Source organism: Ipomoea nil, unplaced genomic scaffold, assembly GCF_001879475.1.
Source record: "Ipomoea nil cultivar Tokyo-kokei standard unplaced genomic scaffold, Asagao_1.1 scaffold3109, whole genome shotgun sequence".
Lineage (NCBI taxonomy): Eukaryota > Viridiplantae > Streptophyta > Magnoliopsida > Solanales > Convolvulaceae > Ipomoea > Ipomoea nil.
In genome coordinates this window covers 171,558-315,736 of record NW_017619537.1, presented here as the reverse complement: position 1 = coordinate 315,736, position 144,179 = coordinate 171,558, and the positions used below count along the sequence as shown (strand labels likewise).

At 34.4% G+C, this 144,179-nt stretch overlaps 15 protein-coding genes and 1 long non-coding RNA gene across 21 annotated transcripts; 11 read left to right on the top strand and 5 right to left on the bottom strand.

Moving 5' to 3' along the window:
* Positions 1 to 5,993: 5,993 nt before the first annotated feature.
* LOC109166863 (receptor protein kinase TMK1-like) lies at positions 5,994 to 9,810 on the top strand. Its single transcript, XM_019315756.1, has 2 exons — positions 5,994 to 8,664; positions 9,094 to 9,810. Exons 1-2 carry the CDS (start codon positions 6,336 to 6,338, stop codon positions 9,615 to 9,617), a joined length of 2,853 nt encoding a protein of 950 aa, XP_019171301.1. The 5' UTR covers positions 5,994 to 6,335; the 3' UTR covers positions 9,618 to 9,810.
* Positions 9,811 to 14,210: 4,400 nt separating this feature from the next.
* Positions 14,211 to 15,536, top strand: LOC109166833 (U-box domain-containing protein 21-like). The gene has a single exon (XM_019315713.1). It carries the CDS (start codon positions 14,211 to 14,213, stop codon positions 15,534 to 15,536), a length of 1,326 nt encoding a protein of 441 aa, XP_019171258.1.
* A 1,556-nt stretch (positions 15,537 to 17,092) lies between these two features.
* On the top strand, positions 17,093 to 25,441 carry LOC109166884 (protein POLLEN DEFECTIVE IN GUIDANCE 1). The gene is made up of 11 exons (XM_019315783.1): positions 17,093 to 17,833; positions 19,127 to 19,278; positions 19,520 to 19,623; positions 21,604 to 21,692; positions 21,832 to 21,905; positions 22,565 to 22,715; positions 22,827 to 22,994; positions 23,611 to 23,708; positions 23,804 to 23,926; positions 24,123 to 24,188; positions 24,778 to 25,441. Exons 1-11 carry the CDS (start codon positions 17,173 to 17,175, stop codon positions 24,979 to 24,981), a joined length of 1,890 nt encoding a protein of 629 aa, XP_019171328.1. The 5' UTR covers positions 17,093 to 17,172; the 3' UTR covers positions 24,982 to 25,441.
* Positions 25,442 to 33,604: 8,163 nt separating this feature from the next.
* LOC109166869 lies at positions 33,605 to 36,412 on the top strand. The gene is made up of 4 exons (XM_019315764.1): positions 33,605 to 33,777; positions 33,889 to 34,149; positions 34,771 to 34,926; positions 35,865 to 36,412. Exons 1-4 carry the CDS (start codon positions 33,709 to 33,711, stop codon positions 36,087 to 36,089), a joined length of 711 nt encoding a protein of 236 aa, XP_019171309.1. The 5' UTR covers positions 33,605 to 33,708; the 3' UTR covers positions 36,090 to 36,412.
* Positions 34,575 to 51,073, top strand: LOC109166866 (putative late blight resistance protein homolog R1B-16). Of its 2 annotated transcripts, XM_019315762.1 has the most exons (6): positions 34,575 to 34,587; positions 39,937 to 39,939; positions 43,416 to 45,328; positions 49,564 to 50,437; positions 50,541 to 50,634; positions 50,809 to 51,073. In XM_019315762.1, exons 3-5 carry the CDS (start codon positions 43,688 to 43,690, stop codon positions 50,600 to 50,602), a joined length of 2,577 nt encoding a protein of 858 aa, XP_019171307.1. In that variant the 5' UTR covers positions 34,575 to 34,587; positions 39,937 to 39,939; positions 43,416 to 43,687; the 3' UTR covers positions 50,603 to 50,634; positions 50,809 to 51,073. The 2 variants fall into 2 exon arrangements, with proteins under 2 accessions (XP_019171307.1, XP_019171306.1); XM_019315761.1 differs by lacking the exons at positions 49,564 to 50,437; positions 50,541 to 50,634; positions 50,809 to 51,073 and adding exons at positions 46,318 to 46,411; positions 47,314 to 47,328 and having other exon boundaries at positions 43,416 to 46,214.
* On the bottom strand, positions 40,549 to 41,270 carry LOC109166870 (dirigent protein 11). Its single transcript, XM_019315765.1, has one exon. The coding sequence runs from the start codon at positions 41,103 to 41,105 to the stop codon at positions 40,566 to 40,568; it is 540 nt and encodes a 179-aa protein (XP_019171310.1). The 5' UTR covers positions 41,106 to 41,270; the 3' UTR covers positions 40,549 to 40,565.
* On the bottom strand, positions 50,685 to 68,447 carry LOC109166871. The gene is made up of 3 exons (XR_002051750.1): positions 68,318 to 68,447; positions 52,525 to 52,532; positions 50,685 to 50,695 (listed from the first exon to the last, which is right to left on the bottom strand). It is a non-coding gene; the product is annotated as an uncharacterized LOC109166871 (long non-coding RNA).
* On the top strand, positions 52,679 to 55,829 carry LOC109166864 (putative late blight resistance protein homolog R1A-10). Of its 2 annotated transcripts, none has more exons than XM_019315758.1 (2): positions 52,679 to 55,423; positions 55,554 to 55,829. In XM_019315758.1, exons 1-2 carry the CDS (start codon positions 52,726 to 52,728, stop codon positions 55,559 to 55,561), a joined length of 2,706 nt encoding a protein of 901 aa, XP_019171303.1. In that variant the 5' UTR covers positions 52,679 to 52,725; the 3' UTR covers positions 55,562 to 55,829. The 2 variants fall into 2 exon arrangements, with proteins under 2 accessions (XP_019171303.1, XP_019171302.1); XM_019315757.1 differs by having other exon boundaries at positions 55,551 to 55,829.
* Positions 56,968 to 59,615, top strand: LOC109166868 (PHD finger protein MALE MEIOCYTE DEATH 1-like). The gene is made up of 3 exons (XM_019315763.1): positions 56,968 to 57,262; positions 57,388 to 57,631; positions 57,719 to 59,615. Exons 1-3 carry the CDS (start codon positions 56,968 to 56,970, stop codon positions 59,391 to 59,393), a joined length of 2,214 nt encoding a protein of 737 aa, XP_019171308.1. The 3' UTR covers positions 59,394 to 59,615.
* LOC109166865 (putative disease resistance RPP13-like protein 3) lies at positions 59,983 to 63,309 on the bottom strand. Of its 2 annotated transcripts, XM_019315760.1 has the most exons (3): positions 63,229 to 63,287; positions 63,134 to 63,138; positions 59,983 to 62,738 (listed from the first exon to the last, which is right to left on the bottom strand). In XM_019315760.1, the coding sequence occupies exon 3, from the start codon at positions 62,716 to 62,718 to the stop codon at positions 60,046 to 60,048; it is 2,673 nt and encodes an 890-aa protein (XP_019171305.1). In that variant the 5' UTR covers positions 62,719 to 62,738; positions 63,134 to 63,138; positions 63,229 to 63,287; the 3' UTR covers positions 59,983 to 60,045. The 2 variants fall into 2 exon arrangements, with proteins under 2 accessions (XP_019171305.1, XP_019171304.1); XM_019315759.1 differs by lacking the exon at positions 63,134 to 63,138 and having other exon boundaries at positions 59,983 to 62,766; positions 63,229 to 63,309.
* A 14,300-nt stretch (positions 68,448 to 82,747) lies between the features above and the next one.
* Positions 82,748 to 84,964, bottom strand: LOC109166825 (binding partner of ACD11 1-like). Its single transcript, XM_019315705.1, has 6 exons — positions 84,758 to 84,964; positions 84,468 to 84,554; positions 84,028 to 84,131; positions 83,853 to 83,928; positions 83,514 to 83,597; positions 82,748 to 83,411 (listed from the first exon to the last, which is right to left on the bottom strand). Exons 1-6 carry the CDS (start codon positions 84,761 to 84,763, stop codon positions 82,794 to 82,796), a joined length of 975 nt encoding a protein of 324 aa, XP_019171250.1. The 5' UTR covers positions 84,764 to 84,964; the 3' UTR covers positions 82,748 to 82,793.
* Positions 84,965 to 90,237: 5,273 nt separating this feature from the next.
* On the top strand, positions 90,238 to 93,383 carry LOC109166832 (leucine-rich repeat receptor-like protein CLAVATA2). Its single transcript, XM_019315712.1, has 2 exons — positions 90,238 to 90,385; positions 92,626 to 93,383. The coding sequence occupies exons 1-2, from the start codon at positions 90,238 to 90,240 to the stop codon at positions 93,381 to 93,383; spliced, it is 906 nt and encodes a 301-aa protein (XP_019171257.1).
* LOC109166888 (receptor-like protein 12) lies at positions 92,341 to 97,065 on the top strand. Of its 2 annotated transcripts, none has more exons than XM_019315787.1 (3): positions 92,341 to 95,504; positions 95,711 to 95,785; positions 96,794 to 97,065. In XM_019315787.1, exons 1-2 carry the CDS (start codon positions 94,153 to 94,155, stop codon positions 95,715 to 95,717), a joined length of 1,359 nt encoding a protein of 452 aa, XP_019171332.1. In that variant the 5' UTR covers positions 92,341 to 94,152; the 3' UTR covers positions 95,718 to 95,785; positions 96,794 to 97,065. The 2 variants fall into 2 exon arrangements, with proteins under 2 accessions (XP_019171332.1, XP_019171333.1); XM_019315788.1 differs by having other exon boundaries at positions 92,341 to 95,510; positions 95,711 to 95,775.
* Positions 93,411 to 94,089, top strand: LOC109166831 (probable LRR receptor-like serine/threonine-protein kinase At4g36180). The gene is made up of 2 exons (XM_019315711.1): positions 93,411 to 93,957; positions 94,058 to 94,089. Exons 1-2 carry the CDS (start codon positions 93,411 to 93,413, stop codon positions 94,087 to 94,089), a joined length of 579 nt encoding a protein of 192 aa, XP_019171256.1.
* Positions 97,066 to 97,671: 606 nt separating the features above from the next.
* Positions 97,672 to 101,474, top strand: LOC109166883 (heat stress transcription factor A-8-like). 2 transcript variants are annotated; one of them, XM_019315782.1, is made up of 2 exons: positions 97,672 to 98,111; positions 100,216 to 101,474. In XM_019315782.1, exons 1-2 carry the CDS (start codon positions 97,891 to 97,893, stop codon positions 101,261 to 101,263), a joined length of 1,269 nt encoding a protein of 422 aa, XP_019171327.1. In that variant the 5' UTR covers positions 97,672 to 97,890; the 3' UTR covers positions 101,264 to 101,474. The 2 variants fall into 2 exon arrangements, with proteins under 2 accessions (XP_019171327.1, XP_019171326.1); XM_019315781.1 differs by having other exon boundaries at positions 97,677 to 98,111; positions 100,208 to 101,474.
* A 21,823-nt stretch (positions 101,475 to 123,297) lies between these two features.
* Positions 123,298 to 125,241, bottom strand: LOC109166842 (protein CHROMATIN REMODELING 35-like). The gene has a single exon (XM_019315720.1). The coding sequence runs from the start codon at positions 125,080 to 125,082 to the stop codon at positions 123,298 to 123,300; it is 1,785 nt and encodes a 594-aa protein (XP_019171265.1). The 5' UTR covers positions 125,083 to 125,241.
* Between the last annotated feature and the right edge of the window lie 18,938 nt (positions 125,242 to 144,179).

Below are 144,179 nucleotides of genomic sequence, written 5' to 3'. Positions count from 1 at the left end.
CCGTCCGACCGCCAAGTGAAGAACCTCGTCGGACATGGAGGAGATCAGCATGGAGAGAATGGACTGGTCTTGCAAGACCCAGGCCTTATACGCGGGGTTGGGAACGACCGCATTCGTTGTCGCACCGGAGCCCGACTCGCCGGAAGCAGCAGCCGCGATTGTTGGCGATGGACACGGCGTCGACCCGTCTACATAGCCCAGTAGATCTTGCCCCCGGAGGAATGGGACAAGCTGAGTGCGCCAGAACAAGAAGTTCCGGCTGTTGAGCTTCATGGAGACGTGATGATGGGCTCCGGCGAGGGAGACGCCGGTCGCCGGCGACGGGGAGCCTCCGGCTGTGACGGTTCTCTCGGATGAATGCGAAGACATGTTGGCCGTGAGTGTGGTGGTTTGAGGTGGAGAGAGAGAAAATGATCTACCCTATCTGATACCAAATGAGAATTCAAATCTTTTGATTAGTTGTAACTGAACGCAAATACAATGAGATAAAAAGGTAAGTTAACGTGAGACTCTCCTAACTAATAGAGAGCTCAGGTCAACACAAACTAAACCACATAAATAAAGGAATATAAAACTATATAATATAACATGTACTAACAATATGTTCAACCAATTGATCAATCTAAAATAAATTTACAACTTAATTTTATTAGTAACGGGTGCATGGTTCAATTAGTAATTAAACTTCTCTATCAAGCCTCCATGATAGAAGCAGTGAGAATTCTCAGTATTGAAATACAAATCATTTTTAAATAGTAATATGAAATGGGTTGTTGCCAAGTGCCAACCCTCCCTTTCTCATACCAAAACAGATACCTTGCCTGGGTATCGGAGAGCAAAACAAGTTAAGTTACTTAACGTGAACATTAATTAATTAAATTTTATGAAAGACGTACACCATTTGCCAATTTGGTCTCTCACTCTTTTACGTACCGTATAGTTGTGGACTCCAACCAAACTGTTATTTTATATTTTATCTGGAAATAAGATCCAAGTTACTCAATGAACATAACATGAAAATGTAATTAGGTCATTGAACAAAAAATAATAATAATACAATTAGATCACTAAACACTCAAAACGTATCAATTTTCACATAATAACAGGTTACCATCCATTATCATGTTGCCTGTTTAGGTGAAAGGTGAGTTAAAATTTTAAATAATTTTTTATAATAAATTTAAATAATAATAAAAAACGCTACCCCTTTACTTCGTGGGGGGGGGGGGGGGGGGGGCACGAGAGAAATTTTAAGATGCACCAATGACGAATGATAATTTATTCGTCCTAAGTGAGCCTAATGAATTGGGCTAACGATTAATACTCCGTAAGTTTTATTGACAAATAGTCTTTATTGTTATTCTTTATTTTATTTAGGGAAAAAAAATGGTATGCCTTTTCCGTCCTAGTGACATACAGCTCCAAAGAACCTATATACTCTTTAATTTCATTTTCGCACTCAACGAACAGAAACCACTAAATCCATATTCTTATAAAAGGAATATACCAACATTAAATCAATAAATAGATATTCGCATATTTTCTCCTTTGTTTATTTATATATATTGATTCGATTACTTTTTCTATTCTAAACTTAAAATGTGAAACAAAAAAAAAAAAAAAAAAAAAAAAAAAACAAACAAACTTCTGATTCTTTTTATTAAAAATAAATATAATATATGAATTTAGCAGAGTTATAATTGCAATATTAGTGGATGGTCCGAGCACAGGCTGGAATGAGATGTTTGAACCTCTGGATTATGTTATTGAAGCTTTAATGGATGGTACAGTTGGGATTCCTAGAATGCGCGCGATTACTGAAGGAAATTTTAGTCACCGGATTTGTCCCTCCTCCTTAAACCAAAAAATAATAATAATAATTGGGGGCCCTTAGGGTTGGGGTTCAACCTTTTGGAAGAATAATAATAATAATTGCAACCGGTCTAGCCTCTGTGATTAATGCTCAGTTGAGTCACCATGATTTACAACCTCCCACCGCTCTGTCGGGCCGGGGTGTGGGGGACCCTTAGGATTGGGGTTCAGCCTTTTGGAAGAATAATAATAATTGCAAAATGAATTTAAGCAATGTACGTAAAAATAAAAGTATATAGTAATATAGTATTGTTTCCTATAGTACCTTATTTAAATTGAAATAAATATCAAAATTAAATAATTTTACTTAAATAAGTTAACCGCGTGAGTTATTAGACGATAATCAAACTGCTAATATAATTGTATGGTTAATGCATATCGGATAGAATCTTAATTAATTTTACAGTAATAATGGTAAGATGTCGGATACTCCGTATTATATATATATATATATAAAAAGTTTCATGAATTGGATCAGAGTTAAATCCAAAATGAATATAAAGTTAAATTGAAATATATACCAAACATAGTCAAACATAGTTGGCAGTATTGAAAATTGAACATTAACAGGTAATATTTACTCATTTACGAGTGATAACACGTAAATTTGAGTCAATACGGATTGCAAAAATAAAGTAAGGTTCCTATTTTGTAAGTCAATGTTGACATAATGAGATTTGGCTTTACTTGTTTCTCGTTAATTTTTTTTTACTAATTATTTATTTTTATCAAGTAAAATTTATATATTTAAAAATAATTTAAATTTTATATTTAAGTTCAAGAAACCAAATCTAAAGAACAAAAAACATAAACAATAAATATAAAATTATTCTTCATTTGCTTATTTTCTACCCCATTCATCATAATTTACGAATTAGTTAACAATAGTTAATTAAGGTTATTTATAATTCTTTTATTTAAACATTTAAGCTACGTTTATTTTAATTATCAACTTTTTAATTCTAAATGCACTCTTATTTCTCTGTTTCTCTTCCTTCAATTTTACATTTCTCTATTTTTTTAAAATCCATTTCATAAATACACTCTTAGTATAGTATTAATGCATAAAATAGTAAATGATCAAAATGATGGTTTGATAATAATATTTGTAGACATTATATATTGGATTATTATAATAAATAAATTTGATTTCATATAGATTTTAATTAGTAGAGATTTGTTAATTATTTAAAAAAAATATAAATATTGGGCATATATTTTTGCGCATTGCGCATAGAAAAAACTAGTATTACTATAGGCTTCAACTTAAAATATTGTTTAAAAAAATATGTAATTATCAAATCTTAATATATTTTAAGGAAAATTTGTAATTTATGTTCATAAAAAATATGTCAATTATCAATGTCACTCATGAATTATTAGTGCAGTGGTTTAATGTTGCTCATCAATTTTCAAAAAGTTATATATATTGTCCCTCATGTAGTGTAAATGTTGTCCCCCAATTTCCATTCGTACTGTACGAGAGATGTAATATATGTACCAGTTTAACAATTGAAGAGTAATGTTTACATTATTAATAATTAATGAATAGCATTGATAATTAAAATATTATTAAGGGGTATAAATTATATATTTTAATGTTTCAAGTTCCAACTACTAAAGTCATCAAATGTCTGTACCGAAACAGGGGGAAAGGAGGTAACTAAAAGTATTCATAACTTCTCCTTGGACGGAAGATATTTAGTCAAAATGTGGTGTGAGACCGTCGGGCCTCAATCCGTGAGACAAATCTTTGATTAATGAATTGGATTTTTATTTCATTAATTAAAAATTTATCCTGTTTTACGAATTGAGATCCGTGAAATGATCTCATACAAGTTTTTATCATATATTATATATATTTTTTGTATCCACTTCTTCATCAATTTCCACTCAAGAGTCTACACGGGTTTAAATCATTGATTCAGTAAGTAGTGGTAGTGTAAAGATTATACTCAAAATGGATATATTCCTTATGCACATTAAATTTTTTGACTATATTTATCAAATTACTGTGATTTATATCCTCCTAAATACTTTGTTAAATTATAGTGCAAGGGATTGAAAATTCAACCTAGATGAAATACCCCACTCAAGGGGTGCAAATTAAGAGTATCGTCCCTTCCCCCACTTTAAGCTTCACTCTGCACCGCCCGAGCTTCACCAATCAAACCCATCTTTACTTTAGTGATATGCTTTAACTTTTAGTTTTTACCCACCTATTTTCACAACTACCTTTTCCATAAAGCAAGTCAACTATATTCATAAATTTCAATACCAAACTACAAACCACCTCATCACAGTATTTTCTCTAAAAATTATTATAAAAAATAAATTATAATGTGTATTAATTGACCTATCAAATTTCAAATACTTACATTAATGTCCATAATTTTTTCTTTAAAAAATAAAAATAAAAATTTAATTGGTAGGCAAACTCTACACATTTTGTTACTAGTAAATCAAAGTTTATAAAATTATTTTGAATTTTGAATAAATTATATTAAAGTACTGTATTTTCAATATATTCCGAGATCAATGAACAAGATTGATCATGCCTTGATTAGAGCCACTCGTTCTCAATCTGGTTCTCTTTGTTGGTTGTCTTCAAGTCCTTATTGTATTGAACATTTACTCTAATGAAGTTATTTGAATTTCCTCTAAAAAAAAACTATGTTCATTAATTTACAAAAGAATACTCCTATAATTATTTATATTGTTTGTAATAAATGTTAGTTTAAGACATTTATTAAAATTAGTATATATATTATTAAATTAATAATTAATATTAATACATTTAACATATGATAATTGCATACTCATTTTGTGATTGTTACGTTACTAAAAGTTTTAGTATTTTTATTTATTATTAAAGTTGTATTTATATACCAATTAGATGAATTTTCTTATTAACTATTGGCATTTCTTCTTATATTATATTATATATGTTCATTATTTCAATACTACCAAGAATAAATGAATAATGCATGTTTGTATCAAATATTACTTTACTTAATATTAAACCACATATAAGTATACAAACGTATCACGTTTTGTATCAATACTATGCTTATTAGCATGATAAAAATATTATAGTCTAGAAACTTAGAAAGTATATACATGAAAATGATACGGAGTAGGATTTAAATGCAGGTACGTATGCAAACTAAACAAATAACCACAAGAGTTTCAAATACAAATATATTAAACTTTTTTTTTGAGTACTACTTACTCCTGTTACAAATATATTAAACATAAATACATTGAAAACAAAAAGAAATATAGTATTGACATTATAATAAATAAAAAAAAATGTTTTTTTTTTTTATAACAATTGTAACTAGGGTGTAAATGAGTCGAACAGCTCGCGAGCCGCTCGGCTCGAGCTCGAGACAAACTAGAGCTGACTTGTTTCGTAATTGAACTGAATTCGAGCTAAAATGTTTTAAGCTGGTGGCTCGTCAAGCCGTTCGTGACTATATATATATATATATATAGCCGAGGCTCGGTCAAAGCTTGACTTAAGCTCGAGCCGAGCTCAAACTTCAATTTTTGAACTTGAACTAACCTGAGCTTGAGCTCGACTAGCTTGTTTACACACCTAATTAAAACTTGATCCAACACATAATAGTCAAACATTTATTTAATACGTTACATGTGAAATATTTACTCATCTTCAAATAATGAATGTTAATTTGATTTTTTGTGTGTGTAATAATTAGATAAAAATCTTATCATGCATTCAATAGGAATGTTTCTATAATAATTACTAAAATATTTCTAAATAGTATTATTTTATTCTTTTCTATGAAATAATAGATGGAAAACAAAGGCAAGTTAGTAGCTTTCAAAAAAAAATAATAAATATATTCTTGTAAATGATAAAGAAGAACAAATAGTTTTGATGCAAAAATTCGATAGCATAAATCCCAAGAATGTGGTATTGGAGCAAAGGACATCCTTTATCCTTAGCCTAAGTAAGCACTAGAGCTTGACTGCAGCAGCTGAATTAATGTAGGCCCCACCGATTAACCCGGGCGGGCCCCACGCGCATGTGCCAACTGTATCCTATTTTCACCTTCTCTTTCTCCCCTGGATAGGCAAAATCCCGGTTATGGAAAGTGAAGGCTCTATAAGCCAACCCACCCCCCACCACTCACTTTCCTTCCTCTTTTCGCACCCCAAAAAAGAGAAATTCCATTAAAAATCTTACCTTTTTACTCTCTATATTCCTCCATCTCCGCCGTTCAATCTGCCGCCTCAAAATTCTCTCTCTTTCTCTTTCTATAATTCGCACCCAGTCTTTATCCTTATTGTGCCAGTGATATTTTACTCATGTATATGTATTTTGTTCATGTATGGTGTATAATTTGAGTCGAAACTGTCGTGTGCTAGAAGAACCTGCCAGTTTTCTTCTGAAATTGTCTTTTGTAGCTGGAGTTTTCTTGAATTTCGTTTAGAAGATGAAGAAACTCTATCTGGGTATCTCTGGTTTGGCTTTAAGATCTGTGGGTTTGTTGTTTTTTCTGTTTGTTGTTGCTGTGCCGGCGGCGCTGTCACAGTCGCCGGACGTCGGGGTAATGCAGGAGTTGAAGAAGAGTGTCAACCCGCCGGCGTCGCTCGGGTGGGATGACCCGGACCCGTGCAAGTGGAAGCAGGTGGAGTGCGCCGGCGGGCGGGTTACGAAGATCCAAGTTGGGAAACGGGGCCTCTCCGGCTCTCTGCCGCCTAATCTCGGAAACCTCACCGCCTTAACGATCTTCGAAGTGATGGAGAATGGGCTCGCCGGAGCTCTGCCCAGTCTTGCTGGGTTGGGCTCGCTTCAGAGGATCCTCGTGAACGGCAACGGCTTCACTTCAATTCCCCCCAATTTCTTCGCCGGTATGAATTCCTTGGAATCGGTTTCTCTAGACAACAACCCTTTCTCTCCATGGCCGTTCCCGGAAAGCCTTAAAGACGCTTCAGCTCTCCGGAGCTTCTCCGCTATCAATTGCTCCATTTCCGGGCCCTTGCCTGATATTTTCATTTCCAATAATTTCCCTAGCTTAACAGATCTGCGTCTCTCCTTCAATTCTTTATCCGGGCCTCTCCCCCCGAGCTTTTCCGGCTCTTCTTTGCAGACTTTATGGCTAAACGGTCAAAACGGTGTTTCTTCTAGACTAAATGGCACCATATCTGTTCTGCAAAACATGACATCTCTTACCCAAGTTTGGTTGCACGGGAACTCATTTTCCGGTCCAATTCCAAACTTATCCGACCTTAATTCCTTGCAAGATTTCAGTGTGAGAGACAATAGTCTTACCGGTCCGGTCCCGGATTCATTGACAAAGCTCAGTTCTCTGAAAGTTGTGAATTTGACTAATAATATGCTTCAAGGGCCGACCCCCGAGTTTCCAGACACTGTTCAGGCTGATATGGTGGCTGACACTAATAGTTTTTGTTTGTCACAGGCAGGTAAAGCTTGTGACACAAAGGTTAATGTATTGTTAGCTGTAGCTAAGGATGTCGGATACCCTATCCAGTTTGCGCGGGATTGGAAAGGTAATGATCCTTGCACTCCATGGAGGGGTATAACATGTGATAATGGAGGAATTTCGGTTGTGAATTTTCAGAAATTTGGGCTTATAGGGACGATTTCGCCTAATTTTTCATCTATCACGACGCTGCAGAGGCTGATTTTGGCGAATAATAATCTCACTGGAAATATCCCTAACGAGCTTACGGATTTGAGTCAACTTAAGTTATTGGATGTTTCGAATAATCAGCTGTATGGTAAAGTCCCTAACTTTAATAGTAATGTGAAATTGATAACAGATGGAAATGTCAATATAGGTAAAGACGGTCCTCCTCCTTCAGTGGTACCATCTCCTGGTGGTTCTCCCGGGGGAGGTGGTGGAGGAACACCCTCCGGAGGAGGGGAAAGCGGTGGTAAGAAATCCTCTACAGGAGTGATTGTTGGTGCGGTGGTTGGTGGTGTGTGTGGTGTAGCTGCTTTGGCTGGGCTGTTTGTCTTTTGCTTGTATCGAACTAAGAAGAAGCGGTCGGGTAGAGTGCAGAGTCCACATACTATGGTTATTCATCCTCGCCATTCAGGGTCAGAACACGATGCGGTTAAGATCACGATTGCTGGCTCGAGTGCTACTGGAGGAGTAAGCGAGACTTATAGTCATGGAAGTAGTGGACCGAGCGATGTTCATATTATCGAGTCCGGTAGCTTAATGATCTCCATCCAGGTTTTGAAGAGTGTTACTAACAACTTCAGTGAAGATAATATACTTGGAAGAGGCGGGTTTGGTACTGTTTATGGCGGGGAATTACACGATGGAACGAAAATCGCTGTTAAGAGGATGGAATCCGGGGTGATGGGGGATAAGGGTTTGGACGAGTTTAAATCCGAGATTGCTGTCCTTACAAAAGTGCGCCATAGGCATTTGGTTGCACTTCTCGGTTATTGCTTGGATGGAAACGAGAAGCTCCTTGTCTACGAGTACATGCCTCAGGGGACACTTAGCCGGTATCTCTTTGACTGGAGAAAAGAAGGATTGAAACCGCTCGAATGGATGAAAAGGATAATAATCGCACTCGATGTGGCTCGAGGTGTCGAATATTTGCACGGCTTAGCCCAACAAAGCTTCATTCATAGAGATCTTAAGCCATCAAATATTCTTCTCGGAGATGATATGAGGGCTAAAGTTGCAGATTTTGGACTCGTTCGTCTTGCTCCTGATGGGAAAGCTTCAATTGTTACAAGGTTAGCTGGAACTTTCGGTTATCTTGCTCCAGAATATGCTGGTAAGTCTTTTACGAGATTTAGTTCTTTTATTTTATTTTATCATTGATTGCATTGTGGTGTTTGAACATAAATTTTACAGGAAAAAACATTCTTACTATCTTCAAACAATATCATAAATTTTCCAGGAAAAAACATTCTTTTGTTTCTGTTTGGCAGAGCTTATAGCTTATTTTAAACTACTAATGAGTTATTATATTATTTCTAATTGTAAGGTTACAATAGATTAGCAGTTCTTGCCTATCATTTTGTTGGTTTATGAAAAATAGCAGTTCTTCGAACTTATTTCACATCTGTTTTTTGTAGTTTAGTTTAAATTTGCTTGCTAGATGTTAACATCACAAGTCTATCACCATTGGCATAACGTATACATTTCAATGTTCCAATAACTTTTATGATGGATACAAAATTTATTATGATTTTTTGGGCAGTTACGGGCCGAGTAACAACCAAAATTGACGTATTTAGCTTTGGAGTCATTCTGATGGAGATAATTACTGGAAGGAAAGCTCTAGATGAAAGTCAGCCCGAGGAGAGTATGCATCTTGTACCATGGTTCCGAAGAATGTGGGGGGACGAGGAACAATTTAGGAAGGCGATTGACCCGACGATTGATCTAAATGAAGAAACACTAGCCAGTGTACGAACTGTTGCCGAGTTGGCTGGTCACTGCTGTGCTCGGGATCCCCATCAAAGACCCGATATGGGGCACGCGGTGAACGTTCTTTCGTCTCTCGCTGAGCTCTGGAAACCATCGGAGCCCAACGAGGATGACATATACGGGATCGACTTCTTCCTCAGCTTGCCCCAGGCAGTTAAGAAGTGGCAGGCTCTCGAGGAATCGAGCGGGTTCGATGCGTCTTCTTATCCCGGGAGCAGTGACAATACCCAGACAAGTATACCCACACGCCCGTCTGGGTTTGCAGATTCGTTCACATCATCAGATGGGCGGTAAGAACAGGGCCGGGCCGGGCATTGGAATTTGCCATCAAGTGGATGGCACTTAGGAGGTTGGTTGGTTCATTTATTCTTTGTGTTACGTTCCTAATCCGATGAATTGAATTTCCTTGTCTATTATACTTCTACGATGGCGTTTGATTGTAGCATGACAATGTTAATTTAGTTTATGAAACATCCTTTGTTTAGTTTGTGGATCATGTCTATCATTACTGCATAATGTGGTCCTGCTCATATTATAATAATAATTAATCAATAGCAGATAGCAGTGAAATAAGTCAGCACTGCCGCCCTTAAATTAAGGGTGGGTGTTTTGTTGTTAGATTATTATTATTATGGGTGGGTTTGGTCACAGGCATCCTTAAATTAAGGCCGGAAATGGTGTGGATGTGTAATATAAAGTAATTTAATGGTATGGTATAGTATATATAGTATAATACTATAATGTTGTGTGTACTAATATAAGGTGGTTAGAATAAGTGTTGTGTGATTTCCTGACGCGTACGGTACTGACAAGAGTAGGAAATGGTTGGTATAAAATAATGAAACCAGACGGCGTGTCTAATAATATTAGTAAGCAGCGTATTATATATTGTTGTTTTTCTATAATTTATCTTATTATAAGTGCAGTAGTTTTAATGTTTTCTTGACACGCGTATTATTGTGGGTGCATGAATTGCTTTAATTGTTTTATATATAATATTAACAATATATATCCTAGCAAAACTACTGCTTGCATACAAAACTCGGTAAGCTTTAACATTTTAGGACCGTTTTATTGGTGGACTCTTTGGCTTGTTTCGTCTAAATTGCCGCACCTTAGCCCACCAAATGCATAATAAAAAAAATTATTAGCATAAATAAATGTTACAATATCAAATTTGTCTTGTGGACTTGGAGAAGGGGAATGAGATGTTCATGTTGGCCAGCCTTCCTTAGACCCTTAGTCTAAAACAAGACAAATTGAGGGAGATGCACTCGGTTTTAAGATTACAATGAACCAAATATAATTTATTAATAATAATTATAATATAAATATTTAATATTTAATTTTTCTATGTACACGTCAAACTTTAGTAAAATTTTACTGATTTATATCATGTGATGTGATTATCAACTAACTAATAGGTTCAAATATATCAAAATGAGAATTTTTTTAAATTTAAGGTTTAATTTAAGTTTTAAAAATTTTAAAGAATAAAAGAAACAGAAAAAAAAATGAAAGATTGAAATAAACGCAACTATAAATTTATACGACTTCAACAAACTTATATAAGCTCCAAGTAATGTTCCCCATTTTTTTCATTTAAAACACAAATTTGAATTGTTTTCCGATAAAATTAAAAAATTCATTTTCATTTTCCAATTTAAAAAACATTTCAAAATAAACACGAACTAAATTTTTGTTATATAAATATATTTTGTGGAAGACAGAGAAATTTAAATGGTAAACTGCCAAACATTTTGGATAAGAAATGCAAGTCACGTGTTAATGTAAATCCGAACAGTAACGGCCGAAGATGGGTGCGCGTTTGTTTCGCGTAAGGGAAGAATGAGCCCATTATATTATCCATAACTCCATAAGCGTGTCCCGCTAGAAACACACATATTAATATTCAAACAGGGAATAAGTCAAAATTTAATAAAATGAATCTTATTGAGTTGCATGCATCCCATCCCGGGAGAGGACCCTACAACGTCAAATAAAACATGTCTGTAGTATTATGTGGCAATTATGACATGTTAGAAACCAATGAATCTTTCCAATGAAAATATTCCGACAGAATAGCATTTCATAAGGTATAGAGACCGACCAAATTTTTTATTCTTCAAATGGCATATGGTACATGCTATTGTAAGACTCGGGGTTAATTATCAAACAATATAGGTGGGTAACGGTTATCAACTTATATCAATAATTATCAGGATGTTATATTTGGCAAATTATGTTCTTGTTTGTCCAGCCCAGTTTCTTCCCTCCGTTGATGGCTCCACCGCAACTCTGAACGCTGCTTATGCACTGTGGATGCAGCAGGATCAATCGATCCTTTCTATGCTCATCTCTTCTCTCTCGGATGAGTGTATGTACTTGGCTATTGGTAAGGACTCCTCACGTGATGTCTGGACTGCCATTGAAGCTGCCCTGGGTTCTTCTACACGAGCTCGCTCACTCAGTTTGCTAAGTCAGCTTCAAGGACTTCGACAAGGTGACTCCACCACTGCAGAATATCTTGGGCGTGCTCAGGTCATTATCGAGGAATTGGCTCTCGCCGATCGGCCGTTGTCGTTGGACGAACAAAATCTTTACGTGTTCCACGGTCTCCGATCGGAGTTGAACAATATTACAAGTGATATACATTCATCGTGGCAAAGAAAAATCTTGTTAATAGTTTCTATTTTTTTTGTGCATTTTATTTAAAAAATGTGAAATTATAATTAGTATTTGTTAGGAACAACTGTAAATTCAATTTTGATAATACTAAAAATTTGGGAAATTTAGCCCGCAATTCTTTTACTCTGTTTAGACTTAGAATATTCTTCAGTACGAATCGTATGAATGGTTACAATTCGAATTGCTAACAGAGTTCAAGTCGAAGAGTTCAAGACAAAGGATATACCTATTGAAGACCGAAAGGTTGAAACATACAGCCGAAGAGTGGAAGTGCCAACCTTGTCAAGTAACAATATGTCGAATAGTAAGAACAACTATTCGAACGAAATATTAAGAAAAGCTTAAGGCCGGCGGCTCGAAGTAATAACTTGAAAGGTAAGAGTTGACCATTTGAAGGAACTGTTCGAGACATTCTCTGAGCAAACAGTTCGAAACCTTAAGAAGTTAGAAGCTTTATGTAAAATGTTACCAAGTAAAAAAGAATCTTAATTAGGTACACATTTCAAGGTAGATTTTCCTTAAAAAGCCTATACAATATGTGCAAAGCAAAAAATGTGTGACTATGTGTGTGTGTGTGTATATATATATATATATATAAAATACTATGGGTCGGTCCCAAGCTGTGCTGATCGAGGCCCAAGACCGGCCCAGGTCCAAATTTTGACCAACTCTACTTGTAACTCTTCACACCGAAACCGATAATATTTACATAATTATAGACTAACGTAATTATTATATGAATTCTTATGCAGTAATACTATATTACGGAGTATATTATACGAAAAGTACTTAAAATAATTTAAAATAAATATGATTTGTTCCATAGAAATTAGACAAACATAATTTGTCAAATATTCAATCTCCCATACCATATTATTCTGTAAACGCCGCTTCCGTCAAGTCAAACAACCGGTTCGTACATTGTGTTGTTGACGGATCGACCGCCCTCTCCGTCAACACACAAGAATTAAAAATCAACCTTCTTCATTCTATAGCCCCTGCCTATTTACGTAGCTGTCCAAATGTACATGCATATACAGAAGTACAATACAATAACATTTACATAATATTTCACAAATTTACTTTTTTACAAACACTTTTTCGATCAAAATCGTCACACATTATTACACAAGTGCGATATTTACTCACTGCACACAATAATAACTAGGAACTTAAGTTTTAATTACATTATAAAATTTAGTTCACGAGTATATGTTACATTGGTCTTATATATTGGTTTGAATTTTTATCAATAAAGAACATGAGACGTCTCAGTTAAATGTAAACTCAAATATTGAATATATACTACATTGTAATAGAATTGATAGTACTATAAAAAATGTAAACGCAAATAAATAAGTCTCAAATTCTTTGTCGGAAAAAATAAGTTAAAGAAAAATTGGGATGGATATAGTCATATACACGCAATTAATTGGTTTGATTGTATTTTATTAATTTATTTAATATAATTATTCCATTCCCAAAAGAACGCAATGGCCATTTCAAACTATACTACACGGTCAACATTCAAAAACTCTATTCCGCTCTTAAACTCTTGAGACACGTTCTTCAGCGTGTGTTTTCTTTTTAATTACTATTATTAATATATCTCTTTTAATTTCACTTGCACCGCTGTTGTTTTTAACAATTACATATTGGCCCTTTCTATTTTACGCCAAAACAAGAAATTTAATCCTAAATATTTGGTTTCTCCTGTACTTCTTGCTCATCTGCTATACTAAACAATTTTGACTGAAAATGGATCTTTTTTTTTTTTTTTTTTGAGATAGAAAATGGATTTTTTATTTGTGTGACAAAGTTTTGTATGATTGGGGTAATTAAGTAATTCTAGTAAAGTTAGTTAGATTGTTGACTTAATAATTACAATATTACAAATTTGACATTTAGTACAAACTATCGGGTAGTGATTATAGGTTTTCCTCGTCTAATTGAGGGGTACGAGTGTAAGATTTAGAGCATTAGGGGATTAAATTGTTGTTATTAGAAACTCTAGGGGGTGAAGTGAAATTAAAAGATGAACCGCGTGGCTTCAAATGCCATCCCTCTCCATCTATAAATAAGACTTGTTCAAATAAATTTTGTTCACTCTAACACAAACCCAGAAAAGAAATCACATTGGCTTCAAGCTTTTTTGTCATAAAGAATCAGTAGTTCAGAAATTCGATTCAAGATTCAAGAATGTTGTCATTATGGAAGAGGAGAAGATCAGGGAAGAAGAAACAGAATGTAGAAGACGATAATAAAAATGGCGGCGGCGGCAGGGAGCTGAGGATTCCGTCCAATTTTGTGTGTCCGATCTCGCTGGACCTTATGAAGGATCCGGTGATGTTGTCGACGGGGATCACGTACGACCGGGACGGCATCGAGGCGTGGCTGGAGGCCGGGAACCGGACGTGCCCTCTCACCAAGCAAGTCCTGCTCGCCGGTTCAGACCCGGTCCCAAATCACGCCATAAGGCAGATGATTCAGGACTGGTGCGTCGAGAATGCCGATTCCGGCGTCGAAAGGATCGCCACGCCTAAAGCGCCGATCGCCTCACGAGAAGTGGCGGAGATTCTATCGAAGATCGAGGCCGCCGGAGATGAATTGAACGGCGAAACGTGCAGGGAATTGGTGGTGAAACTCAGGACGGCAATGGAGGAGAGCAAGAGGAACAGGAAACGTATCATTGCTAATAGCGCCGGTAAAGTCCTTTTGGATATCTTCGGCTCCTTCTCCTCTAAGGACAATAATTTCCTCGACGTTTTGGAGGAAATCTTGTCAACGTTGGCAACGATGTTGCCGCTCGACGCTGAATCCCGGTCGGGAAACATCGTAACCGATTCCTCGCTACGCAGCTTAGAATGGTTCATGAACAACGGCAATCTCCCTAGCCGAAGCAACGCAGTTTTGGTGCTAAGAGAGATCCTAGCCGCCGCAGACCAAACAAAATGCGACGAAATCGTGGATTTCACTCTAGAACCGCTAGTCAATCTGGTAAAAGATCCAATTTGCCCGGCGGCCACCAAGGCAGCGCTGCTGTCAATCTACTACCTAATCTCCAAATCCTCCACTCCCGCGGCGGCGAAAGCCGCCGCGGCCCTCTCCAAGCTAGGAATCGTAGCAACAATAACCGAAACGCTGGTGGATTGCGACCGGAGCGTGTGCGAGAAGGCGCTGGCGGTTCTGGACGGCGTCTGCGGCATCTCCGCCGCGGCGAGAGAAACGGCCATTAACCACGCGTTAACCATACCGGTTTTGGTGAAGAAACTGCACCGAGTTTCGGAGTTGTCAACCGAGTTCTCAGTCTCGGTTCTATGGAAACTCGGCAAGTACGATGAAAAGGTGGTGGTTGAGGCTCTGCGAGTGGGGGCGTTTCAGAAGCTTTTGCTGCTCTTACAAGTGGGGTGTAGCGAAACCGCGAAGGAGAAGGCGGGCGAGCTGTTGAAGATGATGAATGTGCACAAGGATAGCGAAGAGTGTATCGAGTCAGGGGATTTCAGAAATCTTAAACGGACATTTTAATTTGAACCTTAACACCATTAGATCATTGGTTATATATTACCTTAATTAGGAGTTAGGAGATCAGAGTATATTTCTTTATTTATTTGTTTATACTATGAAATACTTGTAGAAATTAAAGTAAAGAAATCAAGATACGTTCTTATATTAATGTAAACATCTTCTACTAATAATACGGAATGGTATTTGATTGGGCGGTTATATTGTTGCTTCAATATGCGGTGGTTTTTATTTTTTAGTACATTTAGAATTAAGGACTTAGAATTGATATGTCATGAAAGTGATGCAATTCTTAGTCCTAATTATTGTTTAGATGATCATATAAGTGGCTTTTAGGCTATAATACTATCTTCTCATACCATTGATTGTGCATGTGATTTTTCCATAATTTTATAAATTTGATTGCATTTATAAGATAATGTTTTCTATTAAGTCCTACTGTCTTTATGTTGCATTGTGTTGTTATTTTGTATATATGTGTTAGTCTTATTTTGTTACTTATCGTTGCTCACTACTAGTTATGGTCCTTATAGATTGCTTAGTTTCTCGTTGGTTCCATTGTGTTACTGTCTAATTCATAGTTATTACATATTATATGCAATATTTCTCTATCTCGAGAGAATGATATTATGCCCATGCACTCACACTCTATGATAAATTAGGTGCATATGGCAAATTGTTGCTTTGTGGTATGTACTGCAGTGATGCAGTGATCTGAGTCAACTAATTAGAGTCGCATAATGAAATTATGAACAACACAGATAACACCAATATATATGCACTTTTGTGGAGAGATCTAGGTCCACCAATGGGCAAAACCCCAAACTCGAGGATTGGTGATGAACTAGATGACAAATATTGCAATACGTGTATCGAATTTTAAGGATAAATTCGACTTTCAAAAAAAAAACACAATAAACTACTTTCAAAATGTTGTTCCAAGTAGTTTTTTCATTTTTTGCTATTTGGGACCAACTAGCTATGCCACTAAAATATAATTGATCGATCATTTTTCGAACACCTTCATTATCTAGACATGTGTAATATCCTAGTTGGAACAGTGCAAACGACCTTGAAGCATGGATTTAGAAAAGTTATATCATATTGCTTTAAGATCGATGAATAAAATCAAATAATTTATTTTTTAGAGATTCTATGTGTTATGATAAGGTTATGATTATTGGCTAGATGGATCAATACATCGTATCAATTGAACGACGTAAGCGAAGCCTAACGTAATTGATGAGGCAATACTAATTGATGAGGCGAACCCAATAAGGTATAAATGATAACTCTAACAAGGTTTTTTTTTTTTTTTTTTCCTTTATTCTTTTTCTTTTTCTTTTTGACTAATCCAACAAGTTTAATACTACAATTTGATTGTAATAATAATAAAATAAAAACAATTCATTTTGATTTATCTTGGATGCTGATAATATAGATTTTGACGTGAGTTCATAAATATACAAAAGAGTAAAGCACTAGTTTAGAATAATCATAAATCGCAAGGGTCTAAAAGCAATTATCGCAACTTTTAACTAGAAACGTAACGGGTTAGGGAATAAAATGCACTCCCAAAATCTCATCACAGTCATCGTCCCCAACACTACGCCACGCCAGACAACGTCACCGACGATCAATGGCGCTCAGATCAAGTGGCCGTAAATTATCCTTCAATATTCTCACGGCCTCCGCCGACGACGACGGCGACGACCTTGACTTGTTATCCACTGCAGGCCCTGCTCTTTTTCGATCCAAATCTGATCCTCCCCGACCGACTCCGGTGGACGACGCTTTAAACCCTCCCTGCGGCCACACAAAAACCCGCAAAAAGAGGAAGAAGAATCAGAAGAAGGCGTTTGAATATTCTCCGATTTCCGAAAATTCGACCGCGGACGAACCTGTACGCGGTGGCTCTCCTTTGGAGCCGTTAAATTTCGATAGCAGGTGTTATAATGGCAGTTTTTTGCAGAGCAGTGTCGTAGTTTGTGAGGAAGTAGCGGCTACGGGGGCCCCGAGGGAGGTGTCTGATAGTAATTGTACTGTGAGCTCAATATTAGGGCCGCAGTATAGCGAACTCCGGCAGAGGAATACGGTTCTAAGTGGAGCGTGCGAAGAGGGAGTGGCGTCATTTCCAGTTAGCAAGGAAAGCGAGAGCAATGGAGATGGCGGGAGCGCAGTGGAGAAAGTGGATCCTATGACGAGAGTGGAAATGATGAATGGGGATGGGAGTGTGGGGAGGAATTTGGAAAAGGAAGTCTCGTTGGACTGGAAGAGATTGATGGCTGAAGATCAGAACAGTAAGTTCTTGTATTGTTATATGCTGAGTTTCTTTCACATTCATCTGCTAATTGGTTGTTATATATTTTAGTATTTCTGAATTACAGTTCCTTATGTTGTTGAAATGATCTATAGTTGTGTGATTTAAATGTATTTGATTTATTTCCTTGTGTGGCATTCCCAATATTGCAACTGGACAAAACACTGTAACTTAGGATCCATAGACTATTACAAGATCCTGCAATATGCTTGGACAATTTGAGCTTTGCTAAGTGTTTTATGTGCATATTAGGCAAAGTGAAAAATTCCTTTGGTGGATTGCAAAATGAATATTAGGAACCTGTATTAGTTTCACTTAATGTTTGGTAATATGTTGCTATGAGTTGGTCCATGGGAGTGCAACCACCAATTTATAGGTCAGGTTTCAACTCCATGGAGGTCTCCCTGGGTACGCAACAAGGACATTGATCTCACTGTATGTTGATGGGACATTTAGCACATGCCTGTGAAGATTGCTTGGGTCTAATGTCGTGATACATGTTTGCCTAAAAAAATGTTTTCCTCTATGCAGCCTATGATATTAGGACCATTTTGAACATATGAACCATGGATGAATGAAAGTGGGGATAGAAATAAGTTCCTTGGAAAGTTATATTATTTTAGAGTTCTCCAATTGTAAGGAGACCCAAGTAATATAGAAAATTTCCATTCATTGTGTTTACAAATAATGGAAAACCCAATATAATTGATCCCTGTAACCTAAAGAAAGTTTGGAAGTCCTGCTGATATCCTCTTATGCACTAATTTGAGAGTAGTTACCAAATTGTTATATCATCCGAAGCTTTGGCATGTACAGTTAATATGCAAACATGAACAGTTATATAGAATGCTTCATGCAGACCTGTTATAACACAAATGCATTGTCATGTTTGCAAATATTATTCTAGCCTGGTTTTTGGTTTTGTTTTAGATTGTTTGTTCAATTGTAGCAGATTGTGACCTGTACCAACTTTGTTACCTTTTGACGTATCTAGTAAGACTATATGTTCTTTAACCCAAACAAAGTGCTGATCTCTGCTTTACAAGGGTTACCAACCATATGCCTACTCTTATACTTCAAGTGTTTATAATGCAACAGTGAAAGTCTAAAGCACAGCATTCTTCTGCATGTTGTGGGTTTTCATTTTTATTCTTTCTGGATATTAATTGAGTTAAACACAACTTGTCCAAAAAAAAGAAAAGAAAAGAAATATGGGTTAATAATTTGCCTTTGAATTTGCATTTCACTTGCTTACCTCATTCACTTTATGCAGATGAGTTTCATGTGGAAAAGTCACCAATGAAGTTCTTAGCGGAAGAGATGTATGCTGGAAATTCTTTAAAAAACACAATCTGCCTTGGTAATGAGAAAGAACGGGAGAGAGTTTATGACACTATATTCCACCTACCTTGGAGGTGTGAACTGGTATGCAAGTCAAATGATGCTAAGAAACAACTTAATATGAAAAGCTGACATAAAAGTTATCATAGTTTCTGTTTTGCTCTTAAACTTGTTTGCCCTAAACTGTCAAGGAAGGTCGAACTCAAGCAATATCTTTTTGCATACATTTTATAGCCTGTACTTTCTGACCATCCTTTACCATGCTGTTTAGACATAACATTTGGATTTCTAATCTGTGTTACATGGCGTAAACATCACTTTGCAGCTCATAAATGTGGGTTTTTTTGTCTGCTTGGATTCGTTTCTCTCACTGCTAACTATTATGCCAACAAGGATCATCACGACCTTCTGGAAGTTTTTGAAATCTAGGTTGGACTATTCTCTTTTGCTAATTCTTTATACTTTAAATTTTAATAAGCATGTTGATAACACTCCTTTAGCAAGTGTCTAATAAATGAAATTTTCTGGGTAAAAACATGGGCTTCTAGCTTCAACATCTGTAAAGAAAATAGGTTAATGCTTTGATTCAATTTAAAAAGTCTGAACTCTGAGTTATTTTAAATTGAAAAAAACTATTGTTCCATGCAGTAAGTGTGTTTTTTGCCCCTGCTTGTTTTTGATTCACTAGGCTAAACATGAAAGGGACTTATGCTTTCTAAAATCACTTGGCTGGAGATACATGTGATATGCGAGATGCGAGTAGTCTAATATGTTTTGTGATGTTTAAAATGTTGCCTAATGAAGATGTGCATGTAAATATGTGAGTTGGAGTTCTTTACTGGTTAACAACAATGGGGGGCCGGGGGGTGTTTGGTTCACGGAATGTTAGATTCCTGTGTTTGGTTAAAAGTGAGGTATGTATTATAAACTTGTTTGGTTGAAGAGTTATTTTTATGCTATAATGGTTATTTTACTTTAATACCTTATTTTAATGTATTTCAGTAAACTTTGAAATTAAAATAAATAAATAAGGCAATGGTAAAATATGTAAGTAAAGATTTAAAAGTAATTGACTAAGAGCTTGAGAAACATAGTGTGTTTTGAAGGGATAGAAAAACTGAAAAAGCAATGGGTTAAAAAGGCAAAATTAGTAAAAATGCAAGGGAATGTGAGAATACTTAAGGAAGGGAAGGGTATCTCACTTTCCTTCCAAAATTGCTAAAAATCTTATGAGGAGGTTAAGTGACATTCTCTGGGAAAATTACATAACTTGAACCAACTATGGAAATCTTATATTCTCAAGCAAATATAACCTTGGTTATCTTACATATCTTGAACCAAACATCCCCCTAAGAGTAATGTCTTTAGGGGGCATTTGGTTCAAGTAATCTGAGATTACCCTGGTAATGTGAGAAAGATAATGCCATATCGCCTTGTTTGGTTCAAGTAGTCTGAAAACCGACTGCTACATAGGAAATGGGGTAATATCCTAGGTAATCTCATTACCTTGCAAATCTTAGGTGTTCCAAGATTACTTTTCAATATTCCATATTTGCCCTCAATTCATTGCATTGCCAATATTTCTTGCTTTGACCATGTCTTTTTTGTTTTAGTTTCTTTACTTTTAAAGCCAAATATTTACTTTTAGGATTAATCTCCTACAAAAAATATACAATTCTTTTCTCAAGTTAAAATTCACAATAATAGTGTCATCTTAATTTTTTGTTTTGATTCATAATAATTATTTTATAAGGTATTACTATTTTAAGGTCAAGCGGCATAGCTGTGGCTTCTCATATGAGAGGTCTCAGGTTCGAACCCCAATGTGGGGGCATTGACTCTTTGTGCTTCAGTAGGTTGAGAAAGTATGTATGAACAGATATTACATTATAATAGAGTCAGTAGCATTCAAAAAAAATTCCATAAATGTCAAACACATAGGCTAAGGGCATTTATGTAAATGATGTAATATAGCCTCCAACCAAAGTAAGTTAACATTACATTCCTACAACTTTAACCAAACACATAAGGTAATCTTACACTACCGTAAACTCACATTATCTTCCCGGAGGTAATCCTATTACCTAGGGTAATTAATCTCACATTCCGTGAACCATCAAAGTGACAAGGAAAAGACTAGGTGGTTAAAGACTGTAAGGCTAATGCTTATTCTGCTAAAAGGCTTTATACTATTTCTTTGCATCTGAAGTAGGGAGAGGCCTACCAATCTATTCAAAAAGCATGGATATCGAATGTACATATAGATTTCCTTAGTCCATTATTACTGGTTTGGTTATTCCAAGAGTCTATGTCCCTTTAGCACTTTTTTCCTGTCTTCTGGTGTCCCTATGATGACTCAGCATGCAGACATATTTAACTTGCAAAATAACCTGACCTTGCCTATGGCAGGCAGTTAAATAGGCCTTCGACTGCTGAGCTTTGTGATTTTGGCTGTTTTGTTGCACTGATTGTTGGAGTGACCCTATTACAACAAACAGGTATACATGGAGATTCAGCCTTGTGACATTTGTATATCTCTTATTATTCTTGGTAGTTTTCATGCCCACATCTCTGTATTTTCACTTTCCCTCTCCCTTTACTCTGTCTTATTTGCTTTTTATCTATTTACTTTCTCAGATATTAGCTTAATCTATCACATGATTCGTGGTCAAGGGACAATCAAGCTTTATGTGGTGTACAATGTGTTGGAGGTGAGAATTTTTTTACTATACCATTGCCCAAAGTTCTTGCACACTGTTCCTAATATAGGCTTAGTACCATATTCAATTGTGTTGCAGGATCAATGGATCATTAAACTGCATCATCAATATTGCCTATAGAAGAACCTTGAAGTGTTGTTCCTTGCCTTTTAGACATTCACATTAATATTTCCACATTGCATTTGCCATATGCTCCTTGACAACATAGAGGGACATCACTGCTTTTCTACTTTCATTCACACCAATTGATCTTTCTATGCTTTTCTGCTTTCATTCACACGAATTTATCTTTCAATGCTTTTCTACTGTCATTTACACCAATTGATCTTTCAATGCTTTTCTACTTTAATTCATGCCAATTGATCTTTCAATGCTTTTGTACTTTCATTCACACCAATTGATCTTTTGGATAAAATATTCATTTACTAGCAGTTGCTTCCTCCATTGTCAAACATATCTTGTTCCCTAAACATATCTTTTTTAGTCTTTGGTTACCCAAGTAAATTATTAAATCATGACTAATGAACTACTACTATTAACTTTACTGCTTTTTCATAAATGAGGACCACCTTTAGAAACAGTAGTTTATAGTTTGTAAACTTGACTAATTAGTTTAGGTAATTACATAGTTATTTTTCTGTTGTTGACAGATATTTGATAAGCTTTTCCAAAGTTTTGGAGGAGACGTAATGCAAACTCTATTTACTACTGCTGAAGATCTAGCAACTTGTTCACCAGAAAACATGCAACTCTGGCTATGGAGATTCATCTCAGATGAAATCATAGCCGTGATAACATCAAATATCCTTTGTTTCTCAAAAATAAATAAATAAATATTGTGATTGATTTTGGATACACATTTGTGCTCAATTTTACCCCCAGTTATGACGTATGTTCCTTAACTCTTCGTACTTATTCATTCCTTCATCTTGTTAGCTCAGGCCATTACTTTGTCAACTTGCATAGTTGCTCACAACAATGCATTATTTGCATTGCTCGTGTCTAACAACTTCACGGAGATAAAAAGTAACGTGTTCAAACGATACAGTAAGGATAATGTTCACAATCTAGTATATTCTGGTAAGTCATCCCCAAAATCATTAAACATATCTTAAGTATTGTTGTGTTTTTAACATTACAGTAGACCCTCTGTTGTCAGTCACTAGCTCAGCCATTTTATGGATGACTTTGTTACATATTGGAAATGCTCAAAACTCTCTGCATTACCCCCCCATTGTGAAAAATTTCCAACTCATGTATATAAGAAATTTGACTCCAGTATTCATGCCAACTGCCACATTAGCTATGGAGTGTTTCTACTCCTATTAGGCTTTGTCAACTGACAATGAGAACATGAATAGGATCAGTAAAACTCCTAGTAGGGCTGTGGAGAAAATCAGACACGAAGGAGGGGAAGAATTAAGATTTAAATTTATCCTTTCACATGTCTGCCTTTTCCATATTCAATATGTAAATGCCTTCTATATCTTAAATATGTAGGTAATGATACTTGCCCTCAGTTATAAATTATTCAGCTTGAATAAGAAGATAACCTCTATGTTTGATATTACTCAGAAAATCTATTGGTTCTGCCCTGCACTGTCAGTAGGATTTGCTGAATCAGGTTAAGATTCTTAGATATCTGCCTTGGAACTTGTGCGATACTTACTTTATTCTCTGGGGTTGTTCTGTCCAGATGCTGTTGAGCGGTTCCACATTTCTGCATTTCTATTGTTTGTTTTAGCTCAAAACATCCTGGAGGCTGAAGGACCTTGGCTTCAAAGTTTCCTTTATGTGAGTGGCTTGATATGTAGTTCCTTGCACATTTAAGTCAGGTGGCTGCCCTGCAACTTGGCGCAACTTACACTCATCCCTTCTCTTGAATGCAGAATGCCCTTGTTGTGTACATATGTGAAATGATGATTGATATAATTAAACATTCTTTTATTGCGAAGTTCAACAACATAAAGCCCATGGCATTTTCAGAATTTCTTGAAGATCTTTGCAAGCAGGTACATGCATTATCAGCGTGATTGGTTGAGTGTTATTTATGATTTATCAAAAAAATTATATTGGTGGATTATGTTTATTATATTGTGATAAGAAATTGTTTCTACATTGTTCAATCTTCTAGCCATTGCAATAGAGTATATGAGCATCTCTTTCCCAAAAGAAAAAAAAAACACTTAGATTTATTCACTTTTGTAGACTTGGAACCAGCCGGAGAATGCGAAGAATAACCTTGTTTTCATTCCTCTAGCACCAGCTTGTGTGGTAAGTCCTTTTTCTCTCATCCATGGGCTGCATTGACATGCGTTCTAACTGTTATGTCCTATCTTTCCAATTATACATAGGCCCCCTGTGGTAAAACCTCTAATTACATATTATTCTTATTTATTTGATTGTGGATAATTCATAATCAATTTTAGTTACTTTCGCATTACTGGAATACATAAGCTAAATGGTCTTGTGTGGTCTATAACCCATCATCTTTTCCAAACCTGTAGATAATATAATGTGCCAATTTGTTAAGGCTTACAACTATGGTTTATGATCATGGATTGTGAGTTCATAATCTAATCTAACTTATGGATTATTGGCTTAAAATAATCTAAAGTTGTACTACGTTCCATAATCTATAATAATTACCAAACATGTCTAAAGTGGATCGTTTAATTCATGATCCCAATTATCTAATTAAATAAGCTTAGTCGGCACATATGTTGCCTTAGAACCAACCACAAGTAGACTGTCAATATTTTCATTCATACTCAGAATCTTTTTTTTTTTGAGTGGAAAAGCCTGCTTTAACTTTGTTGTACTCAAATTTGAAATCTCCAACTAAATTCTCATTAAATTTCAGGTAATTCGAGTGGTACGCCCAGTTTATGCTGCTCATCTGCCATATAATCCTCTTCCTTGGAGATTGTTTTGGATTCTTCTCCTGTCGGCCTTGACCTTTATCATGCTTGTGAGTCTCAAAATATTGGTTGGAATGGGATTGAAGAAGCATGCAAGTTGGTATATAAAGAGGTGCCAGCGAAGGAAAAAGCTTCACAGCGATTGATCTTTTTATTGGATATACTTTCACAAGAGCTGATCTTAATCAACAAACAAGACGGGATCCCCTTAGGCGATGAGGAATTGGGAAACAAAAAAACAAGAAACACCTCGGTGTTGAGAGTTACTCGAAGTTCACATTCAGATCAGATTAGTATGGTAATATATAAGAGCTTGTGCTTAACCAACCCGATAGTTGCATATGGAAGATTTTGATGCAAAGCCAAAGGCCAAATCTTGTATATGCTTCAAATTTTGAATCAACTGCGGTAGTTGTGAATATACATCATTGGTAGAGATCGAATACTACTGAGGGATGATAAAGGAGAATATTTTATTTTACTTTTTGTGCTCATTTGGTAATTTATAGTGCAATTTGGACAAGTTGTTCTGTCAACTTGTCCAGTTTTGCCACTTTTTACCTGTTGGGTTCATTACTTTCATACAACAAGCCTTCCTTCCGTTTTAATCTGTGTTTAGAATGTGTCAGAATAGATTCAATCATATACTGCTTTTTTTTTTTTTTTGGTTGATACATTAGATTTTTCAGCCCATATCTATACATTTTGTGCATAAGGGGTTTCATCACTTTTGATCAGGCGAAGTCTCCTAATGACCCTGTAGATTTTTTGTGGGATTCAAACTTTTGCATTGCTGTTGGAGCAAGAGATTGGTCGAATCAATTGAGCTAGTTCCGTGAGATTATATACTACTTTCTTTCTTAGGAAAAGAAATTTGATAGCCCAATTCAAGGATGTTTGCTCACCACTTTCCTCATCTTGGTAGCGCACACAACAATAATTGACAAGAAGAATGATTCTCCTTCTCAGATTGTCACCTTTTGGTATGGTTTCATGACATGCCTCCCAACCAGAAAAACAAGCTTTTGGGAGGCACCAAGCCCTACAACTTTGCTTTCATGAGAATGAACCTAACTTAAGGTTGTAGTGCAATACAGGTAAGCTTCGAAATCTTTGCCAAATTGGTAAAGATTTTGAGGCTAGGAAGAAATAAGAAACACATTACTTGTTGGGCAAACACTTTTTTTTTTTTTCATGCTATTTTATTTGTATTTCATATTCATATCAAGCGAGCTGCATATATATTTGGCATGGCAGAATTTGGAGGGGGTGGGGGAATGCATCATATCATGCATGCAACTTATAATACCAAATTTATCCCATTTTCAATTGTTAATAAATAATCACTTTTATTCAAATTAATAATTAAACACTAAAAGTAGAGTATCATTCTGTTCAGATATAATAATTATCACTTTGTTTATTTCCACAGTTAAAAACTTTTTATTTTCTTTTAAGGGATAAACTAAATGTTTACAATTTTCGTTTACAATACTATTTTTTTCCCTATGAAATGGATATAATAAAATTTATTAAAAGGATCAAAATCGTCCATGTGGGAGGAACCAGCCTTTGCATGTATACAACTTTAACTTTATTAGGTGACAAATGGAAGTCATATTTATCTTATATGATATCATATGCTGGCTAGCTTTATTGTGACAATAGTGTATAAACATTTTGAATCTATTAGCTAACTAATATACAAACATTTGGAGATTTGTTAGTCCATTGAGACACATTTTGCAATTTACCTTGGGATATATGATTAATTTAACATTTAAATATAAAAATAGAATAATAGTCAAGACCTTGTGGTCAAATGACACCCAAGTTGCACTCCTATATAGAAGGGAGTGGGATTGAGTCTCAGTGGAGGTGACATTGACTCTTTGAACAGATATTGGAATGATAAGCTATTATATATGTAAACAGTTTTTTATTTTATTTTTAAAAAAAGAAAAGAAAAAGGAAAAGGGAGAATTGAAGCTGGTGGCATGATTTGAATAGAGAAATATGGCCATTGTGCACTCGAAACTGCTTACAAGTTGATGGAATGAAATCAATGGTGGGGCGAGGAGTATGAACCCTATCTAGCGGATATAAAATCATTGTATTATTTCCATGATTGCCATCAATTAGGAATTTACTTATTAGGATTCTCCGATCCTTTAATGTCTCATACTAATTAATCCTTCAAAGATTTGCTTGCACCGCTGGCACCCCCATTTTCCACTGCATGCAATGCATTATATATATATTCCCCTTAATCATATATGTATATGATGATTTGTTTCCTAAAACTACAATATTGCTTTCCATTTTTTTTTTTTTTTGGTAACGCTTTATCACGAGCACCCCCACAACCCTTATCATGGAGATGTAAATTGTGAGATGTAGTATGCAAGGTTAAGCGTGAAACTTATAACCTTATAGAGGCCGCATATATAGAACATATAGTTGTTGGCCATGTTTGATAAATGGTTGTTAGCTGTTAGCTGATTGGGTTAATTAGAGGGCATAACTAGTTAATAACATTAGCTGATTGTAGAAAGATGTTAGGTAAATTAGTTGTTAGCTGATAGCTGTTCGGTATACTTTTCTTTCTCAAAAAGTTAATTGAAAAAGTTGTTTTGAGCAGCTTTTTGAATTTTAACATTTTGGAATTACAAAAATCTAATTAACCAAACACTTATATTAATTTTTTAACCAATTCAAACAATTAATAGTGGTTAAATAAATCAAAATTGACTGATAGACTAACTATTTTACCAAATAGGGTCATTGTTTTTCTTTTCCACTACATACATACCTAAGAGTATAATTCTGTTCTTATGTAATAGCTCATATATTATGAGAAGTAAACCCTATCGAATGGGTTTGATCAAGAGAGAATCATGCTGCTAGCTACACTCACTTGGCAACCCCTTTCAAGGTTATGAGTTGTTGTAATTGTTGAGTTTACTAGAGAGTGGTCGAGACCAATTCAAATTGGTCTTAATTAATTTACCTCTACTATATATAGTGTGTAATTTCATACCATAATCTATTCTAGTTTAAATGATTGTATTAGTGAATAATTGATAGGTGATTTGGTAAAGAAGTATTTGATAGATTAAAATCAAAGTGAATATAGAAATTGATTTGGCAGTAAAATGTTGTGCATTATATTAATTCAATTAATTAATTGTAAATTGTTTTGTGATGCATGCAGGACTAGTGGGGTGAAATAAAAGGATCGGAGGCGATCCATCGACAAGAAAGAGATTTATTAGGGAAATGAAGGGATTATATTTCATCTCTCAACTTTTCAACTTCTTCAAAAGTCATAACTCACAATCATTATCATATATGAGAAATGACATAAAATCTTGAATTCAAGCTTTTACTACAACTGTCCATTTAACACATTCATACAAACAAACAGTTATCTCTGAAGTGACAACCCATTTATCATCACCAATTTAATTACCCCCAAAAAACAAAACAAAACAAAAAATAAAAAAAAATTCCGAAGCTCAAAATTTTTTATTCGATTTTTGTCAATATTCACTTAGTTGGACCTATCACAAGTGATTTACTAAATATAGTTTACCTTTCTTATATGATTTACAGGTTAGAGAGTATTACATAAGCGCAGAGTTACTAAGTACGTGCACACGTACTATCAGATAGTGGTGATATGTTTTCCTCATCATCCCAAAAAAAAATTCCCTTCTTTGTTTTTTTGTTTTTTAATTTTTTATATGATATTTTTGCATGTCCCTTATTTATACTCATTGCACTTTTTGTCGCTCAATTATTTACAAAGCAATTTTGTCGTCTCTTAGTTCTATTAAGGTATGTTAAAACAAAACTATTTCGCGTACAATTCATAAAATAAAAAAGATACGGAGTAGTTTGTAAACATTTGAGAGATGATAAAAAAAAATGGTAAACATATAATTAATGGATAAATTTTTGTTTTTTATTTTTTTTTTCTACAATTTAGGGGCTAAATTTTTAATCTGCAAAAACTATCTCATCAACCACAATTTAGGATATTTGTCACATTCTCTTGGCTGCCTGGCTGGTGTATAATTTTTGACACCTTTTTCTCACTATGCTTCGTACGGAGTATTAAAAATCAATCTAATTATACCTTATTTTCTTTCTTTGAATTGCCATGTATAGTCAACTTCTTTCAATCTTTTTTACACTTCTCAAATCCAAATAGCTACATATTTGTGAAAAATATAATAATAAAGTATAAAATTAATATTAGATGGGCTCAAATAGGTAAGATACTAAGATTCTCGTCCACACAAAAATTAATTCATTAATTGATTAATTTAAACAGTATTTTATTTTTAAAAATTTGAGGTGGGTGGTGGGTACAAGTACTATTACTAATGTACTCAGTTTACTTTTTGTAAATTCTAAAATTTAATTCATTTTAAAATTATTTTTACTTATACATAAAAATAATTAAAAAAAAAAAAAAAAAAACCTCAGCCCCTAATTTTAAGGGCACTGTGTCATTGCCCTAACATCCAGAGCCGACATTATCAGTGCATGAAAAATAAAGAAGTTTTGCGATATGACTCAATTAATTTATCGATTAAAAAGGAGTTCAATATTTTACTCTACTTCTTTTAAAAGGTTGAATAACCAATCCCACTCAATGAAATAACTCTTCAAAATCAATTGTTTGAATCACGTAGAAATTTTATTTTATTATGAAAATATTAATATTTAACATTTTAAAGAGATTTAGTTATGTTGGTGCAATTGCCCATGCCTATAAACTTCTTATTAGATCTATTGGTAGTTGTGAGGTCTATAGCTACTTCATTAGTAGAGATAAAATCACGCAACTCATTCGCTTGCCAAAGCTGATGGAGCGTGATTGTCCGACTCTAAGTGATTCGATGCACCTTCAGCCTTTTTTAAAATTTTATTTTCTTAATATATTTGTTTTCGATTGCTTTGAATAAAAATAAAAAATCAAATATCACAAGTATGTCAAACAAATTAATAAGACAAAATTATGTCAAACATTACGAGTATCATTTTCATATCTTTTATGGGTTAATCACTTATAAAAATAATGTTTCATAATTCTGAAATAATTTTTTTTTCTTCATAAAAAGTGTACTTTCCTCCAAGAGATTAATTATCCAATACACATTCAGTGTTCTAGCATCAACGTTGTGTTTAATTTAATTTTCCATGTCTTTGACTTTCCTTTTTCAGTTTTTAATTTGCCCAATTCTTTTTCTCTGATCTATTTTATATTTTATAAATTTAAAAATAAACACACTTTATTATTCTATTTTCAATTTTTATTTTTCAAAAAAAAAATTATAGTTTGTCTGTAAATAAAATGTTTTTTTTTTTAAATGATAAATAAGGGGTGAATTCGATTAAAACTTCTATAAACTTTAAAAAGTTTAAAAGTATTCAATTCAAAATTTGGGTGTAATTCGTTCATATTTTTAATGTCTTTAGAAGTTTATTTGGTATTAAAAAAGAGATGGATTTTTATATACTTTTTTCATTAAGATTTTTGTAAACTTTTGTCTCTTAATTATCAATTGTTTCAAATGTGTTAAAATATCTTCTCTCCAAATAAGCTTTCTTTTGGTATAAACTCTACAAACTCTTTTTCCATATCTAAATTAAACTTTATATAATGTCTACAAAAAAAAAAAAAAAAAATTCTCCCTACCTAAAATCTACATATTATTTTTTTCTTCATTATTATTTTAATCTTCCCTAGGCACTAATATGGATTTTTTTTTTAAGTTAGCCACTAAAACTATACAAGTTTTTTTTAAAAAAAATAAAAATAAAAATTTATATGAGTGTTGTGTATATGACCATTTTTTTTGTAATATTATATAAAATGAGATTTTAAAAAAATTATAATACATTATTTTTAACAAAAACGTTTTTTTTTTTTTTTTTTTTTTTACAATACATAATTTTATTGCTAAGTAATATAACAACAACAACAATGACAACCCAGTCCCCTTCCACTTAGTGTGCTGACAGTTGGGACGAAAGGATTAGTCTTCTCGCTGCCGGCTGGAAGGATACCTTTGGGTAACCAAAAAAAAAAAAAACAATAATAATAGTCAATGAAAATTTGTAAGAGCGTATTTAATGATATAAATTTACGCTTGCAATTAACTCAATCGGTTCGACCTTAAAAAAATAATTATTATAAACTCTTAAAAAATTTGCAAATGTGTAAGGAATTTTATAATAGTAATTTAAAATCTATCACAATTTATAAAATCCTGTCATTTTTAAAAGTTTACTAAATTTTATAAACATCTTGATTCAGGGGGAAAAGTAGTAATAATCAATAAATGAACATAAATAAATATAATAATGGAGGAAAATAAAACAAAGAAGCAAAGATTGACTAAATTTTACTTAAATTTCGGCTTTAGGTTTCCATAGCTGTCACCATTGAATTATTATGAGTAATAAATATATAAATGTATGAGAAATGGCCATGAAATTAGCAAAATAACGGAGTCAAAAAAGTTTCCAAACAACAAAACGGCGCCACCGCTACGCCGTAAGCAACGGCCGAGATTGGCGGGTGCCCAACAGTAAAAGCCTAACGGTTGACACGTGGCCTTCATCTACTGCGTCCTCGTTAGGTGGGCCACATCCCCCATAATGCCCTTCCACTTTCCTGCCAATAATGGCCCACATAATTTAGCAGTGTACACATACACGTACCAGCTTTTTTGTCGACCGATCCAGATATTCTACCATATAGATCTCCAATGGTGGGTCCCCATGCACCCTCTCAAAATTCTTTATATTTATTATTACTTGTATATTGTTTTTATTTTAATACGGTCTATAAATTAATAGATTATAATTATTTATCAATATATTTGAAAAAAATAATTTTTTTAAACAATCTTGCTCAGAGGTAGAGTGAAAGTTTAATTTAACATGTGAGTGTAGTTGAATGGAAAAGACTCATTAATTATTAACCAAAGGTCAATGATTCGATCATTCTTCTTCCAAAAGGCTGAACTTCAACCCTAAGAGCCCTCACATTCTGACTCAACAGAGTATTTGGGTCAATGATTCGATCATTAGCTTTGTATGAAGCAGCCTTAAATCTCTAGGCTAGCTGTCTCACTCAAAATAAGTGCTTACAATCTAACGAGAGAATTAATCAGTCCGATAGTGGAAACAATGGGTACACCAAAACAAAAAGAGTGAGAGTTCAATTTCCACGGAAGACATGTGAGGTTATTGGGAGACTCAAAATTCAAAAAACAAATTAAAGGATCAATTAAACGACTCGGGATTTACCTTCAACAGCACTATTATTGAACATGAATTCTTGAGGTTTATAATTAGTCTAATTTAAGCTAAAAAAAAATAACAAATTTACTAGGAAAATGAAACAAACTAGTATAGAATCATGGTAGTGTGACTTCGATATATACAATATGTTATTAGAAGAGGACGAAGACCATTATGAATATGCTCAAGCAAATGCAACTACTCTTTTGACTATATTTTTGTTGCTATCTAATAATCTGCGCACTAATTTAATATTAATTAAATTCAATGAATGTGTGTATTACTATTCTTTTTTAGTGATGTTCTATTGTGAACTGTCTTAGCCCTTGAATTATAAGTATGAATTTGAGACGTGTTAAATTATTATTATTATTATTATTATTATTATTATTATTATTATTATTATTATTTGTTGTAAAAGAAGACATTATATAATTTATGAAATTCAATTTTTTGGATGAATAGTTAAACGAATCCAAGATATTTTCTTTATGTGAACGACCGTATAGAATGTTTCTAACAAGTTTTGTGTGAGATCATCTCATAAATAAGGTATCTGTGAAACGAATATATAAATGGTTTGATTTTTATAGTAAACTATTACTATTCCTATTCCATTTACTTGCCCACTTTACTATTCTATTAAACCAATTATTTTTCTTTACTTATTTTATTTATTTTTTAAATAATTTTTAAACCTTTTGTGTGTTTAAACATTCCGTTTGTAATTGCTAAATATATATATAAACTTTATATACTAATATTAAATTAATTATTATAAAATATTTTAAATTATAAATAACTTAAGTTAAATTTCGTTAATTAAACAAGGCATATAAAATATACAAATGAAATATATTTTAATTTAAAAATAAGTACATGCCAAAAATTAGTAAATAAAATATTTAAAGTTTACACCAAAAAAATATAAATATTTAAAGTAAACATATTTTCAATCAAAAGGCACAAAAGGTAATATATTTTTTTAAGTAACAACTATTACTTCCGAATTAAAAATTTGAATATTTGTCTAGAGCAAATTCATAACACATCTAAAATAAACCATATATAAAGTAAAATCTATCTTTTTCAAGTCAAAAGATAATAATTTGAAAGCCAAATCTATTTTTTACGGCTCAAATCAATTTTTGAGATTTGTTATGACAAATCAAAACATGCTAGACGATTTTATACAAATTTTTGTATATATAACACTCGAGTATAGAATTATAATTGGTTTGCATGTTGACAATTTATTATTAGACAAGAAATATAATGACTTATAGCAAGCTAGATAGATATTCATATTGTTTATATATTTTTATATATATTAGTGAATAATGATGTTGAAATTGTATATAATAATAATATTGAGCATGGCATGTATATGCACCGGTGGTAGCTGAGAATATTGGGCAGAGATCTCAATTTCCATATTTATTAAATATTGTTATCTTTTTTAACTTTTATTTATTTTGCAATATAATATTCCTTCTTCTTACACATATATCACTTCATTCTCTCCCATTTTTGCACTTTCTCCCCTCCGCATGCATCTCTACTTTTCTCCTCTCTACTCCCTGCAGCTCTCTAATTCTACTCTCTCCCTCACAAATATGGTCTGAATCAATATTCTGTTCTTCTCGTTTCTCTAATCTGAAGAATTTGTAGTTAATTTTAATTCAAAGGTTGTTTTTGTGACGAAATATTGATCGATGTTGAAATTGAAGGTTGGGTGCTCAAGGGAGCCGGAGTGGGTGACGGCGTTGTTGCGGAGTGAATTCTTCGGGTCGTGCGTCGATCACAGCGATCGTCGCAAAAGCGAGAGGAATATGTTCTGTATTGATTGTAGCCTCGGATTCTGCAAACACTGTATTGCTTCTCCGTCGCATTGTATTCGTCACCGTTTGCTCCAAATCTGCAAGTATGTTTATCAGGATGTTGTTCGTCTACAAGACATCCAGAGATATCTCGATTGCTCTCATATTCAAGTCAGTGATAGATTTCTCTGTATTTCTGATATATTTTTAGTATAATTTCTACTTTTTCAGTTAAATTTTTCTCAAATTACAGAAAATTGCATCTAATTCTTTCATTTATATTGGATTTGTTTTGTTTTGATAGGGGAGTATAGTATTTCATTTACGTCTCTTACAAATTTCAATGATTTGAAATTATCTGTACAATATAATCCTTTTATATTCTTTATTATATTCCTTTTGTTTTTATCCCTTTAAATATACCCTAATTTTGAATTTTTAGAAAAAAAATTGATAACTAATCCTTGATAAGCCAAGTATTAATCTTTATCTTATTTCTAAATTTTTAAATTGTATTAAAAAAAATTAAATTTGAAGTTAAAATTAGGTAGAGTGTACCATAAAATGAAAATTCCATGTGCCATTTAATGATTGAATAACATATATATGGTGATGATTTTTGTTTGACGATTTGATATGTAATTTAGTGACAACTTTGACCCACTAATCAACTTGCTAGCTAGCTACCTACCTTTAACTCTTTGCATTCAAATTAAACCTATTTCATTTAATTTTAATAATTTTATTGTTTTGTTCGTCATTGTGTATTAATTTTTTTACAAATGAATGTAGACCTACAAAATCAACGGCGAGAAGGCGGTTCATTTGAATCCACGGCCACGATCCAAAGATAGCAAAAACTGCAAACAGAAAGGAGGTTCGTGTTGTGATGCATGTGGGAGGCATATTCAAGAATTCCCAAATCGCTATTGCTCTATTGCATGCAAAGTAATTATATATTTTCCCTTTATCTACTCATTCATTCTTATTTTTCTTAATTCAAACTTCAATTCAATCTAATTCGATTTAAGTATAGATTATAAAACTAGCTTGGTTGGCGTGAATTGTTATGCACTCATCTCCCTTAAGAGAGGTCAGGAGGTCAAACCCTTTATTATGAAAAAAACCAATCTGGCCAGCACTTTGCTCGCGAACGTGGATTAGTCTGAGTATGGTACGAGTTTATAGGTGCCTCCTACAATTAAGGCATGCTCAGAACACCACATGGTCTGACCAGAAAAAGAAAAATATATCAACAAATATAATGCTCTGTCGGGCCGGGATTGGGGAGAAGAAAAAGAAAAATATATCAACATTTAGCTAGTTATAAGTCATTTCTAATCTTATCTTATAAGTTGCCAACCTGCCAACCAATTATTATACGCATTTCTTTAAACCTTTGAGAGTTTAGATTATTGAGTTATGAAACGAAGTTAGTGTTTTCCAACATAGTCCATAGAAGACGACAATTGTCTTACATTGTGTTGATTTGATCATTGAAAAACAATAACAACAAATAAAATAAGTAGTAATATAAATAGGTTAAATACGATTACATTTTAAAATTGATCGAATTCCTTTTGCATGGTATATAAATTGCTTGTTTTGAAAGGTTGGGGCATATATAATTAGTTTATTAGGATTAATTGATTAGGGAAATATTTCATGTTCTTAATTGGATATTATATTTAACTTCATTCGCAAGATTTTGCCTATAAATTAGCTGGCCGGCCTTGTATACATTTTTTGGTTAATGTTAATTACATTGCTACTATATCTATGTTAGCATATATATACAACATTCAATATTATATTACATATATAGTCCATATATTTAAGCTAAATATTCATTACTGATTTGAAGATACAATTTAATTTATATGTAGGTTTCTGACATTTATAAAGAGTGTAAAAATGAGAAGATAATATCGATCCGGATTTCGCAGTTTGATCATCATATCTCCTCCAAGGAAAATACAACTGAAAATGAGTCTTGCAGTTCCTTAACAGAGTCATCAGAGGTAATTCAAGTTTGGGTAAGCTCAGCCTTAAAGCCAAAGAAGCAACTACACAAGAGGAAAGGTGTTCCATGTAGGGCTCCTCTATGCTAATAATTCCTACATACCACAAGCAAGAAAAAAGTTATATTATTATTATTTTTTTGTTTTATATTATTCCTCTTTAAATTATTTTTTTGGGTGGAATTTAATTATATTGGTTGGTAATTTCAATAAAGCCACTGCACATTAATTTCACTACTACATAGATAGAGGAATATATATAATATATGAGTTATGGATTAGTTGAAGTTGTGTTCCCCACCTTTGTCTGAAAAGAACAATAACAACAACGTTTGGTGGGTTGTACTTGTACATCATCAGCCTGGTGGTTTTTGCGGCTAGCTACATCAATGATTTTCCACTTTGTACCTGTATATATATTATTAAGGTAGAATAAGAACTGGGAATTGTGATTTGTTTTAGGACTTAAATCTCTTTATTCATATTCAAATTAAGATATTAAGTTGAAAATGATAAAAAATATCTTTACAAATTTTAGATTTTGACATGTTTTAAAAGGAGGGGTTATCCGTGTCATTCACTTTGGCACTAGAACAATAGTCTTATACGAAAATTGGTACTACAACAATAATCGTGGATGATAATTGGTAAGAATTAAGTATGTGCACTAAAACTGTCATTTTACTAATGCTCGTGAAGTCATGGAATTAAAATTGGTATTTGTTCATATATATATATATATAGTGCCATCTCATAATTTTCTTTAATTAATTGCAATACGTAACAATATTGCCACTTAATGCATATAATGACAGGTCAAAGACGTCCTTAATGGTCAAAGTATGCATAAACTACTTTGACATTACAATAATATATATATATATATATATATATATATATATATATATATATATATATATATATATATATATATTTTTTTTTTTTTTTTTTTTTTTTTAAATATACCCAAATGATAAATATTAAATCTTTTTTTTTTTTTTTTTTTTTTTGCAAATTATGGTATACATAATAGAGCATTAATTATATAATATTTTAATTTTAATGTAGTAGTGTAGAGCGTACAAATTATAGTAAATTAACGTTAATTAAGATATTTTTGTCGACCTAAGTGGTCGACCAGAGTGGTCAGGTCTGCGCACATATCATGTGGAACACATTGTTGTGCGACTCATGCATATGCATATGCATGTGGAGCATCAAATAGCATAAAATCTCAGCAAAAACTGTCATGCATTAACTTTTTAATAATATATTATCGCAGCATTATCAATGACATTTACATTATTTGTATAATTTAATGATATAATATATATATATATATATATATATATATATATATATATATATATATATATATATATATATATATATATATATATATATATATATAATATCCACGTGAGGTAAAAAAAGTAACGTTAAGTGTGCATAAATCAATTCACACAAAAAAAAAAATTACTAAAATGTTTTAATTGAAAATTGTGCAAAGAAAGTCTTTATATTACTCCTACAATGAAAGCTTTTTAAAAAATTGAATTGTACTTATACTAATGTAAATCTACATATTTTTTTAATCAGATAAAATTTTTATTTTTTAACTTGATGAGTATATTTTGATAATCAATTCTTATTAACTTATTATCCATTTAAAGTATATATTATATTAAATTATATACGGAGAATTCAAATCCACTTCGACGGGGTACAAATTAAAAGCAGACTTACATACTACTCATATTAATATCGATCTAAAGAATGATCAAGTAAAATATTAATTAAAATATGAATTAATTTATCCAACATTACTTCCGAGCTAGCTAGATAGTTGAAGTCATGTGTTTCTTAATAGGTTAACAGAACATGCGTGGTGGTTGATGTCATTAATTCCATCTTTTACATATACACACTTTGTTGGGGTACTATGTATAGTATATATTATTATTGTAAGTAATAAACAGCAAATTTAATTGTCTTAATGGATGGATGCATGTTTAGCGTGGAGGATGATCGGAGGGTGGTGGTGGCGTCTGGTTTCGTCTGTTGTGTGATATAAAGGAATATAGGTCGAAGGAGGCCCCATAAGCCCATGCTTTATGCCAAAATGTCTTCTTCTCTAAATACTTTACAATCGAGTGTGGCAGACAAAAAATAAAGGGCACCTCAGCTCAACGGCACAAAAGTTATGTGAACACAAATCTCAGATTCTGGGTCTCACAAAATTAATGTTACTTCATTCCATGTATATGCACATGCTCGCCTACATCTTCATTATATATATATATATATATATATATATTAACATGCTTACATGCACACAGGGCACACTGCCAACCATTTCTGGGATTAGCTCGTGCACACATTAACATACTTACATGCACACAGCGCGTAGGAGGAAAAATTATAACCATCCATCAAATCTCGTGCACGCATTAACACACTTACATGCACACAGCACGTAAGAGGAAAAAATCATAATCATCCATCAAAGCTCGTGCACACATTAACATACTTACATACACACTGGGCACACTATCAATAATATCTGTGATTAGCTCGTCCACACATTAATATACTTACATATACACAATTTGTATTTTAAGGGTGATTTGTATTTGAAAATAATCATATATATATATATATTCTGGCATGCATAATCCATCTTTTTTTTTTTTTTTTTTTTTTTAGGTTATTACAAGGAAAACCAGCAAGTACAATACGCACTCATAACTGATCAGCACAAATAAAAAATATTATATTAATAGATTCTTTTTGCTAAGAGTTAAAACTTTAATTTTATAATTATTACGAAATCGCTAATTTGGTTGAGTTGTCCCGTATATCTTAACTATATTGCTGCATGCACTATTGCACTACATACACTTTTTGAATACTCAGAATTGGCATGTGATCTCCCTGCTTTGTAGGTAAAAGTGGTTTACGTACTGTACTATTCATGACTTATATTTGACTCTATATATGAACGAACGTACTAGGAATTCAAAACATATATGAGGGTGTATTTGGTTCCCACGTGGGAATCGAAATTTGAATGAGAATCAAATATTTAGTAATAGTAATGGGTTTTGGTGAAAGTATTTTGCATGTTTGGTAGTAAGGTAAAATTGGAATGATTACTAATATTGTTCCGTTGTTTGGTTATGTATGATCTATAATGGGAATAAAGATTTTAAAAATACAAGAATAAAAAATCAAGACAAGTTATGTATAATCCCAATATAGCATCACGAGTTTTTATTAATTGCACAATGTATAAGTTATTATTACTCTGTATTACATAAAGATATTTGAGTCTTTATTGTTGATTTTGTACAATAGTAAAAGTCTAGAGGCCGGGAGAGTAATTTATAGTAGTTTAGGGATTCCATACCCCATTATTTTCCTGAGCTCAATGAAGGATTTCAATATGTATTGTCCATGCATGGTTACAAATACAAGTGACTTGAAGTCTTTCTTCACAACTACTAGTGCTACTTACTTCTCTCTTTGACAATACTTCGATGAGTTGGATCTAAGTAACGAGCTCGATCCGCATCAACTTAACTTTCACTACCTGAACAATCTTTTATATTACAAGGACCAACTACCAAGTCACCTTGCATGCTCATATGATCTTTCAACACCTTCCTAAAAAAGAGATGGTGGATGTTTTGGGGGTTAGAGTGCCTTAGCTTTTTAAATTTTTATTGTAAGGTCTTAACTTCACTACTTGTTTAATTTGTTCTGAATTTAGGGTCTTCCTTTTATAGATGATTGGACTAAGTAGCAACTGTCGAAAAAGTTATCACAATTCCTATTTGCGCTACAATTATCCATTGGATAAAGATCTCTAATTCTATAAGAATACTAATGAATTCAATGAGAGAGTTAATTGGAGAAATTTAGGAGTTAGGAGGAGTGTGTAGTGTATACTTTACTCTTTTGTTAATCTATTCCCGTGATTATATATTTTGCGTCTTTCTTTATTAGGATTGGGCCGCCGAAATCTATCATTGGGTCATTTCTATATGGACTTAATTGTGTAACTCTAAACCTTGGAATAGTTTATTTACTTGTGTTTGAGTATGATTTCCCTAACCAAATAAAACTAAGAGACCAACTCTAATGGCCCATTTGGTTGAGAATTTCGATCTTTTACTATGTTTAGTTGCTCAGAAATCTCACTAATTTCTTTTCTACTAATCAAACAATTAAATATGAAATTTATCTTTATTCATTTTTATGGAATTTAAAACCTGTTACATATAACATACCTACTTTTTTTTTTTTTTTTTTAATTTTTTTTGGAACCTATGCTTAGTGTAACAATTCCCATTTTAACTTAAAAAAAAAAACATTTAGTTAAAGAAATGATTAATATTTGCAATGACACAAGTTGATAGATAGCACCCCTTTTCTATCAAAATTTATTCTTATGTTATACTTACTATTACAAAACTTAAATTACACCCTCAAATTATATATGCTTCCCAATCTATCAACAAAGGCTACGTACCCACCATGCAAATTAAAATAAATCAATTCAATCTATCTGGGAATTGTATTTGGGAATTCCAGATGCAATTTCACGTGAAAAGTTGCATGCAACTCATCAGTCTGTGCAAAAACCGCAAGGCCACGAGCAAACGCGAACGACCCAGTCCCACCCACAACGCTAAGCTTCTCCTCCTCTTTATCTTTGTGTTCCAAATTCTCGGCCTGGATGCTGAGGCTGCCGGAGAATTGGCCGGTGTGGACGGTGAGATATATGATGTTAAAGGCGGAGTGCGCGAACCGCTCTAGCGGGACGATGAAGCCCTGCGCTTTTCCGACCACTCGGGAGGTGTTCTCCGGCCCCTCGGTGAGGATGCGGTGGAAAATCAAGGCCCCGGCGGCGGCGGCGCTTGCGGCAGGCGCGGCCGTGTAGGAAATATTGGGTTGTTGGATGTAAAGGGAGAGGGCGAGCATAGGGGAGTTTGAGTTTGAGGGGTGGTTGTTTTTGTGTGGGATTGGTGAGAAGAGTGCTAGGAGGAGTACTGCAATGGCAGCCAAGAAAACTGCAGTGCAGAATATGATCTTTGAGAGCATAATACCTAATATCTATCTGTATTGATCGGATCGATGTTGTGTGGGATTCGTTTCAGGAATTTAGAATCTGCAATTGTAGAGTGGATTGTCATTATTGCAGTTCCTTTTGAAGGGTTTTTTTTAAGTCCAATTTAGTGGTTTTGGCTAACTAATCCATCTTTGGATTTTTTGCACCTAAACCATATATATTTTTAAGGTTTAATAATATTATTATTAGAAATACAAAATGTCAAATTTGTTGTATGTACTTCTAGGCTCCTGCAAATTATATTTAATGAATCTCAAATTCTAATTCTTCACTTTTATTTCATGGCAAATAAGAATATGATATGATTATTACGTGAGTCTAAAAAAAGTGTCAATATCAAGATTTTGTGGGAATAAGAGCTGGAAGCTAAGTAAGAAATGAAAATCTAAATAGTATTTTTCTTATTTAATTCAGGGGTGAATTCTCCAAGTCTAACTTACCACCTCCAAAACCCAATATGGTAGCTCAAGTGGCAAATGAGTTCTCTTTGCTGGAAAGAATTTTGAAATATTCCAAATTCAATATTCACAAGTAACGATTCCTTTTGGGCTAGCTTTTGTGCCTCTAGAAGTGAACCGAGTGGAAAGACCCGGATGATAATACCACTATGCAGCTCTCTCAATCCATGACCAAGAAGACGAAACCCTCGAGCATGTTTTCAGGCGGTGCGACAAGCTTACGGTGATTTTGTGGTTTTATATCAATCAATGCTCTTTACCTTAGCTTCATCGTCTGATTGTTTGATTGCCCTCTGTTATCACCCGAAATATTAACATGGTGTTTGTGTCGTTATATTGTTAGATGAGATGATCAAATTAAAGTTGATCCAGTCCAGAAATTAGAAGTGATATATCAGTTTCAGAAAGAAAGAAATTAAAGAATGAATAGAATAGAAGTAGATTCAGGAAGATACTTGTCATCATTGGGATCAATTAATGTCCTGAAGAAATGTCGAGAAACAGAATATGGTACTCCTAGGAAAAACATTGACATGCAAAAAATTTTCTCTTATATATGCTAATATCGATCCCGCAAGAGGTGCATGTCATGCTTGTTACATTTTATGGCTATGCGAACGTATCCCCTCTTTGTAGCCATAAGCAGACTTCGCTAGCTAATAAGATCTTCATGTGCAACTTGTGCCATAGTTTTTCCCTCAATTACCAATAAATTAAATACCCCTCAGCAACCAACAATCTGATTATTCGTGAGAGTTAGTTGGGACTGAAATCTTATCATTTTTTGGGAATTGAAAGCCCTAATATAAAGGAAGCAAGTCTTCAAATTCTGAAGAACAACAAAATTCGGGAAATGATGGTCTTACTGTGCGTGAGGGGAAGAAACATGTTTGGTTTGTATGGAAATAGTGATTTTGTTTTCCATTAAAGATGAACCGAAAAATTCAGGAAATGATAGATGGCCTTATTCTTAAAATCCAACCTGCCCATAATGTTAGTCACAATTTTTCTTTTCTTTATTTGTAAACCCAAAATTATCTTATACGGAGTAGATAGTTCATAGTAGTATAGTACACAGCGTATGCATTTAGGGGGCATTATATTTGGCTCAATTCACAGAATGTTATATTACCTATGTGGTATTTGATTCAAAAAATAAAAACAAAGGGAAAAGAATAAAATTCCAACCTGAATGGAATAAGAAAGAAATAGAATATAAATACTATTCTACTATTTGGTTCATAAGAGGAATAAACATGAGATTATATATATGAAGAATTATATTCTTATGTTTGGTTGGACAATTGAATAGAAAAAGAATATCATTTAAATAACCAAAATGTCCCTACTCAAAATAAAACATATATAAATATATACATACCCACCGTCTCACCCACCACAAAATAACAAAATGCAAAACATAGGCGAATCTTGGTGGAAACTTCGTTGCTTATGTATCAAATATAAGGATTAAATTGAACAAAACACTATAATATAATTAAGACTATGTGGTCTAATGGTACCCGGGTTGAATTTACATTTGAAAGGTTGTAAGTTGGAGTCGTTCTTTGTGTTTCAGCACAAATTATATCGTGCAACGACTGTATTAAGATGATGGTGGCTAGCAAAAATATGCCCCACACGTTTTATTTTTATTTTTATTTTATTTTTGTGGTTCGTGACTTCGTTCTTGCTCAAAAAAAGTCCGAAGTCGCTTCTTTCACTCTTGAAACTTGAAACTGAGCGGAAAACATATTCGGGTAGGAATCAGTTTAATGAAATCCGATTCCCAATTCCAATCAATCCTCTAATCATCCAAGTAAGATCTTTGTGCAATATATTTAAGTAATTACAGCTATGTTTGTTTAGTTGGAATCCATTTCCATGTTATACTAGCTTACTGTGATTTTGTGGTTTTATATCAATCAATGCTCTTTACCTTAGCTTCATCGTCTGATTGTTTGATTTCCATATGTAATCACCCGAAATATTAACATGGTGTTTCTGTTGTTATATTGTAGATGATCAAATTAAAGTTGATCGAGTCCAGAAATTAGAAGTGATATATCAGTTTCAGAAAGAAAAGAAAGGCAGAGATGGCGGATTATGCTGCAGTTGTTTCGCTTATAAATAGACTAAATTCATCTATTGAGTTGGTGGGTCGCTTCAGTTCGGAATGTAGTGCCTTTCTTCAAGATTTCAAGCAATCTGTTTGTTTATTGGAAGCTTTTCTCAGAGATCATCCACCCTTGAACAAGAATGACCGAAAGCAAATACAAGTTCTGGCACAGAAAACTGAAAATTTGATTGACTCACCTACATCAGATATCTATTTGGGATATCGATCAAGGGTGTACAAGATGAAAAAGAAATTTGATCGTCTGACTGAAACGAAGTGGCAATACGAGTGTTCTACTATGTGCACCAGTGTTTTCACTGCAGGCCATTCTTTGTGTTCTAGTACCTCTCGGAACACTATGCCATCAGAGACTAACCTTGTGGGCTGCGATGATGACTTGATTAAAATTAAAGAGCAACTAGTTGGAATCACATATAGTTTGAGTATTTTTTCAATTGTGGGTATGGGTGGGATCGGAAAAACCGCTCTCACTAGAGCAGTTTACGATGATTCTTACATTGAGCATTACTTTTATATCCGTTCCTGGATAGCTGTATCTCAAGGGTATGAGGTAAGAAAAATGTTGCTTGGCATCTTGAGCAGTGTTTCCAATTCCGCTGATGAATTGTACAGAGAAAGCAATGAGCAATTAGCAGAACAGCTTTACCGGAGGTTGAAAGGTAGAAGGTATCTCATTGTTTTGGATGATATATGGGATATAGAGGCATGGAATGTCATCAAGAGATCTTTCCCAGATGACAATAATGGTAGCCGGATCATTTTCACTAGTCGGCATACAAACATTGCGAGCCATGTCAATACTAGGAGTCTTACTCATGACATGCATCTCTTAAACATGGACCAAAGTATTAAGTTACTATCTTTGAAGGTGTTAGGAACAGAATCATTCCCTCTTGAACTTGAGAATGTCGGAATACAAATTGCGGGCAAATGTCAAGGATTGCCACTTGCGATTATTGTAGTTGCTGGCATTTTGGTTAAGATGAACAAGACAGCAGAGAGTTGGGAGGATGTTGCAAAGTCTGTTGGTTCATTTCAAAATAATGGAAGTTCAGAAGAATGGTTGGATGTGCTTTCTTTGAGTTACAATTACCTACCTCAGCATTTGAAGCCTTGCTTCCTATATATTGGGGCTTTCCCAAAAAATGATGAGATTTCTGTCCCAAGAATAATCAGATTGTTAGTTGCTGAGGGGTTTTTATTGGTATTTGAGGGAAAAACTATGGAAGAAGTTGCAGAGGAATACTTGGAAGATCTTATTAGCAGAAGTCTGCTTATGGCTACAAAGAGGGGATATGATGGCAGAGTTATAAAATGTAACATGCATGACCTCTTGCGGGATATTAGCATAAGAGAATCTGAAAGAGAGAATTTTTTGCATGTCAATGTTTCCCCAGGAGTACCATATTCTGTTTCTCGACGTTTCTTTTGTCAGGACATTGATCCGGATGATGACAAGTATCTTCCAGAATCTGCTTCTATTCATTCTTTCCTTGGCTTTGGTAGAGTTCGAACTCTTATTAATTTTTCTTTAATGCTGAGAGTGTTGGATCTCTCTTTTCAGCCTTTTAATAGATTCCCAGTGCAAATTTTATATTTAGAATCTCTGAGGTATCTGGCGCTAGCTTCGTTTGATGACCTTCCCCCAACACTTTCTTTACTTCGTCATCTACAGACACTGATTCGTCACTGCCATGAGGCAACACTAATTCTTCCAGTAAACATATGGAAGATGAAAAGATTAAGGCATCTCTATTTTAAAAAGAGCTGCAGGTTACAAATTTTAGATTCAAGTCATTTATTGAGATTCGACGAAGAAAGTCATTTATGTATGCCAAAGCTACAGACACTCTCAAATTTAAGTTTTGGCAGTTGTTCTGAGGAAATTTTAACACGTATTCCTAATCTGAAGAAGTTAGGACTTCGTGAAGATGAAGGGGAGCAACTGAGTAATGAAAAATTACTATATCATCTAAATAATCTCAAATTCTTACCCTACCTTGAGACATTGAAGTGTTTCTTTACTAAACAAAGGCCACTTCCAATGCCTGATGCTTTTCCACCTAATCTCAAGAATCTGACTTTGCGGGGGTGCCGCCGATCATGGAAAGAAATGTCGATTCTAAGTGCATTACCAAAACTTGAGGTGCTCAAATTGAAGGATTGTGCATTCATAGGATCAGAGTGGGAACTCATGGAGGAACAAGTCTTTTGTCAACTGAAAGCCATGGTGATAGATATTGCAGATCTTGAGCAGTGGGAAGCTTGCAGCAGTCACTTTCCCAATCTTCAATCTCTTGTCCTCAAATATTGCAAACACCTGAAGGAGATCCCCATTGGTATTGGGGATATAAATACTTTGCAGTTGATTGAATTGTGGGCATGTAGCTCTTCTGCAAATGATTCTGCAGAAATGATTCACGAAGAACAACAAAATTCAGGAAATGATGGACTTACTGTCAGAATCCACCGTGTTCACATTCGTAAGTGGCAGTCAATCTTTTCTAAATTTGTTGCTGTGAGCTTTTCTTGGATATAACTTTTATCATGTCCCTAACTAGTACTAATAAATGTTTTTCATGGCAGATGAATGGCATAATAATCCTCCGTGCTCCTCATCAGTAGAGAATTCTGAAGGGGAAATATAAACTCTGAAATAGTCCTGATGACTTGAATCTAGGTACACACTATTTTCTTCAGCATTCTTTATGCATTTAGTAGGAAATGTTAACTAAGGATTTTGGAAAACTTCCATTTTGATCTGCCTCTGAGCTAGATTGAAAGCTTTAAATAATTTTTACTTGTTGCAATTCAAAATTCTACCCAAGTCTAAAAACCTGTCTTTGTAATTTGTTACCATTTAAGGATTGAACAGAATTGACTTAAAGTGTTGAGGCTCAGTCATTCCAATCAGCGGAAGGCCCTAGTTTCAAGCTCAAGTTTAAGTAAACTTCCCCGACATTACATTTAGCATTGAACTTAGTATAAAACATAAAAATATTTCTAGTGTACATTACACAGACCAGAGTGCTTATTTTCATAGAATGATTGGAAAGCATCAACCTTAGGAAAATGCAGTGTGATGATCTTGTAGCATAACAATCTCCCAACAGGGAACCATCAGGGTTCAGTTTCTTTCTGAATCAACTAACCATTGGCATATATTCTTGATTCTCTGCAGGAAGAATTTCCTAACATTTGTTCAGCTTACCACGGATTTCCACTCCAGTGACAACAATATTTGGGAAATGATGGCCTTACCGTCAGAATCCACAGTGTTTACAATGTTAAGTGGCACTGTGGCAGTCTCCTCTCAATTCGTTGTCCCAAATTTTGTATGATATAACTCATATTATGTCCCAACATCTTACAAATAAATGTCTTTTGTAGCAGATGAATGACATACTTAATCCTCTGGGATCCATTTACTCATCGGCAGAGAGTTCTGCAATCTGGAAATATGAACTCAGAAGTAGTCGTGATGACTTGAATCTTGGTATGTGCTATTCTCTTCAACTGACATCATGGGTGCAAATAGTAGGAAATATTAAAAACTCAGGATTCTGGAAAGCTTCCATTTAGATCTGCCTCTGAGCTAGGTTAGTTATTGAACGCTTTGAATAATTTTTACTTGTAACCATTCACAGTTCACCATTGTATCCCAGTCTAATCAGCTCCTTTTTTTAGGTGCCGAGAGAAATTTGTAGCCACTATCCGAGTTTGTGCATTGGGAAAACCTCACTTTGTGACCCTAGTTGGCAAACAACCACAAGGAAGTAAATCAGCCTAGGTTGCCCATAGCTTTCTGACTCAAACCAAGAAGGCCAATGGGCACCTCCTGGTGACAACTTTAATTATCATTGAATGTAATTATTTTTCTTTTTTCTTTTCCTTTTAAATACAAAAATTAAATTTTTTAATTTCTATTTCTTCCTTTCACTTCATCATCTTCTTTATACATTGTTAATGGTAGATGACACCAACTAATAGCCACTGCACAAAAACTAATGAATCTGTAGAAAAGCTACAAGAGGTGAATCTTGGTGGAAACTTCATTGCTAATGTATCAATGTTGTCTGGTTGTAACATATGACTGGAAACATCATTAGAGGTGAAATTCCTAGTGAGAACAGTAACATGAGACTATTGCTACCTAGATATTAGCAAGCATTTATTACAAAGGAAAAATTTCTTAGCAATTGGGCCCTCTAATTTGTCTCCTCGGGAAAGAGTCAATGTGTCCAACTGTCCATGACTTTGTCAAGATAACTATTTTTCTTCATGACTAACTGTTGGAATCAGTTTGATAAACTCCAATTCCCAATTCCAATCAATCCTCTAATCATCCAAGTAAGACGGTTGGTGTTTCTTTGTGTAACCTTTGTTTAGTTGGAATACATTTTATAATAGCTAGTGTGATTTTCTGCTTTTAATTTCTTTCAGTGGTCTGTTTTGCATGCATTTGTTATTACTCGAAAAGTGAATACGGTATTTAATTTGTGTCTGTTATATTGCTAGATCTAAAGTTGATAGAGTCCAGAAATTAGAAGTGAGATATCATCTATCAGTTTTAGAAAGAAAAGAAAGGTGGAGAGGCAAAAAGGGAGATATGGCCGCTTATGCTGCAATTGTTTCGCTTATGAATGCACTGAATGAATATATGCGTTTCAACCTTACTGAGTTTCTTCTTAAATATAAGTGGGATGAAGATAGAGAAGCACTGGAAAGTGTGTTCCCAGCAGCAAACAGGGAGGATGGCTTACTTCCCAATATTGATTCGCTTATCCATAGATTGGATGAGTTGATGAATTCCCTGCAGCAATTCAAGCCACATGACTGCCCTCAAAAATATGTGGAATTTCTTTCTCATTATAACTTGAATTTTCCTAGAGAAGCACTGAGAAATTTCTGTCAACCATTAAAATTAAACCTGCCAAATCAGGAAATCACAAATAAAAGCAGGGATTGTTATCAACTGCGGCCTGGGGCTTGGATACAATTAGATGACTTCCTAATCCGTCAATGTCATATTGAAAATTTGAAGCAATCTGTCTGTTTAGTGGAAGCTTTTCTCAGAGACCATCCACCCACGAACAAGAATGATGGAAAGCATATACTACTTCTGGCTCAAAGTGCTGAAGCTTTGATTGACATGATCAATGAATCTGAATCTGAATCCCTATCTCACTCAATGTTGTACAAGATGCAAAAGGAATTTGTGCATGTGACTGAAAGGATGTGGCAATATGAGTGTTCTACTACATGTACCAATGATTTCACTGCAGGACATTCCTTGTGTTCTAGTCGCTCTTGGAGCACTTTGCAGGTGGAGACTAGCCTTGTGGGCTGTGATGATGACTTGATCAAAATTAAAGAGCAACTAATTGGGTTCACAAATAGTTTGAGTATTGTTTCCATTGTGGGTATGGGTGGGATCGGAAAAACTGCTCTCACTAGAGCAGTTTATGATGATTCTTATATTGAGCATTACTTTTATATCCGTTCCTGGATAGCTGTATCTCAAGGGTATGAGGTAAGAAAAATGTTGCTTGGCATCTTGAGCAGTGTTTCCAATTCCGCTGATGAATTGTACAGAGAAAGCAATGAGCAATTAGCAGAACAGATTTACCGGAGGTTGAAAGGTAGAAGGTATCTCATTGTTCTGGATGATATATGGGGTATAGAGGCATGGAATGATGTTAGAAGATCTTTCCCAGATGACAATAATGGTAGCCGGATCATTTTCACTAGTCAGCATGCAAACATTGCAAGCCAAGTCAATACTAGGAGTCTTACTCATGACATGCATCTCTTAAACATGGACCAAAGTATTCAAAATTTCTGAGGTATCTGGCAATAGCTTCGTTTAGTGAGCTTCCTCCATCACTGTCTCAACTTTGTCATCTACAGACATTGGTTCGTCATTGCCATGAGGAAAGACTGGTTCTGCCAGTAAGCATATGGGAGATGAAGCAATTAAGGCATCTCCATTTTAAGAAGAGCTGTAGCTTACTATTTCCTGAAGCGAGAGGGTTACAAGAAATTCAATTATATTTGCCAAATCTACAGACACTCTCAAATTTAAGTTTCGGCAGTTGTTTTGAGGAAATTTTAACACGTCTTCCTAATCTGAAGAAGTTAGGACTTCGTGAAGAGGAAGGGGAGCGACTGAGTGATGAAAAATTACTGTATCATCTAAATAATCTCAAATTCTTACCCTCCCTTGAGACATTGAAGTGTTTCTTTACTAAACAAAGGCCACTTCCAATGCCTGATGCTTTTCCACTGAATCTCAAGCAGCTGACTTTGCGGGGGTGCCGCCGATCATGGAAAGAAATGTTGATTCTAAGTGCATTACCAAAACTTGAGGTGCTCAAATTGAAGGATTGTGCATTCATAGGATCAGAGTGGGAACTCATGGAGGAACAAGTCTTTTGTCAACTGAAAGCCATGGTGATAGATATTGCAGATCTTGAGCAGTGGGAAGCTTGCAGCAGTCACTTTCCCAACCTTCAATTTCTTGTTCTCAAATATTGCAAACACTTGAAGGAAATCCCCATTGGTATTGGGGATATAAATACTTTGCAGTTGATTGAATTGTGGGCATGTAGCTCTTCTGCAAATGATTCTGCAGAAAGGATTCAAGAAGAACAACAAAATTCGGGAAATGATGGTCTTACTATCAAAATCCACCGTATTCCCAATGGTAAGTGGCAGTCAATCTTTTCTAAATTTGTTGCTGTGAGCTTTTCTTGGATATAACTTTTATCTTGTTCCTAACTATTACTAATAAATGTTTTTCATGGCAGATGAATGGCATACTAATCGTTTGTGTTCCTCGTCAGCAGAGAATTCTGAAGGGGAAATATAAAATCAGTAATAGTCCTGATGACTTGAATCTAGGTACACACCATTTTCTTCAGCATCCTTTATTATGCATATATATATAGTAGAAAATGTTGAACTAAGGATTTTGGAAAACTTCCATTTAGATCTGCCTCTGAGCTTCATTGAAAGCTTTGAATAACTTTTACTTTTGTTACCATTCTACCTGAGTCTAATATCCTGTTTTTGTAGTTTTTCCAATCAGTGCTAACTGTTAAGGCAGTCTTTCCAATCAGTGGAAGCCCCTGGTTTCAAGCTCAAGTTTAAGTGAACTTCCAATTAGCATTGAATTAGTATGGAGTATTAATAAAATAAATACTACATTTGTAGTGTAGATTACAAAGTCGTGTGACTATTATCATAGAAATAGTGATTTTGTTTTACCATGTAAATATTTTCTTGGAAGATGCACGTGTTTTTCTAGTCCGCCATCGCTCAAACTTGAAACCTTACTAAGGTCATTGATCAACTTGTCTGGAGTTGCTCTTGTATCAATTATATGCACACCAATATAAACGGAGTTTATATTAGACTTTGACTCCTCGTTTCTCTTATTTTAAATGCATGGGTATCACCCTCCTTTTCTTTAAAAATATAAACGGAGTTTCCTTGTATATCACTTCAAAGGCAAAATATATAATAGCGAATAATTAAGGATGTGTTTGGTTCGCACATGGAAATCGAAACTTGTTGAACCAAGCAAGGCAACTAATCTGTTCTTAAGACTTAAAGCAGTTTTTGTGATCGGCTTCTCGCTGTCAAGTCACAGTAAAATTGATTGGGTAGGGTGGTCGATTGTGGACAAGAAACATAACTTTTTGAAATAATAAAATAAAGCAAAATATCATTTGGGTAAATAACCAAAATCATTTTATTCAATTTGATCCACTTTGGTCTATTTAATTTGTTAAAGATAACTTTGCATTTATTAATTAAAGAGTAAATATCTAAAATGGTCCCTCGACTATAGCTAAATTCACAAATTAGTTCTCGACTTTCAATTTCAACCAATTAAGTCCTTAACTTTGTAATTTTGACACGATTTGGTCCTCTATCTATTTGACCATTTGTTGACCATGATCGACAATCTCCAGAAGAACCTTCAGCTCTCGTCGGAGCACGTGGAAGCCTCCAGGATGACGTTGCACTGGTTCGGAAACACGTCGTCTTCTTCGCTCTGGTACGAACTCAACTACATTGAATCCAAAGGGAGGATGAAGAAAGGCGACCGAATTTGGTAGATTGCTTTCGGCAGCGGATTAAAATGTAACAGTGCGGTTTAAAAATGCAATCAAAACCTTAAAAAATCGACGATGAACCATGAAATTACATATATATCCTCAAAAATCACAGTCAACAAACGGTCAAATAGACAGATGACCAAATTGTGTTAAAATTATAAAGTTAAGGACTTAATTGGTTGAAATTGAAAGTCGAGGACCAATTTGTGAATTTAGCTATAGTCGAGGGACCATTTTGGATATTTACTCTTAATTAAATTAGATAAAAATTAAATAGTTGAGAATTTAATTAAATAAAATTAATACTTCGCAATTGAAAACTAATTTGTAAATTATGACATAAATAATTGATGAACAATTTTGGTGATTTACTCTTTGTGAATATGTTTACTCGAGCAACACCAATCAAGCTGTTCAATGGTTTCTAAGAGAGAGATGTGTCATTTTCTTAAGGCCGGCCCCTTCTCTCTCTCTCTCTCTATCTCATTTGCTTGGCGGCAAAAAAAATATAAACTTGGATGTCATGTTATTTATATAATAAATAAAAAAGGTGTTTCTCTATCAAACTGTTATCCGCTGAAAGAAGATTTCTGTAATCCAATTTCAATCTATTCTTCAAGTAAGCAAAACTGTTGTTGTTTCACAGTATACTTTTTAGCTCATTTACAACTAATTCTTTTGATTCTACTGTGATTTTGGGGTTTTTTTTTGGCGGTCTTTACCTTGATCGTCTGATTGATTGATTGATTGATTCCCATCTGTTAATATGATATTTGTCTCCTTAATCGTTATATTGATTACCTGATTACTTGATTGTACAGTTGATTGAAGTAGAGTACTGATCGAGTCCAGAAATTACAAGGGAGAGATGGCAGTTTATGCCGCCATTGTTTCGCTTATACATACAGTGAATCAAGCTCTGCGTTACGATCCTATTGAGTTGCGTAACTATGCTTCGGAATATCGTGTCTTTCTTTCTCATTATATGTCGGATTTTCCTCGAGATAGAAAAGCGCTGGAGAGAGTCTTCGAAGCAGCAAACAAGGTGGACTTACTTGCAAAGAATTCCTTTCTGGAACGTCAAAAAGTAGATTTGTTTTGGAAAAGCATGAGTAAGTTCCTTTACTATTATCAACCATATGATTTCAAGGAATTTCTTTGCTTACTAGAAACTTTTCTCAAAGATCCTCAACTCATGAATGAGAATGATAAAAAACAAGTACAAACTCTGGCACATGAAGGTGAAGATTTGATTGACTTACTTATGTCAAACATGAAAATCATGTCTTTCCCAAATGCAAGGTTTAGGATATGCCTGATTGAAGAGGAACTTCAACAGCTGAGAGAAAGGACATGGCAATTTGAATGTGGTGCTAAATGTACAAATGATTTCGTTGCAGGCGATTCTTTGTGTTCTAGTTCCTCTTCGAGTACTTCGCATTTAGAGAATAACCTTGTGGGCTTCGATAACTACTTAATCCAAATCAAAGAGCAACTTACTGGATGCCAACTTGGATTAAGTATTATTTCCATCGTGGGTATGGGTGGGATTGGGAAAACAGCTCTTAGTAGAGTAGTTTATGATGATCCTTCTATTGAGGATCACTTTTATATCCATGCCTGGATAGCTGTATCTCGAGGGTATGATGTAAGAAAAATGTTGCTTGGCATTTTGAACAGTGTTTCCCATTGCACTGATGAAATGTACGAAGAGAGCAATGAGCAATTAGCTGAACAACTCTATCGAAGCTTAAAAGGTAGAAGGTATCTCATTGTTTTGGATGACATATGGAATATAGAAGCATGGGATGATGTTAGAAGATCTTTCCCAGATGACAATAATGGCAGCCGGATCATTTTCACTAGTCGGTATACAAGCATTGCCAGCGATGTCTATAATAGGAGTCTTACTCTTGACATGCATCTTTTAAATATGGACCAAAGTTTGAAGTTACTATCTTTGAAGGTGTTTGGAACTGAATCTTTCCCCCCTGAACTGGAGAATGTCGGAAAACAAATTGCAGGCAAATGTCAAGGATTACCACTTGCAATTATTGTAGTTGCTGGCATTTTGGTTAAGATCAACAAGACACCAGATAGTTGGGAGAATGTTGAAAAATCCCTTGGTTCATTTCAAAATGTTGGAAACTCAGAAGAATGCTTGGATGTCCTTGCTTTGAGTTATAAGTACCTACCTCAGCATTTGAAGCCTTGCTTCCTATATATTGGGGCTTTCCCCAAAGATGATGAGATTTCTGTTATGAAAATTATCAGATTATTGGTTGCTGAGGGATTTTTAAGGGAAATTGAGGAAAAAACCTGGGAAGAAGTCGTAGAGGATTATTTGGAAGATCTGATTAGCAGAAGTCTACTTATGGCTACAAAGAGGGGATATGATGGCCGAGTCATAAAATGTAGCATGCATGACCTCTTACGGGATTTGAGCATAAGAGAATCTCAAAGAGAGGAATTTTTACATGCCAGTGTTCCCCTAGAAGAACCATATTCTGTGTCCCGACTTGTCTTTTATTCTGATGTTGATTGGAATGATTACAAGGACTTGCCAAAACCTTCTATTTGTTCTTTCATTGCCTTTGGCAGAGTTCAACAGCTTAATGGTTTTGAAATGTTGAGAGTGTTGGATATTTCTTTTCAGTCGTTTATGCGTTTCCCAAGTGAAATTTTATGTTTAAAAATTCTGAGATATCTGGCTATAGGCTTGTTTAATGATCTTCCTCCATCATTCTCTGAACTTTGTCGACTACAGACATTGATTCGATGGTGCAATGGAGCATGCCTAATTCTACCAGAGGAAACATGGAAGATGAAAGAATTAAGGCATGTCTATTTCAAAAAGAGCAGTCACTTTCCAGTTCCTGGAACAAGAATGACATGGTATGGAGAAAGACATTGGGACTTGCCAAAGCTGCAGACACTCTCATATTTAAGTTTTGGAAGTTGTGCTCGGGAAATTTTAACCCAAGTTCCAAATCTGAAGAAGTTAGGGCTTCGTGAAGAAGAAGGCGAGTACCTAAGGGATGAACAGTTGGTATGTTATCTAAATAATCTCAAAGTCTTACACTGCCTGGAGAAATTGAAATGTTTCTTTACTAAACAAAGGCCACTTCCAAGCCCGGATGCTTTTCCACCAAGTCTCAAGCAATTGTCTTTGCGGGGGTGCCAGCGACCATGGAAAGAGATGTCAGTTCTAAGTGCATTACCCAATCTCGAGGTGGTTAAATTGAAGGATTATGCATTCAAAGGGTCACAGTGGGAACTGATTGAAGAAGTCTTTTGTCAACTAAAAGTTATGCTAATAGATATTGCAGATCTTGAGCAGTGGGAAGCCAGCAGCATTAATTTTCCAAAGCTTCAATCTCTTGTCCTCAAATATTGCTCACACTTAAGGGAGATCCCCATTGGTTTTGGAGAGGTATATACTTTGCAGTCAATTGAATTGTGGGAATGCAACTCTTCCACTTATGATTCTGTGGACAGAATTCGAGAAGAACAAGAAGATTCTGGAAATGACGGCTTTACTGTTAGAATCCACCGTGGTCACAATGGTAAATCAGAGTCTTCCCTCAATTTTCTTGGAAATACTCCAAAATTCATATCAGATTCATCATGAATCTGCTTCTTTTTTTGAAGTTTTCTATTTGAGCAACAAACTTATTACTATGTTGTTTGTAGCAGATGAATGACATTCTAATCTTCCGGGCTCCGTCTACTTGCTTCCATTTCTACCTGTTGGTGTCTGCTGAGAATTCCAAAGTCTGGTAATATAAACTTGGTACCTGCAATTTTCTTCAATATCTGGTTCTTGATATCCTGTATACATATCACAGGAAATATAAACTATGGATTCTGTAAAACTCTGGAAGCTTGATTACTTTACTTGTTTCCCTTCACAGTTTGTGTAATCATTCTGATTTAAATTAGATGCTGAAAATTCCCTCCCTTATATCTGTATAAAGTCATATACCATTATAGCTATCCATTTAAGAAAGGGAAATAATCAAATTGAAGCTACTTCAGCTTCAAATCACAGCAAACATTACAATTAGCACTGATTGTAGTATTAGTATATAAAACATGAAAGTCTTTGTAGTTTAGTTTGCAAAGACTGATGTGTCTAAGATAATACGGTAGAAAGATTGGACAGGAAACATCATTCTAGGAAAGAACAAAATGAAGATCTTGTACTATGAAAAATTTATAATCTCCCATAAGATATTGAAAACTCGGTTTGCCAACAACCTTATACTGAGCATTTGATCCATTTGCTAATTGTGACCTTAGCTGGTAAATGATCACAAGAAGGAACCTTGTAATTTCGTACCAAGTAACTATCAGACCAAGATGTTGAATCTCTCACCAAACAACTCTCAAGTCACATCGCAGTACATGAAATCACTTTTTTATCACTAAATTAAAATAAAAATTAGAATAAGAGAAATCAAACTTAGAATCAATAAGGCAACTTGAAATTTTCCTCCTTCATGAACCTTAAGGCCGGTTTATGGAGTTCAACATATAGTATAGGAAAACGAGAAATTTAAATTATAACTTATAAAAAAGATTGATTAGAAGTGATAAAGACTCTCATGAACAGAGTGTACATGCAAAGGTGAAAACTGAGATTTAATTGGACGATTTGTGATTTATCTCTAGGAATATTTTTGAGTAAAAATTTTGAAAATTTAGAATTAATTTAGCTTAAACTAAGAAGGTTAATGTATATCAAACAAAAAATGCAATATGGTTGGCATTAAGCTTTAACTGACACTGCAACTGAAGTCGGTTCCCTGCTACCAGAATGTTCTTCCTCGAACCACGCGCTGCCCCGCTCCGCGTGAACTCAGATTCAAGTAATTCAACAATCTTCCATGTTTACCAAAACACCCCTTCCCATATTCAAATTTCTACGCTATTTAGAAGGACAAATTTGACTTTACACAACCGCCTCTGTGAAATGTGGAATCGAGCGCCAAAACCATAACAACAAACTCATATATCATATCCCCTCATTCCAAATTCCATTTTCTTCACTCTCAAGTCTCAAACTCTGAAGCCCCAATTCTTTGCAGGAATCAGAAAACCCCCTTCAATGGCTTCTACTCTGATCGAAGCCTGCAGAAAAAGGAGGAGAACACAAAGGCCGTTCCGGTTCGAGGAGTTCGCGATGCCGGGCACCATTGATGGCCTGAGCGGTGCTTTCAGAGAGAACATCCGGTTTTTTCTCCAGGAATTCGCGGTGCTTGAAGACTACATTGTTGCCGGGATGCCTCTCTGGTCCACTTGGTTCATCACCGCCAGTAACGGAGCCGTGTTCCCTCTCTACACCATTGAAGAAACCGTTCAGCACTCTCCCGAGCCCTTCTGCGATCATTGCAAATTCGCAGGTATCCGCTCGTTAACGTGCTTTTTTGTGAGTTTTTTTCTGTGGTGTTTTGAATTTGGTTTGTGGTTTTACTAGATTCGTTTGTTGATTTTGTGAAAATGCGTTTGAATTGTTTTGGAATTTGAGGTTGGGGTCACCATTATGTGTCAAAGAGACGGTACCACTTGATAATTCCAGCGAATGCTAACTGGGAAAAACCGTTGACCAGCAATTGTTTGGAAATTGGGAGTCATATACTGCACGCCTTGATTCACTGCAATGGGTATGGTCATTTGCTATGCATCAATGGTGTTCGAGAGGACTCACATTCTCTGCGAGCAACTCATTTCATGGACTTCTGGGATCGCCTTTGCACTGCCCTGAAAACCAGGTGAATTCTGCCTCTGACTTGTGATTTTTCATCATGTTCTCTTTATGTACTAGAAAATGTCAAGCTGAATCGATAAACATTTTGCAGGAAAGTCTCTGTGTTTGATGTTTCGATGAAGGGAGGGATGGAACTGAGACTACTTCATGGTGTCACTTATGGGATGTCTTGGTTTGGGAAGTGGGGTTACAAGTTTAACCGCGGAAGCTTTGGGGTAACAGAACAGAAATACAAGATTGCAATTGACTATCTGCAGTCATTAGGCCTTGATAAGATCCTCAATGATTTCAAGAAATCTCATTCAGGAAGAAGGAAAATCAAGCAAGTTATTGACAAGTACAGAGAAATGAGTGAAAACCCATTGATTACAATCAGTGAGCTCTTGCAATTCATGCTTTCTCTCAAGTGCAGAGCTTCAAATCAGAACAAAACCAAACTGGCTGAAGCTTATCATTGTTGTAGTTCTAAATCCAATTCACAGGACAATGATGCTAATCCTATGAATGCAAAGACATTCCTGAATATGCTAGTTAAGAGTGATTGCAGGTGGCCTGCCAGGAGGCTAGAGTTTGTGCTGGTTGTAATTGTGGATTTGCTGAAAGAAAAGAAGGCAAATGATAGCAGCGGAAATGCTAGCATGATGACTAGGCAAGAGCTGAGAGATGCTGCAAGAAAATGTATTGGTGACACTGGTTTGATTGATTTTGTGCTCAAATCCATCAGATGCTTTGCATTGGGCACTCATATTGTTCGCCGAACAACCAATCCAACCACTAAGTTATTGGAATTCACCATCGATGAAGCTGCTAAGGAAACAACAGAAGTAGCAAGGTTTCCATTTTTAGATGAAAATAATGAGTGCAGATGGGATGAAGGAAGGCTAAAACAGGCAGCAGAAGCTATAGTTGATATCCTGAAAACACATAATGGCGATGGTTCTATGTCAAGGCAAGAGCTCCGGGACAAGGTTAAAGATCGCGTTTGTGACACTGGACTCATAGATTTTTTGCTGAAATCAATGAACAACTCTGTGGTTGGGAATCAAGTTGTTTATCGTTCAAGAAACCCTTTAACAAAGAGGATTGAATTCCTTATTCATGATTTTGAAGACAGCAGCAGAGGTGAAGAAAGCATTGATATTTATGCAGATGTTAAGTTGTTATATGATAATGTGCTGCTTGGTTACCCCGGGTTGAATTCAGTCATTTCTGCAACTCAGGTTATCTTGGACAGCAAGCAGTTTGTGAAGGAATGGGTACCTCAGGATCAAGAAAACAGGATGGAAAACATGTCATTGACATGCCAACTCTTACCAAGTTTCCATGAGTTAGAGACTGAATTGACTCGGCCATTGTCACCCGGTGAAGTGGTAGTAGTCCCAGGATGCATCACAATAGGAGAGCTAAAAAAAGTGGCACAATCTGCACTAAGGGATACCTACTGCATCATGGAGAACTTTGTGGTAAAGCAAATTGGGGGCTTGAGGGGGATTGAGGATGAGAGGGTACTAATGTGCACTGTGAGTTCTGATGCACGTGTTTGGGTGAGGGGGTGTGGGTTGGACTTGGGCACTGAGATGAGGTATCAAGATGGGGCCCATAATTCAAAGGTGGAATGTGTGTGTGGGACCAAAGAGGATGATGGGGAGAGGATGGTGGAGTGTGATGCTTGCCAAGCATGGCAACACACAAGGTGCTGTGGCATTGATGATGATGAGGATGCACCTTCTGTGTTTCTTTGTGGGACTTGTGGTGGAAAGTGGTGATTTATTCATTGAAGTTAAGATAGGATTGAAGAAGAGACTAAGAGGATCTTTGAAAGTAATTAAGATTTATTTTTTGCTGTGGAAACAGGATTCAGTTGACTAAAGTATAATGATTTATATTTCTATTTGTTAATTGTCTTGTTATTGTAGAGCAAGTGTAATCATTGTTCTTTGTAAGTAACCATATGAAATGTCTTAATGAAATGTTTACACCATATTATTTTTCCAGCCAAACACCTTTACAGAATACAGTGTGACGTAAGAGTGTTTCTCTCTCTAGAATAAGTTCTCGTTCTCTTCAGGGAAAAATTCTCCTTCTCTCTAGAAGCCTTGTGTATTTTAATTTGAGTGACTATTCAATAACTGTTATTCTTTTGTCATGTCATTCTTTCTTTATAAATAAATCCAAATAGCTGTCATAAAAAATCTCAAACAATCAAAGATGATTCTATTAGAATATGAGGTGGTTGTTGGCAATTGTTCTTTTAGTCAAAGGTTGTTGGTTAACAATCTAAACAGTAATTTCCACCTTATAAGACTGCTACATACAACCATAAAACAGTAACCTGGAAATGTTACAAAGGGGACAAAAAGAAGAAGAATCCAATCACCTTCCATACTAACATATTTAAAATTTGATGAAATACATTTATTAAAGATCTGGAGGATAGATAAAGAGCTTAAAGCTATTGTTTACAATCCCTTCTAGCAACTGGCTATTTACCCTTTGGGTTTGGATGACCCTAGCAGAAGCTGCAGCAGATGGCAGGGGCCAGTAGAGCTCTAAATTTTGTAGTGAAGAAACTTCCCCAAGGCTAGACGGGATCCCGACTAGCTTTTCACAGTGTCTAAGGAGGACATGTTGAAGCCTAGGAAAGTGATGACTTGAAGCATTCCAGTACACCAAATCCGTCCGTCCAATATGCAGGACTCTGAGAAGGCGAAACGCTCCATCCAACGGTTCCCAATGAGTTCCCTTGAAAGCGTAGTCTTTCAGTTTTAGCACTTCAAGGTTCGGCAACATGCCTAGAGTAGATATATGTTGCCAATCCAGAAAGGTGTCTGACAAAGTTAGCTTCTTCAGGTTTGGGGGAAACTTATACCACTGGGGAAGACTTGGTATTTGACACTGAGATGGATGAAGTGGGAATGTGTCATTTAGCAACTTTAATGTCTCAAGGTGGTCCAATTTGGCAAGATTGTCAAACATAACTGACCCTCCATTTGTTGTCACTAGTGTCACTAACTTCCCTCGAATCCCGAGTTTTCTCAAACTAGGAGTCCTTGCAAGTATATTCTCTGTACAACAAGTAGGCGATACAGTGGAAATGGTTTGAATGTTTCTTCTCACAAATGGATCTTCATTGTCCTTGCGCGCTTGGGCAGGAGGTCCACAAAGGCAACTCAGGGCACTTGTATACAGGTGCCTAAACTGTGACATTTTCCAAATATCAACTTTGATGTCAAGCTCGCGGGACTTTGTTTCCACAATGAGTGTTTGAAGATTCCAAAGGTTAGAGATTGAAGCCGGGAGAACCTTGAAATTTCCCGAGATGGCGATGTACCTCAAGTGAACCAATTGTACAATCTCATTAGGAAAGCGTGAGAAACTAATGCACCTTAGGTCCACTACTCTCACCAATCTGAAGGCTTCTTGGATGAATGATGTATGCTCGCGAGGCAAGTCCACTTCTTCCGAGGCAAAACACATAAAGGAGCGAACGTGAGGCCTATAAGGCTTTGAAGAAACGAAGTCCAAGAAATGGGAATGAACACACAACCGACGATTATAACTTGGAATTGAACTTAGAGAATGGTTTTCTGTCGAGCTTTTGATCACCTCTAGAAATCTCTCCTCTGCACCCATTTTCACACACAGATCACGCAACATATCATGAATGCGACATGTTTTAATCCTTCCATTTGCCCTCTTATTCGCAATCAAAACTAAATTTCTATCAACAAGATCCTCGAGATATTCATATGCAGTATATTCTAAGCATTCCTGACCCAAATGCTGAATCAATCCCTCGGCAATCCATAACTTGAGTAATTTCCAAACTAGGATCTCAAAGTCTTCGGGGAAAACCCCAAAGTAGATGAAGCAGACTTTCAAGTGATCTGGTAGGTGCTTGTAACTTAGTGCTAGGATATCCATACACTCCTTTGGATCTCGAGCAACATACGAACTAACAGCATCGGCAACTTTCTTCCACCAATCACGAGTCTTTTCCCTCTTTACAAGAAGTCCGGAAACTACCACAATTGCAAGTGGCAGTCCATAACATCTTCTTGCAATTTCCGATCCTAAATGTTCCAACTCAGAAGGGCAACTTCCTTTCCGGAAGACCTTCTTGCATAGGAGTTCCCAACTTTTTTCATCAGTTAGAAACTGCAAATGATGAGGACTTTCGGGATCAGCATGCAAGGCTACCTCTGTGTTCCGACTGGTTAATAGTATCCTACTCCCAAAACTAGTCTTTGGAAATGCCATTTTAAGATCATCCCAAGCTTCGTTTGTCCAAACATCATCAATGACAATAAGATACCGATTGCTCTTCAATTGACCACATAGCTCTTCAGCTAACCTATCGTCATTCATTCTATACATTTGCTCACTAAGTAGGCCTAAAGAATCTAAAATTCCAAGAAAAGCTTCCTTTCTACTGTATTGTTGAGAGACATAAATCCATGCGCGATTATAAAAATGGTACTCAATGGAAGGATCTGTATAAATCTTTTTAGCTAATGTTGTTTTCCCGAGACCCCCCATGCCAACAATTGAGACAATTTCTAGCTCCTTAGAGCCTTTAGTAAGGCGATCCATGACTACTTTAGCCTCTTCATTGAACCCCACCACGTTTTCTTCTTCCACAATAGGTGTTTTTTTCCGTGGTGGAGTTCTACGAGAAGGCTCTCTCCCGTGAAGGCTTTCAATTCCAAACAACTTTTTGTCATAAATCTCTTTCACCTTTACCTTGATGGTTTGAATCTCTTTGGCAACATTGCGGAGCTTGGAAGAATGATCAAATGCATATATCACTCTTTTCATGGTGCTTCTCGCCTTCTGGGCAGCAGCATTCACTACAAATGTATCGATTATATCCTCTGCCTCATACGCAACTATCGTGATTTGACTTACTAATTCTCGAACATATTCATACTCACTACGCTTCTCCCTGGAGTCCTTAAGAAAGGCCTTCATCAAACTCAACTCCCTATGAAGAGATTCAACTTGATCCTTCACCCCAGAAAGCAGGTCAACATGGTAAAGCAGTAATTGCTTCAAATTCTCTAAAAGAAACTCTACAACAGCATCAGCCATCCCTCAAGCAAATACAATCCCTTAGCTTGCCCTTCTTGATTATAATTACTGATAAATTGAACAAAAATCATTGCAAAATTATCATATATATGGTTCAAAAAGTCTGAATTAATATAATATTGTTATTATTTTGCATTTCATTGAAGAATCTAAGAATAAAGATTGAATTTTGAAGAACTAGAGAATGTCCATCCATCTATCAAGGCTTTATTTTCATCATGCAAGTTGCAGTATAGAACACAGAAAAACAACTACTATTGTTGGAAACCTTGAAGCCAACAAATTAAAACCCAGAAAGGACATACAAACACAAGAGACAATAAAGCAGAGATGAAGAAATATTATCTATTTTCCAACATCATATATATATAACTATTGAGGAATACAGTATATGATATGATGAAGATAACATCGCAGAGAATCATAACAATTGCATGCTACAATAATCAATGAATTAATAATTGAAATTGTTAGAAGAAGAAAACATAAGAGAAGAATCAGAAGACTTACAACTGAGCTAGTGAAGTTTTGATATTTCTGGGTGAAGACTGAAGAGAAGATCGTCCATCCATCAATGCTCTATTCTCATTTCTCATCTTGCAAGTTGTATTATTGTGCCAAGTCAAGTCAAGTCAATTATTAATTGTTTATGAAAAACATAAAAGATAAATAATAATGGCGGCTTCTTGGAAAATGCAGTGAAAATCCTTTCTTTTTTATTGAAGGAAAAATAAATAAAATTGCAAAGATTACATAAATTTAAGTTAAGTTGTACCTATACAACTTTGTTCTATTATCTTGTACTTGATTTCAGAATCCTAGAGTTGGACTCTTATTCAGCGAAAAGATTATGAATTTTGGTTAGTAATATTTTTTAATTACATAAAAACATACATATATAATGGATTTTGGCTTCTAATATATCTTTTTTTTTTTAAATTACACAAAACAAATATATAATTCGCTTTATTCAAACATACTATATATGATGAACGTTGTAACATGATATCCATCATATGGCATGCAACAGCGCCATATATCACAGTAAATAAGTTCACCCACAACTATATATATGTCAATATATACATGGCATATATATAGTTTATATATGTCTTAATTAATTGGAATATTAACTAATTCCATTATCATATCATATGTATATTGTATACAGTATATATATATATATCCTAATGATTGTGCCTCTTGGATGGACCTGAAGGTGGAACGACACCTCCTTTGGGCAGTTTTTGGAACACTATGCCAACATAATTAGCTTCACTGTACTCTTTGGCTTCACCGGCGGCACAGCATAATTGCCTTCGTCTTCCTTCATAGTAGGCCTTGCCGCCATGGTTGAGTTAAGAAGAAGAAGCTGGGAAATGAGCAGAAATGCTCCAATGATAAGCCATGGAGAGCGAATGGTCTTTGAGGGAGAAGAAGAAGAAGAAGAGGCGGCCATGATGGATATATGGTTTAATTTTGAGGGTTTGTTTGCTTAGCTTAGCTTGTTTGTGAGTTTCGTTGAAGAAGGAGAGGGCTTAATTTGGGGGTATATATAGATCAGAGTAGTAAGTTTGCATGGGGAGGGCAGGAAATATTATATTAATTATATATATGCAAATATATACAAACTCCACAGAAAAGCTAAGCTAAGCTAAGAATTGAGATAAGAGAATTATTGAAGAGATCAGAGTTAATTGCACGACACAGCTAGTTTACTGTGCATTAATTGCATGCTTTAATAATTTGCTCAGCTAAACACAGATGCTAGCAGGTTGCTCCCACACTTTTGGTGAAATTTAATTCTGAATTATTATTCTTAAATTTCACCCCTGTGACTAACTGAGCTGTCCATGCGGAGACCAATCAAATTATCATGGACATGCTATAAGTAGGTCAATAGTATTTGAAAGAAGGAACTTTTAACTAGTTGTACTTTTATTATGCATGCAAAGTTTTACTACCAAAATAATAATTTTTCATCATTTTCCTTTTTTTTTTTTTGGGAGGTGGTGGGAGGGGTACCCAGAAAATTATGGGTTGTCCTTTGAGTTTCTGTCATTATTACTCTATTATTCTCTAGTGTGTCTCTAATATCTTCCGGAGGACCTTAAAACTTGATCCAGTCGCACTTTCTTTGGGGACAACCTTAGCCAACCAGTTCGCTACTTCATTGTTCGCGGCGCGTATGATTGATCGTCACTTCCTAATCTTTGATGAGCCAATCCTTACACATTTTCCCCTTTAATTTTTAGATAAGGAGGGGGAAACCCGGGAGGCTAGCGCTCTTGTTCATTTTCCCTTTAAATGAATTACGTAACATCCAATTAGTATCTTCATCATTTAATTTTCCACTTCTTCCTATCCTATGACCAAATATATGATTGCTATATCTATAATCAAACACATAAATTGTGGATGCACTTTTTAATTGGTTACGTCATTCTTCCACTAATTGGTTACGTCAAATTGTACTACTTATGGGTAAGCAATTCCAACCTTATATATTGATATATTCCAATTTTCCAGTTCAGCATGTAACTATATATCATGATTGCAATAGGTGCTAGACGCTAGTCGGGCGGTAGAGTAGCGCCTAGCACCTAGACGGTCTAGGCGGCGCACAGTATAGGTACATATATGTCATACACATACATACATACATACATACATAAAAAAAAAATTAGTAAGGCTGAGTCGGCTGGGTTAACTCCGATACCTTGGCAGAAATGGACGAGTTAACTCGGCTGAATTCGGCCTAGTTGACCGAGTTAGGCGCTAGGCGACCGGTCGCCTAAGCGGGAGTCTAGGGGAGAAATCGCCACGGTCTAGGGGCGCCTAGCACCTAGGACCGATTAATCAGTGCCTAGGTAGGATTTTACACTGTTATATATTAACACAAGTACTAAAACCACTGAATTCAACCATCCTGGCCTACACACAATTACACTTAATATGGATTTAATTTTTCACCTTTAAGCTTTGTTTAGTTCAAATTATGTGTTACGTAATGGAACATTACTTAAAAAATGTTATATGTCCTAATTTACTTTTTAAAAATTTAAGATTTTCTTGAAGTAATTAATTTGAGATTATTAAGAATAGTTTTTGGATACGTTACACCAACCATCTGTCTTATTTTATTACGGTTAAAGTACCTGCTAGGTCCCTGTATTATAGCATTTTGTTCATTTTAGTCCCTGTACCTTAATTTTGTTCGATATAATCCTTGTACCTTAAAATTTAGAGCAATTAAGGACAAAATTTAACACCGTTTATTTTTTCCGTTAAGTTTGTCCACATGACGTTCGATTTGCCATGTCAGATTTTGTCCAAAAATAATATTGTTTTATGCCACACCATAAAAGTTGAAATGGCAATACCATATCACAAAATTTGACATGGCAAATCGAACGCCACGTGCGCAAACTTAACGGAAAAAATAAACGGTGTTAAGTTTTGTCCTTAATTGTTCTAAATTTTAAAGTACAGGGATTGAATTGAACAAAATTAAGGTACAAGGACTAAAATGAACAAAACGCTATAGTACAAGGACCTAGCAAGTACTTTGACCTTTTATTACTAGTCTTTTTTATGGGCAGTAATATTTTAAAAGTTATTCAATTTATTATATATTTAGATTATAAATTAAATTTAAAATCTTTTCTTATAGGGTTTATTATCAAAGATCATGGATTTTGGTTAGTAATATTTTTTAATTACATAAACAAAAACATAGATAATGGATTTTGGCTTCTAATATATATATATATATATATTTTAATTGCACACACAAATATATAATCCGCTTTATTCAAACATACTATGATGAACTTTGTAACATGATATCCATCATATGGCATGCAACTGCGCCATATATCACAGTAAATAAGTTCACACAGGCACACAGCCATACATGACATATATATATATATATATATATATATATATATATATATATATATATATATATATATATATATATATATATATATATATATATATATATATATTACAATATATATATAGTTTATATATAATTATTTCTTAATTAATTGGAATATTAATTAATTCCATTATCATATGTATATATATCCTAATGATAGTGGCTCATTATGGGTGGATCTGATATAATCGGTGATGGAGCTGAAGGGGGAACGATGCCTCCTTTGGGCAGTTTTTGGAACACCATGCCAACATGAATAGCTTCACTCTTTGGCTTCACCGGCGGCATAGCATAATTGCCTTCGTCTTCCTCGATAGTAGGCCTTGCCGCCATGGTTGAGTTAAGAAGAAGAAGCTGGTAAATGAGCAGAAATGCTCCAATGAGAAGCCATGGAGAGCGAATGGTCTTTGAGGGAGAAGAGGAAGAAGAAGAGGCGGCCATGGTGGATGGTTTAATTTCGAGGGTTTGTTTGTGAGTTTCGTTGAAGGAGAGGGCTTAATTTGGGGGTATATATAGATCAGTGTAGTAAGGTTGCATGGGGAGGCTAGGCAAGTAGCCCCTCATGCCGCGGGTGTAACTTGATTCTGGCTCATTATTCTTAAACTTCACTTTTGTAATTAATTGAGTTGTCTATGCGGGCTCCAATCTAATTATCATTCTTCTAAGGCAATTTATATCGTACACCACGGCGCGCGTTGCATTGTGCGTCCAGATGCAAAACGACGTCGTTTTAATTTTTTTTTTTTTTTGAAATTTCCCGCCCCAGTGTTTGACAGTTATTTTTCTTTAAAAAAAAACCATGTTCAAAAATGTACATAATGTTATACATGAATGTATATAATTGTATACATGAATGTATATAATTGTATAACAAAATATACATACTGTTTTTTAAAAGATAATACACATAATCTAACATAATACATAATAAACATAAATTTTTAACCTAATACACATCAACTCTTAACATAATACACAAAAATTTCCTGATTCGGATGTACGTAATTGTATAAAAGAAGTGTACATAATTGTATGAACAAATATACATAATTGTATGAACAAATATACATAATCACAGCAACTTCATTCCTACCGTGCCTCCCAAAACGACGTCGTTTTGGGAGGCGCGCGGCGCACAGTGCTACGCGCGCCGTGGTGTAGGGTATAACGATTGTTCTTCCAAAGGTTGAACCCTAAGCCTAAGGGCCTCCCACACCTCAACCCAACAGCATTTGAGAGGATGTAAATCATGCGGGCTCCAATCTAATTATCATGGACATGCTATAAGTAGGTCAATAGTATTTGAAAGAAGGAATCCTTTTAACTTTATAGTTGTAATTTTATTATGCGAAGTTTTACTAAAAAATAATTAATTTTCAGAATGATCCTCTAACTATGACCTTTTCTTAAATTGATTTTTTGACTTTTAATTGCATTCAAAGTAGTTCTCCGACTATTGAATTTTAAGCCAAAATGATCATCCGTTAGCTTTGGCGTGAAGTAGGTGTTAAAATGAAGGGTAAAAAGGGTCATTCAGGTTTTTGCACTCCAATTTAATGAATCTGTGACTCTCTTTCAGCAACCTGCGCACGTTTTTCTTCAAATTAAGTTTTTGCTCTCCTCAATCTGCGATCAACATGTGAGATAATCAACTAGAAGGCCAAAGAAGTCCATCTTCAACTTCATCTACAAACTTCCCAAGTCAAAGATTTCACTATGGAGATGTTGTTGTTCGTTTTTGTCAATGTGGCATGCAATGGAGCATCCAAACATCATGGACTAATGAAAATTCCGATCGGAGATTCTGGGTTTGTGGAAGAAGCAATGTACGTTTGTCAAAATTGTTATCTTTTGTTTTTATTTTTATTATTAATTTTACGGGTTGCAATATTATTATTAATTTTGATCGCAGATTAATGAGAGCAAAAACCTAATCTAAAGAAAAAACGTGCGCAGGCTGCTGAAAATGAGTCACAGATTCATTAAATTGGAGTGCAAAACCTAAATTACTCGGTTTACCCTTCATTTTAACACATACTTCACGCCAAAGCTAACTGAGACCATTTTGGCTTAAAATTCAATAGTCGGAATACCACTTTGGTTGCAATTAAAAGTCAAGAAACCAATTTAAGAAAAGGCTCTAGTCGGATGACCATTTTGAAAATTAACTCCTACAGAAATAGTAAATTTTCATCATTTTTCTCGTTTTAGATACGGGGGAGGGAAACCCGGGAGGCTAGCTCTCCTATTCGATCATTTTCCGTTTAAATGAACTAGTATTTTCACCCGTGCGTTGCACGAAATTAATTTGTTATAATATTTGAAAAATATTTGGATCGATATATAATTATGTAAAATATAACAACGAATATTATACGGTATAATTGATGAAATGAGTTGGATAGATTATGTTTTCTGATGTTATCTTTGCTTGATTTCAATTTATACAATTAAAATTTATAAACTTAGTTGACAAATGGGTCTAACATTTCTCATCTGAACGACTTAAACAATGTGAATGTCCAATGGTTTGTCTCAACATTTTCATGAATATATTATTAATACAATTATTAATGGGTGTGTTTGGTTGATAGATTTAACTCTAAAGAATGAGTATTAAAGTGATTGGTATTGTTTGGTTTAATTTATACTCCCTCCGTCCCATTTTCCATGTCTTACTTTCCTTTTTAGTTTGTCCCAAAATGTTGTCCTCTTTCCAAAATTGAACATCAATATCATTCTACTTTTCCAATTTACCCTTATGACTTTTGCTTTTATTTCCAAAAGTAAGAAAAGTGAAGGGCATAATTGGGAAATGACATAGCATTTACTTTAATTCCTTAAAAAGCGTGCAAAAAGCAAATGAGACAACCATTTCGGGACGGAGGGAGTAGTTTTTTAGAACACTACTATGTGTTTCAAATACCCCCTTAATTGAAAATCCCATACCCAAATAAAATAAGGGTATCATCCCCTTTTTATTACAAAGGAAGGGGATACCCATATAATCTATGCCTACACCCCCCTTAATTGAAAATCCCATACCCAAATAAAATAAGGGTATCATCCCCTTTTTATTACAAAAGAAGGGGATACCCATATAATCTATGCCTACACCGAGGCTCGAAACCTAGACCTCCCACATAAAGAAACAATTTGATACTAGTGGACCACAAGCCACTTGGTATTCTCATCCCCTTTGATTAGTGCTTTTAAATTTGTGTTTTTATTTTTGTTTTTTTTTTTTGTTAATATTGGTGTTTTGGATGTCTTTATATTAGAATCAATTGTCTTTATTTTGTGTTTTTGTATTCTTAAAATCTTTATTCCCATTATTGGATCATACAAAATCAAACAACATTATTGATAATCATTCTCATTCTGTCATACTACCAAACATGCAAAATACTTTCATTAAAACCCATTGTCATTACCAAGTATTTGATACCATTCCAATTCTTATTCTTATGTGCGAACCAAACACACCCTGCGTACCACCATACGTATCATCAAATTAGTAACTAATTTTCCACTTCTTCCTATGAACATATATATGATTGCTATATTTATAATCAAACACATAAATTGTGGATGCACTTTTAATTGGTTACGTCAAATTGTACTACTTATGGGTAAGCAATTATATTCCAACGTTATATATAGACATATTCCAATTTTCAGTTCAGCATGTAACTATACATTAACAAGTACTAACACTTCTGAAAATTATGGAATTGAATTTCCGACCACCTGAAAGTGGTCTTAAATGAAGTCGAAAGTAAAAAGTGGTCGAAAATAACAACAAAGGTTTTTCTAGATATCAAAAGTGGTCGGAACAAGGCTTTCGACTTGATTTAAGATCACTTTCAGGTGGTCGGAAATTTCATAATTTTTAGCAGTGTAAAACCACTGAACTCAACTAGGGATGGCAATTTCAATCCGCTCCGCAAATATCCACCCCAATCCACCCCGCATGAATCGGGTCTTTTTTTTTTTTTTTTTTTTTTTTTTTTTTTTTTTTTTGGGTGATGGTGGGTGGTGAGTCGGTGGTGGGTGTTAAAAAAGTAAACTCGCGGTGGGTCGGGTTGAATTCGAGTTCTATGTACAAAACTCGCCTTGAACCCCACCCAACCCACTATGTGTGTGTGTGTATATATATATATATATATATATATATATATATATATATATATATATATATATAGTAAAATAAATACTAGTATATAGTTATTTATAAAATTTATATAACTTCGTCTATCTTTTATAATATAACTTTTAATGAAATTATTAAATGTAAATAATATTGTAGTTACTATGAATAAGTTAATTAAATCGTGCACGTTCGTTAAATTCTCTTAATCTCAATCAAATTCATAAAATTAAATTATACATTTGATATTTTAATTAGAGTTAATTTCATTTTTAGTCCTAGATTTATAGGTAGCAATCTATTTTTAGTTTTTTTTTTCTTTTTTTTTTTCCAAAATATCCTCGTTTGGTCCTATTATTATTGTGACATGACCATTTTTGGTTCTCCATCTAAAAAATTGATTAAATTTCGTAAAATACAAGGGCATTTAGGTCGTTAATTATAAAAAAAAATTTCAAAAAAATAAAAAATAAAAAAATAGCGGGTCAATATAACTCGCATGCATTGTATTAAAAAAGATTGAAATGTTCTTGTATTTAACAATATTTCAACTATTTGGTTGATGAAAGACTAAAAATGGTCATGTCACAATAATACTATGACCAATGATTAATGTTTTGAATAAGAAGGGACTAAAAGTGGATTGCCAGCTATAAATCTAGGATAAAAAGTGGAATTAACTCTAATTAAAACATCAAATGTATAATTTATTTTTATGAATTGGATTGAGATAAAGAGATTTAACTATCGTGCACGATTTAATTAACTTATTCATAGTAACTATACAATATTATTTACATTTAATAATTACATTAAAAGTTATACTAAATACGGAAATGTCAAACTTAAAAATTATGAGAATTTTTTACTTCATGTATCCTACACAAATGTTGAAAATTATAACGTGTCCTACAAACTATTGACCCATATTAATTTTTCACATTTCTTAAATTTGTTTTAATTTTTTTTTTTTTAAAGTTTAGATCAGATAATCAGATATACAGGAACTACTTGAAAAACACTTTAACTATATGCTGAACAAGGAACCTTCTCTGTCTTGGTACACCCACCTTGTCCTCTATTACAATCTGCTTGAAAGAGTATAACGCTGACTACTATGCATGTGTATATATATAGAGAACTAGAGTTGAGTATTTAACTATAATAATTTTTGGTGTAACAATAAGTATTTGATAAATGATAATTGGTATCAAAATAGGTTGTAAATTTTAAATTCCCATTGGGCTAGAAAAAAAACAAAACCTATACTAGCATAGATGACCGAATGAGTGACTAGTAGTTGTGGGATAAGAATTGGGGTCAGCTAACTTAGAAAATGCAAGAGATCTACCAATGATATAATCGTCGTGTGTGCATTAAAGGTTACAATTGTTTATTATCGTACATATGTGTGTGCAACTAAGGTGTCACATATTTTCTTGGTTGTCTGCTCTAATGAATGTTACAAATACGTTTTAGTATACTTTGAGATTTACCGTTTGCTCCATGAATTTCTTAGACGGCGATAAAACTAAGACATTTTATGATACACTAAAATTTGCTGTGTGTATATACATAGCTTAGTTTGTGCGTTTTCTAACCCAGTGTGCATTTCTGAAAGACGATCCGTACGTGTGCGTGAGTGTTGTATGAGTATGTCAGTGACAACTACAAAACTATGGATACAAGAACAAAAATTCTAACAAAAGGTAAGGTTTGGAAATAGGGATTTGTAAAAATATATGCTACTAGCGAATCATGAAGCTAAGCGGGTGCGCAACAATGCGTAGGTGTGTGCTTAACAATTTAGTAGTTAGTGCACAGACCGTTCACACCAACTACTTTATTACGTCTAAATAAATAATCTATCCATTAAAATAAATAATGAGATAAGAAATCCGGAAAATTACTAAACAAAGATAATATGACCATAATCTAATATTAAAACTATATCAAACAAAAAGGAATTCTCTGTGACTACTAATGATAAAAATTACATACACAAATTAAATATATAATCTTCTGCTTTATTAAAACATACTAATGATGAACGTTGTAACATGATATCCATATCATATGGCAACAGCGCCATATATCACAGTAAATAATTAAATTCACACACAGCCATAATACAATACATGCATGACATATATTATAACATATTTATAGATTAATTGGAATATTAATTAAGTAGTCCATCATATCATGATATGTATATATATTATATCCTCTCTTTTTTTGAGAGAATATATATATATCATATCCTAATGATATGATTGTGCCTCTTGGATGGACCAGAAGGAGGAGTGATGACTCCTTTGGGCAGTTTTTGGAACACCATGCCGACATAATTAGCTTCACTCTTTGGCTTCACCGGCGGCAATAACATTGTTGCAGAATTAGCATGCTTTAAGGGATCATTATTGTTTGGTTTCAGGTGGGATGAGAGCATAGAATAATTGCCTTCGTCTTCCTCCATAGTAGGCCTTGCCGCCATGGTTGAGTTAAGAAGAAGAAGCTGGGAAATGAGCAGAAATGCTCCAATGATAAGCCATGGAGAGCGAATGGTCTTTGAGGGAGAAGAAGAAGAAGAAGAAGAGGCGGCCATGGTGTATATATGGTTTAATTTTGAGGGTTTGTTTGCTTAGCTTAGCTTGTTTGTGAGTTACGTTGAAGAAGGAGAGGGCTTAATTTGGGGGTATATATAGATCAATGTAGTAAGGTTGCATGGAGAGACCAGGCAATATCTATCTACTATATTAATAAGAGCCCAAGAGAGTTAGACTTATAATGAATAAAACAACCAAAGAGACTTAGGCTTATAATGGGTAAAACAATTGATCATCAATTAAATAAATAATTGCTGGTGCGCATAAGGAATCTGGCCACTTTAGACATAATTCCCACAGTGCCGCCGAGGTTCAAACCTTGGTCTCTTCTCCCAAATACTGTCCACTAAACCATTGAGTCCGTGCAGATTTTTTAATTTATTCTTAATTATATGATTATCCGTTAATTTTTTTCGTTAAATATTATTTTTTTCCGTTAATTTACCATTAAAATTGCCGCTAATATTCTAAACAATTGGTAGTCTTAATTAATTTGGTGAATTTAATGTCACAAATTTACGGAATCGATGGATGAATTAATTGACTTAATTGATGAGGAGGAAAATTTAAAGTGAAAGTTGTTGAAGTGAAAGTTGTTGAGGGGAAATCTGTTGTTGGAAGATATTTAATTTCTATAATATCACGCAATAGTGGCGAACAAATAGATAATTCCTATGATATCACATAATATTCCCCGTAATATTTAATTCCTAACATATCACCTATTTATTATCATTATTATAACATTAGAATAAGTTATAATAATATTAAGCATTTAATATGTGGCTATAATCGACTTGTTCACAGATTGCTCGGAGCTACGCAACAGCCTATTATCGACACACGCATCGGCTTTATCTTATGTCGGGATTGTTATACGAAGTTAGAGCTGCTATGTCATCGTTGAATTTTTGTTCTGTTAGTTTAGTTCTTAGAGCTTTAAATTTACATGCTCATACTCTTGCTGCAGCAACCTCTGCTCAGGCTACATCGCTATATTGGGACTCTGTCCCCCCTGACTCTATGGCTGCTTTCATTCATTAATATATCGCAACTTTATTTTTCTAAAAAAGTATATAATATGTGGTGCAACACTAATAACCTAGCTAATAGCTAGAGTTCCATTATGGTTAGGAGACTAATTAGGGTTTAGAAAACCTAAAGACATATAACCATAATGATGACGACTGTTTATATAATATCACAAGTCCTCTCACTGCTCAGATGCATTACATAACTCATACACGTGAGAGACAAAGCACTCGTGTAAACACTGGTAAGACTCAACTCCGGTCATTATTTTCAAACTTTAACCATGTCATGACCAATTGAGTTATGTATACAGCCTCCAATCTAATTATCATGGACATGCTATAAGTAGGTTAATAGTATTTGAGAGAAGGAACATTTTAACTTTATAGTTGTAATTTTATTATGCTAAGTTTTACTACATAAATAATATTTTTTTTCATCATTTTTCTCATGGGGAGAGGGAAAGGGAGGCTAGCTCTCCTATTCATTTTCCCTTTAAATAAATAACGTATCATCAAATTAGTATCTTTATTTATTTTTCCACTTCTTCCCATGACCAAATTAATATATGATCGCTATATTTATAATCAAACACGTAAATTGTGCATCCACTTTTAATTGGTTACGTTACGTCAAATTGTACTACTTATGGGTAAGCAATTCCAACGTTATATATAGATATATTCCAATTTTCCAGTTCAGCATGTAACTATATATTAACAAGTACTAAAACCACTGAATTCAACCATCCTGACCTACACACAATTACACTTAATATGGATTTAATTTTTCACCTTTAATTAAGCTTTGTTTAGTTCAAATTATCTGTCACGTAATTGAACATTATTTTGAAAAATGTTATATGTCCTAATTTACTTTTCAAAAATTTAAGATTTTTTTTGAAGTAATTAATTTGAATTGAGATTATTAAGAATAGTTTTAGGGTACGTACGTTACACCATCTGTCTTATTTTATTATTTACTATTTATTAATTAAAAAAACTCTTCTGATCTTTCCAATTCTTTGTTTATTTTTTTAACATGCCCTTATATATAATTTTAAAAGTTGATCTTAATGTATTTTTGAAATATATACAATTTATATACTAAAACTAAACTAAATTTTAGAAAAATTAAATTATAAATGATTTAAGTCCAGTTTTGTTAATCATCAACATATGAAATGAGATGAATAATTTTTATTTTTTTTATCATTGTTTCAAGAATCTCACTTCCTCTTTCCAATTTTGTAGGTAACGTGAATTGTTAAAATGTAGAATTGGAAATCCCAAAATTTGAATTATTGATTGTCATACTATTATTTGCTTACATGACTTATTTGCTTAGACATCATCATTTTTTAATTTATTATCATTCCTAGTTTATTCCAATAATTTTAATATGCATTACAATTTACAATTTATAATTTAATTAAAACATCAAATGCATGTATAATTTAATTTTATGAATTTGATTGAGATAAAAAGAATTTAACTAACGTGCACGATTTAATTAACTTATTCATAGTAACTACAATTTTATTTACATTTAATAATTACATTAAAGGTTATACTAAATACGGAAATGTCAAACTTAAAAATTATGAGATTTTTTACTCCATGTGTCCTACACAAATATTGAAAATTATAAAGTGTCCTACAAACTATTGATCCATATTCATTTCTCACCTTCTTAAATCTATTTTAAAAATTTTATTTAGATCATTAAGATATATAGGAACAACTACTTGAAAAAAATACTTTGGGGGTGTTTGGTAAATAGCTGTTAGCTGATTAGGTTAATTAGTAGTATAGGCTTGACTAGTTGATAGCATTGGCTGATTGTAAAAAATGTGTTAGTCCCGGTAGGGTCGAAAGAGAGTCTAGATGGGGGGGGGGGGGCGGGGGGGGGGGGTGAATAGACTCTAATCCAATTTTGAAAATAACTTTCGGGTAGAGGTGCACAGCGGGAAAAGTGAGTTCGTTTTATAGTATTCTTTGCACGTTTTTGATATGAAAATTAGGGTTTGGTCAACATGTATGCAATGCAGTGAAGATAAATAACCAAAAGTGAAGAGAGAGTAGGAGAGAGGTTTTTATAGTGGTTCGGCTATTAACGAAGCCTACTGTACTCTTCTTCCACAACTTGTGGAAGGTTTGCACTATCTCTTCTAGTACAAACTAAACAAGCTAGCTTCCTTGATCACTAAGCCAGACAGCTACTTGTGTAGGTTTTTCAACTCGAGTTTACTCCGCCTATATCAACGTCTTCTTCAGAGTTGAGGGTTGGAAGGAAATGATGAAGTACTCCAACTTGTGAAATCTTGACTTGATGATGCTTGAATCTTCAAATATAAGTTGCAAGATTTCCTTGTGTTGTGAACGCTTGAAGTCTAGATGGTCTTTTAAAAACAAATTTCACAACAACACACTGGTTTTGAAAGCTTTTAGGATGACACTTGTTAACAAAGCTTTTGTAGATGAAAATTGATCGAGTGAAAAACCAGCACCTTCTTCAGTGGTGAAGAGGGGTATTTATAGGTGAGAAAATCCATCCGTTGGAGGGAGATGAGAATTCAAACCTATTAACCAATGTGTAATATCCACTGGGCCGAGAGCATTTAATGCGGTTGTACTGTGTAGCCGTTGGCACAAAAGTGGCTTGTCTTTTTGTCCTTTCTCACTGACAAAGGTACAAATAATTTAATGCTCCTTGGTAATTGAAAATTTCATTTCCAGGACTCATTTTGTCTAGGATGATTGCCCAGCTGTGTGACATAGACAAACATTCTTATATGCTTTCATGTAGAAGTTGTCTATTCAAGTCTGACTTAGACTTTTAGTCTCGGGATTAGTTACGAAAGATTGTTCTTATCTTTCGTCTTTCTCTTCAAGACAAATGAGTTCCTTTTCATTTGTTGTTCACACGAGAGTTAGACCCTTCCATCTTTTCGTCTAGGTTAATCTCTCGGCCTTGTCTTGATCTTCTCTTCTTCAAGTAGACCTAGTTCACTAAATAAAACTCTGATTCGTGTAGATGTGCTACTAAGCACGAATCACATGGTGAGTTGTGGCAACTTTCGTCTAACACAAAACATGTAAAACATTGAGAGTAAAAGAGTGGTCTACATTCCTAGTGAGTTTGATATCATCAAAATCTAAATACATTTGCTCCTAACAAAATATTTGGTAAATTAAATGTTAGCTGATAGCTGATTACATATAAAATGACTTTATCAAAAAGCTAATCGAAAAAATTACTTTGAACAACTTTTTGAATTTTAGCATTTTGGAGCAATAAGTTGTTACAAAAAGCTAATTAATCAAACACTCATATTGATTGTTTAACCAAGTCAAAATTACTAAGAGTAGTCAAATAAGTCAAAATTAGCTAATAGTCTAACTATTTTACCAAACATGGCCTTTAACTAGGTTGAATATAACATTATTTTTTGTCTTGGTACACCCACCTTGTCCTCTATTACAATCTGCTTTGAAAGAGTATAGCGATGACCACTATGCATGTGTATATATATATATATATATATATATATATATATATATAGATAACTAAAGTTGAGTATTTAACTATAATAATTTTTCACGTAATAATAAGTGTTTGATAAATGATAATTGGTATCAAATAGGTTGCAAATTTAAATTCCCATTGGGCTAGAAAAAAAAAAAAAACAAAACAAACAAAACCTATACTAGCATATACCGAATGAGCGACTAGGTGTTTTGGGATAGGATTTGGGGTCAGCTAACTTCGAACATGACTTGAAAGTGCAATCTAAGATGCAAAGGAAAATACTATATTCGTTAAAAGTTGTTACCTTAAAGGATATGATATAATTTGGTGAGTAATATGTGGAGATGATTACTGTATACATATTATATATTTGTAATGTGAGATGCATTAATAATCTAAACCGTGCAAACTTAAATTAAACCACATTAATAAAACTTGTAAGATTACAAATATTAGACAGTTTTTTGGGAGTGGTATAGATAATAGTCACTAAAATCCATCCCTGTTTTAAGAAAAGAGATTAGTATATTCATTGAATATGCAATACCATTAAGGAGATAATTGGGGTGTTTGGAAATCAACGGTTAGTTGATAGCTGATTATGTTATTATGATCCAACTATCTAGCTATGTGCATTCTAGATTGACTTACTTCCTTGTGGTCATTTGTGATAGGTACATAATTTATTAAGTGCAGGTACATAATATGTTATTGCAGATACAAAATATGTTAATTGTAATAGATACATAATTTACTAACTGAAATGTAATAAACTAATATAATATGTTAATTAGCAGCATATACATAATATGAATATGGTATAATAACAATTGCCTGCTCTATCATTTTAATTCTTATACGCTATGGGATTATTCTCATTTTCAAATATGAAAACAAACTCAACACAAATCGTTAGGTTGGTAATTAAATGAATAGCTAATGAAATTGTAAAATTAAAAGTTTGATTTTCCTTAAGGGTTCACACGAGTGAGAGTAGAGAATATATATATACAAAAAGTAAAGAGTAAGATTAAAAAAAAAAAAAAAAAAAAAAACCCATTAAATGAGTGTGTTGAATTTAGCTAAGAAAAGGTACCATGTCTCCATACATTGGATCATACTAATGTATGTACTAACCGTAATAATTCCCACAAATTTCAGTCCAATTTCACAAAATAATTTAAGGATATGGGACACTTATATTTTCCTTGTTGACACTTATTATTCGATCGAATATGATGAATTTTCTTTTGACATGACTTGAAGCATCGACGTTTCCTTTTTTTTTTTTTTTTTTTTTTTTTTTTTTTTTTTTTTTTATGTAAAATGGTTAATGCGTCAATTTTTTCCTTTTTTTTTTTTTTTTTAATGTGGAATAAAAGTTATATAAAAATTTTGTCAACATACAATTTGATAATCAATTTTTTATTCATCATTATTCATTTTAAGGTTATAATATATATACCAAATTTAATAATTTATCACATTAGAAGAATATGAATAAGTGACCACTTTAAATATCCTTTTAAACTATTTTTTTCAACAGCAATATGAAATTTATCATAGCAATAGAATCATCACAGCAAATAATTTCATATTATATATTAGAACATAAAGTTTATATATTTGCATTCAAAAAAAAATAAAGTTTATATATTTCATAATTATTAGAATATATAATTCCATAATTATATCCTCGTGGATCTTGGATGGAGCAAGAGGAATAGAGATTGCTTTGGACAGCTTATTATTGAACACCGTTTCACCATGCCATAAACTTCACTGCTCCGGTGATCCGTTTAAAGGATGATTTGGCATCGTCGGCTCCGATAGCATTGCCGGAGAATCATACTTCAAAGGATGACTTGGCATCGTCGGCTCCGATAGCATTGCCGGAGAATCATACTTTAAAGGATGATTTGGCATCGTCGGCTCCGATAGCATTGCCGGAGAATCATACTTCAAATGATAATTTGGCATCGTCGGCTCCGATAGCATTGCAGGAGATTCATACTTTAAAGGATGATTTGGCATCGTCGGCTCCGATAGCATTGCCGGAGAATCATACTTTAAAGGATGATTTGGCATCGTCGGCTCCGATAGCATTGCAGGAGAATCATACTTTAAAGGATGATGATTTGGCATCATAGTAATTGGCCTCGCCATGCTTGAGTTAAGAAGAAGGTGAGAAATGAGCAGAAATGCTCCAATGGTAAGCCGTGAAGAAGGAGAGGCCATGGCGGTGGGAATTCAATTGAAAGAGGGTTTTATAATATATTTTGAGGTGAAGAAGAAAAGGGTTTTGGGGGAGTTTATATAGATGATGATGAGTAAGTTTGCATGGTGAGGACATGTCGCTATATTTTGCAACCAAACTAAACTCAAGGGAATAAAAGTTCTTTAAAATAAAAAACTTAAAGGGGGTGATTGGTAAATAACTGTTATTAAAGCTCAAACTCACAACTTTCCAAATGAAAGTCCAATCTGGGTATCATTAAACCACATAGTCTGGTAGTTGATAGTATTAGTTAATTGTAAAAAAGTGTTTGGTAAATTTGTTTAGCTGATAGCTAATTACATACAAAATGATTTTCTCAAAAAACTATTTTAAACAGCTTTTTGAATTTTAGCATTTTGGAGCAATAAGTTTTTACAAAAAGCTAAAATTGACTAATAAGCTAAATATGATACCAAACAGGGCCACATCATTTAGGAGCAATAAGTTGTTACAAAAAATTAAAATTGACGGATAAGCTAAATATAGTACCAAACAGGGCCAAGGTGACCCCAAAGTAAACAACCAGTCATGCAAAAAAGATTCGAACTCTTATACTACCGTGTTAAATTGTGACATCAAGTCAAATAGTGAACCACTACACCACGCTACGATATGGAGTAAAAGTTAATTGTACACTATATTTAGTGAGTTTACCTAGCTAGTACATGCCTTCGAGTAATTGTTTAAGGTTTTCCTCATTCGAAGATTGATTAATATGCTTGCCATACTTATAATCAAACACAGAAATTTTGCATGCAGTGTTAATTTGGATACGTAAAAGACTGAAACTGTGCTACTTATATATGGTTAAGAAGTACTCTGTACCAACTTTATATACTATTAATTAACAAGCTCTATATTCAGCATGTAATTTTTTAACAAACTTTGTATTCTATTTCAGCAATTCTAAATTCTAATTTTGATGGCATGTAATGTTCAAAACAAAGCAATATAAAATATAAATTAAAAAAAAAATTGTGATGGAAAAATAGATCGACTCAGACCACCTCAAATCACAAAGTATCATGATTAATACTAGATTTATAATCGTACATAATTAATGCTCAAATGTTGAATTCTTTTTACAAGTTGAAATATTGATCTTAGAAGTCAATTAGAGGCTTCTAACAATAACTTTCGTATTAACAGAATAACATATTTTTAACAGATTCTTAGTAATTCATTTTGTCCTGGAGAGTTCACGATTATATTCAACGCTCCTAATTAATATTTTCAAGAGGAGGCAAATTAATTTTAACAAAAGTGTGAGCACAACTAGCACAGCTTAAATTAATTTTATGAATTAATGTGACTAGAATTTAGGAATATTTTGAATTGAAAATTCCCTACGTGACCGACACTAACATCCTAAAAAACAAAGTATACCAAACCTATATTTAATTTGCTTGCTATTTATTATAATCAAACACAGAAATTTTGCATTGGTTACGTGAAAGTGTACGTACAGTATTACCTATGGTTAAGAAATAACAACGTTATATATTATTATCATCAAGCTCTATATTTACTATTTAGCATGTAATTATTAATTAACAAGATTTGTATTCTAATTCAGAAATTCTAGTTTTGATGGCATGGAATGGTCACAACAAAACAAAATTAAAAAATAAAATAAAATAAAATTCCATAGTGATGAGAAATTGGACCCGGACCACCTTAGATCACATAGTTTATAACAATATATTTCGATTTTATTTTATACAAAAATAGAAAACATTTAAGTGATAATTAGCAAATTAATTGATACCATTTTAACATATTGTTATAATGAACTTACACCCATATTTAGCATTTAGCAATATGTTATGGACCCGGTAAACATACATAATTTATATACTGTGAACATTTAATATGTAAATTGTGAACATTCAGTAGGTAAATTGTGAACATTCAGTATACAAATTGTAAACATTCAGTATATAAATTGTGAACATCATTACAATAATGGATTGTGATCGATAATGCAATATGAACCGTGATCCATGATATAACTTATCGTGCATTTTCGTCATTCATGAAGAAAATCAAAATAACAAATAACAAATAACAAATAATACACTGCTGGGAATTATGGAATTTCCGACCATATGAAAGTGATCTTAAATCAAGTCTAAAGCACAAAGTGGTCAAAAATAGCAATAAAGGTTTTTCCGGATACCAAAAGTGGTCGGAACAAGACTTTCGACTTAATTTAACATCATTTTCATGTGGAATTTTCAGCATTTGATATATTAACTTCATTGTTATTACCTTAAAACGTGAAGTATAAATTTTTTTTTTTTTTAACCTATAATATATAAAGACATATAAGTATAAGTAACAAGTATTTAATTAATTAAACATTCTCATATATACAATAATATTATATACAATAATCTTTCAGGTCATATCTAATGGGACACAACAAATTAAAAGAGAAATTATTTGTTACATATATATAACATTTTTCCACACATAAATTATATGCCAATTAAGATCAGATTTGGCTTAAAGTTGAAGAGTAATTAATCACCCATGCTTACCACCATGTTTAGTCTTTTTGCTATCATCATCTTCGTCATCAGACGACGACGACGATGATTTATCATCAGCGGCCGCCGCCGCCGCCGCCGGAACATCTCCAAACGATGATTGGTCCAGATGGACCTGCGCCAAATCGTTAACGTTAGCAGCCCTTTCCTTTGTAATGTTTTCCCACTTTTCTTCTTCCGCTTTCTTCACCTTCTCCGCCGTCAACGCGCTCACGACGCTGGCCGCTTTCGCGACGGCGTTAAGCTTGATAGAGAACCACGACGCGCCGCCGGAGACATAACGGTTGCTGGCGAGAGCCGTGCCGGCCGTGGTGGCCGTCTGCTCGGCCGCCGCCATCGCCACCTTCGCCTTCTCCGACACCTGGTAACGGTCGTTCACCTCTCGGGCCTTCCCGCCGACCACCACCGTCCCGATGCTCAGCTTCTCGGTGATCCCCATTTTCCGGTCGATGGAAGCCGCCGCCGCCGAGGCGTTCGAGGTCAACTGGTGCCTCTCGTCGAAAGATTTGGCCTTCTTTAGGGCGTCCTTTCCGAAGATAAACCCTTTCGCGAGGACAGTGCTGGCAACATCCCCGGCTTTCTCCGCAGCAGATGGCTAGGAATAAAAACATTCTTAATTCCCCCGAAATCACACAACAATTATATTTCTTGAGAAAATTAAAACGACATTATTTTTAGCAGGACCAAGAAAAGTTACGGCGTTCAATGGAGGAGCGTGAGGGGGAAGCTCATAGTTGTCTGCCGGAGCTATAGAAACTGAAAGATTAGATATGACCGCTCCCTGTTAGATTATACATATTAGTTAGACATAGCACTTGAAGAAAAAAAAATGTTAATTTTGGACCAACTTTGGTCAGATATTGAATCATAATCACAATATTATAAGTTCAACTTTCAGTGGGTCATGGACAACTTAGCATGGTTAGATGAAGTCGAAATTTATTGATGCATACTCTGAGATAGTGACAATGAGTTTTTGTTTTTCTGGTCACCTAAAAATTGTTAATTTTGAAGAGATGAGAGTGAGCATATATACCGAAAGTAGCAGTGCAGTGTCTACACCCTGAGGATCATTGAATGTTACATATGCAATTTGAGTTGTCTCACTATCCCTGCAACAAATACATAATAAATTTGCATCTTTATTAACCGGTTTGAATTGAAATATATATATATATATATATTTTAAGATCGTATCATCATCAGCTGACCTTTGCAGTTCAACGAAGTGGATTTCGCCAGAAAAAGAGAAGAACTCTTTTACATCCTCTTCTAACGCAACTACGGAGACATTAGTAACTTTGACCGTATTTGGCTGTAAATATATGCGATCCAGAAATAAGAATTTGATGCATTATTAACGTTATATTCCACAAAAGATTTTTGGTATAAGCACTATCTTTTAAGAAGGGAAGAATGACAATTTTTTTGAGTGGTAAGAAAACCCGTTTTCAATATTCTAGGCTGTGTTCTGGGTAATTAAACTCGGAAAGATCTTGTATAATGAGCTCGAGAAGTTAGCAAGAATCAAATTTATAACTTTTAAATACGGAAAACATGTTTCACCACTCACCCACCCACCGTCAACCTTAAAGTCTCCATCACCTTAAAAGATTAATTTCGTTGTAATCAAGAAATTAAGAAACCTCACCTTTGATGCATTGGTCTCATTTTCAGGGTTAGGTGCAGGCGGAGTATCTTCTCCAGGTTTCTTATTATCACCCTGGTCCATTGGGGCCTGCATAGCAATATTGTTTCAATATCCAACAAATTAAACGTCCAATAATGCAAGAAATTGAAGGAAAATTTCCACGGCCACATTCAATTCATAGAGCAAATTAAACAGAGAAACATTGACTTGAATAAAATTATAAACAAAAAACATTAAAAAGAACAGATCAGAAAAAAAAAAAAAAACATTGAATGAAATACTAAACTCACCGACATTTCGAGGTTGTCTAGAAATTAAAGGAGAGATTAAAATCCTTGTAACTTTGAAGAATCAAAATAAGGTTATTATCATAGCTACAAGGTGATGGATTTGGGCTAGATAGATAGGGAATGAGAGAGAATGAGAGAAAGAGAGGGAGAGATGAGTCCTGTTGAAAACCAAATTGAACGTACGTCAAAGCGGATTCCATTCCCATGCATGCATAAATTAAAGGTCTTTAACTGTATCTTCATTCTGCCATACAATGTGTAGATATATGTATATTTGCAATTTAACTAAAATTAAATATGAATGGTATTTATTTCCTAAACCAAATTATATCATAGACGGTCTACATGGGCAGGCCAGTTGGTCACAAAGATGAAGTTTGAAAACAATAATCGGGGTCGACTCTCACCAGTGTGAGAGCAACCGCTCAAAGTGAGGAGCTCTGAACTTTGTGCGCAGTAAGCAAATGTCTAGCCTCTGTTCAGCTGTGTTACCATGATTTATATCCTCTAGATGTTTTTCCGGACCAGAACGTGAGAGACCCTCAAAGTTGAGAATTCAGCCTTTTTTGGAAACAATAATAAATTATATCATAGACATGGGTCTGGGTTGCAATTACACGAGTGTAGAGTCCATTAAAATATGGGTGCAAATTCATTAAATTATCAGTGTAAATAGATTTATCAGAATCACACCTATTGTTAAATTGAAATGTATTAGTACCAAATACTGTAAATACTAAAGTCAAATGTGAAAATGGGCAGAACCTTTTTCTGATGAGGTTAGGAGCAGGAGCAAGAACACTTGGTCTGAAGAGCAAGATGTTCATCTCTGAAGAGCAAGGTGCTCATCTCGGAAGAGCAAGATGCTCATTTCGGAAGAGCAAGATGCTCATCTCTGAAGAGCAAGATGCTCATTTCGGAAGAGCAGGAGAAAGAGCAAGATGCTCATTTCAGGAGAAAGAGCAAGATGAAGTTGCAGGAGAGGGTTTGCTATAAATAGGCAACTCCTCTTCACCCAATCTCATCCCATTCCATCAGGAATTCTCCCATTAGCATAGCAAAATATAGAGAGTAGAATAGAGAGTTATATTTGTAATTCCTATTTGTAATATCTTTTTGCCAATACAGAAAAATCCTTCTTCAAATTGCCTTTATTTTGTGTATGATTTATTTTAAATCTTACACTAGAAATATTCTCATTATTTCCGGTCCGAATTGCCGCTGTATTTTGGTGTTTGCGAACCGTATCGATCCTAACAACTTAACAAGTGGTATCAGAGCCCCAGGTTGGTTCATAGATATATCTGTACTGTATCGGTTATGTTAGAACTCATACTGGTAAAGTGATTGTACATGTCTAGGAAAAGATCTGGTTAAGACTTGGTATTTAAGCAGTCCATTTGTGACTCACCTCTCTTCTCCAGAAATATTTTCCTGGTGTACTGTTCACAGGACCGGTAGTTTTCTATTATACGGTACTATTTAGATATATTGTTCAGGATCAATAACACCACTTACAATGACGGCAAAGTACGAGATTGAAAAGTTCAATGGGAACAGTTTCTCGTTGTGGAAAATGAGAATGAAAGCAGTTCTCAGGAAAGATAAATGCGTTGCAGCAATTGAAGAAAGACCAGCCGATTTCACAGACGATGCAAAGTGGACAGAAATGGATAGTAACGCTATTGCCAATCTGCACTTAGCACTTGCTGATGAAGTTTTGTCAAGTGTGGCGGAAAAAGGTACGGCAAAAGAGATATGGGATACTCTCGTAAATTTGTATGAGGCCAAATCACTGCACAACAAAATCTTCTTGAAGAGGAAGCTATACACTCTCAGGATGATGGAGACATCCTCAGTAACTGAGCACATCAACACTCTCAACACTCTATTTTCACAACTCTCGGCGTTGAGTTATAAAATAGATGTGAATGAACGTGCTGAAATTTTACTCCAAAGTCTACCGGATTCATACGATCAACTCATTATCAATCTAGTCAACAACAAGGAGGTACTTGTCTTCGATGACATTGCAGTTGCGGTTCTTCAAGAAGAAAGTCGGCGCAAAAACAAAGAATATAAAGTTGGAACCTCACAACAGTCTCAGGCGTTGACAGTGACAAGAGGAAGATCAACGGAGCCTGGCTCCAGTGGGAGTCACAACCGAGGTAAATCAAAGTCAAGGGGTAAGAAGAATGTCAAGTGTTTTCACTATGGCAAAAAGGGGCACTTCAAGAGTGAGTGTTGGCAGCTCAAGAAGGATGTGACCAAAGGCAAAAATCCCGAGACATCAAATGCTCAGGGATGTGTTGTGAGTACATCGGATGAATGCGAAGTTTTATTTGGTGAAGCAGCAACGATTGTTGAAGGCAGGAAGAGTCTAGCTGATGTTTGGCTCATGGACTCCGGAGCAACATGGCATATGACTTCACGAAGAGAATGGTTTCATGAATATGAACCTGTCTCTGGAGGATCAGTCTTCATGGGAGATGATCATGCCTTAGAGATTGCTGGCATTGGTACTATCAAACTAAAAATGTTTGATGGTACAGTTCGCACTATCCAAGAGGTACAACACGTGAAAAGCCTGAAGAAAAATCTATTGTCTTTAGGACAATTAGATAGCCGTGAATGTAAAATTTACATTCAGGATGGGATCATCAAAGTAATCAAGGGCGCGCTTGTTGTGATGAAAGCTGAAAAGATAGCGGCCAATCTATACATGCTTAAAGGAGAAACACTACTACAAGGAGAAGCAGCTGTTGCATCAGACAATCTTATAGAGGAATCAACGATGATGTGGCATCAAAAACTTGGCCACATGTCTGAACGAGGTCTAAAGATTCTTGCTGATCAACATCTTCTTCCGGGGCTAAAAAAAGGTTTCATTACCTTTTTGTGAGCATTGTGTTACAAGTAAGCAGCATATATTGAAGTTCGAGAACTCTAAAGCAAGGAGCAAGGCTATCTTGGAGCTAATCCACTCCGATGTTTGGCAAGCACCAGTTATATCCCTGGGAGGTGCAAAGCATTTTGTATCCTTCATAGACGATTACTCGAGGAGATGTTGGGTGTATCCAATCAAGCGGAAGGCGGATGTATTTGAAGTTTTCAAATTCTTCAAAGCGCGTGTGGAACTTGAATCCGATAAACGGATCAAGTGTTTGAGGTCGGATAATGGAGGAGAATATACTAGTGATGAGTTTGATAAATTCTGTCTACAAGAAGGTATCAAACGGCAGTTCACGGTGGCGTATACTCCACAACAAAATGGAGTGCAGAGCGGATGAACAGAACCTTGTTGGAAAGAACAAGAGCAATGTTGAGGACTGCAAATTTGGCAAATTCATTTTGGGCAGAAGCAGTCAAAATCGCATGTTATGTGATCAATCGGTCACCATCAACCGCAATTGATCTGAAAACGCCAATGGAAATGTGGACTGGTAAGCCATCCAGTTATTCTCACTTGCATACATTTGGGAGTCCGGCATATGTGATATACAACACTCAAGAAACATCTAAACTTGATCCAAAATCAAGAAAATGTGTTTTCTTGGGGTATGCTGATGGAGTGAAGGGGTATCGCCTGTGGGATCCCACTGCCCACAAGGTTATCATCAGCAAGGATGTTGTATTTGTAGAAAGCAAGGTACAAGAAAGGGAAAGCACTGGGAAGGAGAAACCAGTGACAACTACAGTACAAGTTGAGGGAAGGAAGGAAGAAGAAATTCCAGTTTCCCCTAAAGCAACAATAGAGCATGATGATCAAGATCAAGCTGAGTTTTCAACTTCAGAAGTTCGACGATCAACTCGGGAGAGGAGAGAACCAGCTTGGCACTCAGATTATTCAATGGAGGGAAATGTTGCATACTGTCTACTAACAGAAGATGGTGAGCCATTAACTTACCATGAGGCTATAAAAGGTCCAGATGCATCTCTGTGGATGACATCAATGCAAGAAGAAATCGAAGCTCTCCATAAGAATATAATAAAACATGGGAACTTGTCCCGTTACCACGAGGAAGGAAGGCTATTGGAAACAAATGGGTCTATAAGATCAAACGAGATAGCAACAACCAAGTGGAACGGTATCGTGCTCGATTAGTTATGAAAGGATTTGCTCAGAAGGAAGGAGTTGATTTCAACGAGATATTTTCTCCTGTTATACGACTTACAACGATTCGAGCAGTCCTAGCAATGTGTGCTGTGTTTGACTTGTATCTTGAGCAGTTGGATGTAAAAACTACGTTTCTACATGGAGAACTTGAAGAAGAGATTTACATGCTCCAACCAGGAGGTTTTGAAGAAAAAGGAAAAGGGAACTTGGTTTGCAGGTTGACCAAATCTCTATACGGTCTCAAACAGGCGCCGCGATGTTGGTATAAGAGATTTGATTCATTCATTCTGAGCCTTGGATACAATAGGTTTAATTCCGATCCTTGCGCATATTGCAAGAGATTTGATGATAATCAGTTTATCATCTTGCTGTTGTATGTTGACGACATGTTGGTAGTAGGCCCCAACAATGATCGTATCAAGGAGATGAAGGCTCAACTGGCTAGGGAATTTGAAATGAAGGACTTGGGACCAGCAAACAAGATTCTAGGGATGCAAATTCACCGAGACAGAAATAATAGGAAGATTTGGCTCTCTCAGCAGAATTATCTGAAGAAAATCTTGCGGCACTTCAACATGCAAGATTGTAAGCCAATTTCTACCCCTCTTTCTATTAATTTCAAGTTATCCTCAAGTATGAGTCCTAGCAACGAAGCAGAGAGGATGGAGATGTCCCGAGTACCGTATGCATCAGTAGTGGGCAGTTTAATGTTTGCTATGATCTGCACTAGACCAGACATTGCACAAGCAGTGGGAGCGGTCAGTCGATACATGGCAAATCCTGGTAGAGAGCATTGGAGTGCTGTGAAGAGGATCCTTAGATATATCAAGGGTACCTCAGATATTGCATTGTGTTATGGAGGATCAAACTTCATTATTAGAGGCTATGTTGATTCAGATTATGCAGGTAATCTTGATTGTAGCAAATCCACCACGGGTTATGTGTTTACTCTTGCTGGCGGAGCAGTAAGCAGGGTTTCGAAGTTGCAGTCTGTTGTGGCAACATCGACGACGGAAGCAGAATATATAGCTGCTACTCAAGCTAGTAAAGAGGCTATATGGTTGCAAATACTATTGGAGGAGCTCGGGCACAAATTAGAGAAAATGACTCTATTTTGTGACAGTCAGAGCGCTTTGTACTTAACAAAGAATCCAGCATTTCATTCCAAGACGAAACACATACGGGTTCAGTTTCACTTTGTTCGTGAAAAGGTGGAAGAAGGAAGTGTGGATATACAGAAAATCCATACTAAAGATAACCTGGCAGATATGTTAACAAAGCCTATTACCAACGATAAATTCGTATGGTGTAGATCCTCAATTGGCCTAACAAGTATGCAAGCAGCACGGAATTGGCAGAAAGGATGAAGGTCCACATTGTGACTTTAAGTGGGAGATTTGTAAATACTAAAGTCAAATGTGGAAATGGGCAGAACCTTTTTCTGATGAGGTTAGGAGCAGGAGCAAGAACACTTGGTCTGAAGAGCAAGATGTTCATCTCTGAAGAGCAAGGTGCTCATCTCTGAAGAGCAAGATGCTCATTTTGGAAGAGCAAGATGCTCATCTCTGAAGAGCAAGATGCTCATTTCGGAAGAGCAAGATGCTCATTTCGGAAGAGCAAGATGAAGTTGCAGGAGAGGGTTTGCTATAAATAGGCAACTCCTCTTCATCCAATCTCATCCCATTCCATCAGGAATTCTCCCATTAGCATAGCAAAATATAGAGAGTAGAATAGAGAGTTATATTTGAAATTCCTATTTGTAATATCCTTTTGCCAATACAGAAAAATCCTTCTTCAAATTTCCTTTATTTTGTGTATGATTTATTTTAAATCTTACACTAAAAATATTCTCATTATTTTCGATCCGAATTACAGCTGTATTTTGGTGTTTGCGAACCGTATCGATCCTAACAAATAGGATATGATACGAAAACAAACACGAAATGTGAAGTGACTGATGAAGAAAAGTAGAAGCACGTTTTCAAAAAAAAAAAAAAAAGTAGAAGCACACCAAAATAGAATTTGACTGTGATATCGGTCATGCAAAGCCATTGCACTGGATAGATAGATTCTAATTTAACAATTGGTAAAGAGATGGCCACTTGGCAAAACAAAAAATTAAACGACTTTAGTACCAGTCATCAGTCAAGTATTATTTTTTTTAGTGTAAACCACGAAGTGATCCGAGTCTTTTCTGTCCGTTTAACGATCCAGGTCCATCCGACTAATCCTCATCTCTCTCACAAAGAGAGCTCATTTACTATTTGAGCTACCACCCCGAGTTATCAATCAAGTATTAATTAACGTATCATTGTCACATTAACATAAATAAATAAATAATATATATATATATATATATATATATATATATATATATATATATATATATATATATATATATATATATATATATATAGATACTGATTCAAATGCCGACAGTGTTTCTTGTGCGATTAATGCAGATTCACCATTAGACATGTAAAAATGTAGTAAATAGTATTTGAAAATGCACCAATACACCACAAAAAAATGCACCACACCGCACGCAAGGTGCGTGGCATAGAATTTCCTGGGAGTAGATATATTTTAAATAATTTGTGCGTGGCATAAATTTAGCCAGGCCAATTATAATTGAGATAAGGAAGAAGTGTAGCAGATCGACTTGACTAAATATGATACAACCATAGATATTGTGGGATGTGGGAGCCATAAGTTGTGGAAAACATGGGTATGATGGGGAGTGGCCGAGTCATAAGTTGTGGAAAATGTGGCAGTGGGGAACTGTAGGAGTTTGAGAAGTGTTTGGAGATTTGAGAAACTTATCTTCAATATTAGTTAATTATTAATTTTTTAATATATTAAGTTTCCAAGCTTACTCTAGATTAGTTTTACTTATTAATTTTTAAAACTTTTTATCTAGAAAGTGTCGTCTGAGAAGGTAAATCGCGAATTATTTAATCAGTCTTCAATTTTTATCTCTTGAAGAAAAATATTTTTAATGCAACTAACCTAAAAAAATACTCCGTATTAACAAGAAATTTACAAACTCCAAAAGCACTTTCACTTTTGACCATTTCCACACCTATGTTGGAAACATGCAGTCTATCCGCGTGTCAATAGTCTAAGTGTATGATCAATGATGGTTTTGTTTTGTTTTTTTTTTTTTTTTGTTTTGTGAAAATGATTTTGTTGGTTTTTTTTTAGTCTTACAAAAAATTAGATTTAAAAAAAAAAAAACATAGCTAGTGCTAGCTAGATGCGGGCGGTTGTGTGAGAATTTCAAATCAAATGAATACTCTTTGAAAATCAATTTTTCCTTCACTCATTATCAATTTTAAATGTATAATATATCTATTTTGACTTGACTCAAATAAAAATAAACCCTTTTGAAATTTATATGACTACTTTAAATGTTGATTTAAACTAATTTTTGGGTAATCAGCCTCTAATTAAATCTTAGTTATTACGGTGTATTATTATTTTGTTCCCTTTGCTAACAAAAAAACTCAAGTTTTTTACTGCTGGGTGGCTCTAAGAGATACGGAGATTGACGTGTCTACATACCCATCCATCACTAGGCATACTCAGTTTCTATATATTTTCAAAACTCAAAAGGAATTACATACCAAGATTATTTTGTTTACACTCTACACATACACCATGAGACATACCACTTTCAATATTATGCTACTGCTTCTTTTTCTTCTCGTTATATGCAGATTTGAGTGTTGTTACTCAAATGATAATTCAGGTTGCCTTGAAGGGGAGCGGATTTCTCTTCTCCAATTTAAGAAAAGTCTGGTTGATAGATCAAATCGTCTCTCCTCATGGACCGGTCTTGATTGTTGCAAATGGAAGGGAGTGTCTTGTAGCTCAACAACTGGCCATGTCCTAAAGCTTGATTTACAGAACCTGCAAGCAACATATGATGATATTGGGAGATACTGGGACAATTCATACTATTGCAACAATTGCTTGGAAGGTGAGATAAATCAATCTCTTATCAACTTAACACATTTGGATTATCTTGATCTAAGTTTGAACAATTTTTCTGCAATCAAAATTCCTGAATTCTTGGGATCCTTCAAAAACTTGAAGTATCTTAACCTCTCGAGTTCGGGTTTTGTGGGAAGCATTCCAACTCATCTTGGAAATCTTTCAAGTTTAGAGCATCTCGACATAGGAATACATGAAGTGGATGGACCTAATTTTAATAATTTGGCTACAAATAACCTGGATTGGTTGTTTGGTCTTTCTTCTCTAAGAACTCTTGACATGTCTGGGATTTCCATTGGGCATAGTGAAAATTGGCTAAACCCAATCAACAAGCTCGTGTCTTTAGCTTCTTTAAACTTGGCTTTTTGCAATCTTGGCACAACCAATCCTCTTTCACATGTTAACTCCACTACTGCTCTTGTTTGGCTTAATCTGTATGAGAATTATTTGGATTCTACAATCCTTTTTTGGTTATCTAATCTCACCAGCCTAGAGTATCTCAGTCTAGGTTGAAATCATATTAATTCTCGTTTGCCAGATATGTTTGAGCACTTGGCCTCTTTAAAGGTTGTTGACCTTGCTGAAAATTCCCTTACTGGCACAATAACTCCATTGTGTAAGATTCACAATTTGATTGACATGGAACTCAGCGGAAATGATTTTCAAGGTTTAATTCCCAATTGTCTTGGAAACTTGACTTCATTCATCTCTCTACAGCTAGCTTACAATCAGTTTGAAGGTTCAATTCCAAATAGCCTAAGTCATCTTTGTAGATTACAACTGCTTGATTTACGTGGCAATAAATTGACAGATTTTACTACAGTTTTATCTGGCTGCCTCTTAAGTAGTTTGAGAACACTGTGCTTAGATGGAAACAATTTTAGTGGTCAACTTCCAAAAGGGCTGTACGAGTATAGGAATCTGGAATACCTTTCACTCTCTTCAAATTCCTTCTCTGGTACAATAGCTGAGTCACTTGGAAATTTATCAACGTTGCAGTATTTGCTTATTCCTGATAATAAGTTTAGTGGCAGCGTTCCCTTGAACCTTGGACAACTTTCCAACCTTGAAAGTGTAGATATATCTGGTAATTCATTTACAGGTGTTCTCTCAGAATTTCACTTTTCAAAACTTAATAAGCTCGTAGTCTTGGACATATCTGGAAATTTATTTGTTTGGAATGTAAGCTCTGTTTGGATTCCTCCTTTTCAACTTCTAACCATTGAAATGGATTCCATTATAATGGGTCCTGATTTCCCTCATTGGCTTCGTACCCAAAGGAATGTTCAGATTTTATCCATGCGTCATCACAAATGCTATCCCTGATTGGTTTTGGGATTTCTCTTGGAATTGCGGAGTGATAGAGCTCTCTCAAAATGGTATAAGTGGAAATCTTCCCTTGAAACCCCATGTTGGGGTTGAAAGTTATATGAAAGTTGAATATCTTTTACTTTCAAATAATCAATTGACGAGTGAAATCCCCAGGTGGTTATGCAATTTAAAAGATTTAGACCAACTTGATCTTTCAACAAATAAGTTATCTGGGAAGATACCTTTATGCTTTGGAAAGCTGCAGAACTTAATTGTTCTTGATTTGGGAAATAACAATCTATGTGGCCACATTCCGATTTCACTGGGATCTCTATATCATCTCCAATCTCTGCACTTGCCAAACAACAAACTGGAAGGGGAAGTCCCTTCAAGTTTGCAGAACTTAAGAAACTTAGGAGTCTTGGATTTAAGTGAAAATGAATTAACAGATGTTATCCCTCCATGGATTGGGGAAAAGTTATCAAATATGGGATTTCTTATACTTCATGCAAATCATTTCTATGGGGATATTCCATTGCAATTGTGTCAATTGCAAAATCTTCAATTGTTGAATTTGGCAAATAATAACATGTCTGGATATATCCCTCATTGTTTTGACAACCTAACAGGAATGGTTACTGAAGGCAACTTAGAGTATGGTTATACCGGGATTGGCTCAATAGGGTATGGAGATGAAATTTTTGAAGATATAAAAGGATTAAAGTTGCAGTATAATAAAACCCTTCGATTTTTGAGGTCCATGGACCTTTCATGGAACCACTTAGTTGGAATGATCCCAGTGGAGTTAACAAGTTTGCATGCATTAAAGAATTTGAATCTTTCTAGAAATCATCTAAGTGGTGCTATCCCTGCAAGTATTGGCAATTTGAGCAACATTGAATCTCTTGATTTATCAAGGAATCTGCTTTCCGGTCGCATTCCTCCAAGCTTATCATCTTTGAACTTTTTGAGTTACTTAAACTTGTCATTCAACAATTTGTATGGAAGAATACCATCAGGAAATCAACTTCAAACCCTCATTGAGCCATCCATTTATATTGGCAATGAAGGATTGTGTGGCGCCCCACTTCCGAAAAGTTGCGGCCCTACTCCTAAAGCATCTTCCGTTGATCAACATACAGAAACAAGTGGTGATAACCATGAGTTTATAATGTGGTTTTATGCTGGTTTGGGGCCTGGTTTCTTTGTTGGATTCATTGGAGTGCTAAGCATTTTACTTTTCAAGAGATCTTGGCGTTTTGCGTACTTCAAGTTCTTGGAGATGGCTTACAATAACATATTATACAAGAATTTCATTAGAAGGTAAAAGTCAATCTCTTTATATTATGCGTTTATATTATGAACTCCTATATAAAACTTTTATGCTCGCACTCAAATGTCTTTAAATTATCGCTTTGTTTTACTAATATATGCAACATAAGTACACATGTGACGTTTTCATTACTAACTCATTATTACACATGTGACGTTTTCATTACTAACTCATTATTTTATAATATATTTTGCAGGTGTTGATGTTAGTACTAGATTACGAGTGTCTGTTAGTTCATCGTATTTGGGCTTCTTGTACGTGGTATATCAATGTTAATTTCATTTTCTTCTCTTTTTTTTTTTTTTTTTTTTTTTTTTTTTTTTTTTTTTTTTTTTTTTTGGTATTCTACAATGGTGAGAAAATTATATGCAGTTTATGTTGGTTTCAAAATGTCACTTATTATTTGTATATGCACCAAATAAACACCATAAACCCCAATGGATATATATTTAATATTTTTTTCTTGTTTTCTTGGTTGAAAGAATGTTAATCATATCCTTCCTGTTTCTACTCATGCTGGAATTAGAGTTGTAGCCCACCAATATCTATATGGACAAGAATTTAGGATTTAATTTGATTTACATTCTTGCACCCGAAAGAGCCTCTATGTTATATATATATATATATATATATATATATATATATATATATATATATATATATATATATATATTTATTTATTTATTTATTTAAACTTCTCAAAAAAATGAATTGTATATATATTAGATAGTTCAAACTTATCACTTTTCTAATATGCATGGGACAAAAGTTTCTTATAAGTCTTGATCTAAAGGATTGTCTCAGTGATAATGTACCATGCATCTTTTGTTGCATGCATGTCAATCTACAAAAACTAATAGCAATGATGATCATGAGTTTTTCATGTAGTTCTATACCAGATTTCTTAATTTGTTTGATTTATTAGAGTGTTAAGCATTTTATTATTCAAGAAATCTTGGTGTTATGCATACTTCAAATTTTTAAGAATGACTTATTACAACAAAATATTATTATGTCAATAATTTTTTCATCAAAGGCTAAAGATCACTTTACTACTATGTGTGCATGCACTATATACATGTAACGGTACATTACTAAATGACAAATATAATTTTAATTTTAAAGAATTGAGAAATATATGTTAGTATTCACTATTATTGATTGTAAACACATGTTTTATTATATGTTAAAATGTATACCTAAACACAATTATACTAAGTGTCAATTATATGAATTGAAATATATTACTCATCACATTGTTTTATAACACATTTTGCAGGCCGGTGTTGATACCTAATGCAAATGCAAAGAAGTGATTATGAACTCGTCGTATTTGTTTAATTTGGTTTTATCAAGGTTTAGATTAAGTTGAAAGAGGCACAGACTATCGCATCTATATGCTATAGGTGTTGATCTTATTTGTTGTTTATGTGTTTTGGACTACCTTTTATGGTAATGTTCTTTGTTTTGTTTTTTTTTTTTTTTTGTATGTTGCTTCTTATCTAATGAAGGTTGTAGTGATGAGATTTGAAGTTGATGTTTGTCTTGAGCCATATGTATGTGGATGTTTGTCTTGAGCCATATGTATGTAATTTATTATCGTATTCAATGTCATCTGCACTGTACCCCTAATGTTGTGATATAATTGGTATTTAATATGTTGTTTTGGTTCTATTTTTTTTTAAAAAAAAATCAAAAAGACCATTAAATTTTATTTGAAAAAATTAAATTTTTAAACTTTTTTTTTTTCAAATAGATTTTTAAATTTTAAATACTTGCAATTACACACATCAACTTATAAATTTGATGAAATTAACTCAATTAGTTGACGAATTGATATGTACAATTACAACTTTTTAAAATTTAGCATATCAATTATTTTTAAAAATTTAACATAACAATAAGTTCGAATTTGGGTCTAAACTTTTTTTTTTTTAATATTAGATAATAACATTAATCAGAATATATCAAAAATTCTAATCTAATATGAAATTAATAATAATTAATAATAAATTTATAAAATTCAATCAAAATTGAACAAGTCATTTAAAAAAAAAAATCACTAATATAGTAATATGTCAAATTATTTATTAAAAAAAAATCTATTTTTAATTCGAGTATACTTTATGATGAGATATTTTCTCTTCGTTACTTTTTTGCAACTTGTGCTGTTTTGTCACCGTCATAAGACTCGCGACGCGCAGCGCACCACGCCTCTCCGGCGGTCGTTTCCTTTACCTCACCGCGTAGATATATATATACTTGTTCTTCCTTGTATAGTTGTGTATATATCTATAGATTCGAATCGTTTGAATTACACAGTGAATCGCAGAAAGAGAACCCAAAATTGAATTATTATGGTGAAATCCGTAGAGAATGGGGTATCGGTGCCGCCGTTCCTGCTCAAGTGCTACGAGATGGTGGACGACGAGTCAACGGACGCGCTCATTTCTTGGAGTCAAAGTCAACCGTCGACCGCAGATGGTAACAACGATAGCTTCATCATCTGGGATGTGTCCAACTTCTGCTCTCAATTGCTCCCCAAATATTTCAAGCACTCCAATTTCTCTAGCTTCGTTCGCCAGCTCAATATCTATGTAAGCGTGTGTACTTTCTTGGGATTTATTCTTTCAATTTCTAATTTTGTTCGATTTAGTATTTGTTCTTTGATGTTTTAAAAATTGGGAAACGATTGAAATTTGAAATCTATTGAGATTCCGTGTACTTAAACTCTTAAAGGTCTGATTAGCTTATTATGGTTCACAACTCATTTAGTTAGATGGTTTTCTTTGTTTGGGTTATATTCTTTAAATTTGTCATCTTACTTGATTAAGTAATTCTATTGGTATTTGAAAAATTGGATAATTCTTTTAATTGTATGTCTTTGATTATCTTGTTTGAATATTTGGTTTGGAGTCCTGGTCATGGGGAAGTATGAAATTAATGAAAATTGAGGCTTTTGTTATGAGTGTTATAGAGGAATGCTGGAATTAGGTTGTATAGCCATTTCTAGAAATGATGTGGTCATGTGGCTTTTTGGTTTTCTTCTTAATCCCTCGCCTAAGATATGTATTATTGGAATTAGAGCATTTTTCACTCTTTCCCTCCATGACTATTATGTAGAATTTTGATTTGGTAGCCTATGTTTATAGTTAGTATGCCACTTGTGAGTAGTAAAATCATGGTTGAATGGTTGCTATTTTATAACCCACTTGAGAACAGTATAATGAAGATTAAATGGTTACCAGTTCAGTAAGCCACTTGTGAATACTACAACAATGGTTACTAACGCAAGCTATTTGTGAGTACTAAATGATGGTTAAATGGCTACTGGTTCGTAAGTAAATGTTGTTTGCTAGCCAGCCAATGTGAATAGTTAATTAATTAATGAAATGATCAAATTTCTTGTCTGCTATCTCCTATCTATTGAAACGACAGAATAGTTTACAAGGATATTTTTGTTGTGGTTAAAGAATAGGTACTAAATATTATAGGTTTACATTGTCCCAATTAACAACTTAGGGCTTATGCTCACCTGTGGATAGTAAGATGTTATGACTTCTACTTGAAGGAAAAACCAGTATTCATACATATTTGTGGTCTTTTTTGCATGCATCACCATATAATTTGATGGACTTGATCTGTTACATCTGTATTCTGGCTTAAAATTCAATGGCAATTTTGATTGGTTTAGAGATGTTATTGTATCCTCCGACCCATTTCCAATATGTAATAGAAGTACCACTGACCGCAGAGCATACATTCCTAGCTTTTTTTGAGCATTCTTGGCTGCTAGTGATTAAGTTGCCAATGCCCCCTCTTACTGTTGTCTGAATAAACTCTCCCGTCTTTGCTTTAGCCATAGGTTAAAGAAAAAACAAAAATTTGGAGACTGAAAGATTAAAGAATAAAAACAAACTGTTTAAACCACTTTGCTTATATAGATTTCAAGTATCAGAGCACAGGCCCCTAACTAATTAAATCTTCTTAGAGAAAGACTTCTGAAGTGGTTTTGTACATAAATTTATGGTGCTTGACTCTGAAAATTAATCAATTCGAGAACAGTTATACTTCTCATTTCTTAGTCATTTCTATAACCACTGCTGCCTGGACTGATCAAGCTCCAAATTAGGACCAGAACTTAGATCACTATTTTTTAGAACCCCTTCTTTTTGCTAGATATGCATGTCGTTTTTTGCTGTTCTTGCACTTTAACCTCTATTGTACAAGTGCAATATTATGTAAATCTTCAGGGTAAACTGTTGGTATTTTTCTGAGTCCAGATTTTCAGAATGCTCATCTCATGGATTAATCAGTTTAAATGAATAAATGGTTTTGCAAACATGAAGGGTTAACATTCCACTTGGTTTTGCACATTTATGCTAATTCATGTCTTTTTAGTGAAACATGTTTGCCTGTCGGTTCCCCTTGTTATATTAAAGAAGGGGAAGTTTCTAGGACTTAATTTGTGGTAGGATTATCTTTACACATATTAGACCTGTTCCTTGACAAGAATATTGATAAATGTTTATGGTAATTATGCTGGAATTCAATAATATGAATATAGCAAGAATTGATGCATATATTTCATTTTTGAAATAAGTAATTATGCTATTATATGGTTGCATAGATTGAAATGCTTAATTGATTTTTCTTTGTTTAATTTCTTTTTTAAATTTTTAACTGGTTTCAGGGTTTCAGGAAAGTTGATACAGATCGATGGGAGTTTGCAAATGATAAATTTGTCAGAGGCCAAAAGCATTTACTAGCAAGCATTGTAAGAAGAAAAAACTCCCAGAATGTAGTGCCAAAGATAACTACACAGCAGGAGGTGACAAAATCATCGACAACTGAAGATGATAAGAGGCTTGCATTATGGAAGGAGGTTGAAAGCCTGAAGATTGATAAGAATGCACTTATGCAGGAGCTGATTAAGCTTAGACAACACCAGCAGACCTCGCAAAGCAGGTTGTTGCTTCTACGAGAACAAGTGAAGGGTATGGAGAAAAATCAGCAGCAGATGCTCTCGTTCATAGTAATGGCCATGCAAAACCCAGGCTTTTTGCTCCAATTTCTGCAGCCAAAAGAATATAATTGGCTTATGGCCGAGACCGGTTCAAATGTTCTAAGCAAAGTTGATGATAAGTGTGAGCTCGCCCCTTCCAATGGGATGATGGTAAAGTATCAGCCGCCACTACAGCATCAAGTTGCTGAGCCAATATGCAGTGACCCTACTTCAGATCCCGAGAAATCTATGGAACACGATTTTTCTTCAAATGATATCGAAGAAAATGAAGAGACGGGTAGGAATAATGCATCAAGTGAAGAAGTTGAACATAACTCTGAGCTCACCCCATCTAATGGAATTTTAGTAAAGTATCAATCACCGACACATCAAGTTGCAGTGCCAAAATGCATTGAGCCTACTTCTTATGCTGAGAAATCAACGGACCTGGATTTTTCTTTAGATGATATTAAAGATCTCTTCAAGAACATAGATATCTTCCCAGGGCCATTCGATGAGGGATTTCTTCCTTCCGAAAACAGTGATCCGTTTTCAATTCCTGATATGCTCGACGGGGATGATGTAATGGATATGCTTTTGTCCAGCCCAATCTCAGAAAGAGAAGAACTAGAAGACGGTATAGGTGAAGGCGGGACAACTGAAACTCCCCCGCATACCACTCATGCAGGTAACTTTGAGGGCATGGATACGCTAACGGAACAAATGGGTCATACAAAATTTTGATATTAGTTTCTGTGGAGACACTGTGTCATGTATTCTTTTTGGCTTCAAAGCTAGTTTTGAAGCTTGGAGGGAAATTTTGCATACATTAGTGGCCATGGTTTTAGGCATATTGGATTATATACACTAATATACTATTTTAACCAGAGACAGAAATGGGTTAATTGTTGTTACTATTTTTGTTACAGGAGTAAAGAATCTATGTTCAGTTGTATCTTTGTTTTCACAATTTTCTCATCTTATGTGAATGACAAATCACCACTATCTTATACAAAAGTACAGGAGAAACATAGTCATTACCAAATCAACGCCATTATTAAGCTGCTAATATGAATGAATTGTACATTTTACATTTGGGTAGGAAAAGGAAAAGTGGAAAGAAAGTAAAGAAAATTAGGCTCAGATCAACACCATTATTCTCTCTGCAATTCCCAAACTCCATCAAAACCCAAGCTCAGATCACCTCGCCAAGCTGAAGCTCCAAAGATCCCTCTGCTTAGCTCTCTCCAATCGAGCCGAATCCCGTTTCGGGATCTGCAAATTTCCCAGGCCTCTGTAAGACTGATGAGGCGTTGAAGAATGAGAGCTGCACCCGTTTCAAGACTCTGCTCTGCTCGCCGGCAACAGCCTTATGTTGATTTAGGGCAGCTAATCTTGATGTTCATGATGCTGAAAATGGTGAAATGCTAAATGGGTATTTAGAGAAATGTAAAAAGCTTGAGGCTTTGTCAAGAACGGGTGGTTTTGATCTCTCTCTCAAATCGCTATGAACAGATACAGATACTACATTGTAACAGAGTCAGTAATACTAAAAAAACAAAAAAAAAAAAATCAAATTAGAGAAGCTCTGGAGTTGTCTGGCCCACTGGCTGACTGACTACTCATACCTGTTGTTATCAAGAATTCCCATAATGTTCTACATCATACCATGGACATCCTGACTGATGATAAAGAAAGCTAGCTCATCAGGGCTCAGGCAATGAGAACAGAACAGACACCATATATTATATTATATTTAAAAATAAATAATTTACAGTAAATGTTTTTAAGGAGCAGACAAATTCAGAATGTTAGTTGACAATTAATGTTGAGATGAGAGATACCAAGAAGAAATGTATATATGAATTAGGACTAAACAACACTTACGTTAACAGTAGTACTCTTCTGAAACCTGGAACCGGAAGATTCATAAGTAGATTCCATTATTGTTGCATTATATTGATTTCTTGACCCTCCAAAACAAATTAAATTAAACCATCAGAGATCCAGCATGCGAATACGAGATCGAAACGTAGCCAAGGACGACTTGCCGATATCATCCATCTCTCTCTCTCTCTACAAAACGCATCAAAAAAATATGTTTCTTTCGGCAAATCATCCTTGGCTGCATCTCACAATCTCATATCAACATGCACGACCCATGATGATATATGATATATATAATTTCTTCTTCACCATCTCCTTTTTCTCTAGATATATGGTAGGGAGGAAGGAGTCCAATACGCATATATATATATGTATATTATTAGTTGGTTGCAAGTGGATGAGTGCAGATCTATGTTGCATAGGCATGAACATCATGACATGACACGGGCGAGGTGATGAGGAGGAATGGGAGGAACAAACTTATCACATTACCATATATATAGGAATATTTGTTGGGTGTTACTAGAATCATGCAATTTTATGTTGCACATATAGATATCCACATCATCTATTATGATGTCCATCCTATTATATGATCACCATATACCTAATATATATATATATATATATATATATATATATATATATATGCTAATGTTCTAGTGACACAACTTCTTCCCTTAAGATTATAAGACAGAACATGAATGCACACAGTCTACTATAGGAATGTACACACTAGAATGTGTGCACTCATGTTGGGCAAATTGCACACACTTTAGTCTGTGTGCATTTTTGTAGTAGAATTTGTGCATTCAAGTTGTGTCTAACAGTCTCACGGGAAGATGTTGTATCATTTGATTATATATATATATATATATATATATATATATATATATATATATGATGTAAATTATATTATTCTTGAACACGGTAAAATAATTTTTTTTAGGGTGACAAGAGAAATTCGTATCGAAGATATGTATTGGATAAACATTGTGTTGTGAAGGTATTCGACAAAGCTAAGGACTATAAGGAGATAAATCAATTTATATATGTTGTCTTTAGCTAATTAATTGACTCAAACCTGCAAAAAATAGAATAAGTTATTTATATGGAAAGTTTAAATTTAGAACTTGATAATTATTAAGCCAACAGATCGATGGGATGAACACTTACTATTTTTGGAAAGAGGACCGTTTCTTGTCTCGGTTTTGAGGAATAAACGGTCCAATGGCGACGGAGGATTCCCAAGGTGATGAAGAATCTATAAATTTATATTATATACATATGAGTAATGTATAGCATGTGAGGGTCAGAATTTTTTGGAGCAAGCAAAGAGAGGGGGTGGGGGGGGGGGGGGGGGGGGGGAATCATTAATTATTTGAGATAGTTTGCAGTTGCAGAAAAATGTGATCAAGATTCAATGTCTTTCATCACTTGGCAACTTCAATTTATGGATAAGAAATGATGGGCAATGTTGCAACTTGCACCACACCATACCCCCTATTTTGGGTATGTATTTCAACATTGAACCGACCAACTTGCATAGTAAAGGAATTATGTACCAATCCCATTATTTTGTTAAATTTTTTTTATCTGAATTAAAGAATCGAGATTTTTCTTTGATCATATATAAATTCACACATCATTAGAAGGTTTTGTGTTTTCTTTATAAAGTTATTAGTTAGTTTTCATATTTTGTGTTTGATTATTGTAATTTGTCGTTATATATAGACTAGTAATTCACCCGCGCGATGCACGAAAAAAAATTACATTGTTATAAATATAAATAAAAAATAGAAAAACTAAAATATTTTAAATTATTTAATATAATAATATTTTTGAGCTTCCATTGGTCAAATATTTATTATTTTTATAGAATAAAAAATTACAATTAAAATTAAAATTATAATTATAATTATAATTTTGTATGGTTAATATAATCTCTAATTATGTGCATATTCAAATAAACTTATAGAGATAATTTACATAATTACATTGATTTATTCTTAATTGTATTTCATCTATATTATAATTTTCACAATACAAATAATAACTAAGATAATTACATTTGGAAAGCAAATTTCAAATTTTGTATGTGTAAATTTAAACTCTAATTGAACACATTTTTTATATGATTATATAATATATAGCTATTTTATTTTTCAAAAGTATATTTTTTATATGATTATATAATATATATCTATTTTATTTTTTAAATGTTGTGTGTTTTTTTTTTTTTTTTTTTTTTTTTTTTTTTTTTTTTTTTTTTAATAAAGGATGTTGTGGCATTAATTGTAACATTAATTATTTCCCAAACCATATAGCTTTATTATATAAAGGATTACAATAGAGATATTTATTTGTTGTTTGATTTATATTATAATACGATGTACTCTTACTGTTTTATTCTCAATGTGTTATAAGTTAAATTTGTTTTAGTATTACTGACTCTGTTACAATGTAGTACAAAGAGCCAATATTGCCTCCCACTAGGGATCGAATTCATGACCTCTATGACTTCCCAAAGAGCCACTTCGTGTCACTAGACCACAGAGTTGTCATTAGCAAATATTACAAATTTTGAAACTTAATATTAGGAAAATCCTACAATACTAAACAATGAGAATTCCAACTACTATAGGTAAAAAGAATAGTGAAAGTAGAACGTCGGGCCGGAGTGTGGGGGCCTTTAGGGTTGGGGGTTCAACCTTTTGGAAGAATAGTGAAAGTAGAACTATTATTCAATTTTTTTTTTTTTAAATGTAACTACCTATTCTTATTGATGATAATTAACATTTGTATTATTTGATATTCTAAAAGCAAACCTACAAAACACCAAAGTCAGCCTCACTTATAGCAAAATTCAACATTTATATAGTATGGCTTTATTTGACATAGCAAAAAGTTAAAAGATAGAAAAGGAAGAATGATGAAAGATGCTATTAAGTTAAAATTGTTTGGTAAAATCAGTGGTTGAGTATACCAGAATATTTTATATAAAATTCGGGAAAAAAATATATTTTTTCAACAATTTATAAATTTTGCAATAAATAGTATTATATGATATTTATTCACTATACACACACTCGCAAAATGTTTTACATATTTTATTACTTACTTTTTTTTTTTCTAAAAATATTTAATAAAACTAAAATCCATATGTGTGTTGTGTGTTTTAATAAGGCTTTGAACAACCATCTTTCTTAGGAGCTATATCTGGTATACTTGGAGCTTGCCTTTCACATGGCTACTTAATTATTTTAGGCTTTAAATTAATATTTAAAGCAGAAAGATAATTGTCTATTGATCATGTAATATTAATTTTCCTTTTATTAGTGGTCCATTTAACTAAATTTTAAGTTCTGAAACTTTAATATGAAGTTTAACTTTAAAATTTAAAAATTAGATATTAAAAAAAAAACTTATGCATTAAATATTACTCTCTTTAATTTGTCTTATTTTTGTATTTGATTTTGTTAGCAAAAATTTAACTCAAATTATTTAAAATTTAATATTTGTGCAATATTAATGAATTATATACATTTAATTACAATCTCTATGATAGGAGCAATGCCGTAATGGACCCTTAAATTTGGGATTCAAACAAAAATATAAACAAAGAATGTCTCAATTTAATTATTATTTTTAACGTATTCAATTTAATTTATTACTCTTAATTATGTTAATGAAAGTTATAAGTTATCAAAGTGGTTAGTTGGTATAATGCATGCATCTAGGATTTGTTATAAGCATCAATAAATTGTACTCGATCGATCATAAACCAATAATTAAAAGCAAAAGATCGATGTGAGGGGTGAAAAGTGAGAAAGATCATATCAGATCGAGAAGCAATATAATAATGGAAAAGATGAGGACCGTCTTTTTGATATTAGCATTGCTAATAAGCATAGGAGAAATGAATTTGTCAAATGCAATAAGTGATGAAGGAGCAAAAATATTTCGTCGATTTGTGGACAACTATGATGAGGAGTGCCCGAACGCTAAATTTCTTTCGAATACATGCGTAAATAAAATCCTTAAAATCATCAAACAAGATGGTCGTACACTTACCAAAGAATTGCCTAGCAAACAGTGCTGCTCGGAGCTTATACATATGGCAGATTTTGACCCAAATATTAAATACAGCCGAACCCCGTTGGAAGAATATTGTTATTATTACTGGTTGAACGATGAAGTTTATGGTATGCCGGTCGCAGAGCGTGATCGTTTTTTAGAGTCTATTGAATTTGTAGTAAATGTTGACACCGTATGGAAAGGTTGTATAGCTAAACTGCACTAAATAAACTTTATATTTAGCTGGATGTATTTTATTTTATTTTATTTTTTCCTTAATGCATTAACCTGCAGTAATTGTCTAATAAGAGCATAGCAGAAAATCTTATATTAATTATTGGGAGCAATAACTCAAAATACTTTAAACGTGATAAAAGATTGTTAGGAACATGTGTATTAGGATTTTGATGATACAATATAACTTAGAAGTAGACCCCTAACTTTTTATCATTTGTTTTCGTTGCCTTCGTCTTTGACGAAAGGTACCTTAACTCAACATGTAATTCGTGTTAAGCTAGACAAACACACGAAACCGAGTTAAGAATCATTTTAGTTAGGTCTCTCTCTCACCGAAAGAAGAACAGTTCGATGAAGCAAAGTCTCAGCTCGTCTGAACGACGAAAGATGATCTTCTACAACAGAAAGCTAAAACCGAAAGAAGCATTCTGACCAAGAGACCTTTGTGGCTGCCAAGACAATTCATCTTCTCTCAACTCAAGAAGAATGTTGTCAACCTGTCTCTTCTGAAGATCATCCTAGGAAGAAACTTTCATAGGAATGAGAGCACGTTAATCCAAGGTGCATTGAATTCCACAGTACCACTTTTCAGTGCTAGAAGACAAAATAAGCAAAAAGTGCTTGGCTCCAACGTCTATGTAGTACAGTCGCATTAAATGAAGCAATAAATGCACAAGACTCTCAGGTTATTAACCATTGGATTATATGTTTGGAATACCATCTCCCTCCAACGGATGAATTTCTTCTCACCTATAAATACCCATCTTCTTCACATTAGAAGATGCTGGTTTTCTGAACGATCAATCTCTTAGTCTCAAAAGCTCCTTATATTAAGAACACTCTCAAAGCTTTTGAAATCCAGTGATTCAAGGTGTGATTCTTTGTAGAAGCAAATCTGATATCATTCACACAACCTTGAAGAAGTCTTGCAACTTTGTACACGCTGATCATCCATCCAACCACCAGCCAGTCAAGACTTCACCGTGTTGGAGAAAACTCAAAGATCAATTTTATCCAACCCTCAACTCTGAAGAAGAAGTTGATAGAGGCAGAGTAAACTCTAGGAGTTGAAAAACCTTCAAGTAGCTGTCCGGCTTAGTGATCAAGGAAGCTATCTTGGTGTAATTTGTACTAGGAGTGATAGTGCATGCAAACCTTTCACGAGTTGTGAAAGAAGAGTGGAGTAGGCACAGTTGGCCGAACCACTATAAAAATCTCTTGTCCTTGTCCCTTTACTTTTCAGCATTTACTTTTATGCATTGCATTTCATTCGTCCTAACCGAAAGTTCTCCGTAAGATCAAACAGTGCAAAGAAACTTAAAATTTACATTACATATCCGCTGCGTAATAATCCCAAAAGGAGTTATTTTCGCAAAAACGAATTGAGTCTATTCACTCCCCCTCTAGACTCTCCTTTCGACCCTAACCAACAAAGATATTCATTATAAAATATGAAATATAATTATTTTTTTTTTTCTGAAAACTGAAACATAATTAGTTTGATAAATTAAAATAGTTCAAATAAAAAAGATATAATAAATTACACATCTCCTAGATTGATATCATATTTATAAATATATTTTTTTTAGTTAGATCAATTTCAAATTTTTTTCTAGATTAATTTGAATACCATGACACACAATAGGACTTCTAAATTACATTGACTAGATAATTCATAAAAAAATTAAACTATATTTTAAAATATTTTTCATAACTAAATTACAAAAATATATTACATATACATAACTCATTATGAAGAAGAAGAAGGTGGGGTTGATTCAATTCCTGACATAATAAGCTGTGTTCTAGAAATTTGAATTTTTTTTTTTATGTTTCTTTCTTTCATTTTTGACTCCAGCTTTTTCTTTCTAGATGCTTATTAGGGAGGGAGAAGGATTTATACTTTTAAAGTTCGTAAAAATATCCTTCTTCATTTCTCAAAAAAAAAAAAAAAAATCCTTCTTCAAGATACCATATAAACTTTCGTCAGAAATTATACAATATAAATTCAGTTATATTTAACTGACTAAAACCTACCGTACTGAAAATTGTCGGTTTTGATTATATCAATTATGAAGGTTGGTCAGTCAGTTTTCGATTGGTTATGAAGATTCCGTTAAAATTTTGATTATTAATAAAAAATCAGTCGAAACCGACCAATGCTCACCCCTACTTATGGATGCGGACCCTTTGTCCCGATGCGCGACCAAACTTGTCTAGGCAGTCCTTAATAGTCATAATATGGTCGTGCATGACTTCAACAAACAGAACCAGGCCATATTGTCAGCAAATAAAAAAAAAAGGGACAAGTTAGGACCATACTGGAGGTGCGGATTCCTTTCCATTTTCATCATTGGACTTCTTCTCTAATGAGGTGGTTAAGTATTTCCATGCAAAGAACAAAAAGGTAAGGGGAAATAGAGTCCCCTTGTCTGATCCTTCTCGAGGGTTGAATCCAATCAAGTTGCTCGCGGTTCCAAATCATACTAAGTCTAGTTGTTTCCATGCAAACCATAATATTACGAATCCAGTCTTTTTTCATTCACACTTCATTCACGGTATCTCTAATAAAGCTCCAATCAAGCTAAGTCTATCGTAGGTCTTATTTTCAAGATTAATTTTCACTACTATAAATTTCTTACCTCCTTGGGCATCGCACATGGTGTGAAGGACTTCTTGGTAGATCACTACTATTGAATTATATACATTTAATTACAATCTCTAGGATAAGAGCAATGCCGTAATGGACCCTTAAATTTAGGATAAGAGCAATGCCGTAATGGACCCTTAAATTTAGGGTTCAAACAAAAATATAAACAAAGAATGTCTCAATTTTATTATTATTTATAACGTATTTAATTTAATTTATTACTCTTAATTATGTTAATGAAAGTTAGGTTATCAAAGTGGTTAGTTGGTATAATGCATGCATCTAGGATTTGTTATAAGCATCAATAAATTGTACTCGATGATCATAAACCAATAATCAAAAGCAAAAAATCGATCTGAGGGGTGAAAAGTGAGAAAGATAAGAGAAATAATATAATAATGGAAAAGATGACCAACATCTTTTTGATATTAGCATTGCTATTAAGCATAGCAGAAATGAATTTGTCAAATGCAATAAGTGATGAAGAAGGATCAAGAATATTTCGTGAATTTGCCGACATCTATGATGAGCAGTGCCCGAATGCTAAAACTCTATCGAATAAATGCGTAATACAAATCCTTAAAATCATCAAACAAGATGGACGTACACTTACCAAAGAATTGCCTAGCAAACAGTGCTGCTCGGAGCTTGTACATATGGGAGATCATGACCCAATTTATAAAGACCTCCTAGACGGCGGCCCCAGCCCCCCGTTGGGAGATTATTGTTATTATTACTGGTTGAACAATGAAGTTTATGGTATGCCGGTCCAAGAGCGTGATCGTTTTTTATTATCTATTGAATTTTTAATAAATCTTGACACAGTATGGAATGGTTGTCTAGCTAAAGTGCACTAAATAAACTTTATATTTAGCTGGATGTATTTCGTTTTTCGATCAGTTATTGATTTTTCAAGAGAAAATTGAAAGCCGACCAAAAAAAAAAAACCGAAGATTAATCTACTTTGTATGTATCAAGATAAGCATATATATGTACACAGTCCAGCATAAATCACATTATTAATCTAACAATTAAGTTTTGCATGAACTGTTAATCCATTATCACACACAGGCCACGTTATACTTGTGTATGCATCAAATGGTGCATAAGTATGGAATGTTAGAAATTTATATAGTAATGGATGGAGATTAACGCTTCAGAGGGACTACCATGAAAACTTAAATAATATTTGGAGTTGTGGATTTATACATATTATTTTAGTCTGGTAGAAAGTAAAGAAAATATAAATTTTAATATATCAATGATTTACACGATTCGTTAGTTTGAATGATTCGCTGGTGTTAATGAATCGTCAGTTTTAAAGAATTGTTACCTCCCTGGGCATTGCGCATGGTGTGAAGGACTTCTTGGTAGATCACTACTATTGAATTATATACATTTTATTACAGTCTCTAGGATATAAGAGCAATGTTGTAATGGATTAAGGGTTCAAACAAAAATATGAACAAAGAATGTCTCAATTTTATTATCATTTATAACGTATTTAATTTAATTTATTACTCTTAATTATGTTAATGAAAGTTATAAGTTATCAAAGTGGCTGGTTAGTTGGTATAATGCATGCATCTAGGATTTGTTATAAGCATCAATAAATTGTACTCGATCGATCATAAACCAATCATAAGCAAAAGAATAATAATGGAAAAGATGATGAACATCTTTTTGATATTAGCATTTGCTAATAAGCATAGGAGAAATGAATTTGTCAAATGCAATAACTGATGAAGAAGGGTCAAAAGAATTTCGTGAATTTGTGGATAACTATGATGATGAGTACAGTGCCCCAACGCTAAAACAGTTTCGAATAAATGCGTAACACAAATCCTTAAAATCATCAAACAAGATGGTCGTACACTTACCAAAGAATTGCCTAGCAAACAGTGCTGCTTGGAGCTTGTACATATGGGAGATTATCCTCCTTCTCGAGAGGTTGAATTCGACTTCCCAAGCGAGTCCCATAATCCCCCGTTGGGAGATCATTGTTATTATCGGTGGTTAAACCATGACGTTTATAGTGCGGCCGGTTCAAGAGCGTGATCTTTATCTATTATCTATTGAATTTTTAGTAAATATTGACATGGTATGGAATGGTTGTCTATCTCTAGTGCACTAAAAATAAACTTTATATTTAGCTGGATGTATTTTATTTTATTTTTTCCTTAATGCATTAACTTTCAGTAATTGTCGAATAAGAGCATAGCAGAAAATCTTATATTAATTATTAGGAGCAATAACTCAAAATACTTTAAACGTGATAAAAGATATTAATTATAAAATATGAAACATAATTAGTTTGATAGAATAGTTCAAATTAAAAAGATATAATAAATCACACATCTTCTATATTGATATCATATTTATAAATATTTTTTCTTTTAGTTAGATCAATTTTAAATTATTCTAGATTAATTTGAATACGATGACGCACAATAGGACTTCTAAACTACATTGACTAGAAAATTCATTAAAAAAAATAAGAGTGAATTCCATTTTTGGTCCTACTGTTATAGGGGCATTTCCAATTTCAGTCCACTTTAATATTTTTTGCCACTTTACAAACACTATTATTGAATGTGTTCCACTTTTAGTCCACCGTTAATATTTCCGTCAAGAGGCCGTATAATCAAAGGGTATTTTGGTCTTTTTATGTTTGTCTCTTATCTTTTAATCCAGGCGCTTCGTCCTCCTCCTCCGATATTCGAAGATGGCTCTTCGAACAACGAGAATGGGAAGCCAAAGCTACATCGTTTCGTTCGTTCCAACATGGGTCGGCGAGGTTTCTTAGGTTTTAGGTTTAATGTTTTCATTTCTTTAGCCAAACATAGTCTTGGATGAGAAGAAATGTCAAAATGCCCCTAGATTACACGGCCTCTTGATGAAAATACTAACGGTGGGACTAAAAGTGGAACACATTCAATAATAGTGGTTATAAAGTGGCAAAAAAAATTAAGGTGGACTAAAATTGGAAACGCCCCTATAACAGTAGGACCAAAAATGAAATTCACTCAAAAATTAATTATATTTTAAAATATTTTTCATAACTAAATTACATATACGTACCAAGACTGTGGTTGGTCTAATAGTACCCGGGTTGGACTTCCATTTGGAAGGTTGTGAGTTCAAGCCTCGGTGGGGGCGTTATTGGTTCTTTGTGTAACAATACTACATTGTAATAGAGCCAGTAGCATTCAAATATAACACATGTTCTAAATATAAGTAGTAAATTACTCAAATAGAAATAGATTCAAAATTTGATATGAATCACAAACCAATCTAACTATAATTATTAAAAGGTAAAAAAACCACATAATTACAAATTAAATTTTAAAAATTTAAATAAATTTTATAAGTTACAATTTTAATACTATATAATAATAATATTCCTAAATTTAATTTTAATACTATATAGTAATATCCCTAAATTCATCTATAAACACTAAGGAGGAAAATGTTAATATAAGGATACATGTAAAGAAATTCAATCGTTGACCTCACGAATAGAAACCACTGACCCAATCAACTGTGGTGACTTTCAATACAATAACACAAATACTTACTATAATATTATTGAAAATATATATAGTATATATAAAAGGTAATGGAGTAGGGTAGTGGGCCCCTTCCAATCATGAGCCCTGTGCAAGGGCCAAGCCTAGGCACAAAGAGGTTATTCGTAATCCTTCCATGGATAATGAAACTCCTAGATATTTACCAAGGTCTTATGTCTTAGGTATGTTAGCTAAATTTGCGATCAATTTGGCTTCATCGGTCGAAACATGTTTAGAGAAATAAATTTGACTATTTGAGACTTATGGATGATGACCCTTTGTCCCAAGGTGCGGCCAAACTTGTCCGGCCAGACACTCCTTAATAGTCATAATATAGTCCTGTAGGGCTTCAACAAAGAGGATCATATCGTCAACAAAAAACAAATGGGACAAGTTAGGATCATATATACCTGGACGTGCGGATTCCTTTCCATTTCAATCGTTGGACATCTTCTGTAATGAGGTGGTTAAGTATTTTCATGCAAAGGACAAAAAGGTAAGGGGAAATAGAGTCCCGTTGTCTGATCCCTCTCGAGGGTTGAATCATATCAAGTTGCTCGCCATTCCAAACCATACTAAGTCTAGTTGTTTCCATGCAAGCCATAATATTATGAATCCAGTCTTTTTTCAATCACACTTCATTTAGGGTATATCTAATAAAGCTCCATTCAAGTCTATCGTAGGTCATTTCAAGTTCAATTTTCACTACTATAAATTTCTTACCTCCCTAGACATTGCGCATGGTGTGAAGGACTTCTTGGTAGATCAAGATATTGTCAATAATTTGCCTTCTCGGAACAAAAATGCATGTTGTATTAAGGTCCAACAAGGTCCATGAGAATGGGTTTAATCCTATTTGTAATGGTCTTGATGATGACTTTGTAGATCATATTACAAAGACTAATAGGTTTATACCGACTCATATTTTTGAGATTTTGGACTTTATGAATAAGAGTCACAAGGGTATCATTGATTCCCGGCCCGCTTCTAATTGGCCACTCTCAATGAAGTCTGTCACTTGTTTATGAACATATTTCCCAACCAAGCACCTTCGAAGCATTTTGGTAGAAGCTAGCATGAAACCCATCTAGTTCAGGTGCTTTGAGCGGGGCCATATCAACAAGAGTTTCTTTCACATCTTCAATATTAATCTGTCTATAAATCTCATTCCATTTATAATCCTCACTAATATTAGGGAACTTACCTTTCAGTGTCCAAGAGAAAGAGGTCCGCCTCGTCTTCTTTAGTGAAGAGCTTATTATAGAACTCATGAGCCATTTTTTCCATGTCATATACAGTGTACAGTATATATAAATAGAAAAAAAAATACAAAAATATCTGAAATGGGTGACCCAACGAGTCAAGCATGATCTTTGTATTAGAATGTTACTAGTTTGATTCATGCCAACACCTTCACGTGCAGTTGAGTCGATCGTATTCCTAGTGTGTGTAATTTGCGAGTTATTACATAAGAGCAATGGTTACTCACTGAAGTCACTGCATGCACCCTCGAATAGTTTATTGCGGGAATAGAATTTAAATCCTATCATTAACTAAAAAAGTTTTGTGTGAATGCTATTAAGACACATCCTACAATCTCTAGGGTAGGAGCAATGAGGTAATTAATGAAGCCTTAAATTGGAGGTTCAAACAAAAATATAAACCATTAATGTCTCAATTTAATTATTTATAACGTCTTTAATTTAATTACATTTATTACTCTTAATTATGTTAATGGTATAATGCATGCTTCTAGGATTTGTTATAAGCATCAATAAATTGTGGTCGATCATTGCATAAACCAATCAAAAGCAAAATCAAAAGATCGATCTGAGGGGTGAAAAGTGAGAAAGATTATAGGAGCAATATAATAATGGAAAAGATGAACATCTTTTTGATATTAGCATTGCTAATAAGCATAGGAGAAATGAATTTGTCAAATGCAATAACTGATGAAGAAGGATCAAAAGTATATCGTATTTTTATGGATAAACTTAATGGGTACTGCCCGAACGCTAAAACATTTTCGAATAAATGCGTAACACAAACCCTTAAAATCATCAAACAAGATGGACATACACTTGCCAAAGAATTGCCTAGCAAAGAGTGCTGCTCGGAGCTTGTACATATGGGAGATAATGACCAGGTGAGAGGTCAATGTTATTATTTCTGGTTGGACGAAGAAATTGCTCATATGCCGACGCTCGAAGAGCGTGACCTTTTTACATACTCTGTTACATTTTTAGTAAATATTGAGACCGTATGGCATGGTTGTCTATCTATAGTAAACTAAATAAACTTTATATTTAGCTGGATATATGCAATGTATTTTATTTTATTTTATTTTTTCCTTAATGCATTAACCTGCAGTAATTGTCAAATTTTATTTCTCTAATAAATAGCAACTTGTCTCCAATTCAAGTGTTGGTACAAAATTTTGTTTTGTTTTCCACCCTTCAAGTCTCGCATTCAATCTCTCGATTATGGGCCCAAAGAGGTTATTCGTAACCCTTCCATGGATAGATGGAACTCTTAGGTACTTACCAAGGTCATGCGACCTAGGTATGCCAGCTAAATTTGCGATCAATCTGGCTAAATATGTTTAGAGAAATAAATTTGAGACTTATGAATAGGGGTGAACAAAAAAATCGGACAAATAGAAAAATCGATGATCGAAAATCAAACGTCTGTATAAATATTTCGATTTTCGGTTCAGTTTCCGTTATTAAGATAAAAAAAAAAATTCGATTATTTCGGTTTTTCGGTCGGTTATTGATTTTTCAAGAGAAAATCGAAAGTCGATCAAAAACCGAAGATTAATCTACTTGGTATGTATCAAGATAAGCACATAAACTGTTAGTCCATTATCACACACAGGCCACGTTATACTTGTGTATGCATCAAATGGTGAATAAGTATGGAAGATGAACACTTTTATGGTTTTTAAAAAAAAAAAAAAAAAAAAAAAAGGATTAGGGAAAAAAATGGAAGCTGGGGTTCAGTTTTTTGCACTTTTGGTCCCACGACTATAGTGGCACTAGCAGAATTGATCCACGACTTTTGAACCTTGCAATTTTAGTCCACGACTATTGATTTTTTTGCAAAAATGGTCCTTCCGGACACTTTTCCGTCAAAATTCCACCGGAAATTTTTTTTATCCATTTTTAACAAGGCTAAAATTGACATTTTACTTATCTCAAAATATAAAGGAAATACATAAAACGGAAAGGTAAAAGCGATTGCATTTGAGAATCTCCGCCGCTTCTCTCGCCGGAAATCTATACAACGAAGCTTTTCCGATGTCTTCGGATGATCCCGCAAGCGTGCTGGCTCCGCTTCCAATGCTGCTGCCGGATAACCCAACTAGCCCGGGGAACGCCACGGCCGCTCCGCCGCTTACTGACAGCCCTACCTGCTCCAGGAACTCCGCCGCCTGGGGCAGTAGTATGTAGCCCAGTAATATTGTATGTAGTCAAATGTAATTTTTTTCTTTTATTTTTTGAGATAAGTAAAATGTCAATTTTAACCCTGTTAAAAATGGATAAAAAGAAATTTCCGGTGGAATTTTGACGGAAAAGTGGCCGGAAGGACCATTTTTGTAAAAAAATCAATAGTCATAGACTAAAATTGCAAGGTTCAAAAGTCGTGGATCAATTCTGCTAGTGCCACTATAGTTGTGGGACCAAAAGTGCAAAAAACTCAGCTGGAGTTGATTCGTGACATAATAAGCTCTGTTCTATTAAAAGACAGAAATTTGAATTTTTTTATTTTTATTTTTTATGTTTCTTTCTTTCATTTTTTGACTCCAGCTTTTTCTTTTTAGATGCTATATGGAGGGAGAAGGATTTATACTTTTAAAGTTCGTAAAAATATCCTTCTTCATTTCCTTAAAAAAAAAAAAAATCCTTCTTCAAGATACCATATTCTTTGATCAGAAATTATACAATACAAATTCAGTTATATTTAACTGACTAAAACCTAACGAAAACTGTTGATTTCGGTTATATCAATTATGAAGATTGGTTGGTCAGTTTTCGGTCCGTTATGAAGGTTCGGTTAAAATTTTGATTATTAATCGAAAATCAGTCGAAACCGACTGATGCTCACTCCTACTTATGGATGCGGATCCTTTGTCCCGATGCGTGACCAAACTTGTCTAGACACTCCTTAATAGTCATAATATAGTCGTGCATGGCTTCAACAAAGAGAACCATATTGTCAGGAAAAAAAAAAAAAGAATGAGACAAGTTAGGACCATACTCGAGGTGCGGATTCCTTTCCATTTCCAACGTTGGACTTCTTCTCTAATGAGGTGGTTAAGTATTTCCATGTAAAGGACAAAAAGGTAAGGGGAAATAGTCTATCAATGCTATGGCGTAGGTGCAACCAGTAGTCGGCGACGCTTGGACTTTGGGTAGCGTGGGCGGTGGGTGCGAGACAAAGAGCTGCGCGTCTCCTCGTCTTCGTTGACTCCCTCCGGCTTCCTCGCAGAGACCCGAACTGGCCTTCATCATAAAACAATAAAAGATTTTTTTTTATAATATATATATTATATACTTATATATCTACGGACTAGGGTCCTATCTAGAAATGGGCCGTGGGCAAGGGCCCAACCTGCCCTTGTCCAGGGTCGGGCCTGGAAATAGAGTCTCCTTGTTTGATCCTTCTCGAGGGTTGAATCCAATCAAGCTGCTCGCCGTTCCAAACCATACTAAGTGTAGTTGTTTCTATGCAAGCCATAATATTACGAATCCAGTCTTTTTCATTCATACTTCATTCAGGGTATCTCTGATAAAGTTCCAGTCAAGTCTATTGTAGGCCTTTTCAAGATCAATTATATTTCACTACTATAAATTTCTTACCTCCCTGGGCATTGTGCATGGTGTGAAGGACTTCTTGGTAGATCAAGATATTGTCAACAATTTGCCTTTCCGGAACAAAATTGCTCTATTCAGGTCCAACAAGGTCCTTGAGAATGGGTTTGATCCTATTTGTAATGGTCTTGGTGATGACTTTGTAGATCACATTACATAGATTAATAGGTCTAAACTGATTCATATTTTCAGAATTTTGGACTTTAGGAATAAGAGTCACAAGGATATCATCGATTCCCGCTTCTAATTGGCCACTCTTAATGAAGTTAGTCATTCGTTTATGAATATGTTTTTCAACCATGCACCTTAGCTTCGAAGTTTTTTGGTAGAAACTCGCATAAAACCCATCTGGTCCAGATACTTTAAGTAGGGCCATATAAAAAAGAGCTTCTTTCACATCTTCAATATCAATCTGTCTATAAACCTCAATTTCCATTTATCCTCAATTGTTATACCCTACACCACGGCGCACATAGCACTGTGCGCCGCGCGCCTCCCAAAACGACATTATTTTTGGTGGCGCTGTAGGAAGTTGCTGTGATTATGTATATTTGTTCATACAATTATGTATATTTGTTCATACAATTATGTATATTTGTTCACACAATTATGTATATTTGTTCATACAATTATGTACATTTTTTATACAATTCTGTACATTCTTTTTATACAATTATGTACATTCGAATCATGAAATTTTTGTGTATTATGTTAAGAGTTTATGTTTATTATGTATTATGTTAGATTATGTGTATTATCTTTTAAAAAAGAGTATGTATATTTTGTTATATAATTATGTACATTCATGTATACAATTATGTGTATTCTAGTATAATATTATGTACATTTTTTAACATGGTTTTTTTTTAAAGAAAAATTAACTGCCAATCACTAGGGCGAGAAATTTCAAAAAAAAAAAAAAAAAAAAAAAAATTGAAACGGCGTCGTTTTGCATCTGGGCGCACAATGCAACGCGCGTCGTGGTGTAGGATATAAATTGCCATTTATCCTCACTAATATTAGGGAACTTACCTTTCATGTCCAAGAGAAAGAGGTCCGCCTCGTCTTCTTTAGTGAAGAGCTTATTATAGAACTCATGAGCCATTTTTTCCATGTCATATACGGTGTACATACACAGTATATATAAATAGAAAAATAAAAAACAAAAAACAAAAAAATATTTGAAATATAATGGGTGGCCCAACAAGTCAAGCATGATCTTTGTATTAGAAGGTTACTAGTTTGATTCTTGCCAACACGTTCTCGTGCAGTTGAGTCGATCATTTTCTAGTGTGATTTACCACTCCTGTGTAATTTGCAAGCTATTACACAAGAGCAATAGTTACTCACTGAAGTCATTGCATGCACCCTCGAATAGTTTATTGCGGGAATAGAATTTAATTAAATCCTATCATTAACTAAAAAAGCTTTGTGTGAGCGCTAATAAGACACATCCTACCATCTCTAGGGTAAGAGCACTGAGGCGGCCGGTAATTAATGAACACTTAAATTTGAGGTTCAAACAAAAATATAAACAAATAATGTCTCAATTTAATTATTTATAACGTCTTTAATTTAATTTATTACTCTTAATTATGTTAATGAAAGTTATAAGTTATCGAATTGAAGTTCGTGGTTGGTATAATGCCTGCTTCTAGGATTTGTTATAAGCATCAATAAATTGTGCTCGATCATTGCATAAACCAATCGAAAGATCGATCTGAGGGGTGAAAAGTGAGAAAGATTAGAGAAGTAATATAATAATAATAGAAAAGATGAACATCTTTTTGATATTAGCATTGCTAATAAGCATAGGAGAAATGAATTTCTCAAATGCATTAATAAGTGATGAAGAAGAATTAAAATTATTTGGTGAATTTGTGAAAAGCAGGGGTGATTCTGAGTGCCCGAATGCTAGAACACTTTCGAATAAATGCGTAACACAAATCGTTAAAATCGTCAAACAAGATGGACGTACACTTACCAAAGAATTGCCTAGCAAACAGTGCTGCTCGGAGCTCGTAGGTTTGGGCGAAAATTGTTATTATACCTGGTTGAACCATGATATTAATTCTTTGCCGACGCTCGATGAGAGTAATTTTTTTATATTTTCTATTGAATTTTTAGTAAATGTTGACACCGTATGGACTAGTTGTCAATCTGAAGTGCTCTAAATAAACTTTATATTTAGCTGGATGGATTATATTATATATTTTTTCTTAATGCATTAACCTCAGTAATTGTCCAATGTTATTTCTCTAATTTGTTATGAATAATTAAATTGCAACTTGTCTCCAATCCAAGTGTCCGAAATTCACCTTACAATGGTCACCTTCTTGAAGCAACCGCCACCTAGGTATGCTAGCTACATTTGTGATCAATCTGGCTTTCATTTGAAACATGTTTTAGAGAAATAAATCTAAGACTTATGGAGGCTGGCCCTTTGTCCCGAGGCACGACTAAACTTGGCCAAACACTCCTTAATCGTCATAATAATCTGGTCCTGCGTGGCTTCAACAAAGAGATTTATATCGTCAGCAAAAAATAAATGGGACAAGTTAGGACCAATCCTGGAGAGGCGGATTCCTTTCCATTTCTCTCGTTGGACTTCTTCTCTAATGAGGTGGTTAAGTCTTTCCATGCTTGTCGTTCCAAACCACACTACGTTTAGTTGTTTCCACGCAAGCCATAATATTACGAATCCAGTCTTGTTTCATTCCACTTCCACTACTACAAATAATATAATACTTTTAACATCATTTTTTTTATACATTTAACGTCAATTTTTTTTTTTTTCCAACATCAGTCTAGTAGTAGTAGACGTAATAAACAAAAGATACGACGTCGGTTACAAAAAACCAACGTCGTATTTTTTTAAAAAAAATTAAAATTCAACATACGCCGTTGGTTGTTCACTAAAAATCGACACCATAAATTAATTTACCAATTTTTAATAAATAAATGATGTCGGTTTTTCTGACGCCAATTATTTTTTTTAAAAAAAGATAAAAATTAAAATACCGACGTCGTATGTTAATTTAATTTAAAAAAAATAAACGGCGTTGTGTTTTCATAAAAACCAGAAGTCGTTTATTTTTTTTAATTTCTTTTTAAAAAAAATTATTATACGACGTCGGTTTGCTTAAAAAATCGACGTCATTTATAGTTTTTTTTTTTTTTTGCAATTATTAAATTTATTTTACGATTTCAAACGAAAATATGTACAATTTTACAATTTACATCAATTTTCAGAACTTGTGTAGCAATTTGACATTCAAATTAAAATCTCACAATTGATCAAGCTAATAAATTTTTCAATTAATCAAACTAATAAATATCACAATTAATCTCAATAAGCAACTTAGACCATCAACTAAAGAAGTTAAATTAATAGTAATTCTACAATTGATAGTAATATAATAATTAATAATAATAATTTGAAACTTAAATTATCAACATCAACTAAAAAAATATTCCATTCATCGATATGATCGCTAAGCAACTTAGACCATGCCTCTCTAATGGATTTCATCACATAATAGCCGCATTCGTTAGTTCGTCTTTGTAAGGCACACTGTGTAAAGGACTTCTTGGTAGATCAAGATATTGTTAACAATTTGCCTTCCCGGAACAAAAATGCTCTATTCAGGTCCAACAAGGTCCTTGAGAATGGGTTTGATCCTATTTGTAATGGTCTTGGTGATGACTTTGTAGATCACATTACAGATTAATAGGTTTAAACTGACTCATATTTTTGGGATCCTCCTCGATTGTCTTCTTTAATGAAGAGCATATTATAGAACTCATGAGCCATTTTTTCCATGTCATATATGGTGTACAGTATATATAAAAAAAATAAAAATTATTCAAAATGGGTGGCCCAACGAGTCAAGCATGATCTTTGTATTAGAAGGTCACTAGTTTGAATTTTGCCGGCCAACGCCTTCTCGTGCAACTGAGTCTGTTGTATTCCTAATGTGATTTACCTCTCTTGTGTAATTTGCGGACTATTACACAAGAGCAATGATTACTCACTGTACTCTCGAGTATAGTAGTTTATTGCGGGAATAGGATTTAAATCCTATCATTAACTAAAGAAGCTTTGTGTGAGCACTAATAAGGCACATGCATCCTACAATCTCTAGGGTAGGAGCAATGAGGTAATTAATGAACCCATAAATTTGAGGTTCAAACAAAAATATAAACGAATAATGCATGTCTCGATTTAATTATTATTTATAACGTATGAATTTAATTTATTACTCTTAATTATGTTAATAAAAGTTGTAAGTTATCAAAGTGATTGGTATAATGCATGCTTCTAGGATTTGTTATAAGTATCAATAAATTTTGCTGATCATAAACCAATCAAAAGCAAAAAGATCGAGAGGTGAAAAGTGAGAAAGATCAAAGACGCAATATAATAATAATGAAAAAGATGAACATCTATTTGATATTAGCAATATTGCTAATAACCATAGGAGAAATGAATTTGTCAAATGCAAGAACTGATGAAGAAGAATCAAAAAAATTTAGTAATTATTTGCAAAATGAAAGTGAACCTGATTGCAGGAACGAGACTGGACGACCACCTTCGAATAAATGCGCAGTAGAAATTGCTAAAATCATCAAAAAAGATGATGGACATACAATTACTAACGAATTGCCTAGCAAACAGTGCTGCTCGGAGCTCGTAGGTTGGGGAGAGTTTTGTTATTATTATTGGTTGAACTATGCAAATTCTGAATATTCTGTTGAATTTTTAATAAATGTTGACAACTTGTGGGCTGGTTGTAAATCTGAAGTGCTCTAAAACTTTATATTTAGCTGGATGGATTATATGTTTTTTTTTCTTAATGTATTAACCCGCAGTAATTGCCCAAGTTCGTATCATATGCATGTTCAGGATTAATAAAAGATTGATATTCAATTTTATTTCTCTAATTTGTTATTTATAACATATTTAATTTAATTTATTACTCGTAATTATGTTCTTCAATAAAAAGTTATAACTTATCAAAGTGGTTGGTATAATGCATGCTTCTAGCTAGGATTTATTATTAGCATCAATAAATTGTGCTCATAAACCAATCAAAAGCAAAAACAAAAGATCAATCGAGTGGTGAAAAGTGAGGAAGATCAAAGAAGCAATACAATAATGGAAATACTAACACTTTGACCCTATTTGGTAGATGGCGGATAACTGTTAGTTGTTAGCTGATTGTGTTAATTAGAGGGTATAACTAGTAGTTGATAACATTAGCTGTTGTAGAAAAGTGTTTGGTAAATTAGCTGTTACCTGATAGCTGTTTGGTATAATTTTTTTTCTAAAAAAACTAGTTGAAAAAGTTGCTTGGAGTAGCTTTTTGAATTTTAGCATTTTGAAGTTGCAAAAAGCTAATTAACCAAACAACTAAATTAATACTGATCAAATAAGTTAAAATTGACCTATAAGCCAATTTTTTACTAAACTGGGCTAACACTTTATCTTCTGTAGAGAGCAACAATGTCTTCATTTAAGCGTTGTGCCTCAAGAACCATATCTCCACAATTCTGTGGATCCACAGGCTGCATATTGAAATCTGGATCCCCATTATACTCATTCCACTCAAACCACATCTTTGAGATTGATTCCTTCTTAAAGCATGTGGAGTGGTCTTCCTCCTCAGGGGATCCAGAACCCACCAATCTGTAAGCATACACTATCTTCGCCTGCCTGGGCCTGAATGCTCGCCCGATAGCCTGGCGAGTGATCGATGGGTTCAGGTGAACATCCAATATGATGACCCGAGAAGCACCAACGAGCGATATGCCTTCCCCGCAAGCTTTGATTGAGCCAAAGAAGACTCGAGCTTGCGGGGAAGTGTTGAATTGCTCCATAGAAGACTCTCGTGTTGCTGAGTCTGAGTCCCCGGTGATCGAGAAGATTTCGTTGCCAGTTCTATAGCCCTTGGTGTTGATGGTTAGCCTTTCCAGGAACTTCATGGGAAGTAAGTACTGGCTAAACACTAATAGTTTTTCACCCATGGCTTCACAGAGATTCAGAAGGTTTAGGAAAAATTTGGCCTTTACTCCTTCTCTTATGTCGAAACCAGCCAGGGTGGTATCAATCCTTTGCTCATCAACTCTTTCCTTAGCTTCAGAGAATCTGCAGAGATCTTTTAAGCCATGGTGGACACAAATGGCACTTCCTTCAGAGCTTATCTTGAACTTTGAACCCTCCATTTTCAGTTTATCAATTGACCTTTTCTGTTTGGGATGAAGTTTAAGAAAGACTGTGAAATCCATCAGCCCAGGAAGATCATCCAGGGAGTCCCCTTTGTAGTAATGAAGAACATTTTTGGTCATTTCCCTCAGATCACATATGAGGGAACATTTCCTCTTGAGATCAGTGTCGTTTAAGAGCGTCTTCTCCACGATATCGAAGAAAAAGCTGTCTGAATTTTGCTGCTTATTATTGCTCCTTCTTATTGAAGCTGTGCTCAGTATTCTTCTCATGATGGTTCTTGAGCTCTCGAGCTTCAGGAACTGCGGGCGAACGAGGTTGAGGATGTTGAACACCTCGTTGACATGATTTTGGTACAAGGTTCCAGAAAGCACGACCTTTCGAGGCGTCTGGACCTTTTCGAGTGCAATCATGATGTCTGTATCTTGGTTCCTGGAAGTATGGCCCTCATCCAGAACCAGAACTGATGGGCATTTCAGCAGAATCTCTTGACAAGCAGCTGAAGCCTTGTTTCTGCAGATATCGCATATGATCGATGAGAACTGCTTGTATCCCAGGAACATAATGCTCCTCTTCTCTGCCCATTGCCTTAAAACACTCATCTGTTGTGATCTGTTATCTGCTCTGACAGAGTAAAAATCATACAGAGGAAGATCCTCCTCAATCTGCCAATTCTGGAATTCTTTCTTCCAGGTTTGCAGTATCCCTCTTGGCAGCACCACCAAAGGCCTTGCTTCAGGGTATCTGGCCATGAAACTCTGCAGAAAACTTATGATCATAAACGTCTTGCCCGAACCAGGAGCATGGGCCATTATACAACCCCCCGGATTCTCTGTCACCAAATTTCTGGCAAGAAAATTGAAGCCCTCAACTTGGTGGGGTTTCATGAGTGCTCTGTGCCTTGGATGAACACAAATTTCAATCACAGGAAGCTCCTGATATGAGTGGATGGCCTCATCAGTAAGGTTTTCATCAGCATTCCCTGAACCCCTTACTCTCTGCCCAGCATAGGTTCTCTGTCTCTTTGGTTCCTTGATGAACATTCAAAACAGCATGAGATTAGGAAACAATGAAAGAAACAAAATAACATTGTAATTCTCAAAAGTGGACAGAAATGATTAATGCAGAGAATTACAGACCTTAGCAAATGGATAATCGATAATCGTCTCGATGCTTTTCTGAATTAGTCCACAGATTCGACACACAAGGCCAGTATCATCTGTTAAGATGACAGAATGCTCACATTTTTCTCCTTCTCCTTCTTTTCCTGTGTCTTCATCAGCCAAAGCTTCCACAGGAGTTTCCTGTTTCATAACACAAAAATTATTAAATTCTCAAAAGATATCGGTCCGGTATCAGCTAATTTTCACTTATTTGACAACTATTAGCTGTTTGACTTGTTTAAACATTCAATATGAGTGTTTGATTAATTAGCTTTTTGTAATAGCTTATTGTTCCAAAATGTTAAAATTCAAAAAGTTGCTCAAAACAGCCTTTTGGATCATGTTTTTGAGAAAGTCATTTTTCATGTAATCAGCTATCAACTAACAACTAATTATATAACATTTTTCTACTATACAATCAGTTAATTTAAGCCAATGACCTTGTGGTCTAGTGGCACCAAGTTTCTCCCATATGAAAGGTTGTGGGTTCGAGTTGACTGTGAAAAATAGTTATGAACAGATGCTGCATTGTAATAGAGAAAATAGTACTAAAAAAAATAACTATTTACCAAACATCTCATAATTTGTTGGTTTAGATGAGCAGAAAGCAAATTTACCTTTGAGATTTCCATGGAAAATGCCATTTCCTTCCAAATATCATCCAAGAGATCAGAATCGTCACCATTTTCATGTTCCATTTGTTGTATTGGTTTCTCTTTTTCTTGTCTCAGGTAATGAATCTGTAACCTGTTAACAAAAATTTAAAATTAAATACACACTATGAGAATGAGTGCATATTTCTGCAGGCTAAGCTACTACTCACATACATGACCAAAAGTATAATAAAACATTTTTTATGTGCATTTTCTTTTTTGAGAAAATTGTAAAATTCCAATATACCATTTTCTATATTTTCAATTTTCAATTGAACACCAAAAGTTTATTGCAACTATTTTCTTGTAACTCCAATCCCTATTGCAATATTTTTTTTTTTTTTTTTTTTTGGGGGGGGGGGGGGGGGGGGGGGGGGTCATGAACTTTTACTCAACCAATGACTGAAATAACACAACAAATATAAACTAGCATGGAAGAACTATGAACTTTATAAATTATAAAGAGTCACAAATTTTATTTTATTTTTTTTTAAAAAAATCACATTAGACAACTAAAATAAAAATTAAAAAAAATTAATCATGCCCAATTTCAAATCATTCCATCCCATCTTTACCCATCCACTTACTAAGATTACATTAATTAATATTAAGTTTGGAATAAAAAAAAATGGAGTGACTGAACTATAATTATTCGAAACAAGCACAATAAATGTGATAAAGTGACTACATAGACTATGCGGTCTAATAGTATTCGGGTTGGACTTCCATTTGAAAGGTTGTGAGTACAAACCTTAGTTGTGGTGTTATTGGTTTTTTTTTTTTTTTTTTTTTTTTTTTTTTTTTTTTTTTTTGTTTCAGTAGGTTGAGAAAGTATATGAACATATACTACAATGTAATAGAGCCAGTAACATTCAAATGAAAAAAAAATGTGATAAGGTGAGTATATTTAAAAATCTACCAAATTAAGGTCACTTTTTCATAATACTTGGATGCCCTTTAATTTATCAAACTTTTCGGTCAATTAATATGGTTTTATTAAGGATGAAATAAGAAAACTAACCTTGAGGACGAGTTTTTAGATAATGAATCCAAGGTGAAATAAGCATTTCTTTTTTTAAGGGAAAACTTGAAAAAAAAAATATTTTCTATACAGCAGGGCATTTGAGTGAAATATATAAAACATGGCGTCAAGGCGTTACAAAGTGAAAGTTGTTCAGCCTTTGGAAGAGTGAAAGTTGTTAAATGAGAAATTATCCTTGATTCAATCCCTATTTAATTATAAAAATAATTAAAAAGAAATGAGTAAATTGTTAAAGTTGGATGGAGAAAAGAAAGAAATAAATTAATTTGGACATAACATTTTAAACTATTTTAAAAAATTGACCAGAATCCTTTAAAACTAAGGCTTATAAATAACAAATGTCGAAAAAATCGTTAAGAACCCATTTTTTTTTAATTAACCTAAAATCCTAAATACCTAATTACCGAAAAAGCATCAATCTATAAGATTATAATTGATTAATTTAATTGAAAATTGTATACAACTTATAAGTTAAAACACAATTTTACAAAGACAAAAGGCCACAACTCACAACTTCAAGTGATTAAAATGGAAAATCAATAATGGAAATGAAAATGAAAATTTGTATTCTACAATATACATTCCACACCATAAGTCCACAAATCCAAGAAAAGATTCTGACATCAAAAAAAACAAAAACAAAAAACAAAAAAGTAAAGAAATTACCTAGGCGAGCCGCGACAACTAGAGTCGAATTAGGCGAAGAGGTGACTGGTACGGTGGGCGTTGGCGGAGGTGAGGCGGCACCCGCCAACTTGCATCTAGGTCGACTAGCGGAGACGGAGGCAGAACCGTCTGGGTTGGGGGTGGGGCGGAATTGCAGAGCGAAGTAAAGAGAGGCGGAGGAGTGCGACTGATGACTCGAGAGGCAATTTTTATTTTTTAAAGGGTTATTCGCTCAAAACGACGTCGTTTTGAGAGAATAACCCTTTAAAAAACAACGTTGTGAGCAAATCAGCCTGCTAGGTGGTCTAGGCGTCTGATCGCGGAGGAGGCCAGCTCCGGCATTCTTCGACACGGTCGGCACGCATGTGCAAGGCTCGTGCGCCGAAATCCTGGGATGGAAAACAAAGTGAAATTATCATTGATCTAATCTCTATTTAATTATAAAAATTATTAAAAATAAATGAGTAAATTGTTAGAGTTGGATGAAGAAAATAAAGTAAGAAATTAATTTCGAACATAACATTTTAAACTATTATAAGAAATTGACGAGAATCTTTTAAGAGAAAGACTTATAAATACTGAAAAAATGAAGAAAGAATTTCGATCAGTAAGTATATACATATGCACAATTGAGGCTATTTGGAGACAGAGGAAGAGAAAATATTTCTATTATCATTGAACGACTCTAATTTTTATGAGAAAAAAGTAATGTCAACGGTTATTAAGGAGAAAGAGAAAAAATAACGGCGACTGTGAAGTAAGAGAGATCAGATAAGAGCGGCGCGACGGCGGATGGAAAGCAAAGTGAAAGTGCTGAGAATTAGGTTTTGCCTAGGTTAAGTGTACCTGCACGGGCAGTGGCACCCATGTGCGGTGCTTGTGCGCCGAAACCCTGATATGATGGAAATCGAAGTGAAATTATCCTTGATTCAATCCCTATTTAATTATAAAAATAATTAAAAAGGGACTGAGTTAATTGTTAGAGTTGGATGAACAAAAGAAAGAAAGAAATTAATTTTCTGCACATAACATTTTTAACTATTTAAAAAACTTGACTAGAATCCTTTAAAACAAAGACTTATCAATAGCAATGTTGAAAAAATTGCTAGGTGTCCAATTTTATTTATTTATTTATTTTTTAAAATTAACTTAAAATCCTAAATCCTAAATAACTAAAAAACATCTATAAGATTATAATTGATTAATTTAATTGTAAATTGTATACAACTTTAAAGAATTACAAGTTAAAACTTAAAAGTTAAAACACAACTTCACAAAGACACTCACAACTCACAACTTCAAGTGGCCAAAATGAAAAATGGAAAATGGAAAATGGATAATGAAAATTTGTACTCTACAATCTACATTCCACACTACAAGTCCACAAATCCATCCAATTCGAGAAAAGATTCAAAAGAACAAAAAAAGAAAAGCAAAATAGTAAAGAAATTACTTAGGCGAGCTGCGGCAACTAGAGGCGAATTAGGCAAAGCGGCGCCCACCGGTTGGCATCTGGGTGTACTGGCGGAGGCGGAGGCAGAAGCTTCTTGGCTGGGTGTGTAGCGGACTGGCAGAGCGAAGTAGAGAGAGGCGGGGGAGTGCGTCTGACTGACTGTCGCATCTCACACTCGAGAGGCGATTTTTTTTTTTTTTAGGGTTATTCGCTCAAAACGACGTCGTTTTGAAAGAATAACCCTTAAAAACCTAGCATTGTGAGCAAATCGGTTTGCTAGGCGGTATAGGCGTCCGGTCGCGGAGGAGGCCGATTCCAGCATTCTTCGATGCGGTCGGCACGCATGTGCAAGGCTCGTGCGTCGAAACCTTGGGATGGAAAACGAAGTGAAATTATCCTTGATTCAATCCCTATCTAATTATAAACATAATTGAAAAGGAATGAGTAAATTGTTAGAGTTGGATGAAGAAAAGAAAGAAAGAAATTAATTCCGAACATAACATTTTAAACTATTTTAAGAAATTGACGAGAATCTTTTAAGAAAAAGACTTATAAATAGTGAAAAATGAAGAAAGAATTTCGATCAGTAAAGATATACATATGCACAATCGAGGCTATTTGGAGAGAGAGGATGATAAAATATTACTATTATCATTAAACAACTCCAATTTTTGTGAGAAAAAGCAATGTCAACGATTATCGAGAAGAAAGAGAGAAAATAACGACGACTGTGAAGTAAGAGAGATCAGATAAGGGCGGTGCAGCGGTGTATGGAAAGCAAAGTGAAAGTGTTGAGAATTAGGTTTTGCGTAGGTTAAGTGCACCTGATCGGGTAGTGGCACACATGTGCGGTGCGGGCGCCGAAACCCTGATATGGTGGAAAACGAATTGAAATTATCCTTTATTCAATCCCTATTTAATTATAAAAATAATTAAAAGGAAATGAGTAAATTGTTAGATTTGGGTGATGAAAAGAAAGAAAGAAATTTAACGGAGAAGCTCCCTCCTAGTACTGTTATTGCTTGACATTTTCAAGGAAAATATAATTCACTCACTAAGATGTTGGGATAAAGTATATTGATAATGCATAATGAGATGTACTTGTAAAAATAATAATAACAATAATAATAATAATAATAATAATAATAATAATAATAATAATAATTTGCACATAACATTTTATACTATATTTAAAAATTGACGAGAATCCTTTAAAACTAAGACTTATAGCAATGTTGAAAAAAATCACTAAGTTACCGATTTTTAATTTTATTTTTAACAAAAAAAGTAACATAAAATCTTAAATACCTAAAAAACATCTATAAGATTATAATTGATTAATTTAATTGTAAATTGTATACAACTTTAAAGAATTACAAGTTAAAACACAATTTCACAAAGGCATAAAGTCACAACTCACAACTCACAACTTCAAGTGGTCAAAATGGAAAATGGATAATGAAAATTTGTACTCTACAATCTACATTCCACAGCACAAGTCCACAAATCGATCCAATTACTTTCCAATTCGAGAAAAGATTACAGAGGCGAATTAGGCAAAGCGGCGCCCACCGGTTGGCATCTGGGTGTACTGGCGGAGGCGGAGGCAGAAGTGTCTGTGCTGGGCGTGGGGCGGACTGGCAGAGCGAAGTAGAGAGAGGCGGTGGAGTGCTACTGACTGACTGCGGCGTCTCGCACTCGAGAGGGGATTTTAATTTTTTTAAGGGTTATTCGCTCGAAACGACGTCGTTTTGAGAGCATAACCCTGACACAAAAACAGGTGTTGTGAGCAAATTGGTCTGCTAGGCGGTCTAGGCATCCGGTCATGGGGAAGACCGATTCCGGCATTCGTCGATGCAGTCGGCATGCATGTGCAAGGCTCGTGCGCCGAAACCCTGGGTCGGAAGTATGGCCCTCATCCAGAATCAGAATTGATGGGCATTTCAGCAGAATCTCTTGGCAGGTAGCTGAAGCCTTGTTTCTGCAGATATCGCATATGATCGATGAGAACTGCTTGTATCCCAGGAACATAATGCTCCTCTTCTCTGCTCATTGCCTTAAAACCCCCAGCTATTGTGATCTGTTATCTGCTCTGACAGAATAAAAATCATACAGAGGAAGATCCTCCTCAATCTGCCAATTCTGGAATTCTTTCTTCCAGGTTTGCAGTATCCCTCTTGGCAGAACCACCAAAGGCCTTGCTTCAGGATATCTAGCCATGAAACTCTGCAGAAAACTTATGATCATAAAAGTCTTGCCGGATCCAGGAGCGTGGGCCATTATACAACCCCCCGGATTCTCTGTCACCAAATTTCTGGCAAGAAAATTGAACCCCTCAACTTGGTGGGGTTTCATGAGTGCTCTGTGCCTTGGATGAACACAAATTTCAATCACAGGAAGCTCCTGATATGAGTGGATGGCCTCATCAGTAAGGTTTTCATCAGCATTCCCTGAACCCCTTACTCTCTGCCCAGCATAAGTTCTCTGTCTCTTTGGTTCCTTGATGAACATACAGAACAACATGAAATTACGAAACAATGGAACAAACAAAATCACATTGAAATAATTAATGTAGAGAATTACAGACCTTTGCAAATGGATAATCGATAATCGTCTCGATGCTTTTCTGAATTAGTCCACAGATTCGACACACAAGGCCAGTATCATCTGTTAAGATGACAGAATGCTCACATTTTTCTCCTTCTCCTTCTTTTCCTGTGTCTTCATCAGCCAAAGCTTCCACAGGAGTTTCCTGTTTCATAACACAAAAATAATTAAATTCTCAAAAGATATCGGTCCGGTATCAGCTAATTTCCACTTATTTGACAACTATTAGCTGTTTGTCTTGGTTAAACATTCAATATAAGTGTTTGATTAATTAACTTTTTGTAATAACTTATTGCTCTAAAATGTAAAAATTCAAAAAATTGCTCAAAACAGCCTTTTGGATCATGTTTTTGAGAAATTCATTTTGCATGTAATCAGCTATCAACTAACAACTAATTATCTAACATCTTTCTACTATACAATCAGTTAATTTAAGCCAATGACCTTGTGGTCGAGTGGCACCAAGTTTCTCTAATATGAAAGGTTGTGGGTTCGAGCCTCAATGGAGGCTATATTGACTGTGAAAAATAGTTATGAACAGATGCTGCATTGTAATAGAGAAAATAGTACTAAAAAAATAGCTATTTACCAAACATCCCATAATTTGTTGGTTTAGATGAGCAGAAAGCAAATTTACCTTTGAGATTTCCATGGAAAATGCCATTTCCTTCCAAATATCATCCAAGAGATCAGAATCGTCACCATTTTCATGTTCCATTTGTTGTATTGGTTTCTCTTTTTCTTGTCTCAGGTAATGAATCTGTAACCTGTTAACAAAAATTTAAAATTAAATACACACTATGAGAATGAGTGCATATTTCTGCAGGCTAAGCTACTACTCACATACATGACCAAAAGTATAATAAAACATTTTTTATGTGCATTTTCTTTTTTGAGAAAATTGTAAAATTCCAATATACCATTTTCTATTTTTTCAATTTTCAATTGAACACCAAAAGTTTATTGCAACTATTTTCTTGTGACTCCAATCCCTATTGCAATTTTTTTTTTTTTTTGGGGGGGTGGGGGGGGGGGGGGGGGGTGTGTTCATGAACTTTTACTCAACCAATGACTGAAATAACACAACAAATATAAACTAGCATGGAAGAACTATGAACTTTATAAATTATAAAGAGTCACAAAAATTTTTTTTTTTAAATCACATTAGACAACTAAAATAAAAATTAAAAAAATTAATCATGCCCAATTTCAAATCATTCCATCCCATCTTTACCCATCCACTTACTAAGATTACATTAATTAATATTAAGTTTGGAATAAAAAAAAAATGGAGTGACTGAACTATAATTATTCGAAACAAGTACAATAAATGTGATAAAGTGACTACATAAACTATGTGGTCTAATAGTACGTATTCATGTTCGACTTTCATTTGGAAGGTTGTGAGTTCAAGCCTTAGTTGAGGTGTTATTCGTTTTTTTTGTTTCAGTAGGTTGAGAAAGTATATGAACATATACTACATTGTAATAGAGCCAGTAGCATTCAAATGAAAAAAAAAATGTGATAAGGTGAGTATATTTAAAAATCTACCAAATTAAGGTCACTTTTTCATAATACTTGGATGCCCTTTAATTTAAACTTTTCGGTCAATTAATATGGTTTTATTAAGGATGAAATAAGAAAACTAACCTTGAGGACGAGTTTTTAGATAATGAATCCAAGGTGAAATAAGCATTTCTTTTTTTAAGGGAAAACCTGAAAAAAAAAATATTTTCTATACAGCAGGGCATTTGAGTGAAATATATAAAACATGGCGTCAAGGCGTTACAAAGTGAAAGTTGTTAAATGAGAAATTATCATTGATTCAATCCCTATTTAATTATAAAAATAATTTAAAAGGAATGAGTAAATTGTTAGAGTTGGATGAAAAAAGAAAGAAAGAAATTAATTTCGAACATAATATTTTAAACTATTTTAAGAAATTTACGAGAATCTTTTAAGAAAAAGACTTATAAATAGTGAAAAAATGAAGAAGGTATTTCGATCAATAAGGATATACATATGCACAATCGAGGCTATTTGGACAGAGAGGAAGAGAAAATTTTACTATTATCATTGAATGACTCCAATTTTTATGAGTAAAAGTAATGTCAGCAGTTGCCGAGAAGAAAAAGAGAAAATAACCGTGACTGTGAAGTAAGAGAGATAAGATAAGTGCGGCACGACGGCGGATGGAAAGCACAGTGAAAGAGTTGAGAATTAGGTTTTGCGTAGGTTATTAAGTGCACCTACAAGGGCAGTGGCACGCATGTGCAGGACTCGTGCACCGAAACCCTGGGATATGATGGAAAACGAAGTGAAATTATCCTTGATTCAATCCCTATTTAATTATAAAAATAATTAAAAAGAAATGAGTAAATTGTTAAAGTTGGATGGAGAAAAGAAAGAAATAAATTAATTTGGACATAACATTTTAAACTATTTTTAAAAAATTGACCAGAATCCTTTAAAACTAAGACTTATAAATAACAATGTCGAAAAAATCGCTAAGAACCCCCTTTTTTTTTTTAATTAACCTAAACTTCTAAATACCTAATTACCTAAAAAAACATCAATTTATAAGATTATAATTGATTAATTTAATTGAAAATTGTATACAACTTAGAAGTTAAAACACAATTTCACAAAGCCACAACTCACAACTCACAACTTCAAGAGATCAAAATGGAAAATCAATAATGGAAATGAAAACGAAAATTTGTATTCTACAAAATACATTCCACACCATAAGTCCACAAATCCAAGAAAAGATTCGACATAAAAAAAAAAACAAAAAAAAAATAAATAAATTACCTAGGCGAGCCGCGACAACTAGAGTCGAATTAGGCGAAGAGGTGACTGGTACGGTGGGCGTTGGCGGAGGTGAGGTGGCACCCGCCGACTTGCATCTAGGTCGACTAGCGGAGGCGGAGGCAGAACCGTCTGGGTTGGGGGTGGGGCGGAATTGCAGAGCGAAGTAAAGAGAGGCGGAGGAGTGCGACTGATGACTCGAGAGGCAATTTTTATTTTTTAAAGGGTTATTCGCTCAAAACGACGTCGTTTTGAGAGAATAACCCTTTAAAAAACAACGTTGTGAGCAAATCAGCCTACTAGGTGGTCTAGGCGTCTGATCGCGGAGGAGGCCAGTTCCGGCATTCTTCGACACAGTCGGCACGCATGTGCAAGGCTCGTTCACCGAAACCCTGGGATGGAAAACAAAGTAAAATTATCATTGATCTAATATCTATTTAATTATAAAAATTATTAAAAATAAATGAGTAAATTGTTAGAGTTGGATGAAGAAAATAAAGTAATAAATTAATTTCGAACATAACATTTTAAACTATTATAAGAAATTGACGAGAATCTTTTAAGAGAAAGACTTATAAATACTGAAAAAAATGAAGAAAGAATTTCGATAAGTAAGTATATACATATGCACAATTGAGGATATTTGGAGAGAGAGGAAGAGAAAATATTACTATTATCATTGAACGACTCTAATTTTTATGAGAAAAAAGTAATGTCAACGGTTATTAAGGAGAAAGAGAAAAAATAACGGCGACTGTGAAGTAAGAGAGATCAGATAAGAGCGGCGCGACGGCGGATGGAAAGCAAAGTGAAAGTGCTGAGAATTAGGTTTTGCCTAGGTTAAGTGTACCTGCACGGGCAGTGGCACCCATGTGCGGTGCTCGTGCGCCGAAACCCTGATATGATGGAAATCGAAGTGAAATTATCCTTGATTCAATCCCTATTTAATTATAAAAATAATTAAAAACGACTGAGTAAATTGTTAGAGTTGGATGAACAAAAGAAAGAAAGAAATTAATTTTCTGCACATAACATTTTTAACTATTTTAAAAACTTGACTAGAATCCTTTAAAACAAAACTTATCAATAGCAATGTTGAAAAAATTGCTAGGTGCCCAATTTTATTTTTTTTTTTTTTTTAAAAAAAATTAACTTAGAATCCTAAATCCTAAATAACTAAAAAACATCTATAAGATTATAATTGATTAATTTAATTGTAAATTGTATACAACTTTAAAGAATTACAAGTTAAAACTTAAAAGTTAAAACACAATTTCACAAAGACACTCACAACTCACAACTTCAAGTGGTCAAAATGAAAAATGGATAATGAAAATTTGTACTCTACAATCTACATTCCACACCACAAGTCCACAAATCCATCCAATTCGAGAAAAGATTCAAAAGAACAAAAAAAGAAAAGCAAAATAGTAAAGAAATTACTTAGGCGCGCCGTGGCAATTAGAGGCGAATTGGCATCTGGGTGTACTGGCGGAGGCGGAGGCAGAAGCTTCTTGGCTGGGTGTGTGGCGGACTGGCGAAGTAGAGAGAGGCGGGGGAGTGCGACTGACTGACTGTCGAGTCTCACACTCGAGAGGCGATTTTTTTTTTTAGGGTTATTCGCTCAAAACGACGTCATTTTGAGAGAATAACCCTTAAAAACCCAGCGTTGTGAGCAAATCGGTCTGCTAGCTAGGCGGTCTAGGCGTCCGGTCGCGGAGGAGGCCGATTCCAGCATTCTTTGACTCGGTCGGCACGCATGTGCAAGGCTCGTGCGCCGAAACCCTGGGATGGAAAACGAAGTGAAATTATCCTTGATTCAATCCCTATCTAATTATAAACATAATTGAAAAGGAATGAGTAAATTGTTAGAGTTGGATGAAGAAAAGAAAGAAAGAAATTAATTCCGAACATAACATTTTAAACTATTTTAAGAAATTGGCGAGAATCTTTTAAGAGAAAGACTTATAAATAGTGAAAAATGAAGAAAGAATTTCGATCAGTAAAGATATACATATGCTATCATTAAACGACTCCAATATTTTTTTTTTTGAATGCTACTGGCTCTATTACAATGTAGTATCTGTTCATATACTTTCTCAACCTACTGAAACACAAAGAACCAATAACACCTCCACTGAGGCTCGAACTCACAATCTTCCAAATAGAAGTCCAACCCAGGTACTATTAGACCACATAATCTTGATTCAATCTCTATTTAATTATAAAAATAATTAAAAAGGAATGAGTAAATTGTTAGATTTGGGTGCTGAAAAGAAAGAAAGAAATTGAACAGAGAAGCTCCCTCCTAGTACTATTATTGCTTGACATTTTCAAGGAAAATATACTTCACTCACTAAGATGTTGGGATAAAGTAGATTGGTAATGCATAATGAGATGTACGTGTAAAAAAATTAATTAATTAATTTTCACATAACATTTTAAACTATATTTAAAAATTGATGAAAATCCTTTAAAACTAAGACTTATAACAATATTGAAAAAATTGCTAGGGTACCAATTTTTAATATTATTTTTATCAAAAAAACTAACATAAAATCCTAAATATCTAATTACCTAAAAAAACATTTATAAGATTATAATTGATTAATTTAATTGTAAATTGTATACAACTTTAAAGAATTACAAGTTAAAACTTAATAGTTAAAACACAATTTCACAAAGACACTTACAACTCACAACTTCAAGTGGTCAAAATGGAAATTGGAAAATGGATAATGAAAATTTGTACTCTACAATCTACATTCCACACCACAAGTCCACAAATCCATCCAATTCGAGAAAAGATTCAAAAGAACAAAAAAAGAAAAGCAAAATAGTAAAGAAATTACTTAGGCGAGCCACGACAACTAGAGGCGAATTAGGCAAAGCGGCGCCCACAGGTTGGCATCTGGGTGTACTGGCGGAGGCGGAGGCAGAAGCTTCTTGGCTGGGTGTGTAGCGGACTGGCAGAGCGAAGTAGAGAGAGGCAGGGGAGTGCGACTGACTGACTGTCGCGTCTCATCCTCGAGAGGCGATTTTTTTTTTTTTTTAGGTTTTTTCGCTCAAAACGACGTCGTTTTGAGAGAATAACCCATAAAAACCCTGCGTTGTGAGCAAATCGGTCTGCTAGGCGGTATAGGCGTCCGGTCGCGGAGGAGGCCGATTCCAGCATTCTTCGACTCGGTCGGCACGCATGTGCAAGGCTCGTGCGCCGAAACCTTGGGATGGAAAACGAAGTGAAATTATCCTTGATTCAATACCTATCTAATTATAAACATAATTGAAAAGGAATGAGTAAATTGTTAGAGTTGGATGAAGAAAAGAAAGAAATTAATTCCGAACATAACATTTTAAACTATTTTAAGAAATTGACGAGAATCTTTTAAGAAAAAGACTTATAAATAGTGAAAAATGAAGAAAGAATTTCGATCAGTAAAGATATACATATGCACAATCGAGGCTATTTGGAGAGAGAGGAAGATAAAATATTACTATTATCATTAAACAACTCCAATTTTTATGAGAAAAAGCAATGTCAACGATTATCGAGAAGAAAGAGAGAAAATAACGACGACTGTGAAGTAAGAGAGATCAGATAAGGGCGGCGCAGCGGTGTATGGAAAGCAAAGTGAAAGTGTTGAGAATTAGGTTTTGCCTAGGTTAAGTGCACCTGATCGGGCAGTGGCACACATGTGCGGTGCGGGCGCCGAAACCCTGATATGGTGGAAAACGAATTGAAATTATCCTTGATTCAATCCCTATTTAATTATAAAAATAATTAAAAGGAAATGAGTAAATTGTTAGATTTGGGTGATGAAAAGAAAGAAAGAAATTATAAAAATAATTAAAAGGAAATGAGTAAATTGTTAGATTTGGGTGATGAAAAGAAAGAAAGAAATTTAACGGAGAAGCTCCCTCCTAGTACTATTATTGCTTGACATTTTCAAGGAAAATATAATTCACTCACTAAGATGTTGGGATAAAGTATATTGATAATGCATAATGAGATGTACGTGTAAAAATAATAATAATAATAATAATAATAATTTGCACATAACATTTTATACTATATTTAAAAATTGACGAGAATCCTTTAAAACTAAGACTTATAGCAATGTTGAAACAAATCACTAGGTTACCGATTTTTAATTATATTTTTAACAAAAAAAAGTAACATAAAATCCAAAATACCTAAAAAACATCTATAAGATTATAATTGATTAATTTAATTGTAAATTGTATATAACTTTAAAGAATTACAAGTTAAAACACAATTTCACAAAGGCATAGAGTCACAACTCACAACTTCAAGTGGTCAAAATGGAAAATGGATAATGAAAATTTGTACTCTACAATCTACATTCCACAGCACAAGTCCACAAATCGATCCAATTACTTTCCAATTCGAGAAAAGATTATAGAGGCGAATTAGGCAAAGCGGCGCCCACCGGTTGGCATCTGGGTGGTACTGGCGGAGGCGGAGGCAGAAGTGTCTGTGCTGGGCGTGGGGCGGACTGGCAGAGCGAAGTAGAGAGAGGCGGTGGAGTGCTACTGACTGACTGCGGCGTCTCGCACTCGAGAGGGGATTTTAATTTTTTTAATGGTTATTCGCTCGAAACGACGTCGTTTTGAGAGCATAACCCTGACACAAAAACAGGTGTTGTGAGCAAATCGGTCTGCTAGGCGGTATAGGTATCCGGTCATGGGGAAAACCGATTCCGGCATTCGTCGACGCAGTCGGCATGCATGTGCAAGGCTCGTGCGCCGAAACCCTGGGTCGGAAGTATGGCCCACATCCAGAATCAGAATTGATGGGCATTTCAGCAAAATCTCTTGACAGGTAGCTGAAGCCTTGTTTCTGCAGATATCGCATATGATCGATGAGAACTGCTTGTATCCCAGGAACATAATGCTCCTCTTCTCTGCCCATTGCCTTAAAACCCCCAGCTGTTGTGATCTGTTATCTGCTCTGACAGAATAAAAATCATACAGAGGAAGATCCTCCTCAATCTGCCAATTCTGGAATTCTTTCTTCCAGGTTTGCAGTATCCCTCTTGGCAGCACCACCAAAGGCCTTGCTTCAGGGTATCTAGCCATGAAACTCTGCAGAAAACTTATGATCATAAACGTCTTGCCCGATCCAGGAGCATGGGCCATTATACAACCCCCCCGGATTCTCTGTCACCAAATTCCTGGCAAGAAAATTGAACCCTTCAACTTGGTGGGGTTTCATGAGTGCTCTGTGCCTTGGATGAACACAAATTTCAATCACAGGAAGCTCCTGATATGAGTGGATGGCTTCATCAGGAAGGTTTTCATCAGCATTCCCTGAACCCCTTGCTCTCTGCCCAGCATAAGTTCTCTGTCTTGGTTCCTTGATGAACATACAGAACAACATGAAATTACGAAACAATGGAACAAACAAAATCACATTGAAATAATTAATGCAGAGAATTACAGACCTTTGCAAATGGATAATCGATAATGGTCTCGATGCTTTTCTGAATTAGCCCACAGATTCGACACACAAGGCCAGTATCATCTGTTAAGATGACAGAATGCTCACATTTTTCTCCTTCTCCTTCTTTTCCTGTGTCTTCATCAGCCAAAGCTTCCACAGGAGTTTCCTGTTTCATAACACAAAAATAATTAAATTCTCAAAAGATATCGGCCCGGTATCAGCCAATTTTCACTTATTTGACAACTATTAGTTGTTTGACTTGGTTAAACATTCAATATAAGTGTTTGATTAATTAGTTTTTTTGTAATAGCTTATTGCTCCAAAATGTAAAAATTCAAAAAGCTGCTCAAAACAGCCTTTTCGATCATGTTTTTGAGAAAGTCATTTTGCATGTAATCAAAAATCAACTAACAACTAATTACCGAACATCTTTCAACAATCAGTTAATTTAAGCCAATAACCTTGTGGTCTAGTGGCACCAAGTTGTTCTCTCATATGGGAGGCTGTATGCCTGTATCAACTATTGATTGTGGAAAATAGTTATGAACGGGTGAAAAACAGCTATTTTCCAAACATCCCATAATTTGTTGGTTTAGATGAGCAGAAAGCAAATTTACCTTTGAGATTTCCATGGAAAATGCCATTTCCTTCCAAATATCATCCAAGAGATCAGAATCGTCACCATTTTCATGTTCCATTTGTTGTATTGGTTTCTCTTTTTCTTGTCTCAGGTAATGAATCTGTAACCTGTTAACAAAAATTTAAAATTAAATACACACTATGAGAATGAGTGCATATTTCTGCAGGCTAAGCTACTACTCACATACTGACATACATGAACAAAAGTATAATAAAACATTTTTTATGTGCGTTTTCTTTTTTGAGAAAATTGTAAAATTCCAATATACCATACAGGAGTCACATTTTTATTTTTATTTTAAAATCACATTAGACAACTAAAATAAAAATTAAAAAAATTAATCATGCCCAATTTCAAATCATTCCATCCCATCTTTACCAGTTTACCCATCCACTTACTAAGATTACATTAATTAATATTAAGTTTGGAATAAAAAAAATGGAGTGAGTGAACTGTAATTATTCGAAACAAGCACAATAAATGTGATAAAGTGAGTATATTAAAAATCTACTAAATTAAGGTCACTTTTTCATAATACTTGGATGCCCTTTAATTTATCAAACTTTTCGGTCAATATGGTTTTATTAAGGATGAAATAAGAAAACAAACCTTGAGGACGAGTTTTTAGATAATGAATCCAAGGTGAAATAAGCATTTCTTTATTTAAGGGAAAACTTGAAAAAAAAAAATTCTATACAGCAAGGCATTTGAGTGAAATATATAAAACATGGCGTCAAGGCGTTACAAAGTGAAAGTTGTTAAATGAGAAATTATCCTTGATTCAATCCCTATTTAATTATAAAAATAATTTAAAAGGAATGAGTAAAATGTTAGAATTGGATGAAGAAAAGAAAGAAAGAAAGAAATTTCGAACATAATATTTTAAACTATTTTAAGAAATTTACGAGAATCTTTTAAGAAAAAGACTTATAAATAGTGAAAAAATGAAGAAGGAATTTTGATCAATAAGGATATACATATGCACAATCGAGGCTATTTGGACAGAGAGGAAGAGAAAATTTTACTATTATCATTGAACAACTCCAATTTTTATGAGTAAAAGTAATGCCAGCAGTTGCCGAGAAGAAAAAATAGAAAATAACGGCGACTATGAAGTAAGAGAGATCAGATAAGTGCGGCACGACGGCAGATGGAAAGCGCAATGAAAGAGTTGAGAATTAGGTTTTGCGTAGGTAAAACGGGCAGTGGCACGCATGTGCAGGGCTCGTGCGCCGAAACCCTGGGATATGATGGAAAACGAAGTGAAATTATTCTTGATTCAATCCCTATTTAATTATAATAATAATTAAAAAGAAATGAGTAAATTGTTAGAGTTGGATGGAGAAAAGAAAGAAATAAATTAATTTGCACATAACATTTTAAACTATTTTAAAAAATTGACCAGAATCCTTTAAAACTAAGGCTTATAAATAACAAATGTCGAAAAAATCGTTAAGAACCCATTTTTTTAATTAACCTAAAATCCTAAATACCTAATTACCGAAAAAGCATCAATCTATAAGATTATAATTGATTAATTTAATTGAAAATTGTATACAACTTATAAGTTACACAATTTTACAAAGACAAAAAGCCACAACTCACAACTTCAAGTGATTAAAATGGAAAATCAATAATGGAAATGAAAATGAAAATTTGTATTCTACAATATACATTCCACACCACAAGTCCAGAAATCCAAGAAAAGATTCAACATCAAAAAAAAACTAAAAACTAAAAACAAAAAAGTAAAGAAATTACCTAGGCGAGCCGCGACAACTAGAGTCGAATTAGGCGAGGCGGTAACTTGTGGACGTTGGCGGAGGCGGGCGGTACCCGCATCTAGGTGGACTAGCGGAGGCGGAGGCAGAAGCGTCTGGGCTGGGCGTGGGGCGGAATTGCAGAGCGAAGTAGAGAGTAGCGGAGGAGTGCGACTGATGACTCGAGAGGCAATTTTTATTTTTTTAAGGGTTATTCGCTCAAAACGATGTCGTTTTGAGAGAATAATCCTTAAAAACCCAGCGTTGTGAGCAAATCGGTCTGCTAGGCGGTCTAGGCGTGCGGTCGCGGAGGAGGCCGATTCCAGCATTCTTCGACGCGGTCGGCACACATGTGCAAGGCTCGTGCGCCCAAACCCTGGAATGGAAAACGAAGTAAAATTATCCTTGATTCAATCCCTATCTAATTATAAACATAATTGAAAAAGAATGAGTAAATTGTTAGAGTTGGATGAAGAAAAGAAACAAAGAAATTAATTCTGAACATAACATTTTAAATTATTTTAAGAAATTGACGATAATCTTTTAAGAGAAAGACTTATAAATAATGAAAAATGAAGAAAGAATTTCGATCAGTAAAGATATACATATGCACAATCAAGGCTATTTGGAGAGAGAGGAAGATAAAATATTACTATTATCATTAAACGACTCCAATTTTTATGAGAAAAAGTAATGTCAACAGTTATCGAGAAGAAAGAGAGAAAATAACGGCGACGGTGAAGTAAGAGAGATCATATAAGGGCGGCGCAGCGGCGGATGGAAAGCAAAGTGAAAGTGTTGAGAATTAGGTTTTGCGTAGGTTAAGTGCACCGGGCAGTGGCACACATGTGCGGTGCTCGTGCGCCGAAACCTGATATGGTGGAAAACGAAGTGAAGTTATCCTTGATTCAATCCCTGTTTAATTATAAAAATAATTAAAAAGGAATGAGTAAATTGTTAGAGTTGGGTGATGAAAAGAAAGAAAGAAATTGAGCGGAGAAGCTTCCTCCTAGTACTATTATTGCTTGACATTTTTAAGGAAAATATAATTCACTCACTAAGATGTTGGGATAAAGTAGATTGATAATGCAGAATGAGATGTATGTGTTAAAAAAATTTAATTAATTTGCACATAACATTTTAAACTATATTTAAAAATTGACGAGAATCCTTTAAAACTAAGAGTTATATAGTAATATTGAAAAAATCTCTAGGCTATCGATTTTTTATTTTATTTTTAACAAAAAAATTAACATAAAATCCTAAATACCTAATTACCTAAGAAACATCTATAAGATTATAATTGATTAATTTAATTGTAGATTGTATACAATTAAAGAATTAGAAGTTAAAACTTAAAATTAAAGTTAAAACACAATTTCACAAAGACATATAATCACAACTTCAAGTGGTCAAAATGGAAAATGGATAATGAAAATTTGTACTCTACAATCTACATTCCACAGCACAAGTCCACAAATCGATCCAATTACTTTCCAATTCGAGAAAAGATTCGAAAGAACAAAAAAAAAAAAAAAAAAAAAAAAAAAAAAAAAGCAAAATAGTGAAGAAATTACATAGGCGAGCTGCGGCAACTAGAGGCGAATTAGGCGAGGCAGTGCCCGCCGGCTGGCATCTGGGTGGACTGGCAGAGGTGGAGGCAGAAGCGTCTGTGATGGGTGTGGGGTGGACTGGCAGAGCGAAGTAGAGAGAGGCAAAGGAGTGCGACTGACTGACTGCGGCGTCTCGCACTCGAGAGGGAATTTTAATTTTTTTAAGGGTTATTCGCTCGAAACGACGTTGTTTTGAGAGCATAACCCTGATACAAATACAGGTGTTGTGAGCAAATCAATCTGCTAGGCGGTCCAGGCGTCCGGTGGC

Excerpts from the sequence above, each read along its gene's own strand:
- LOC109166863 (XM_019315756.1), top strand. The coding sequence starts at position 6,336 with ATGAAGAAACTCTATCTGGGTATCTCTGGTTTGGCTTTAAGATCTGTG. Across the intron at positions 8,665-9,093 it reads TCTTGCTCCAGAATATGCTG|TTACGGGCCGAGTAACAACC; the intron begins GTAAGTCTTTTA and ends TTTTTTGGGCAG.
- LOC109166833 (XM_019315713.1), top strand. The coding sequence starts at position 14,211 with ATGTTGTCATTATGGAAGAGGAGAAGATCAGGGAAGAAGAAACAGAAT.
- LOC109166884 (XM_019315783.1), top strand. The coding sequence starts at position 17,173 with ATGGCGCTCAGATCAAGTGGCCGTAAATTATCCTTCAATATTCTCACG. Across the intron at positions 21,906-22,564 it reads TGGTGTACAATGTGTTGGAG|ATATTTGATAAGCTTTTCCA; the intron begins GTGAGAATTTTT and ends TGTTGTTGACAG. Across the intron at positions 24,189-24,777 it reads CTCTAGCACCAGCTTGTGTG|GTAATTCGAGTGGTACGCCC; the intron begins GTAAGTCCTTTT and ends ATTAAATTTCAG.
- LOC109166869 (XM_019315764.1), top strand. The coding sequence starts at position 33,709 with ATGCATCTCTACTTTTCTCCTCTCTACTCCCTGCAGCTCTCTAATTCT. Across the intron at positions 34,150-34,770 it reads TCGATTGCTCTCATATTCAA|ACCTACAAAATCAACGGCGA; the intron begins GTCAGTGATAGA and ends AAATGAATGTAG. Across the intron at positions 34,927-35,864 it reads ATTGCTCTATTGCATGCAAA|GTTTCTGACATTTATAAAGA; the intron begins GTAATTATATAT and ends ATTTATATGTAG.
- LOC109166870 (XM_019315765.1), bottom strand. The coding sequence starts at position 41,105 with ATGCTCTCAAAGATCATATTCTGCACTGCAGTTTTCTTGGCTGCCATT.
- LOC109166866 (XM_019315761.1), top strand. The coding sequence starts at position 43,688 with ATGGCGGATTATGCTGCAGTTGTTTCGCTTATAAATAGACTAAATTCA. Across the intron at positions 46,215-46,317 it reads AATCCACCGTGTTCACATTC|ATGAATGGCATAATAATCCT; the intron begins GTAAGTGGCAGT and ends TTTTCATGGCAG.
- LOC109166864 (XM_019315757.1), top strand. The coding sequence starts at position 52,726 with ATGGCAGTTTATGCCGCCATTGTTTCGCTTATACATACAGTGAATCAA.
- LOC109166868 (XM_019315763.1), top strand. The coding sequence starts at position 56,968 with ATGGCTTCTACTCTGATCGAAGCCTGCAGAAAAAGGAGGAGAACACAA. Across the intron at positions 57,263-57,387 it reads CGATCATTGCAAATTCGCAG|GTTGGGGTCACCATTATGTG; the intron begins GTATCCGCTCGT and ends TTGGAATTTGAG. Across the intron at positions 57,632-57,718 it reads TGCACTGCCCTGAAAACCAG|GAAAGTCTCTGTGTTTGATG; the intron begins GTGAATTCTGCC and ends AACATTTTGCAG.
- LOC109166865 (XM_019315759.1), bottom strand. The coding sequence starts at position 62,718 with ATGGCTGATGCTGTTGTAGAGTTTCTTTTAGAGAATTTGAAGCAATTA.
- LOC109166825 (XM_019315705.1), bottom strand. Across the intron at positions 84,132-84,467 it reads ATGAGACCAATGCATCAAAG|CCAAATACGGTCAAAGTTAC; the intron begins GTGAGGTTTCTT and ends ATATATTTACAG. Across the intron at positions 83,412-83,513 it reads ACGCTCCTCCATTGAACGCC|CCATCTGCTGCGGAGAAAGC; the intron begins GTAACTTTTCTT and ends TTTTATTCCTAG.
- LOC109166832 (XM_019315712.1), top strand. The coding sequence starts at position 90,238 with ATGAAGGTCCACATTGTGACTTTAAGTGGGAGATTTGTAAATACTAAA. Across the intron at positions 90,386-92,625 it reads GTTCATCTCTGAAGAGCAAG|GTTGCCTTGAAGGGGAGCGG; the intron begins GTGCTCATCTCT and ends ATGATAATTCAG.
- LOC109166831 (XM_019315711.1), top strand. The coding sequence starts at position 93,411 with ATGTTTGAGCACTTGGCCTCTTTAAAGGTTGTTGACCTTGCTGAAAAT. Across the intron at positions 93,958-94,057 it reads TGAAAGTGTAGATATATCTG|CTCTGTTTGGATTCCTCCTT; the intron begins GTAATTCATTTA and ends TTGGAATGTAAG.
- LOC109166888 (XM_019315787.1), top strand. The coding sequence starts at position 94,153 with ATGTTCAGATTTTATCCATGCGTCATCACAAATGCTATCCCTGATTGG.
- LOC109166883 (XM_019315781.1), top strand. The coding sequence starts at position 97,872 with ATGGTGAAATCCGTAGAGAATGGGGTATCGGTGCCGCCGTTCCTGCTC. Across the intron at positions 98,112-100,207 it reads TTCGCCAGCTCAATATCTAT|GGTTTCAGGAAAGTTGATAC; the intron begins GTAAGCGTGTGT and ends AACTGGTTTCAG.
- LOC109166842 (XM_019315720.1), bottom strand. The coding sequence starts at position 125,082 with ATGTTCATCAAGGAACCAAAGAGACAGAGAACCTATGCTGGGCAGAGA.